Below are 144179 nucleotides of genomic sequence, written 5' to 3' on the forward strand. Positions count from 1 at the left end.
CCAAACGGAGCATGGTGACAGCTACCCTAAAGTAACAGGCATAACCTGCACTTGTTGCATTTTTGTCTTTTGTTGTACTTAGTTTTGTCAGGTAATTCTCCCAGTAAAGTGACAGATTTATCTTTTCCAGACACCGCCATGGAAAACATAAAGAAGCCGTACCTTTGGTGCTTTGGTTGTTTATTTTATGGTTACTCGAAGTTCTGGACCTGTCACTGTTTGAGTAAAGAAAGGGCTTTTCATCCGAGTTCCTTGATCGACAAGATGTTGTCGTTATTTTCCCACTCGGCAACGGATACTATGTCTGATTTTCTTCTTCAGCCATCTGTCTTATGTTTCTTATTTTGCTAGAAGTATAAAAGAAAACTTTGACATTCTCAAAAGTTGGCTATTTACCTTGTTGTAGCTTGACAGAGGCAAAAAACCAAATGATGCTCAATGCTTGATTATCGAGAAGAATTAAATTTCTTTGTGTGCACACAATTCATAATTCTGTGATCCAAAATAGAGTTTTATGAAAAAACAACCATCCATTTTACCGTGAACTTAGTAAACAGATATCCCTAAGGCTGTTATGGTGGAAGGAATTTTTGGCACTAGTGTCTGGGTGCAAATAGCCACACAAAATGGAAACTTTCCTTTGCATGTGGGTTTGTAGACCTTCTAAAATGATAATATCTTTTTAAAGAAAATACAGTGTGAAAAATAATTTATTTGAAATGTTCTTATTCTTCCTCAAAATTGAACAAATCACATGGATTTATTTAATTAAAATTTTGGTCACCTGTTGCTGTAAAGCACTCTAGAGCCACAGACAATGTCATTTAGATTTGCACATTCGTTTGCTATTTCTCTTATACCCCCAATACCTCATCTACAACTCTTAAGATTCATGTGTTGGTAAAAGACAACTTTCTCAGATTAAATAATCATAGTTATTGACATTGTTCTTTTTTTGTTCTTTAGAAAATAATTCCACTTATCCATATTTTGTATCATACAACTCATTGTCATTGAGAGTACGACTCAATGTTTTTACCAAGCTTAACAAGTGATGTAACTTTCAAGATTATTCCTGTAATATTGTGACCCGATATGTTTTTATATTACTTTTATTTACTTCATGAGGACTTCATACACATATGCCATGTATTTTGGTCCTATTACCCCTCTCCCTAGCCTGCCTCTCCTAGAATCCCCTCCAACCCATTCACCCTTCCATGTTTAGACACCGTCTTTTTTGTTGTTTGATTTAATTTAGTCTGGTGCCTCAATGAGTCCGGTGAGTGCCGTCCATGTGTTCATATGCATGGAACCATTCAGTGGAGCACATACCAACCCCACCACCAAAGACAAATGACTCTCTGTTGCCTGTCAGTCATGACCTGTCAATGGCTTCTCAGCTAAGAATATGGCCCCATGAGCACTCCCCTCTCTGTAATTGCTATTCTTTTCCTCTTGTTCAGATCTTGTGTAGATAGACAGAGCTGCAGAGTTCATGAGTGCATCAGCCACCTCATGCCCAGAAGATAGCTTTTAACAGCACATCTTCCCTTCTTCATCTCTTCTTCTCCTCTCCTCTTTAAACTGTTTCCTAAGCCATGTTGGTTTAGGGAGACCTAGGGAGGGAATTGATATAGATGGCCCATTTAGGTCTGAGTACTCAACAGGCATTTATTTTAAATTGTTTGACCTGTTATAAGTTTTTGTATTGACTGCTGCCTACTGCACAAAAGGAGCCTTTCAGATCAAAGCTGAGAAATGTCTAGGTCTACGGGTATGAGTGTAAATATCAGAGGGCAATGTGAAAATCTGACTATTTAGCAAAGGAGCAAAAGAAGGTTCTCTATTAGGTTCTGTGACTTGCCCATCCACGGCTTTTAAGAGAGTTTTACAGTTTCAGTTATGAGTTTCATAGCATAGATCAAGATGCAAATATAATAATAATAATAATAATAATAATAATAATAATAATAATAATAATAATAATAAAAGAATGGATATCTTTATAAGAGTAGGGTTACAACTGCATCAGTTAGTACAACTTGCTTTGTATTGTAGCACACAAAGTCTAGGAAATGAGAAAGGAAACACTAGGATGCAGGATACATTAACAGAGGAGGAGTAGAATACAGTCAAAGAAAAGGAGAGATATGTACTGTTAGGGCTGAAAAAGTTTAAGCAGAGAAGTAGATAGGGGGATGGTAAAAAAGAGGGTATAGGAAAAGAGAATTTAAACAAATTAAAGAGTGTATAAAAAGTCATTTGGAAACCTTCTATCTTGCAACCCAATTAAAAAGTATAATTGGCCAGATGATAGTAAACCTCACACAATATGAAAGAAGGGGGCTTAATGGGGTTCAGCTTTTTATCTGGGATGAAGATGTGAGAGGAGGAGGTAGGAGTGCATTAACCAAAACTAATGATGTATGAGAAGCCTTATGGAAACCTACTCATTTGTAAGTTACCTATGACTGTTTAAGAACAGCTTGAATGGAGATGCCCTCAATGGGTGAACAATGCTGCTCCCAGAAAATGGGAAATTAAGTGAAAAAAAAAATCTCAGTGCTGGTCATAAAATGCTTTCTGATGAGTTATTGTTCAGGAAGCGCTGAAGCCCTCCAAAGCAACCTAGGCTACTTCCATTGCTCTTAGCTCCCTACCATAAATAGATGCTAAGACTTTATTATTGACAACAGCACATGTTTAGGTTTTAAGACAGGTGAAATTAATCTTGGTCTGACCAGAAAACTTCCTCCCTGCAGGCTTGCTTTCACAGCGCTCCTAGAGTTGCTGCTTAGGTTGCTGGGAAAGAAAAAGCATCAATGGTCTTAGCCAGCACTGGCTGTACATGCTAGAACCTATTATTCTTTTACTATTAATCTATATCCCTTCTTCTATCCCAGCTTAGCCTTCCATAGAAGCCACGAATTAATATGCTTCATAATTTTATCTTTTATATATATTTAGATCACATAATTTAATTTCCCTCTGTGTTGTCTTTCAATGAATATAAATTTGTAGGTTTCAAACATGTTATAGAATGTACCCATAGTCTTACTCTTTGTTGTCTCATAGCATATCACTATGTTGTTATGCCACAGTCCATCTGCCTATGCCCCCATTACAGTGGGTACTAATTAGTGTCTCATTCTGGTTTGGGTTTGCAGTTTCTTCATGATGTTGAGGTGTCCTTACCTTTCATAGACTCACTCCTATAATTAAAAAAAAAAAAAAAAAAAAAAAAAAAAAAAAAAAAAAAAAACTTTGGTTAGAGAATGACACACAAGAGAACTATGGCATCTTTTGGGGTATCCATCTTTTAATTCAAGGATAATTAGAAACAACTGTGACTACCATCGGTTTTGGCTATAACCACTAAACTAATATGCATGCCTGTATAAAAGTGAAATAAATACATCTCAGGAAAGGGGCCAAACTCTTTACAGTCTCCCTGCTATGTGTCATTTATTTATATCTATTTCACTTACAAAAAACAGTACATCATTTATGAAGAACTAAAGGAAAAAAAAGGAGTCATGAGATAAATGAGAGACACAGCACAACTAAAATAAATAAATAAATAACTCTTTCCCATAAGCAGTCAATGTGAACTGTGAAGACAATTCCCTACTCTCTTGTTTCAGAAAACCCCACAAATCATGCAAATCATGGGGTTCAAATCTTTGTGTTCACTTTAAGAACATCTGGGAAATTTCTCAAGTCATCGAGGGTACGGATATCTGCAAATTCACCGAGTCTCTGAAGGGTGTAACTTTAAAGAATCAATATATGCTGTTCCAGCTGTATAATGGTGGAGTCAATAGGTAAGCCCAGGCTAAACAGTAGGGCTGGACACAGGGCCAAGAAATAGTGCTAAATTTTTGTTGCCCATGCTTAAAAATTCAGTGAGTAATGCTCAACTTAAGGGTTTAAATGTAGATTCTCTATCATTGAACATACTTAGGTGAACAAGCCACCGAACATGTACTGATGACATTACAGAGCTCATGACCCAATTAACCCATCCATGAAGTCCCCCTGCCCCAATGAGATGATCCTCACTGAGGAGGAACTGGGTGTTCCAAAGCCAGATAAAGGAGGTTGCGCCGAGAAAAATGATATTCCAGAAGAGAGTGAAGAAATCAATCTCATGGCATGTGAATTAATTCAGCATAAAATAAATTCAGATAAAAGTAAAAAAAAATGTATAGTTCAGAATCAGAATAATCTCAGAATTCCAAAAGTGACTATCGTGGGTGGATGAATAAAACATTCCTTATTCCCTGCCATGTAAGTTAAATTAATAAACCCATTTTTATAATATATTGGTCCTGTTGCTTTAGATATCTGATTGATACAAACATTTTTATTCAGAAGTAAAGCTATTTCTTCTCTTCTTTTTCCTTTTATTGAATATAGATTTCCTCCCTCACACAATGTATCTTGATAATAATATCTCCTCCCTCTACTCCTAGCCCTTTCCCATGTCCGCTCCCATTTAGATTCACATTTTTTTTTCCTTTTCACCCTTTAGAAACAAACAGGCTTCTATGGGATAATAACAAAATAAAATATAATAAGATAAAACTGCCACAGACTGATTGACAGTGGAGTCCTGCCTGCAAGATATGCTAGTGCAATGGAGACCCACAGTTGGTGGGAAAACTGAAGCTATTGCTGTCATGAACTTGGTGATGTGCTACAGGGGCCTTGTTTTGGGGTTTCAGAGAATGCCATGGACTTTATCAGGAACTGGGTTAGAGGTCTTTCATTTGATATTCTGACAAAGAACCTGGCCTCATCTGCCCATGTTCTGAGAATGTGTATGAGTTCAGCAGAATGCAGGTTATACACTGAGCTGAGTGTCACTTGACAGTGCTGTCTAAATAATTCTAGTTTTGCAGGCCTGTGAGATGCAAGAACAAGGGGATGATGGTGGCCTCCTGCACCAAAATTTCCGGAAAGCTACAAGGGCCAGCCAATGTGTAGCAGTGTCAGATTCTCTCTAGGGAAGTCCTTAGGGCAAGAGCATAAAGCTGTCAGTATAAGGTTTAAGTGACAATGAATACCCAGGATGATAGGCATTACAACTGTGAGATATTTACTTCATAAAATTTTAGCATAGAGTTGAGCCTGCCCAAGACAGAGTGTATGTGTGCCGTAAACATCAGAGCTGGAGAAGCAGGGATGCTCAGAGATGCAAGCAGGAGCCCCATTTGCAGAATATGAAGCAGCAGGGTTGGTGTTTGCTCTTTTCCATTTCATTCTTTGAGTCTTTCTCGGCTACTCTGGGAATGTTTATTCTATTGTGTATAGGATGCATATAGCTTAATTTTTATAGCTACTTTCAGTTTTGCATCTTTAAAGACTGGGCATAAGAACAACGTTGAGAATGTTAATGGATAAGGAAACTTCCAGAGAAAAAACTTTGAATCATAGTAAGAAAATGAAGAGTTAAGAACCAGAAGCAGAAGTCTATATTATAAAATTGATGTGTTTGGGTGTCAGGTTGACAAGGTGTAGAGGTGTGATGATTGTTCCTTGTCAACCTGACAAGGTTTAGAATCACCATGGAAATAGACTTCAAGGTTTTAGACTGTGTTTCCAGGAAGGTTTAACTGAGAGTGAAAGGCCTACCCAGAATATGGATTCTAAGGACTCTGTGGGGTGGGGTCCCAGGATGAATGAAAAAGAGAGAGTTCATTATTTTAAGACTCGGTCTTTCTCTGCTTCCTTAGCTTGGATTACTGTGATCAGTTGCTTCCTGCTTCTGCCTCCAGGACTTCTCTTCCGTGATAACTTTACTTTCAGATAAAGGGGCCAAATAATTTGTGTTTCTCTAGTACATTGCTTTAGCAGAAAATCAACAAATACAACTTTTAAAGCAAATACCTTTGTGAACCCAAAACACAGGCTAATAATCCAGTGTCCCCTGAGTGCATAGAGACAAATTTCAAACTGACGTTGTACGGATGGAGAAACACTATGAGAACCTATTTAACTTTTGAAGCACCAAGTCCCAATGTTCATTTTAACTTTCAAAAGTGTTTCTAACAGAAAATGCAGGAAACATGGGACCCCGGTAGTTGCGACTAAGTCAATGAGATAACTACGTTGTGGGAATTCGAGTCCTCAAATAATGCAAGAATATAATAAAGATGACAAGTGACAAACCTACTTGAAAACCTTCACCTCTGCTAGTCAGAAGAAGAAGTGTAATTGTGATTCCTCAGCAAACTATATGACAGTTTTAAATGACACACTGACAGATTAAAGTCTCTGAGGCCAGGAGCGTTTCCTTCCACGAGTAAAATGTGGTACCAAAAAGTGACTGTTAAAGGTAACTTTGTAAGAGCTCTATGGTTCTATGCATTGTAAGTTAAGAGAGGCTGGGTAAAACCAAGTGATGAGCAACTGGAGAACCAAGACACAATTAAAATCCCGTGAGGTGGGACTGAACAATCTAGAGTGGAATATGTCAAGAGGTGAAGTATGCTTTGCAGAACACCTTAAATACATAATGACAATTTCTTCCTAGGTTGAGGTTTGGGCTACCTCAGTGGAGTTGACTTTTACACAGGCATCTGGGTGGTAGACTTGGTTTAACATTTATTTGATAGCAAGGAGACTGGGGCTGAGAAACATTTAATGATTTCCCGATACACTGATGGAGACTTGAAATAAGATCTTCTAACTCCAAGTTTGGAATATCTGTAATCGAACAAGCCAGAGTGAAGATGTGTTTGTTTTCCTAATAAAAGTCAGCCTTGCAAACGGATTCTCTGCCTTCCTAGGAAATTAAGTTTATTTTTCTAGTATGTCAATACACAGAAACTGAGAGGACGTATATCAGTTTTAATTCAGAGTCTAACATAGACACATTCAATTAAATACGCTTTCTCAGATTATAAGATCCGCCTCTGCTCATCAAAATCACAGCTAGATATATGAAGCTCTATTCCATTTACTATAATGGAAACATCTAAGATTAAATAAGTCCCTGGGTAGATCTTGCGTTTCTTTTTATACTCTGTTTTTTAAAAGGTGTGTCTCCAAGTTATTCCCCCTACGGCAGTTGAAGAATATACATCAAGTTTTTGCTAGCCTTCCTTTGGAACAGAGCAACTGCAGACCAAAAGGCAGGTTTATGTAAGAGGAAATCTCCATGGTTTAATGTGCTTTTGTTTCCTGTCAGTGTGTACCTTCTGTTTTTGTTCACGCATAATCATCTTGTAACCTACACAGAAATGGGAAAAAAAATAACATGGCTAAGAAAATGGATGTTCTAGCAATTACTTATAGGCTGGCTTTCCAATCTTAGTTTAAAGGGCTTTTTCATGAGACCAGAGATTCCAGTAGCTGGGGCCGCAATACACAGAAGGCTGGATATAAAATAATGCCACAGAGGTCCCTGTAAAATCAGTATACTGTCAAGAGATCTTCACCATCACTTGAATGAGGCCCTCTCCCTAGAGAAATGTCTTTCAAAGCACTAAAGCACTTTGCACATACTAAAATTGTTTTATTTCTGTAATGAGCATGTAATTATGTGTCTCTGGGACTTCACTAGACTGAGAATTTGACAGGGTAGACACAAAATCTATTCATCAAAGGCCTGCTACAAGTTGAACATTTTCTACAGATGTTTGTGAGGGGATCTTTGCAGTGTAATGTTTTCAAATCAGAAGGGAATGTATCCCAGAGCTGCAGATGGCAGGACAACAGCCCCACTGACAAAATAATTTCATAGATTAGTAGTATTTTTTTACTTGTGAAAGAGAAGAAAAGCAATCTGTGCACTGCATGCTAGCCATGGATTTTCTTGCCATTGTCCCTACCTTAGAAGGAAGGGTGCATTTCTATGCCTGGCAAAGAAGGCTTATTTGTGAAATCAAACCATCTTTGAGCATCTGGTGAGGGGAAGCATGATGGACTATGTACAACTGAAATAGAAGCGTGAAACCAATATAATACTTTGAGATGCTAAGGTCTAGTTGAGAGACAAACTGCAGATAGTTAAACATCACTTTATGGAAAATTGAAATGAACAGCACTCTCTCGGGAAAATGTGACAGAGGGAGACGAGAAGCCATGGGTATAATGACTGCTATGTTTGCATAAATTAGTTGAGGTTTTGAACAAGTGAAGAATGTGATGTAGGAATAGAAGGGAAGCACAAAGAAGATCAAAGAAAGACTATTTTAATGCAGATTAGTTGAAGACTGATTCAAATTGAGTAGAGAAGGGAGAGTGTGGAACAATCTTTCAAAGACATACTGGAGGTGTTCATCATACCAGATGATGCTCTGCACACTGCTGAGGGAGAGGGGTAATAGGTAAGTCCTACCAGCTATAATTTCATGTCAGCCACCAAAAACGCCTGCATTGGCAAGATATCACTCATCAATGGTGCAATCGGACTTAAGGCCTGCTCAATAGGAAGGAATTAATGTCTGGTACTGTAAACCTGGAGATGCTGGAGAGATCATAAACCAGGAAGAAGAATTTAGTACTGCCATTTTCCAAAACGTATATGCTTCCCAAGCATATTATAAATACTTATCTTTACAGGTTACTGTAGCTCTTACCCTTCAACAAAGCAGCTTCTTTTGCAGCCGATGAAGACTGTTATAGAGGTCGGTAACTTGTCAAAATACAGAGAATAAGGGAAGGCAGGTGTCCAGTCACAACCGAAACACCTGCAGTGCAACATCTACACTCAAACAGCTCCAAGAGTATTATGGAAATTTAGTCAGAAAAGTTGGAAGATCAAGAATCTCGGGAGGCCTGATGTTAGATAGTAATCCTTAAGCATAACAGGACAAATGTACCCGTGAAAACTCATAATGTGATTGCTTGGACAAAATCTATGTAATGCCAGTGCCGGTTGACACGCCTGTGTGGACAACGAAAATTTCACATAGTCCCAAACTTACAAGTGGCTGATGAGAGGAGAATCAGGCTTTTCCAACCACCAGGTGTCTTATGGGATATTCAATCCCAGATAGGTAATGATAGGTAGACCTTAAGGCATAGATATAGAAGTTATGCTAAATGGACACATTGATCTCTCTCTGTCTCTCCATCTCTCTCTCTGTCTGTCTCTCTGTCTGTGTCTCTGTCTCTCTCTGTCTCTCTGTCTCTCTGTCTCTCTGTCTCTCTGTCTCTCTGTCTCTCTGTCTCTCTGTCTCTCTGTCTCTCTGTCTCTCTCTCTCCGTGTGTGTGTGTGTGTGTGTGTGTGTGTGTGTGTGTGTGTGTAACAATGATTAATGAGACCACTGATTTAGAGGGAGGAACATGAGGTTAATTTGAGGCATAGATGGTGCAAGTGATGTAGGTAACAATGCTCATGTTTGAAGCTCTCCAAAAAAAGAGAGAAAGAAAGAAAGAAAGAAAGAAAGAAAGAAAGAAAGAAAGAAAGAGAGAGGGGGGAGGGAGGGAGGGAGGGAGGGAGGGAGGGAGGGAGGGAGGGAGGGAAGGAGGGAGGGAGGGAGGGATAAAGGACCTAGGCCATTCCTTGAAGATGCTTTTTTTTTCTACTGTATGCTTTGTAGGAGTGTGGGTTTATTTCAGGGTCTTCGATTCTATTTCATTGATCAACCTGTCTGTATTTATACCAATACCATGAAGGTTTTGTCTTGTCTTTTCTTTCTTTTCTTTTCTTTTCTTTTCTTTTCTTTTCTTTTCTTTTCTTTTCTTTTTCTTTTTTTAATCACTATTGCTCTTCAGTACAGCTTGCAGTCAGGGAAAGTGATTCCTTCAAAAATAACTTTTTTATTGTTCAGAAATGTTCTGGCTATCTTGTTTTTGTTTTTTTGTTTTTCAAATACAAGACTTTTGTTCTGTCTGACCTCACTTCCATGCATTCCTTAAGTTGACTCTTCAGTCAGACTTACGACTTATCACATTGCTTCTCTACATACACTTCCAGTAGTATTTTCTTACATTTATAAAAATCATGATAATAATAATAACAACAACACCCATAGCTTTTTAGAAAGGAGGATATGCTCATTGCACTACTTTATTATACTTTTGAATCATCATTACTGGAAAATGAAATTATATTTATTAATAACCACCCCCTCTTCCTTTTCTGGATTAATTCTGTTTCCAGTAGCATGAATCACAATGTCAAGCCTGTTTAGGGTTTCATCTTGTTGGTTAACCAATATATGTTTGTAAGAATGAGCTTAATATACTGTCTTCTCAGAAGAAGGATATAGAGGATGATAGGTTCTGGGGACACATATGCATAACTGCACAGAAGAATGGATATTTAAAGAACGGTGGAAATGCATATGTCCTAAATTGTGAGCTTTGCTGATTCAAGAACCAAAGGAGCTATTGCTATGCTCTGCTGCCACCTTGGCAAATCAGAAGGATTTACAACGGAATTCTTCAAGCTGAAGTCTGAGGCAGCTCCAGAGGCCTCTCAGGACTGCTGGGCTCAGATGGGCATTTGCAGTTTCTGCCATTCACATCGGGTTGGGTATATTGGGTCCGGAGGAGGCACCGATTCGGTGGTAAAGCGCGGTTTGCTCTCCCTTTTAAAATAACCCCTTTCAGCAATGCCTATTCCACTGTCTAACAGCTTCCTACTGAAGAATAGAGCCTGAGAAAAACAGTTGTACGTTTGTGCTCAGATCACAGTGTCTGGGCTCATTTGACAGAGAAAGCTACAGCAGAAGAGAACAGTTTTCTCAGGCCTGAGTTTCTTTTCTGGGTCAACAAGACGGGTTCTCTGCTTATTCAATTAACTTTCTGGAAGTTCTGAATGTATAGGCAAAGCTGTTCACTAAACCCAAGCCGGAATTTGTTCATTATATAATTAACCTGTTCCAAGGGAGCTGAGGAGACATTGTTAGTCAAATCGCCCTTAAAACTAACCTGATATATATCAAGCCCTGCTCCCCTATTTTTAATTTTTGCATTTGTATTCTTTTTTCCCCCTCTCTATGTTTATTCCACTCATGCCTTTCTCTTTAGGCTCGTTTACCCAATCACATACCAACTTCGTTCTTGTCTCTTTTCCACCCGGTCTTCAGGTGTTTTACTCTTTCTTATTTAACTGATGTCATTTAGTTGACACCAGCTTCTGATGGGTAGGAGGGAGGCCACTCTCCTTGCGGTTTCATTTAAATTTGGCAGGAGTGGGTGGGTCCCCTTCTCCATTCCTCTCGCACTGCACTTGAAACTCTGTTAAGAGTTAGAGCTTGATCAGAGATTTCTAAGTCTTCAAAGCGCAGCTGGGCAAGGAAATTATATGAGAGGCGGGGGACACAGAAGTAAAGGAATAAAAGCCAACTTTGCTGGCAACTTCAATAAATCCGGTAACTGGAGGTTAAAAAAAAAATAGATTGTGAGGGCTGGGTCTGGTCCGGATGAAACGTTAGGTTCCTTCCCATCTCCGAGTCTCTCTCGGAAAGCGCGCCACTGGCACCTTGCCACCCAAGTGCCCCTAGACAGCCACACGCCCACTGGAACTGCACGTGAACAAAGCTTTTGCCCGGAAAGCCAGCGTCTGTGGTTTCTCAGCGCAATCTAGCTTCTATCCGGAGTGTAGGGTGAACACAGGGTTAAGCCAGTTCCCTCCTCGATGGGAGGGAAAGGAGTGGGAGGTGAGCAAAGCTTTCTGTCTTGCCGGGTACCTTGCAGTTAGTTGTACATTTGAAAGCAGTCGCCATCACTTGTGAGTTTGGCGTCATCCATTGTCACCACCAAGGAATGTGCGCTGGGAGATAACACCAAGGGCAGTGCTTCTCAAACACGCAGAGAGCTCTTTCTCTCTCTGCTTCCAGGTGCGCTCTTATCTGGTCCTCTGTCCCAAGTTTCCAGAACGTGGAGGCAGCAGCGCAGAACCGGTCACCGCGTCCACTGAACCTCAGGACCAGACTGGCAGTTCTCAACGATGGGCAGGAGGGACCTCGGCGGCGACCCCTAAAACAATACCATGCCCGGGGAGTCCCTCTACTGCCGCTCTAGCTTCTTCCCTTTCCACCTCCCGGACCCGGTTGGATTCGGATGAGCTAAGGAGACAAGGCTGCCAGGTAAAAGGATTGCTGTGCCAGGTGAAATTTCTAGTGACTGCCCTAGCTTTCTTTACATGGCCACCACATTATTTGGACCCCCACTCCCTTTTGAACAAGTGGTGGGTGGTCACTAGGTGGGTGTTCTATGTTTTGTCTTTTTATCCGCAAAGAAAATGGGATTCTTTTTCTATCTACCCCGACTACTTGGGGACCCGGTGTGTATGTGTGTGTGTGTGTGGGGGGGGGGGGGGCTGCGCCTTCTACATTCAAGTCGATTCCAAGTCCTCTAGGGAGTTTTGTAACCGAGTTGTGGGTAAAATCGCTCATTTGCTACCTGCCAAAAGCATCGATCCTAAATGGAGTTTTCCAAATCCCCTAAGCTTAGAACAGCCTTTCATTTCCTTAGAATGCTTCTCTTAAGTCCGGTAAGTAACAACCCTCCATACCCATCTGGGTTGAATGCAAGAAGTGTTATTATCAAGCCTCAGTATCTCAAGCCCCTACCTGCCCTATGCCCGAAATCCGGGATCAATTCCCCACTAAATTGGGGATGCTAGTTCGTTTTCTTTCCAATCGCTCGTGATTTTTACAAGCCAAGGACCTTTCCTGCCCTGCTGTTGCACCAGAACTGGTAGTTCCATAGCTGGTGTAATTGTGCTTTCCTTACTGGTCAGGGATGGAAAAGTCCCCAGGAGATCCCGATACTGGGGAGTCCACTTTCCCTGCGTCCAGTGCCTGGGCTGCGGAGATAGGTCCTTCTATGCCCTCAGGCGCTGAATGCAGATACCCAGAGTAGTAAGGGGGACGGACCTATCCAGCTGCCCTAGAGCCTCCACTAGACTCTGGCCTCCTGGAAAAAGCCCTCCTCTGAGCTGAACAGCCCAGGGCTCTTACTGGAGTTTTGAGAGCTAGTGTGGTCACTTTTTCTTGTAATCTCTTCCATGATTAAGAAGCCCAGCTAGCTAAGTCTGTCTTGGAAGGGCTGGTCCCACACTTGCTATTTGGATAAATCATGTGGCCTGCCAGGCGCCTTGGGCGACCAGGGGCAGTTGTTCCTGAAGGCTATCAACATCACCACTCTTATCTTGGCACTTTACTTCGGAAGCTTCCAAGATGACTCTCACTATCTGTTCTCAAATTAAAGTCTCCATTGGAGCTCCATTCTCTCCTGGTTATTTGTAGGTTACACTTTGAGTTTGGAGAAAAGACAGACGAGGGTATGTCTATGTGTTTTCTAGCCTCCTTTGTATATATAAAGCACGGGGAAGGGTGGCAAGCTCTCTTGAACCCCAGTGGTGTGTGCCAATGTGAGAGAATGCCCGAGTCGCGGCGGGTTTGGGTGGATCCCTGTGTGGCTTGGGAGACAAATCGGGCGTTTCTCCAAGTCGCCTTACCAGGGTTTAAGAGCTCAAATCCATGAAGGTAGCAGACACAACAGCACTGCAAGGAAATAAAAACAATTGGGGAAGTGCTGCCAAGTGACTCAGACTTTGAACTGAGGACAAGGAGTGCGGTCTCGCTCGGGGGTTCCTCCGGAAACCATCTCCAGCGCGTTATAGCCAACGCCCCTGCCAAAGTTCTCAGCCCCCGGAGCAGAGGACATCTCTAGGGAGTTGGTCCAGGCCAGCTTTCAAGTTGTAAATCGCTTTTCCCGGGGCCCTACCCACGGTGCGCCTCTACAGCCTAACGCTAGGCGACGGCTTGCTCCCCCTCCCCCTTCTGTTAGTATTCCGCCGGTCTCCAGACTAGTTAAAACAGGACCACAACTTGCTGGAGACACGGGGACAGCAATGAATGGGGGAGCAAACCAGGCCACCATCCCCTTGCCAAAAGGGGGTGGGGGTGGATCAAATAAAGAGTCATGTCTCCCATTTCTTAGATTACCCTTTAACCTTTGCAAAGAGACTCGCAAGTGAGAAAGCTGTATCAATTGGACGTCCTAACTGTAGAGCTGGTTAGTCTTTGAAGCGGTCATTGTCAGTTGTCTATTGTAATTTATGGAGACAACTCATCTACGGAACATCTCTCTTTCCAGGAGCAGGCAGGGTAATGGGGGAAAGTAGATGTGTCTAAATATGATGCCACACTCTAATTTCTACAGTTAAAGTTTATGGAAGAAAGCTTGCTGAGTGGACCTTTGATAGACTGGGGGTGCAGCACATCCCCAATGTTGCCGGCGAGTGAAATAACGCCATTTTGGTTTGAGAGACTTGCTATATTTTTACCCTCTCATGTTACGTTTCGATCATTTCTGAGTCTAATAGCTCCTCTGGTGTAGACATACATCCAGAGGACTAGAGAAAGGATTTTTCATCTTTCAGAGAAGCTCCGGGTGTGTAGGGAGGACGCTTGAGGAAGCTTAGAGAGAGGGAGAGGAGCAGCGCTGGGTCAAGTTGGCATCCCTGGCAAAGCGGGGTGCACTTAACTCTCTCCAGGGAGGACAGGGTTAAAAGCCCCATCTGACTTCTCTTGGAAAGCTTAGAGTTGCTGCGGCTCCTCCCAAGCATTCTTTAAACCAGAGAAGTGGGAGGGACTCCGCAAGGGTGGGAGGGGAGGAGGGGAGCTGAGAAAGAGGGCTCCAAGAGGGGAGCGCGCCAGAACACGAGGGACCGAGGGAGAGGAGGGGCGCCCGAGGAGCCCAGCCGACTCCGCGAATTCATTACAGTAAACATTTCCCAAGAGGGAGGGGGTGTCAGGTGAGGGTGGGGGTGGAGACCTCGCTCCCAGCCTACATTAGCTGACCCGGTCGGATCAAGGCTGCAGTGTGGCTGGAGCAGCCTCCAGCCCCGCGCCCCGCAGACGCTGCACTTGGAGTCAGCCGCGCGCCCGCCCCCGCGCAGCCCGAACTGCACGCCCGGCTGCGCGTGGTCCGCGCCTTCTCTGCGACCGAGCTGGTTCCCCAAACCGACCCGCGTAGCCCTGGGTCTCTCGGCAGTCCGGGACTCGCTCGGACGCTCTTCACCGCCCTCTTAGATCGCCCTACTTTTGTCGGGGCGCCAGGCGGAGAGGGTGAGACTGAGGAGGGAAGACCGGAGCTGCGGCAGCAGACCGAGCCTAGAGAAAGTGGCATGCCCGACCCCTGGAGGCGGAGGTGTCGGAGGACGGGGGAAGAGGATGCCGCGGCTCCGTAGGGGACGTAGGCGACAGCAAGCGAGGCGAGCAGGGAGCTGGGGCGCCGGCAGGCTGCCGGGGGGCGCGCACCGCTCTGAAGCTCCAGCCTTTGCCTCCCGGGGCTCCGACGCAGCGGGAGACCGAGCTCGGTTCCAGCCACCGCCGCCGCCACCTGGAGGACCTAGCAAAAGTTTGGATCTTGGGGAGGAGGGCGCTGTGCTGAGAGGAATTACCAGCGGGGCTGGAAGGAGACCTGAAAATCCTTAGCAGGTAAACGCGCAGCCTTAACCGTGTCTCCCACTCTGGGCTTCCTTTCCTCGGAGAGCAGAGTTTTAGCTACATTTGACTCAAAGTAAGACCGAGGCCAAGTTCAAGGTCCCGGGGATGGGTATCCAGCGCAGGCAGTTGAACAGTCCTGTTAGCTGGGTGTGGGAGTGTGAGTGTGTGGCGGCGGCGGCGGGGTGGGGGGGTGGGGGAAGTGGGGGGGGGGAGGAGGTGGGTGTCTTGGTGTTTCTTCTTGCCAGATAGGCAGCTGTGCGAGAGTCGACCCCCTTCTCCCCCAGGAGTTCAGGAGAACCGTGGGCCCCAGCTGGTGTCTGATTTTGTATAGTTTGGAAATTTGGAATGTGTAGCCAGGGACTTTTAACTGCGCTTGAATCCAGAGAGGAGCTTGACGGATTTCAGTCACCTCCATCCTCCCCCCAACCCTCAGTTTTATTTCGGAAAAGAAGCTCACTCTACCTTGCCCCTTGCCCGCTTCTCTGAGCTCTCCCTGGATCTCTGATTTGGAGAAGGGAAGCAAAGTGGAAAATTGTCTTTCCCTGCATCCACATCCTCGGAGTCTTCCCTACTTTCTTTAACCTTCTTGTGTCATGAAAGCATGAACGATAAAATTCACATTTTCACTGAAGGGCAAAATAAAACGTGCTAGCCATTGGTAGTTTAAAATTACTCTGTGTGAGTATGGTAGCGGAATGAGTAGGGGGAGAGGGGATCTGGATATGTCCATAGTGCTGCCTGAGGTTACTGATGTTGTAGACAGCAGCCCCTTCCCCCCTTTTGGCCTGATGCTCAGTGATGTGGGGGAAGTGAGAATGGCCTCATGTGTGCAAGGAGGCTAGGGTACCAGAGGGAAGAGGCTCACACATTCTGAACAGCAGCCCTATGGTTTTCAGCTAATAAAATAGCTACTGCTCACTCCCAGGGCAAAGCGGATTCAGCACTACCATCACCCCCCACTCCCCCGTAAGGCCCTATAGAGTTTTGACACATCTCTTGGGGCCCTGCTCTCATCTTTATTATGATGATCACTATTAATTCTCCTGGAAACTCTTAGTACTTTCCCTGAATGAAAATCATCTCTCTGAGAGCTTCTGATTAGTTCTAATAGAGGGAATCTCCTATAAAGCTAACAGTAAACTAATCAAGCAAGCGCAAGGCGCAAATCCCTGTAAATGCTCCTACAGGAGTGCAAAGTGCTGATCAGATTTCTTTACATGCTGTGTCTGCTGTGCAAAACCTCTTCTAAATGGGAGCCATTGCTCCCCCATTCAGCCGGGAGTCTACTTAATCACGCCGGGTTCCAGGACCCTTAGAGCATGTCCACTAGCTTACAGGATTATTGCTAAATTTATTATGTCTAACTCCCCCCAGCCCAAAGCTAATATGAAGGATGCCTTCCATACCGGAGTGGGATTCTGTCTTAGTTCTACCTGGCATGACCTTATTAAATCTGCCAAGAAGTATCCACCCCCTCCCCCCAAACATTCTAAGGTAAATAGAATGCAGGGTTGGCATTTATACAAGCACTGTGTGATTGTTGCTGAATGAATATAAAATTCTAGGAAGGGATCTGAAATGTTAGAACTGGATTGTGTCTTATCTGCAAGGATATTTGCCAGATGCATGTAGCCGGCTGGCCACCATATTAGAGGAGAATTCATCTTTGGGGAATGTGCACACCCAGAAAAGTTGCCCATTCTTATGGTGTGTTATTGCCGCTGAATGTGGACAACTTTTCTCTCCTCATCTGTATTTTTTTGTGAAGCCTGAGAAGTAATCAAAGCAAGATAGGATCTAACCGTTTCAGGGTCTTTACTAATGACTGTTGACAGTGCGGCGCCCCACGCTCATGTGAAGTTGTAAATATCTGTGGCAGAAGGACAGACGTTGAGAGATGTGATTTCAATCGCTATCCTATGTGTCTGATAGTAGGGCCATGGAACTGTACAGAGAACTGGACCCGCTGTGCTCTAGCAGAACCTCATATGCTATTATAGAACACGATTACATACCTTGCACAGAAGGAATGCTAGTTTTTTTTTCATTTTGTTCGTGTTGTTGTTTTGTTTTGTAAAGGGGCCCATATCTTAATACTTAGGAGGTTTCACTGCAAGTTCTCTGGGGTTGCTTTCAGGAAAATAAATTAGGTTCCAAAAGATGTCATGCTGGCCTTCTCTGGAGTCCTTAGAGGAGTCTGTCCCGTTTCTTTCTGTGTGCAGGGTCTGGGTTGAAGTGATCATATCTGAGTGTGAACGCATGGTTCTCATTTGAACCTCCTCTGATGTCCTTTACCTTTATTCTGGCCTGCTAGATAGCTTGACTTAGGATTTAAACCAACCTTCCTAAATCGGTGATTCAGTTCCCCAGTGTGAGGCTGTGGTTTTAAGGATGGCCACATCCAGAAGTCTTATTCTGTAGAGGCCCCGCTGGAGCATCTCATCTAGTTTGAGCCTTCAGTGCTACACTTTTCTAAGGACGAATGTTTGCTCCTAGGATCAGCAGTGCCCAGGGTTCTAAATAAATGCATGCAAGGAAAGAGTGAGGGTGCTCCAGAGACTGGTGCTCAGAGACTGGTGCTCAGAGACCTTGGCTCTCTCTTTAGAACATTCCAGTAAGTCAAGGTGAAGAGCTTTCTTTCTGTTTGGGTCATGCGTTCTTTCTGGCTAATCACCTTTTGGTATCTTTAATTTTAATTCAAGTTCATTTCTTTCCACTGGATTGCTTTAATAACTTTGTGGTTTCTGCCACACTGATTCAAATTCAGTCCATTAGTGACCTCTATCTGTGAGAAGTGAACACTCATTGTTTTTCTTTCTTCTCATCAGGATCTGCAGACAGATGATGTGTGCCTGGGGACCTACCAGCTCCATAGATCTTTCTGAATATTTCATATTTTTTTCTAATTCCATTTTTTTTCTAATACAGAGTTCAGGATGGTTAATGATATTTAATAACAGTAATAAAATGTTATCAGTGAATCGAGTCAGTCCTACTAAATGGTTATTCTGTAAAGCACTGACAATATGATCAAAATAAATTAAATCCAAGCAATGTAAACTGCCTGAAAGAATTGTGCACTCAAGGTGACTGTTGTCTTAAGACCGCTGCTGCATGTCTGTGAAATTTTATTGCCCCTAAGTGCTTACATAATAGGGGAAACTTGAGACGGGCCCAGAACATATTATGTGGAAACTAGACTTCTTAGTAACTGTGTGCATGCATCTTTAAATTCAGCTTGGCTTCTGTGAACTTAGGTGCTGATGAGGGGCAGGGTAGAGTGTGAGGGGCATTTATACACAGATGACCCTTTTAAGGAGGCTCTCAATACTTGATTCCTTATCCATCTCTATCTTCTGGGGCTTTTCAAATAGAAATCTGAGTTTTGGTTGATTATTTGAAATATTAATTGAAGCCAAAATTTATTCCATTTCTATCTTGGGTGGATATCATCTGACATTTTCCACATGTTTTTGATGTACTGGTAGTTGAGATATGGGCTTTTTAGGAGGTTGCCTTTATTCTCCCTTGGGCAGGTTTTACATAAAAGACATTCTAAAGACCAGTCATTGTTATTGAAATTAAACATTATTGTATCTTCCTTATTGTTCCATCCCTAATTTATTTGATTTCATGAAATCATATTTTTTTTCTATGAAACTACATGTTGAGGGTAGACGTTGTGTTATCAATATGTTGTGACTCAGTCTAATAAAAAAATCAAACTCCAATTAAATACCTGTTATCAAATACACATATAGGCACACCTCACGGGCAATTTTCAGACACAGATTCTTTTCAATGGTCTAAGTATGTTCCCTCTTTTAAGGGCTATGACACAAATATTGTAATAAAAATATCCTGTGCTCTGATGAATACAGAGGCTTATTTCAGTCGCACGGAACAGTAAAACACTGTATTAGCAAAATAATCAGTGGTATTTTGAGTACATGGTCAAAATCTGTTAGAACTTACATGTTTCTTTCCTTTTTTTTTTTTTCCCTCTACCCTTTGGCGAATTTCACATCTACTGGGTCTTTTGGTTTTCTTTGATTCCTTCTACTGTGGTTCTTTGAAGTGCTTCAAAATTAAACAGTAGCTACTTTTTAGGGAAATTCATCATGTTATGTTCAGGATTCCAGGAGAGTTAATGACGCAGAAAAAGTCCTGTAAAACATCTTTCTAAAAGAAGCCCTTCTCTCACAGCCTTCCTTCTTACTGGCCTCCTGTACCATTTGCAGTGAATTGGAACTCCCTTATTTATTTATTTTTCAAATACCACCTTTAACTTAATTTAATGGGGGATGTGTTTCTGCAGAAGTGTGCAGTGCCTTGTGTGTCTTGGGTCCCTTGAACAAAGCAGCATCATTGTTTTCAAACTGCAATAAGAGAAGGTAAAAGAAAATCTTCCCGGGGTAATTGAGGAAGTCCGAAGACCTCATTCACAATTCCCAAACACTGATCAGGTACTCTCCTGATGTTTAATCAGGACATAGCCCCCTCCCCCCCTTTTTTTTTTCTGGAAGCTTATCAGTTAAAGACTTCAGCCATTTTTGGAAGCATTCCCAAGATAAATCTCAGGAGGGACAAACCATTGCTTTCTCTTCATGCTTCAGACTTCTCTTGCTGATTTTGGATCAATGTTCAAGAAACTTGGAAGAAGCCTTCTGTTGAGCTCAGTTCATAGGTGCTATTGTTCATTTTGGTTGTATTGTTATATTTCAGTTATTTTTAATCCCAGCTTTCATACAGATTAAAGGATTCCTCCTATGAACTTTTGGAGAACCTGAAGGATTTTGGAGTTAAGACCACTGAAAATTAGCAGGTCCTGAAGTTCACAGAGAGCAATGACCACCCTTGTGTGTGGAGTAAAACAGTAGTGGCTTCTATGAAGGTTCATGAATCTGCTCACTGGAGTTCACCCAGGTCACGTGGCCAAGTGGAAAACATTAGATAAGCGTTAGTCTTGAAATAGCTTCACATGTTGCTGTCACTCTTAGACCCAGCTGGTTGTGGGTATTACTTTCATAAGACTCTGGTGTCAATACAAACTTTGAGATAGTTTCCTTTCTTATTTTGATCCCAAGCTTAGACACAGATGCTTAGATGAAGACATTTTGAAGGGGTTCTAATACTCAACTCCATGTAAGACAAAGGGGAGCTGAGGTGAATAGCTTAGATAAGCATTGCCCTTAAAGACCCTATCATACAGTTCATTTTTTTTTCCCTCCCATTGTGGACCAGTTTCTGAATAAGCAACATCATGAAGCTGAGAGTTACCTTGCTTTACACAGAGTTAATAATTAACATTCATTTTGAATTTTAATTAAGCAGATTTAAAATTCTCCAAATAGAGTTAAAAATTTTAATTCTTTTACAGATCCAACAAAAATGATCAGAGTTGGGTATATTCATTAAAATACAAAAACTTCATGGCAGTCTTTGACATATTTACATTTAAAAACATTAAAAAAAATTCATACTTTTCTGCTATTATGCAAGATTATGAGTTTTTTCCTCATCTGAATAATTTTGCAGCATAAGTATTTGACCCATCAACCACGATAGCGTATAAGAAATGTCATTTTTTTTGGTGGAAAAATTACAATATGCATTTTTATGTCTGTATATTTCTTTCTATATTTGACCTTGTAGGAATTGTTTAATCTACTGGAGACTTAATTTCCTCTTTGCAGAGTTCAACAGAGTTGGTGAGAGGTCTAATAAGATTAATGTGTGTGGAATGCCTTGATAACAATACAGAGTTACATTCTCATAAAGAGGCATTATTCAGGTTGATAACATTTATCATTGCATGACTGTCTTGTGCTAGGATAGGCTGTTTTTTTTTTTTTTCTAATTAACAGGATATGCAAGAGATTCCTTTGTCCTTCACAAGCCTTGGCTTGTGTGTGTGTGTGTGTGTGTGTGTGTGTGTGTGTGTGTGTGTGTGTGTGTGTGTCTGTGTGTGTGTCTGTGTGTCTGTGTGTGTGTCTCTGTGTGTGTGTGTGTGCGTGTGTGTGTGTGTGTGTGTGTGTGTGTGTGTGTCTGTATTCACCTATCTTATGACATTGTTTTTTGGATCCATGCATCATTTTTTTCCAGCTCACTTAGTGATTGGTTGCCTCCTTTGATGAACTTTCTTTATTTTGATGCACTTCTTCTTTCCAAGCTTGAAAGGAATTAGGGAGAGATGAGTTCCAGGGCTAGACTTTCCTTTCCTTGATTGAACTGATCATGAATGGATTCTGTTAAGAATATTTACTGGAACAAAGCTTGAAATAAAATTTCTTGAAATAAAAGCACTTCTGTTTTGGATCAGATTTAAACTTTAAGTATGAAAGTTACCTACTATGAAAATAATAGCATTAATTAAAAAAAAGCATGATGCATTTTTAACATTTTGTCTTATAAAATAAGACTATTGTTTCGGTTCTTTGGTAAAAAGAAAAAACAATACTCATTCCTTATCAATGAATAAAAAGATTGGATTTGTTATGATGGAAACATATTCAAATTTTATGTCACTAGTGATACAGCTGAACACCTGCTGATACAGTTCTTTATGGCTTACTTCTGTAAATTTTATTCAGTTATATTTCTTGATGTAAAGTTTCACAAGCATATGCATTTGTGAACTGTGCAAAATTATCTTGACATCATGATTTTTGGTTAGAATGAATATTTCACCCAATGATTTCAAATTCATTTCCATTCCTAATTGTTATCTTTCCAGGTTCTGACAGTTAGTGTTACTTTCTGTTTTATTTATTTGTTTGTTATTATTTATTTATACTTTTTGAGATTACTGACATGGGCTCTCATTGTGTAGCATTAGTTATTCTACAATTGACACTGTAGACCAGAGTGGACTTGTACTCACAGAGCTCTGCCTGCCTCTGCTTTCCAAGCTCCGAAATTAAAGACACCACTCGTCCTAAGACTGCCTTATGTTTGGTACTTTTATAGTATCTTGTAAAATCCGTGCCCATAGATGTATATTTTAAGATGGAAAATTGCTTTCACAGTTTGGCAAAATGAATGAAAATACTTTTGGGGTTGACCTTGTTAAATATAGTAATAATAAGATTCTAAAAAATGAAGATGTTTTCTACTGCTGAAAGTTTAAATGATAAAATGAGAAGAGTTTATATGTATCATTGTTGGGAAGTTAGCATACTGGTATGGACCCTTGTAGTGTAAAACTATATCTTAGGTCTTGAAGACTGGAGAGGAAGTACTGTTTATGCTAAAAGAAGCTATTGTTAATTTAGCTGTCAACCCCTTGAGATAATAAAATAATGAGGTCTCAACAGTACTTTCACCCCAATTTTTCTTTCCTAGTTTGAGTGTACAATATAATTATTCTTTTCCCCACGTTTTCTTCCCTTTGAGCATGGCCCACCCCCACCCCATATACCCCACCTTGCTCCTTTTAAAATTCAGGCCTCTCTTTTAACTAATGGTGCATACATATGTGTATATCTAAATGTTTATGTAAACATATGTATTGTCCAACATAACAGGCTCAATCTGGACAATGCCACTCACATGCATGTCTTCAGAGGTCATCATTTGGTATCGCACAGCCAATTGGTGAGCTCTTCCCTGGAGAAGACTGTTTCTCCCACTCTCAGCGCTCCTTAGTTACCTGCAGTTCTTTAACTGGAGATTTTCTTTCCCATATAGGCTGGAAGGAACCCCTATGTGACAAAAATACCACATGCCTTCAGAATGTCTGTCCCTTGTGAAGTCAATTATGATGCTTTAGACACAGAAGGTGTCCTACAGATGCTGAAGAAAGTTTATCCATTCATTCAGAAGATGACCTTTAGATATTGCCATGGAGCAGGCGTTCAATGCAGGCATGAACAAACATGATTACTGGAAGGTCCAGAGGTCTGTAGGGAAGGAGACCTGTGGTGAGACTCCACCCTGGTGGCAGGAGAGAGAGAGAGAGATGCAGAGCCTGATTACATCATCGGGTTATGCATGACTGAAGATAGTGCTGTCAACTTCAGTGAGTGAGCCACAAATATGCAGTCAAAGGAACTCTGCATTCAGATAATGATACCCTTAGGTCCTAATGTTGACTCTTCTACTTGTTAATTTTGTGAAATGTACAAAATTTTAAAGTGTTTCTAAGTCTTTGTCTTCTTGAAGCAGAAAATGGGAGTGCTAGGCATATCTGTGTCAGGGAAACTGCCTTGCATATGTAAGGCCCTGCTGTCCATTTCTATCATAGGAAGGACAGGGAAAGGAAGGAAAGGGATGGGGAGATAAAAAGGAAGAATAGCAAAGAATGTGAAAACTACGTTAGATTCACAAGCTATTACTGTGAAAATTAAGTTAGCTATATAAAATGTCTAACTGGGCACAAAAACTGATTGTACATACTTATATCTTCCAAACAACACACTCACCTTCTGTAAATATTTTGGCAATTTCCTTGGAATCCCTATGATATTTTCCCAATTCTTGACCAGATATAGCCTCTACCACAAAGTCCTTTTTTAAAAAAAATGCATGCTCTGGAACCTATAAAGGACAAGAAAAGACATAAAATGTTTTATAGAGACAAAAGGAGCCTATAGCTTGTAAGTGTAAAAAGGTGAATTGAGACAGTGCTGGGAGAAAAGAGAGGACAGAATGAAGACCATCTCTCAAGTTAGGAAGTCAGTTATGCCAACTAGTTCATTGAAAGCATAACTCTTTGATTATTGACAGTTTTGTCTGATGGGTTGTCACCCATGAAAGTATATCTGTGCACCACTGGGCAATTTTTTTTACAAGAAATCCAGATTCCAGACTAGTACTCCAAGAACATGTTGTTTATGCTTTTGCCAAGGTACAATGATTTTTAGCAAGATGAATTTTAAGCACTTCCTTTGCCCAATGAACTTCGCCCATGGCTTTTGTCAGAGTCTTGAACATACTTTATTGTAAAAAATTAAAACTTAAGTTATTGTTATATTTCTTAATACTGTTTAATGCCCTTATGCAACTATTGCACCTGAAGGGTACCAGTTAGCTTTTATTGTCAAGTCAATCCCAACTAGGGAAGAGGGAATGTCAACTAAAAGTATCAGCTCATTTAGATTGTCCTAGGGCCATGTCTGTGAGAGATTGTCTTGAGAAACTGATAATTGATGTGGGAGGAGCCATCCCACAGTGGACTTTACTATCCTTGGGCAAGCAGGTTAGGATTGTATAATGAGGATAGCTGAACTTGAGCCAGTGTGTTACCCAGTAAACAACAATTTCCCCAAGGTTTCTGACTTCTCTCAATGTTGGGAAGTGCTCTGAAAGAAGAAGCTGAAGTGAACGCTGCTCTTCCCGACGTGGTTTTGGGTCATGCTATTTATCAAAGCAACAGAAATCAGGCTAGAACCATTTTACCATTTTGGATATGGGATGGTGTCATTGGGCTATTAGTTTAGTGGGGAGACATTCCCTTCAAAAACATTTTTAAATAACTTAAAAGGAGGATTTTAACAGCTTCTGTAACAGGCTTCTTAGCAAGTAAAGTCCTAAGATACTGTTGAAAATCCATTTTAATTTATCATTATATGCCGAAAATACTACACACACACACACACACACACACACACACACACACACATATACAAATTGCAGAAAGTGCAATGTGTATTACTGAGATTTACTTGTGTTTCAGAATTTTAGTTCTATGAATGTCTTGATTTAGCAGAATATTAGGCAGCCCCAGGCCACCAGGTAGGGAAACACAGTAGCTTTTCCTTTTAAGATCACATAATATATAATGTAACATAAATACACGTAATTAATTAAATTGGATCACGGGGCAGCAGGCTCCAGAGTACACTTCCTAAGCTGTTACCATGTTTTTAAGTAGCTTCTGAGTTAACATTCAACCCAACAGAAAACAATAAGACCTTGTTTTGCTACTTTTGAAAATATAAGAGAGATTAAAATTCTTCGGAAAATGATTTTTTTTTAAAAAAAATATTTTTCCTTTTTTACCCAAATAGGTTAGGAACGAGTCCAGTCGTGCTGACAGCAGTGGAATATAAAACTTCAGTGTAATAATCTCAGGCTCCAAGGAATGCCAGGCAGACATCCCTTAGAGTCAGAAGCTTGTAACTGAGGTCTGGGCAAACACAGAATACTAACCATGTGCCACACACCGTGTTAAGTTTATGCAAGGGCATTTGGGATAAATGTTGAAGTAAGACTCCATCCTTGCTCACAAAATGGTGATCGTTTAACCCTCTGTAACATTAAGTGAAGAGACTAGATAAAAATGCAAGTTTTTAGACCCCCCCGCATTGGAGATTTTTGCCTATGTAAGTTTTCGTAGAAAATAGCATTCTGGGCTCATAAGAACTTCTTGACGGTAATCAAAAGTAACACTTTATTTTCTCTGACCTTGATATTTAGTAGGTTTGTAATCAGCTAGTGGAGAATTTCTGTAAGTGAGTGAGTGTGTGTGTGTGTGCGTGAGAGAGAGAGAGAGAGAGAGAGAGAGAGAGAGAGAGAGAGAGAGACTATTGCCACTACTACTGGTCCACGTACCTTTTCCTTTCTATTCTTCAGATATCAAGGATTTGCTTTACTCTTGGAAGCATCAGTGCCCTATGCGGTCTCGCCCTATGCTTCCTCGCCACCATCACTCTCCCCTCAAACTCTCATACTGTCTTTACTATTCCCAGAATGAATGTACTAAAACATCAAACAGGTCAAAAGATCTAGTTGCATCATACTCTTCATTCACTTCATCTCTTTCTTGGATTTTCTGTCCTGGACAAAACCCATCCAAATATATTAGTCTATCTTTCAAGAGCCATGATTAGCCAGATCTCAAACTGGCTCTAAGCTGTTAAAGACCCCTTCCATGGACTTAAATAACTTAAGAAACTCAATCTTTCCCATAGGGCTTATCAGTTATACAGAACATTAACTAATTGTCTTTCCTTTAGAAAATTTCCAGTAAGATTCTTTGGAATCTAAACTTTCCTCCTGGTCAGGATAAATCCTATCTTTCTTTGGATTTCTCCAAGTATCATTTAAAACTTAATTGGCTATTGGTGCATGTTATATTATAATGTATTTGTACATATGTCTATGTCTATGTCTCTCACTGTACTCCAGAGCTTTGCTGTAGCAATTCTTTTTTCCTGGTGCAGCAAATTCTACGTACATGTAATGAAATGAGTTCATGTGTAACTGTATAAGCTGATCAGGAAAGACAAGATCTTTATACAGTAGTAGAGAAAGACTGTCAGAAGCACAATTCATTCCCATACACAGGTTGACTAATGGAAAGAAATATAAGCCTCCACCCTTTGACTTTCTCCAAACAGGTTTTACTGGTAGACAACTGCTGGTTAGCCAAACCCTGATCAGTAACAAGCTCTCCAACCCACACATGAGGTAATTCAGATGCCACATGGCATAGATATGTTAAAAAAATAATTTTGTTTCATGATATGTCTTTCCAGGTGCCAAATGAAACTGTTTCTTAAATATATGCGCATGTAGCTGTGTATTTTCCCACAGAATTAAAAGAATAACTCTCTGAATCACCATTATGGGTCTGTCTGGGCAGATTTAAATAGAACAAAGCAAAGAACATGTGAGAGAGTTTGTGCATTTGCTCTCTTTTTATATTCCTTGCTCTTTGATTTGATTTTATTTATTTTATCTTTGGCATATTCTTTCTTGACAGTGTTCTTTGAGAGGCAGGGGCTCTCCAGGGAGAGCCAAAAGAAGACTAGAAATCACCTTGCTTCAAAAAAATGCAGGGTCTGCCAAGTCTATTGATTTGCATGTTGAGTGCAGCAAAGGATATGTGAAGGTTATGATAAGTTAGAACATGTATGGCATAACTGTATTCAACAGTGAATCATGGCAGCTACAAAAGGTGTACCATAGGTCTCTTCTTGCCGACCAAAATTCAAATCTAATCGTGCTTTTCTTACTTCATGGTGGGTAATAAATTATGCAAACTCATGGCAAGTATTATGTCTGTGATTGCACCTGTTTTTCAGAGAGGAAAAAAAAAAACCCAGAAAACAGAAGTAGAAAAGAATGGGAAAAGACTCTGTTGGGATATGTAAATTTTAAGGTTTCTTTACTGCTACATATATATGTTGTCCATTCTTCCAAACCATAAAATAACTTTTCACAAGAGCAAGGCCTTTGCACTGCAGACCAATGCCAACTCAGAATTTTAGTGTTAATCTGTCAGTTTCTATGAAACAATGACTTCTCTCCCCAGTCGTGAATTTCACAGGGTATTAGAGAGGCTGCCTTCTCACCCAGAGGATCAATAGTAATAACACTACCAATAAAGGTTAGTAATCATTTTATCAATCATATAGTTATTCTTTCAGAACGCTGCTTACTCAATTCATGTATGATACTATATTAAATTCTTTACGGAGCCTGAGAAAAATGCATTATTATGATTGCTATTGTAAAGGCTCTGACTTGCACATAGTACAACTGATAGGCTTGCTTAGTTTCGTCTCTTACTTTATAGGTTTTTGTTTTGTTTTGTTTTTGTTGTTGTTGTTTTTGTTTTTTGTTTGTTTTGATTTTTGTGTTTCAAGACATGGTTTCTCTGTATAGCCCTGGCTGTCTCTGAACTCACTCTGTAGGCCAGGTTGGCCTTGAACTCAGAAATCCACCTGCCTCTGCCTCCCAAGTTCTGGGATCAAAGGGGTGTGCCACCATTGCCAGGCACTTTATAGTGTCTAATAGTTTTGTTAATGAAATGGAACTGCTTAAGCCTTTGTGATGCTTTCCTTGCCATTGTTTTGATAGAAGAAAATGATTCTTGAATTGATCGGTATAATTCAGTGAAATGGGAATATTTAAAGTGTCACTCACTCATTTGTAAATCAAGCATGGCAACTCTTAGTGACATTTGTGACAGGAATCTGAGTCTACAGATAGAAGCTAAAGGTGGAGGACTATGCTAATTGTACAGGAGGCTCTCCACTATTTTCCCCTTCTCTACTCACCAGCATTGCTAATAAATAGTTAAATGGATTGATTTGAGATTCACCTCTTTTCCCTGCGGAGGTGATAATGGGCAATGGAGTGACCTTAGGGCTGATAACAACATAAAGTGTATAGCTTGAGAGATTCTGGAATAATGGAGAATTGACTGTGTTATAAATAGGTCAGCTTTGCCCCCTTTCTCAATCTATGTAATTGCTTGGGTTGTAAGCTTTTATTGAGTGAAAAAAAAATGACGGGCTGGAAAAGACTTGTTCCATGTTGATTGCTTGAAAATAAGCGAATATAAGCTTTCAAGTCTTCTGTCAACTCTTTGAATTGGAGTTTTGACTACTCTTTCCTCTGTGTGACTTTCTGTCTATGGAGTGCATTTCTGCACATATAAAAGGTGTAATTTTCTAAGTTCCAGAATTAAAATGAAGATCCTGCAGTTATGTGTTCATTATCTTTGTGTGTAAATACTTTTAATACTGTTGATATTAAGTGGTCTTTTTGTTAATCCTCCTCTTTCCTTAAGGCAGGAGACTGGTTTCTGTTATTTCTGCACACGTTTGTCACCATACCCAATTAGTTGTTATGAGTCATGAGGCTATTGCAGATTATTTTTGACCTAGGTCAGTGCAGAAGAGCTCATTTCTGGGTTTTTCTGACAGAATTCAGTACTCCTGTGTGGGAAAATTTTGTAGAGCATCTTTTTTTTTTTTTTTTTTTGAGACATGGTTTGTCCTGGAACTCACTTTGTAGACCAGGCTGGCCTCGAACTCAGAAATCCACCTGCCTCTGCCTCCCAAGTGCTGGGATTAAAGGCGTGCACCACCACTGCCCGGCTATGTAGAGCATCTTTGAAGCCACCCAACTCCATGACTTCTTAAAATCAGCTCACTTTAGCTTTCTGTAAATGATTTCGTGTTTCTTATTTAGGACTCTGCACTAGATGGAATGTAAACATTTGTTACACGATCTTATAATTAGAAATGATCAAGTCCACTGAAAACAAATCCATAACTGCCTGGTGTTAATCTTTCTGGAAACGACTGGGCATTTGGTTTCTCTGCACCAGCAGGTAGATCTGGGGTGGGGGGTGGAGGGTCTCTTTTCTTTCCCACTCTTGTTGCTGTGCACACTTGAACATTTTAGATTTCTGTGTTAGTAATTTTTAGGTTGAGCTGATCTTTCCTGGGATAGCTTCACTCATGCTCACTTCACAGATACTTTGTGAACAAGAGATGCTGCTTACATAGGACCACAACTTTGCATCATCTGGTCTTTTCTGTTTTCGTGATGTTGGCCAATCTCACTCTATGGCTAAGGTCTGCCTCAAACTCTTGATTCCACTCCTTAGCCTTCAAAGTGGTGGAAGTAGAGATATGCTCTACAATGCCTGGACAACTTTGGGAAACCATTACCCCCTCTCTTCATTTAACTTCATCATTCCCATCATTCTTTCTATGCACTATGAGGGGATTCCTTCTTAATGTCCTCCATGGGTATTTACAATTGTGACCAGTGTAGTGATTTCCACATGTTCCTCCTTTCATTTCTCTTGCACTAACCTGAAGGGCGGTTACAGGAATCTTTCCCATTCTTCCTGATAGTCTCACTCTACACTAATTGTGGGGTTCAGGCTGATTTACAGCATCTGCAAACTACATTTCTCTTTCAGAAATAGCCCATGGTCTTTTAAGGACAATTATCTTCTCCTTTTCTAACTAAAATCAAAGATAGGCTGTTACTTCTTTTTCTCCTGGTCTCCATGTGAATATCAAGTACTCCCCTATCCTTTGTGTCCACTCTCTGACTGTGAGCACACTCAGCGCAAAAGTCATTTGAAAGATGTGGAGCTGAACTGAACTAGAGTTTCTATCTCTCCACCTCTGAAGTATATATTATAACATGATAAGTGCATCGTTAGAGATACTTGCTTCCATTGGGGTTTTAATTGATGAACATATCAGTATTTACAGAGATTGTACAAATAACGCGGGTCTACAAAGGTTTTAAATGATCTAATAGAAGAAGTGTCCTTTGTTCTCTCTGTGGAATACTTTTCAAAGCAATGTGGCCTCTTACTTTGAAAACAGGAAGGTAGAACATTCCAACAGCATCCTGAGCCCTCTGTTTATATTTGTAAAGCCTATACTCTTTCCAGGCCTCTAGGCAAAAGCAAATAGGGATAATCAGAAACATTAGAACTTGATTATATCGAATTGGATTCTTGAAACAAAAGCATGATAGCAAAATTATTGGTGTGGCATTTTATTCTGAAAGAGATCCTTGTAGTATTGGAAAAGCATAGACTTTCCACTTGCTGGAATCTTTGAAGAGTGCTGGACATTTTAAAAGTACAAGAAGCCATGCTCTTGATGATCTTTTGATTATCTCCATAGTGCACATGGAGCTCTGCACAGGATGGAGAAGGAGGACGAGCAGAGAGCTTGGATTTACATAGATTCCACTTGAATCCTGATTTGACTTCAGCTTGTTAACATTCTTTCTTCCCTTTATATCTATTTTCTCAGTTTTTAATTAGGAGACAAGGAAAACTCATAGGGCCATTTTGACTGACAGCTTATGTGCCACTGGTATATATCATGACTAGCAGGCATGACGGTTCTTCTCCTCAGACCCTCAACTTGACACAGGGAATTTGGTAGCTTATAAAGCATTGTTTTCTTCTGCATTGGTAAGAAAGTCCTGCATGATAGTTACTGGTTCCCCCAAAGGAACTTTCTCTCTGACCACTATAAATTTCTCTCTAACAATATTTATTTCTGAGGTTCAGAGGAAGGTAAGATACTCTGGAACTAGTTACTGCTCTCTCTCTCTCAGTGATGACCCTCTCTGCTCATAAAAATCAATTCTCCTTGTGAAAAAGAAGAAAAGAAAAGAAATCTCTCTAAGAGGCTCATCATTTCACAGACCGTGGATAATAGGGATTGTTAGAAAGGAGTCACCCAAACAAAGTATGCTTCAAAGTAACTGCCTGTAGAGGAAGGTTCTTGATCAACAGGAGAAAGTAGGGAGTTTTTCTACTAAGTTTCATCTTGTCAGTATAAATGAGACAATACAGCATTCCTGATGTATTCTATGGGGACAATGCTGTGAGAGTTTCCACTAGGTTCAGTTCTCCGGTAAGAGTATCTGAGAAAGAACACGCACTCTCGAGATCCTCAGGGACGATCTGTAAGGGCACAGAAAGATGAACAAATGGGAGAGAGCCCTTGCAAAGGGGAAGGCAAAAATAAACCATAAATAATAAATAGGCAGGTCATGTAACTAAATTCTAGCCCACATTGTTATATGAGGCACATTGCATTTTGCTCAGAATGAAAGATCAGTGTGAGTATAGTTCATGAGTATTTTTGCCTTTCTACATGGTATTAATATCATTGAAAATTTTTATGATATTTTTGTGTCCAAATTTCATAGTAATGCAAAATTATTATTATTATTATTATTATTATTATTAGTAATAGTAGTGGTAGTGGTAGTGGTAGTAGTAGTAGTAGTAGTTAGTAGTAGTAGTAGTAGTAGTTAGTAGTGGTGGTGGTTGGCAAAAAGTAGCCTGTGTCCCTTTGTTCTTTGTAAAAAATGGTTTGTTAATTTTTATGACCATGAGTGCTTACCTGATTGTATATATGGGCATCACATGTCTGCAATTCCTGTAGAGGACAAAAGAGGACACTAGATCCCCAGAAAATGGAGTTATGCATGAATTCTGTTGTAGGTGTTTGAACATAACCTGGGTCCCTTTTAATAACAAGAAATTCCTTTAACCATTGGGCTGTCTTTTTATCCAATGTTCTTTTATTTTTTTTAACCCAGATTTAACAGTTTACTGACAATTGGAAACTCAACTTCAGAACACAAAAGGATTTATGGAATATGTCTTGTGACCTAAAGCAAAGGAATGTTTGAAAATCCTTGTGTGGGAAGATTGACATCTTAGAGCACACTCTGGAGATCTGGAAGTGGTGTCATGGGAAATGTGTGTAGCATTTTCCCGAGCTTTTAAGAATGTGAACACTGGTCTAAATGATTTAGAATCAGTTGCTCTAATTTTGACAAGTGTGCAAATAAGTTGGCTATCCTTGTCCTCTCCAGATCTATGCTTTTAACATTGCTAAATCATTAATGGAGTTTCTCTGAATACAGGATATAAATTCCTGAAATAAACTGCTGTTCAAATAATTCTTCCCTGTATCCAGAAGAGACTTCCAAACAATTAGATCTAGTGACAAGTCCCTAGTTTCATTCTCCTGGTAGATTGGATTGAACTCTGACTACAACTGCTTATCAGAGCTCCTAACAGGACGATGAAACGGATCTGATCTTCAAACCCCATATCGTTTTCTCTTTGAAAGAGAGAACACTATGATGTGTTGGAAGGAAGGTGATGAGTGGGAGCAGGTTACCATAGCTAAAGTAATATGAGAAGTAGGATTGGCCAGGAAGATTTGAAAATGAGGGGTGGGTGAATAGGTGAGTACCCGAGAAATGCGCATCTATATCATAGATTAAAAAAAAAATAAAAGAAAATCCTTCAATCTGTCCTTTTTGGTAAGTAGAGCTTATGCTTCTCTGAGGAGCATTACTTGTTAGATTGTTGAGCATCTTAACGCAGGTGAAACTCTTGCTTTCATCTAGTTAACTCTTGAGAGCTCATTTGAGAAGAGCAGAGATTCCAGTGTCTCCCCTACATGTCTTGTTTAATAGAGAGGGACGGAAGAGGCGGTGAATATTTTCCCTTGCCACATGCAGACGTGACTGTACTCGGATGGAATTTTAGGCACCACATCAATTTAAAATTAAATAGGACTGAAAACTTAGTATTATTCATTTTATCTAAATCCTTCCTGCAAAGTGAGAACATGGTATGCAGTCAATAGAAAAGCTAACTGAACTAGGTGGAGTACCATACTCTGCATAGGAATATAATGTATTGTTTTGGGTATTGCATATGCTTGGCTGTTGGCCACTATATTCTTATTTAAGTAACTTAAGAGATGAAGGCATGCATGCAGTAAATGAGTGTATCTGAATGAGAGTTTGGCCCTCAACGTCTGTGTAGGCTTATTTTGTTTAACATGGCAAGGAATCAAATAGATAACTAAAGATTTAATTCAAGTATTACAAAAAGCAAGTGTATGCATATAACCAAGGGATGAGATAGTTGGAGGGGAAAACTAATTCTCCTAATCCTTTTTATTTTTGTAATTTGTGTGCCTTTGCTTAAAGTTTACGTTGTGCATATAGCATTTACCAATATGTGCGGTCACAGACAGGGAAGCACTGAAGGCAATGTCTTTTTTTATATATCTCTGTACCAAGATGTATTTCATCAACCATCGATGCTATGAGATGAGCCCCAACATGTTACATGGGATCCTCAACAGATCAATACTATTGTGCACAGTACTGCATTCTAATTTTTATGCTGTCTCAAAAATCCCTTTGTGTAATGTGAAATTATTTAAGCTTGGTTTTCAATTTCTTTATCTTTCAAAGTCTAACTTCTGATTTTCAAAGTCTAGGTTGTCAACAATTGCAGATAAAGGCTTAGCCCAGACTTAGTTTGCTTGAATTAAGAACTGCCTTCCTCGCTTTAAGATCCTGTTATGTTGACAAGATGCTTAACCTATATATGAGCCTCATTTTTGATATATGCACAGTGTAGGAAGCACTGATCAAAAACACTTTAATAATTTGTCCTGAAGATTGAGTCAATAAGAGGCCTTTGGTAGAGTATGCAGTATAGGCAAGAGATGAAAAAATACTACTAAATTTTCCAATGTGACTCTGCAAAAAATTAAAAGAAACACATCTAGACAAGTATTTCTGACGTTTTAAGAAAGCATTGGCATTAATATACTCTTCTGGTATTTACTCAGCATCCTAGAACATGCTCAAAAAAACACTCCAAAGAATGGGCCAACATAACTAAATATTGAATCTCTCAGAAACCTCCTACAAAGTCTTTGTAGGTAATGGGATTGGGAATGGTAGTGATGCACATTATATTAGGCATGAGTTTTCCAAGTGAAGACTGGTAAAGTGTGGAGAGCTTTGGGATACAGTAGGTTATGAGGGACATCTTGGAAGAAAGTTATTTTGAACATTCTAAGACACCTAAACTGCTGACCCAGTGACACTTGACACTCATCCCTCTGGTGTGTCTTTCACTGTATTCAGTCTCTGAAAATGGGCAGCCTAATTTCTAGACTAGAGTTCTGAAGATTGTAGGAGCAATATCCTCCTTTTCATGCAGGGTTTGACGTGTGAATATTTCACTGAATTTCAATGATGGATATTTTGTGATTAAAGATATTCAGGCAAAACAGATGAAGTGGATCAGATAGTGCTGTAAAGAAGAGCTACTTTTTACATATTGGCTCTTACATTTTTGATCCAGGTAAGATAGTATAAGGCTCAGTATTAGTGATGGCTATGCAGTATGCTCCCAATTCTCATTTGCAATATTCAGAAAGGCCAAAATGATTCAGTTAATTGTGCAGCTATGATGTTTGGTTTGTCAAGAAGCGTGCATGAGGCCAAGATATGGTGATGAGTCTTCTTAACATGCAAACAGAATATTTACTAGTGGTTAAATTTAATTGCCTGACATTTGTGACCCACAGGTTTTCTTTGTCTCAGAGCTGATGTCGCTGCTAACATTGATGGTAATCTATTCTTGTTGAAACACTTGGGCACTAGAGGTGTTAATTCCATATTTTTATCCTTACATTCTGATAGTAATTGGGTATTCAGTAAATATTTGTGGAAGACAGGAGTTTGGTAATGAAAATGTGGGGAAGAAAGAATGCAGGGCTTGTAGTAAAGAGAAAAGATCGAAGCTTACATCCACAAGTCATTGTATATTGTCTTTATTTTCATTTTTTACTTAAATTTTTGAGGACAGTGGCTTTGTGAGGGCTATAAAAGAAATAAAATTAAGAGGTGATTTTCAGGGTGTATTAAAATTCAATTCTGCCTAAAGAAACACAATAGATTCTATGTTGGTTGGCTTCCAGGATAGGGTAGATACTTGTCAAATATGCTTTTGACGGTTTAAATTGGAAAGAAAATTTTATCAGAAACACAAAGCAAAGCCTGCCTTTTCATTCAGCAGGAGAAGAAAGGGAAAAGTTCTTATTTTATTCTCTTTTAAGAGCTTAACTTAGTGGAGGGTTTTAAGACACTCTGCAGGGCACCATATATGTTTAAGCAAAAAAAAGACTCTTGACAGAGACAGTGATCATCAAGTATTTATTGAAGTTCCAAATGCCAGCAAGTTCTAAGGCAAGTACAGTGGTCTTCCTGGGAGATTCAACAAACTGTCATCTATTCAAAAACAAACTGTTAAGGATGTACATTTATCAGGAGTTGCCATGGCTGTGATGCCCTTACTGACAATCGCTTGTATATGCTTCATTTGGTGCAGAGTAGTGCATCTATGAAGTATGCTCCAGTCTGCACGGAGATTTCATTTGTTTTCAAAGAACATCAGTGGGTGACGATCATTACCAGGTTTTATCATGTTATAAGCATACGGTTTTTAATTTATCATTTTATTGAAAATAGTTTTTTTTCCACACATAGTTCCTGATTAAGGTTTGTTCTACTTGTATTCCTCCTGATTTTTAACGACTTTGTCTCATACAAAGCAAACATACTTCTAAGGGATGATAATAAAATAAATTAAATTAAATGAAAGTCTCCCATTTCAGTCCTGCCTGGGAAACTATGAATCCAACTCATCAAATAGGAAAAGAGGTTGCTTCCTCTTTAAGTTGTGTGATTTCTAGTTGAAACATTTGCAAAATTCAATTCATTAACCTGAATAATTAGTGCTATGAATACCAGTGTAACCTTCTCCAAGCAATGTTTACCTCTGCTTAGTATTAACTTTCTGAATGTAATTTTGAATTTTAATGACTTCTCCTGGTAAAACACTTCTGCTTCAACCCAGAACGGAGGTGACTTTAAGGATTCTTGTTTGTTTGTTTGTTTGTTTGTTTGGTTGGTTGGTTTGTTTTGTTTTGTATGGCTGACAGAGATAGTTTATTGTCCTGCAAGGGTGGGGGGCAGCCTTTATCATGTGATTAAACCATATATCCTCACCCCTGGGTATTTATCACACACTGAAGAATGCTATAATTTCAAAAAAAAATTAAAAAACACGCAAACAAACCAACACAACATTATCTAATAGTGTCTGTTTACTGTAAACAGACATCACTTTGGTAATATAGTTTTGTTCCTTAGACATTCAGTATGCACTTAGGAACTGTACTTTACTCTGTGCACAAGCTCTCTTAGTAGAGAGGGAGAAAAGAATATCTAAGATAGTGGAAACACAGTAAAGCATGCTATTATTGCTAGGCAATGCTTGGAATTGAACCATTAAGTAGTTAAAATGATTTGGTAAGGACATAGGAAAAAATCGGGGCCAGGTAACTTGATAACACTTTTAAAGATGAGAACAAGAAATACATTTTTAAAATGTAAAAATTAATTTAAAAAAAAGTTCACATGAGTTGGGGAAACTGCTCAGTGTGAAAACCATATTCAGGTTAGGCAAGCATGAGTGGGGTATGGATCACCTGATCCCATGTAAGTAAACAGACACAGTAGCCCATGCTCTGAGTCCCAGACAAAGAATAGCTGGGAGCTCACAGACAAGTTAAGTTAGCAGAAACAGTGGGAAACATCAAGCTGCCCTGACGCAAACAAGGTGGGGGGGGGGGGGTGAGGACTGACACCTGAAATGGTTCTCTGATCTCCCCATGGACGATGCTAAGGCATACCAAACACACAGGGACATGAACCTTTACATACAGGGAAACACAGAGCATTCTGGTTTCTTGCAATAAGACTTTGTTTGGCTCAGGGTGTGTAGTGAAGTAAGAATATCCATCAGATTGGAAAATCTCATCTTATAAATCTCAAATTCTCTTCTAACTTAAAAATCATTTGTTTATGTATGTATATATATATATATATATATATATATATATATATATATATATATAGTGTGTGTGTGTGTTAGTGTGTGTGTGTGTGTGTGTGTGTGTGTATGCATGCATGTGTGCTCATCAAAAGAGGACAACTTAGAGGAATTGATTTTTCTCCTTCCACTATGGGGAATTTGGGTGTCAAACTGTGATTTGGTGCGAAGTGTCGATATCCACGGAGCCATTTTCCCAGTCTATAGCAACTCACTAACCATGTGCCAACTTATGTACTCTCACCACTTGGGTATTTATCGTAATTTGAAGAATGCCCTGATGTGGAGTAAAAACCCACGGCATCATCTAAGAGGATCAGTCTAATGGAAGCAGGCATCACTTTGGTACTTTTGGGCTAATATAGAGATGGGAAGAATGTGCAGATGATTCTTTAAAGTAAAATCGAAGCACCAATAGTAATTATTGTTGCCTGGACATTTAACATGAGCCAAGGCTTCCTGTCCTAGAGACAATATGTAGACTGCCTATAATCCTAACCATAAGGCGGGCATGGTGGCGCACTCCTTTAATCCCAGCACTTGGGAGGCAGAGGCAGGCAAATTTCTGAGTTCGAGGTCAGCCTGGTGTACAAAGTGAGTTCCAGGACAGCCAGGGCTATACAGAGAAACCCTGTCTAAAAAAAGAAAGAGAGAAAGAAGGAAGGAAGGAAGGGAGGGAGGGAGGGAGGGAGGGAGGGAGGGAGGGAGGGAGGAAGGAGGGAAGGAAGGAAAGAAGGAAGGAAGGAAAGAAGGAAGGAAGGAAAAAAGGAAGGAAGGAAGTAAGGAAGGAAAGAAAGAAAGAAAGAAAGAAAGAAAGAAAGAAAGAAAGAAAGAAAGAAAGAAAGAAAGAAAGAAAGAAAGAAAAAAGTTATCCTAACCGTACAGAAAGAATGCCCCCTTCTGTTCCCTTGGGATGCTCTTGGGAAGCAGCTTATGAATGATGGTATGTGACACAATTTCAGCAGCAGGCACTTAAAAAAAAACCCTGCCTTTTCAACACCCCCTTACTACCCAAATATCTTCTTTTTATTTACCCGAATTTCCATTCAAATAATGATGATCATCTTAAAAAAAAACTTATCGATAAAATTCTGTTGCTAAACATATGTTCATTTGAAATGGACTGTGTTTTAGGTTTGGGACATATTCTCGGGAGGAAAGCATGCTCATTCTCCATATTCAATATACCCTGGGAGGATACTTAAGGTGAAGAAAATGTAAAGCAGGCAAGGGGACCAGACTCCCTATTTTCAAATTCTGTCTTTTATTTGGACTGCATCAATATGGACAAGCTTCTCGTCTCTGAACAGTTAAGGCAGTCCTGTTAAAACATAGACCACTGACTGGAAGGCTACCTTAGGCCATTGTGGAGGAGACTGCATCACTTAACATACACATGAGTCCAGAACGTGTTTTTGTGTGCGGTGAGTATTAGGTTTTACTGTGAGTTATAAATAGTGCTTTTTGGGCACAGATTCTATACCACTTGCGGGTTGCCTGCGAAATGAAGTTACAGATACCCATGTAAAACCCAGATGCTCCCACTGGAGTAGAAGCTGAAAACACTCACCGATTTCCAGGGTTCTCTCTTAAAGCATGTTTAATGAGATAGCTGGTGGGATAGATGTACAATATTACAATTTCAAGAGTGATGCTATAAGGCATCTCGTGATACCTCCGCAGCATCTATCCGGTCACTGAAATGATGACCAAGTCTTCCTTAATGTTTCCTTCTCTATATTTATATTATGGCTATGAACAATATTAGTGGTGATGTCCCTGCACAGGGTATATGACAGCAAGAACCAAAAGAATTCTTCTTAGAATGGTTTTTCTTTTTTCTTTTTTCCCTCTCACTTGTTTATGTTAAAGGGAAAACAAGTGACCATTGAAAAGGTCTGCCTGGGAGCATTTTCAGGCAATAAAGCACAGAAAGGCTTCCAGAGACAGCATCTCCCAGGTCATTCTAGGGACAGATTGTTACGATAATGAAGCCTCTGGGTACTCTGTGTTGCCCTTGGAATATTTGTGCCTGTGTGTGCCTCTGTGTGTGTGTGTGTGTGTGCCTCTGTGTGTGTGTGCCTTTGTGTGTGTGTGCGCCTCTGTGTGTGTGTGTGCCTCTCTGTGTGTGTTTGTGTGCATGCATTTATGCCTGTGATTTCAGTAGTGGGAATTGAAATTTTATTTTCTAAGCAGAATGAGAGGTAAATTGTTCAGTTTCCCCCCACCCCCACAAATCATACTGAACTTTTTTTTTTCCCAGAGAATTTTCTTTTCACTGTACTTTGTAAGATTTTTCCCTGCTTCTGAACTCAATTTGAAAAATAAGACAAACTGAGACAAGAGGCAGTGGACAGGTGGGAGAGGGAAGGATCGGAGTTTTGATAACGGGGCTCCTGCTTAACTGATTAGAAATGAGGAGCAAATCCGGGGCCAGTAATCCTGGGCAAATGTCAATATGCATTATTAAATGAAACAGCAGTAAAATATAGATGGTCAGAAGAAATTTTATTTTCTTAGAGAGACATGGGGCTAAATGAAATATGGTTTCAAAGCAGAAGTTTCTCACCGTGTTTCTTCACTCATTTTCTTTGTGAAGCTTTAATTACAGTACTTCTTGCTGCCTAATGCTTTCAGTTTAAATCCCATCACAAGAGACTGACTGCTCTTCTGAAGAGCAGAGAGTGAGTGGTTACAGCATCGAGGTGTTCCTTCACCCGGAGTTCCTGCTAAGTGATTCCTTCCTAGATCAGCATTTGGTCTGGGGGAACGGTATTGTGTTGTGCTTCTCCAACACAGCGTTTCTTTGCCGTGATTCCTCTGACACCGTCATCAACAGCACTGATAGCAACCTTTAGGAAAGAATGTATTTGAAATAATAATTAAAAAAAAAAGCTCATTAGTTGCATAGCATTTTCTGCATAGGACAGTGTGTGCAATGTGGCTAGTGGCTTTCCAGGGATCTAGCATGTTAATCATCAGGACTTGAGTTTAAAATGTGTTTCCATAGATAGAAATACACATGGAGACGCATGTACACATGGATACACACAAATTCACAACCACAATAGGTTATTTGTATGCTTAGTGTATGGAACAGAGATCTAGGGGACTCCCTGTCTGTCACACCTAAGTAGGAGCAGAGCATTGTGAGGCTTGTCCTCCTAGGGACCGACCCTTGGCAGTCTCCGGGAGGAAATGACCTCCAAGTTGATTCTTGATGAAGGAAAAAGAATAAGATAAGCACATCAACAATAGGAAGTTCTATCAGGTGAGGTAAGAATTCATGTAGGGATTAGATTTACCTATGAACAAATAGGCTTTCATTTTCAAGTAATTTCAATGTTGTTTTCGTGTGCTGAGTGAGGACAGGGAGACGGGGAGCAGGTTTATTCCATGATGCCCTACATGAAGACTATTTTTAAAGTTCAGTATGTGAAATCTATTTGCATACATGTATGTCTTTATTTACATACATGTAGCATATATGTGTGTGTGTGTATGTGTGTGTGTGTTTTATAGAATTCTTTTATATATTCTACTTTCCTTCCTCCTGCTCCTCCTCCTCATTTTTTTTTTTACCATCAACAAGTCAAATTAATGGGTCCATTGTCTTTCAGTAAAAGACATGAGGGATGAACAGTGTCACTTTTGCAAGTTCAAAGGTATCTTTATTCCCCGTGAAGTTTTTGGGACTCATCTCCCCTGCCATCACCCTTAGGTTGGTTTGCAGGCTGTAGATGAAGTTTATGATCTTGGTCCCCTAGTCTTTGTCAACATCTAGTTAGTGACTTTTCTGGGAGTGGCTGGCTTCTTCTCCATTCAGATTATTTCAGGCATCCTATCAACTCTTAAGTAAGTCATTGACTTCCTGTCAACTCTGCCAAGTCCCCGGGGATTTAAATAAATCTCTTGATGCCATTTCCTCATTTCCAAACCTCAAAAAGCTTTTTCCAGGTACACATAGCCTGAACTACCTCTGGATTTTTACTAAAATTCTAGCTTCTTTCAAACGCATGGCCACACATCATGTAGGGAAACTGCTTCCTCTTACCTCATTTCTGTAGTTAGGGAGTTATAGTCACTCAATAAACTGAAAGGATTTTTGGCCAGAATTAAAGAGCACATCTTAGTCTCACAGAATTAGACATGCTGTCACAATGGTTCTCCACACATTCCATACAGGTGGATCCATGCTATAGGACCAGGAATTTGTAACTGCTTAAAAACAAATGAAGTTCTTCACAGGGAACACAAACAGGAGGAGCTGTGCATGTGTCCATGTTGCTAGTCATGCTTTCTTGAGCTCTTGGGATAGTTGCAGGAAAATTTAAAGGTAAATACAAGTATCCATTTTTCTTTTTTATTTCTAAAATTAGATCATTCTGACTAAGTAAAACTTCAAACAGAAGAGCAACTACCCAGTTATGATAATTACTCTCCTAAATTATAATGATAGCCTTGTCATATTATCATAATACTCCAAACAGAAAAGGCAAGCTTCAAATAATACCAGTATTGGTTGTCTTACTTTGTGAATGGCTCACTGTCAAGCCCGAGGATGATAAAATTTTTCTCCATTACATTTCTCTTACCCAGCACATATTTCGTTGCCTCAGAAAATGATAATATATTCAGCCTGATGTGTTTGTGTTCCACTGCTCCATGATCTGAATATAGCTTTTTGAACATCTCCACAGTTTCTGACACCATCTCCTGAGCAGTATGTAATTCTCCCTGGCTTTTTGATGGTAATGGGAACCATACATGTAACTGAGAGAAGTAAAACACAGCCTGGGGTGAGCAAGGTGCTATTTATCAAGGTATCTTACAACCTTGGTTTATGTTGTTATAAAACGTTACTGTGCATGCTCTGTAAGATTACATCCCCTAGAAATTTGTCATCCATTGTCAACATACTGTAAGGAAAAAAGAATGTGTATTATTCCAGTCAGCTTAATTTCATTCTGCATTTCTTTGCCCTCATTTTCAAAGAGACTATCAGGGACGCTGTTTAATGGTGCCATCTGTTAGATTATGAACTGTACAAAATGAGCTGAGGAAATATACCAGAACATTCCCTGAACCCTGGCAGGTTGCGTGTATGACAGGGCACCCTGATGCATGGCTCCTGCCAGTGTGGAAACTTTCCCTCCATTATTATAGCAGATGATACTGTTGACAACCAATAACGTTACAGAATGGCTGTCTCTAGAACAGTGATGAAGTGGGGAGGCCATAAACTAGAATCACTTGCTACATACAGTGGGGAATTGCCCTAATTTTAAATAGATTGTAATGGTGCCTTTAAAGCCATTAGTCCTGATGCTGGAGAGATGGCTCAGTGCTTAAAGAACACTTATTACTCTTGCAAAGGACATGAGTTCAATTCCCAGCACCTACAAGGAAGCTCACAATTGCCTGCTACTCCAGTTCTGGGGAATCGGATGCCCTCTGCTGGCCTCTACAGGAACTGCATGGGTGTGGCCCATGACAGGTGTGCAATTAAAACACTCTTACAAGTATAATAATAATAATAGTAATAATACGATACCTTTAACTCCCAGTTCTTCAGGCATCTGAGCCTTGGTTAAATAATGGTTTTTTTTTCCTGTTCCTCTATTTGTTTTCTGTAATTGCTGGTGGTTAGTGCTCCTAAAGTTCCAGAGAGCCCCCTTCTTGCATGTTTCAGGCACTTTGAACACATATTTATGTGTGCCCTAATGTTTTCTGACTATTAGAACGGGTTTCAGTGAAGCGGAGACTCATTCTCATTACAGTGACTCTTGCTCAAACCTATGTTGTCACAGAGTTTTTCAGAAGTATTGACCCTTTAAAAATTGTGCGTTAGGGTTGGACTACATGCAAGTATCTTCTGAAATGGGTTGTCAGATGACTGACCTGGATAAAAGAATTGGTGGACACAAAACTACCACTGTCACCCAAAAGATGGCCTCACATTCCGGGGCTCCAGGGTATTAACTACTACATTTTGAAACTGTGTAGTGAAAATTGTTAAAGTTTTCAAAAACTGAGTCTCCACTGTACATTTACTTTAATAACATGGGCATAGATTAATTCCAAGGTTTAAATAAGCCATTGTTTGTATATCATCATAGAGAGCAAATGGCTAGAGTTGTCTACCTATGGTATTTGTTTCCAAAACATCTTTTGGGCCTGTGCTATGTTGTTTCTATGTTCTAGATCCCATTTCTCTGTTATGTTTTGTTTTTTTTTTTTCCCCAAAGACTGGTGCTCATAGGCATATTTCATTTTTTGCTGCTGTTTAGGACATTCGTCAGGATGCAACAGCTTATTTGCACGAAATATCACCGTCCCGTGATTGCACAGCCGGTGTTGAGAAGGGACTCTATTGAAGGCTTAACAGTGTAAACAGCAAAGAGTGTAATTGGTCAGAGCAACCCAGGAGAAATAACCCAATGAAATTAGGCAAATGAAATTTTATACCGTGAGTGAAAATCTATGATGGTAACAGAACCCCACACGAAGAGAAGTTCTCTCCTCACTTAGAAATGGGGGGGCGGGGATTGTGTATCGGCATAGGCCAGGTCCTGGACCCTTATTTCTACATTTTTAAGACTTTCCATAACGCTAAATATAAAAATAAATCATAGTAAATGTGTCTCCTTTCTCAATGATTTTACTTGCAATTCAGATGGGGAAAAATCCACTGGATGCCTACTCCTTACTGTCTGTGTAAGGACATTATAGCCAAAAATTGCTTTTGTTCGTGCTTCCTGGGATTGCTTTGGCCAAAAGCTTTTAATAATTGAATACTCGCTGGATGGATTGGTTTATATCATCTGTTTAAAAGCTCTGTCGCTGTTCAAGTCCTATGTCAAGTAGTACAAGTAGAAGGTTAGAAATAGTAAAATAGGCACTGGTTATTGTGGGGGGGGGAAGAATTCTTTTAAGAATAGTCTAGTTTAATTTAAGAACCAACAAACAGAAGTAACTACTCACAACTCTAAAGTATTATTTATGTTATTAAAAGCCTAAGTCATTGTGTCATTATCAAACCAACCAATGCCATTACCATGTGTGTTTAGCGAAGTCTGTTTGAAGATAGTTTGATGTCATTGAGAAGGGCTGACTTTCAGATATAGATAGTGCTCTGAAATAACAATAAAAATATTAGAAAGCAAGATTCTGTTATGTCATTTTCTACGTTTCTTTTAAATCTTGGTAACCTTATTATAATGTACTACTATTCCTCCTGTGACTGAAATAAACCATATGCAATCTAATACTGTAACTCTTAAACTGTAGCTCTTGTTCCTTTGGGGATCATCAGCTGGTTCATCCAGTTTGTGAAGCTGGTAACAGTGCCCATTGAGAGGGCTTTTTGTGAAACTGTCTAGAAGTGACTTTGAAGTTGAAGAACCCTGTTCACATGTAAATCCCATGACTGATAATTATTGCGAGTCTCTGGAGTGGTTCAAATCCTGAGCAATTTCATGTGGCTTATCTTAATTTCATACAGTAATAACAATTTGACTTTCTGTCGTCTTACTAATTTCTTTTCAGTTACTGTAAAGCTACAGATTAGTTCTTAAAGTACAATCCTGGGTTCCTTAGGGAGCAAATGACTTTAGGACTTAGCCTGACCTTTGAGATTTTCAAATATTGTTTCTCAACCTTCAAAGGGAATTGCAGCTAGTGATTTGATGGGCTTTCCTAATTTCTATGATATTATAAAGAAACTGTTGAATGTGTACTGTGCATTTCCTATTATAGAGGAGACTTGTCATTTACTGTGTGATTACTAAGGTTATCCTGGCTTCACTTACTCTCTGTAACTGCAAGAAATAAGCACAGAGTCTCCGAACTGTGCGTTAGTCTCATGTACAGAGACTAAGGTGATGTACAGTGGAGTGTACGTACGCAGACCTATGGATCCCAGCATTCTAACTGAAGCTATACACTACATTTTCAGTTGTCACTGTTTTTTCCTTCCAAGGATCTTAAGGACAGGAATGAAATGACTGAAAAACAAACAAGCCAACAAAACCAAGAGAACTGGAGAGTCTGGAGAGTGTTTTGTTTTCACTGTTTTTCTATGAATGAAAATATTGAAAGTCTATATGACTCAACTAATGTTCAGGCAGGAGTGTGTGTGTGTGTGTGTGTGTGTGTGTGTGTGCATTTGACTGTATGTGTACATTGTATGCATATTTTGCATAGATTGATGTGAAAGTCCTCTGTTCATATGCCGTAATAAAAATAACTTTTGTCATAACATCACTACTGTGCTATCACTTTTCTCATAAGGAATCTGTCACATTCATTTCAAGTCAAAATATGACCGTGAGACAAGCAGAAGCTGTAGGTTTTAAAAATGGTCTGTTGGTAGAAATAATGATCTTCCAGTTGTTGTTCAGAGTATTATATGCTAGCTGAGGTCCTGAAAATGCACTCATCTTACAAGAATATTATCATTTCGATTACATGCCTGGCTACTGGGTTTGTTTGTTTGTTTGTTTGTTTGTTTGTTTGTTTATTGGCATTCCACATAATACCAAAAGCCAAGTATAAAGATATATATTGGCAGACATATGTGTTGGGGTTGGAGGGGGTTGGTCCTTGAACTCTGGTTTCAGGTTTTAAAATATAGGTTGTTAAGTCTTAAAATAAATGTTGCTATTTTGAGATGTCGCGCCTGAAAGACATTTGGAAATAGCATGAAAGGATTCCTAGATTGAAAGCTGCTACATGCCGCAAGGGAAAATGTGCTCCATGTGACAGTAATGTATTCACACAGGTTGAATCCTCAGGGCCTTGGAATCTGTGATGGAGCTTCTTGTAACTTAGCACTGGGCTCAGTGTTAAGGGAGAAGGAATGCTGCTTTGTTGGCATCCTAGGCAGAAGTTGCCCTGTTTAAGGAGAGATTTTGATAAAGCATGTGTATACACTCTGTATTAAATTTTATAGGATTCTCCTGACAACATTTAGAATATGAAAGAAAAGTCTTTGTCTTCTGCCAAATCTATACTATCCTAACAGAAGAAAAAGTTAAGGAACATTTAAAAACTCAAGGAAATTTATAAATCTTATTGACACTAATAGTTTTCTCCTGTTGTAATCTGATGATACAAAGCCAGGACATAGGTAGGAGACGGAGGAATTATACCTGGAGAGATGGTAACATTTGTGATGGTACTTACTTATTCATTCTGCTTTGGAGCCTTAAGAAATATGTGAACCAAAAGTACAATGACATGTAGATACATTAATGAGAGAAAGGGCTCATGGTTGTGGCCTGAAGGACCCCAAGCTGCTCTATATGCATGGCTCAGGGATGGTGGCATTCACTAGAATCTAGTAACTTGATAATGAATGAATTTGACTGAAGAAACATGCAACAGGTTTCACTGGGAACATGCGAAAATAACAAAACATTTTTGACAAATTTTTCTCTAAGGAAAAAAATCTTTGTAAAAAGGTGAAAAAAAAAATCCTGATTTTCAGTGCACGATGAAACACTGGCAGAAGTCACAAGTTTAAGTTACGCAACCTGGCTTCATCATTTTAAACTTTATCTTTTTGTCCATGTCTGTCTGTCCGTATGTCTGTCTGTCTGTCTGTCTGTCTGTCTGTCTGTCTGTCTGTCTGTCTTTCTCTCTCCCCTGTGTGTGTGTGTGTGCGCGTGTGTGTGTACTGGTTCAAAGTGCCTTGTTATTTTTTTAGGAGCTAAGGCATATGTCTGCCTTCTGCTTGCCTGTCTCTCTTTGCAGAGTGCACATGAGAACTCCCATGCTTCACATGAAATGATGCCTGAATGCAAATGAATCTGTAAATGTCTTAGAGTAGGGTACTTACTAGGGCAGGTGTACCTTTGTTGACTGGTTTGCCCTCCCCTTAGCACAGATGTTCTACTCAGCCTGTAACATGGCACTAGCAAGAATTTTGACAGCTGACTTGGTAATTAACCATCTCTTTTCTTGACTTGGGTTTCCTTGAGAATCTGTTAACTTTCCTGCTTCATACGTGGACTAATAAAGACTATTTAAAGTTGCTCTTATAAAATCCTGTTGATCTACATACAGGCATGTAACAGATCGAGGACACTTGAGTTTTAGGTAGAGTCTTTCTTCCTTGTATATTAGAGGCATAATGTCCAAATCTGTACTGAAATAATAAATCAATGGGACATCATAAGGGAAGTATTAATAACAAAACAGCAGCCATTGCTAGACAATTTGGTCTTCATTTTAATGGAATTGCCCTTATGTTGCACACTGTTAATGGGGATGATCATGTAAAATATTTCATGCAAGCGAGCTGGACTTGTTCTTCACTAAAAACAAGACCCCCAGTTTCCCTACAGATCCCCTCTTCTTTCTTTATTTCTATGAATTTTCTTAGTGAATGGAAGTTCGATCCTGTTGCCTGCTGCCTTTTCTATTCAGTTAGTTACTATGAGACCCAATCCCACTTTGGCTTCCTACTCTTGCCTCTCCAGTCTCTGCTATACCTTGATACTATAAGCTGGAAACAAACAAACAAAAAGGAATCATTAATCAACTATATAACATTTAGTCTACAAATCATTAAAAGAATGCCTTCCGTTTATTCTCTTTCCTATAACCTAGTACCTGATCAAATTAAGGAATGAGAGTTTGTCCTGAATATTACATAAAGTAATACACAAACACACACACACACATACACACACACATACACACACACACACACACACACACACACACACACACACACACACACACACACGATAGGCTTTCACTTTATCTCTGAGCCATGCCACCAGCCCTATTACTTGACAGTTTGAATTCCAGTTCCACTGTAAGTGAAGTGGAAAAGCCATTACAGATTTTGGTGAGATGACATGAGGTACGAGCCTGACATATTTATGAGTTAATGTATTCCTCAATTTAACTGATGATGGATTAAAAAGAAAAACATAGACAGTACCCCCCCCCATAAAAAAACAATGAATAACTATTAATATAGCACTTGTGTGGTATTCAATACTCCAAGACCTCAAGAGGTGATTTAAATATAAAGATGGATGGTTGTAAATTTCAAGTAAATAATATCAACCTATAAGAGGGATTCAAGTGTTGGAGATTTTGGAGTTGGGATGAGGTAACATCAGTTACCCTCAGAGGTTGAAACACGTGCGTTTTATTTAGCAGTGTCTGCCTTGATTTTCCTACTCACTATTCCTATCATTCATCAGTTTTCACTTTACTTTGATGTTATTCTCTCTTAAATGATATGTAAGTCAATGTCTTTGTTAGTTTAGAAAGAATATGATATGTTTGAGCTATAGTTCCTTTCATGATTGAACCATTTAACTGAGATTTCCTTGTAACTGCAGCCTTTCACAAGGAGGAAGGACTGCACAGTTCTGTAGATTTAAGCTGGCATGTTGCCCAGGCAGGCATGTTGCACAGGAACACCAGTGAGGGACCTGTGGGCAGAAAAGGTGAGCGCTAGAGCTACCGCGGGTACTCGCCATTTTGCTTTTGACCATCATTCTTGGCTTTTTTTCTGGGAAGAAGGAAATGCGTCTGCCCGGGCAGCTCTGCCATTCCCCAACTTCTTTGGCAGCTGAACAGCTACTGTCAAGGCTACCACTGTCAATTCAGGTTTTCTTTTTACAGCCTGACCAGGAGTGAAGGAGAAATTTGATCACCTCTGGTTCCCTTCCCTGATCAGGAAATGACAGGGCAGTGGAATCTTCTATCCTGGGACTGTGGGACCAGGGCAGGAAGGACAAAGACACCAGGGACAAGGGGCCATTTCATGCTGCGTGAACCCACACTGCTTGAAATCATTTCAGCTCTGCAGATAAGTTTGCAGCAAGGGACCATTCAGAGCCAAGTCATTGTATACACACTGGAGAGTCCTAATCTAAGTCTTTCATCAGTTAGAGTAAGGAATGCTTATGTGAATTTCAGGTGAGGATTATTTTTTCCCTGGGCCTTTGTAACTATAGGTTGATAGGATTTTATTAGAGATATAAAAAATACATTTATCTTGCTAAACAATGACAAGACAATGACAGAATGCCAGTCCTAGGATACTGTTAAGGCTTTATACCCCGCCCTGTGATTTTGAAAGATAATTGTATCAGCAGTAAATAGGATCACCGGTTTTGGTGACAAGGCTGTTTTCTCTTAAATATTTTGGCCAGATTTAATTTTGGAGTCAAGTTAATTGAATGTGACTGTGAGTCTCAGTGGTATTTATAAGATGTTGCTGAGTTCATTTTGTTTACTCCAGAATTCTTTAAACAGTCTTCCTCCAAATGGGCGTATCATCTTTCAACCTTACAGAAAATCAAGAGCTGAGAGTAACAAGCTTTCACACCAAATCAGAAGGCATTTCTACCATCCCCTCTGTCTTCTGGTATTGACAGCCATCATCCAGGGGCACAGAGTTGTCATTTCAACGCAGGAGTAATATTGCTGCCATTTCAAAGATGTTTCCTGGTTTGTGTGCCAAGTTTCTACTGAGCACTAAAGATAAAGGAGCTAGCTTTTTACAGATTGCAAAACCCAACTTTAGATTAGAATCTATGTGAGGCTATTATAAATAACCTGAAATGCATATGAGAACTGAACGTGTAATAATTCAGCTCCTATTTTCTTTTATACCATTAGAACCCTTGGCTGTGCCTTCTCATCTCAATTTGAGCATGGTGTTATAAGCAGACAAATGGCTTCACATTTAGAGATTCATTGCTTACTTAAATTTTTCATTGATATCCTTTAATTTATGCAATTAAATGAAGAAGCAATGGATGGAGTGCATCATGTATTCTTTCCTGATTGGTTTGTCTTGTAATGCCTTATTTGAGCCAAGGCCTCATATAATGACTCCAGCTTCCTACACTATCAAGGCAGGCCTTGAACTCTTGACCTCCTTCCTCTACCTACCAAATGCCAGGTCACAATCCTGCAGCACTGTGCTGCCTCTGTGAAGGACTTTGAAGCATACCTTGTATTTTCCCTTCAACTTCAATTATTTTTCGAAACAAAAGGAAAAAATTATAAAATAAACTCATGAGACTTTCTCTGAAATCTGTGCTACAACAGGAGTTCAGACCTTGAACTTATTGTGGCCATTAGCAACCTCCAGTAACCCTGTCTCTAGAAGATGCTTGATTTAGGTTCTCAGTCTTTGCTTGAGTGATGTAAATTAACAACAGGAGAACTTTGGTCCAGGTCCTGGTTAAAGATTCGGAACCATGCTTTCCTTCCTATGTTTTTAGCAAGATTGAAATGGTTTAAAAATAAAAAGCCTCAGAAGGCTGCCATGCTTCCGTAAATGAACATGTCACTTTAAGAGTCCCATGATGTCAGTTTGGGGTCAGCTAGCTTGTCAGTAGACGGCAAATGTTCTAACATTTCTTTCAAAATGAAACATACTATATTCTTGTATAAAAAAATTTCAGAAATACTCAAACTCTATTAACCAAAAATTGTAGACTGGTGAGGATATTGAGTTATTAGATAGTTGAGGCCTGATTATTATGATATTCCACTCCCTATATAAGTTGGCAATGTACACAAAGTAACCCAGGCCTGTTGTTAGAGCTTGGTAAAGGCATAGGAAAAATACTTACATAATCTCTGAGACCTTCCCTTCCCTTGATTGACATGTCCCAAGGCTATATCAACAATTGGTTTTCCGCAAAAGACAGAATTAAAGGTATCCATTATTCATCTGGTATTTTTTCCATGATGATGTCCCCATGGTAGGAAGGGGGAAAGTCTAGCAGATGGGGTGGCTTGGGCTAACAGGGGCAGAGCTATAAAGGGTTGTGTTTGTCAGACTTCTTTTGCATCTGATGTCTGAAGAACACCGTCTTTCCTTCTCAAGTGTTCTATGATAAGCCTTGTCAAAGCATCCAGTGACTCCCGTTCCCCAGTGTGGTGATGCAAACCATGTGTCCAGAAACTCTGGTACTTTTCATTCTATTAAACAACAACATGAGCTTGTGCTTATATTGTTTTAGGGGAGGCAATTACCATTCATTGGCTAGTTCATATCTTTTGAGAATGGACACTACTTGAATCTGACTGTTGTATAATAGCAATATATTGGGGAGATAGCAAACACTTGGAAAAACAGCACTGGCTCAATGATGGCGTTGAAAACATGGACAATATTGATAATGGGTTGCAGTGTCTTCCAGTTATCCTCTGGTTCTCTAGCTTCTCGTTTCTGTGACTTCACTTGTGTCATACATAAAAGATTTCCTCCTCTCTGCTTATCTGAACTCTGCTTCATCTTCAAAGCCTGTCTCCAATGGCTTTTCTTGCGTGAAGAATTCCCAGACTCCTTTAAGTGAAGATAGCTCCTTTCTCCTCTGAGCTCATATATATTTTTTTAACCTGTTACAACTATTTTCGCAAAAACTCAGTGGCTACTATGCGCAGTTTTATGCACTCATTTTGTAGTTATTATCCCAATCATTGCCATTAGCTTTCCAATCCAATTACACATTATCTTCACATACAAGATGTAGATGCCGAGCAGAAAAGTTTTAGGATTTTTGTATCATCTGCATACTCACATCCCAAGTTCATGGCGAGGGTTTGTATTAAGCATGGATTGACTTCCTTAATAATATGACATCAATGGACAAGGAAAACAGTAGATTTTGTTGTTATTTTGTTGTTCCTTTGTCCTATTCACACCTAGGCCCAAATTTACATTCATAGCTAGGCACAGAGTAAATTCGTGCCTGAGGCTTGGTAAACATATGATAATTAGAAAATCCTTTGGGTGCACAGAAATGTACTCCTTTGTTTTCCGTTCTTCTCATTAAGTGACACGTGTTATTCTGTGGGCTGGATACTTAGTACATATAAATTTACTTACCCTTCATGGGTGATCAAGAGGCTCCAAAGGTTCAGGTTTGAATACCGTGTACATTAGCCAGTGACGGGAGAACGTGAATTTGAGCATGAGTCTTAGGAACTACCAAAAGGAAACTTCTGTCACTCATTGCTTTGCTGTATGTAGCTTTGAGTACAAGGTTATCCACACTTCAGATTTAGCTTTCCAGTCCTTGGTCAGCCTTTGCACCAATTGTCAAGGAGTTTCCTCTGGATATCTGTCTCTATCTAAGTCATCATTTTAGACGTTTGGAATTCCCAGTACAACAGAATTGTCACCTATACCCTTCCATAGGGAAGTTCCTATCAATTATAAGTGACCACACATATAATATAATAATAATTAAAAGCCTAGTATTTTAATCACAAGATGATATGTAGCTTTCATCTCCAAAAAAAGCTTCTTTTTTTTTGCAGCAGCAGCAGGAGACCATTACAGGAAGCTACAGCTGGTCCACATGCAAAGGAAAGCAATTGGCCATGAGGTCTCCAGACCCAGTCGACACATTTATATGGGAATCCCTACATGTAGAGCTTAGGGAACCTATCAGAAGGGAGGATGTGAAATTGTGTCTTCTAGATATGACAGGAAGGTTCCACCCATGTAATCTCAACAAATATGGCTGCCTAAACAAGACCTGTTCAGTGACACCAGTTGACCTGCCAACAGAGATGAGAGAAAACTCATGGTACTCCACCCTGAGATGAAGAGATGCAGGCAACGAATTAATTCCAAGAGGAAGGGAATCAATCTTCCCAGAAAGGAGCAACTTAAATAATAACAAGTGGTCAGCCCTGAAAACATACACATGCAGGCAACATTAAGTGGATTCGGAAAGTTTAATTTACATAATTATTCATTGTGTGCACACACATGTGTAAAAATAATAACTAAAGAAAAAGGAAGCATGAATTAGAGGTAGGACATGGGCCATTGGATGAAGGAGAGAGAATGGGAGAGTGGTGTAATTATATTTTAATTAAAAATAAATATCAAAAGTTAATAATGTTGAGGGAAAAGAAGAGATATGAAGAAAAGCAAAGGGGCTATTCCCTTCTCTACTCTGCTATACAACAACGCATCAGCTACTACACATACACACATACAACACAGATACGTAGGAGAAAAAAAACAGTTTTATTTGTATTCAACTTCAATTATATATTTCTGTATTTATTTTTTTAAACATTTGTGACCCTTTGCTGATAAAATGGAGAACTGGCTTACATCTGTTCAGCTAATTCCTGATTCATATGTGGATTTCCTTTATGATGATTTGACAGCCTCTCTGTGGTGAAGGAGTTAGTGTATTATCTAAGCACAGAAAAATGTCTCCACTCCATTGGTTGGGTGTGCCAGTTCTTTCAGCTGTTGAAGAAACAGGACTCGAGGGGGATTGTTTAGCAGTGACAGCATGGGTAAGTGCTGGCATCAGGTGCCACAGCTTCTATTCTGGGCCTTCTTGATTGTTCCTTTAGGTGACTTTCTCTGGACTGTCTTTGTCTGGTTTCTAAAGAAACAGACTGTTATTTGGATGAGCAGAATCCCTTTGACCATTTCTAGGGTGATGCTGCCTTAAGCTTCTAGACTTCTAAACTATCTCCATAGGTCTGGCGGAGTGAGGTGAGCTGTCAGTGGCCTTTGGTGCATCGGTACTTCTTCATTTTTCTTTTTACTAGTTTGAATTGTACACAGGGACTACACCATGACTGTGCTTGATTCATAAGTAACCTGATCACAATGGGGGAAGCCCCAAGGGTTAATGCTTTAAAAATAAGTCCCAGGAAACTGAAAAGTGCTTACCTTGGTGAGGACCTGTGCTTGTATCATTAACCAAGAAGAGATTATTCAGTTCTTGGCTCCTGGCTGCCAGATCTTTCTGTGAATACAATAGTGTCCTTAGTGCACTTCAGTACAATAAATTACGTTGAAATTTCTGACAAACACCCAATGTGTTTTGTGCATATAGGCCTCATGGAAGAACGAGCTTGTTTAGTATACCACTCACTATGAGGCACAAGAATCAGGGAAAGTCCTGTTCTTCTCAAATGTTAATGCAGAAAGATTGCAGAGAATAGGGTTGTAGAGGCAATGATTCCCCCATAGGCCTGTCTTCAGATACCTTTTCTAGAATTGTTATAATAGAAATGTGGTGATGCTTTGCTTATATTTTATTCAGTTATCTTCATTTCTGCTGCTCTGTGACAATCCAACATTCACTTCTGTCCTTTAAACAAACTGAAGATTGCCTTGCCGAGTGGACAGGAGTATAGCCCCAGGGCTCTTCTTAAGTCATCCCTTCCCATGGAAATGCATTCCAGGTTTTCTCATTTGGGTACAGGCTCTTCTCCTACGTTTCAGAACTGTGTTTTGATTGGCGGTTTATGAGGAAGCTGGGTTGTCCCCATTGACTACTTTGTTCTTTTGGCAAACAGCCATTATCCCAAATGGAATATTTTTCTAGTAGTTGAATGGCACCTTTTCACTCTCTGTTTGAGAAGAAAAAAACAAAACAAACAAAAAAAAAACAAAAAACAAAAACCAAGAAACCTTCTAGGACAATCCAAGCAATGCAGAAAACAAAGTTTTGGCTACCTTCCAAGAATAAAACAGGTCAATACCAGCGACAGGAGGATTCATTTTCACTCAGATCTCTGGGTACCACCTACACGTGTTACAAATTCACCCAGCAGAAAAGTCCTGGGGCCTGACTAAGCAAATACTTTCTCTGTGGCTTTTAGTAAGTTATCACATGTAGCTTTCTGTGCTCATCATAGGCATACACATCTTGTTCCAGTTACAGATTCTAATATAGAACTAGGAATGGCTGGTAGGATGACCAGGGAAATAGTTGAACTGACTAGATTCACACGTAACCATAGTCTTTGCTTGTTTGTTTCTCCAATGCTTGCCATTAGACATTTACAATCTGAAATTGAGAAACCCAGAACCAAATGGACATCCACAGCAATCTTATGTCTCAAACAGGAATGATGTTACTTTGCACAAGAACATCATAGTTTCTGCTACATCTGTCTGCATCATTATGATGGAATACATATGCTGTATAAGTCAGAATTCTGTACCTGAAAAGCCCAGTCCCCTATTCCAAGACTAATGGTTTATTCGTTCCTTATTGATATATTTCTTCCAACTCCAATGCACCTTTTTGATTCATTGTCATCTTAAAAGTGGTGTTTTTCAAAGAAAAAATAAGGTATTTTTTATGTATTACCAGTATTCCAGAATTTACTCTTTTAGTAACTGTAAGTTAGATTGGAAAATGGGGGGAAATATATACCTTTGCTTTTGCACTGGCATATCAAATACATGGAGTAATGGAAGATGAACAGTTAGGATCTCTGAGGCCCCAGGCTAGCATGTTTTATGGTCTGTGTAGAAAATCCTTTGCTACGTGTATTTTCCATGGGTACAATGTACTAGTGGATAAAGACTCTATCTTTCACACTTCCAAGGCTCCATGCAGGAACTGCACACTGAGAACGTTTAGAAGCAAGGGTAAAGGGCCTTGTATACACCTTCTACTTAGAAAACCACAGCCCTAGATAACTCCCACTTCTGGTTGTCAGGTGTTAATAACAAGAAAAGTTGTGCCTTCACCTATTGCAATGAGCTATGCGAAGCATCAGAGCTAATAGCAGCTCAGAGCCTAGGATACTGCCAGGCAGGAGGACAGCCTTTAAAGACCCAGTAGACCTTAATATTTCTTTGCTACTGGAGATATCACATTCTAGAATTGAAATGGATGTTTGTTGTAGGAACTCATGAGCCTATTGACTTATTTGAAGTGTTTCCTATAATTAATGTTCTAGTGTAGTACCCACAGTGAGCACATTGAGAAGAAAGAAAAAGATAATCTCTGCCATGCTTCAGGACCTGACAGACAGGAGACTCAGAAACTCATGACCATGCCTCAGTTACTCGATGTTTTTTGTATTCAGTGTTTTGCTATTTTTTTAAAAACTACATATGTTTTCTTATTTTTTTCACACACACAAAAAAAGTCTATGTAATTTTATGATGACAGTTACCTCCAAATACCTCAATATATCTCACCATTTTCTTCTGTTTGAGCATAGAAGTAAAGGCATCCTTGTTTGTTAGAAAGCATTTGCTGTGTCCAGACAGTAGACAGTGTGACTTACATTTCTAATGTGATAAAACACTACCGTTGTTTGCTGTTTGTGGCTTGCAAACTTGGGATTTTACATGTTATTAAAAGCTTTCAACACCCTTCCTTCTTGGAAGAATAATCAGCACATTAGTTGCCTCTAGCTTTCTTCCAAGGAAAACTAAAATCAGTGTTTTTCTCGTTCCTGAACACTCCAATTCTAAATGCAGAGGCAGTACACACCGCTCATGTCGTTTAGGACTAGGTTAACACACTATTTGTCTTTTTTATTTTTGTTTTCAAACTCATTTTCAGCTTTGAAGCTCTCCTTGGGTAAAACTAATTGCCTGCTCAGTGGTAAAAATTCCTTAGTTCACAGGGGACAAGACATCATAGATGGAATTTAGAAGCGTCTCTGACATACCTGCGAGAGCATTTCCTACAGAGGTCAGAGTGGACCTGATAATTCTGCTGCAAGATGCACACCGTGAACATGGGTTTCTTACTGGCTGCCTTTGCTTTCTCTTTCTGTAGAGGAAAAAGTAGAAAGCTAGCTCTGTCAACGTTCTTAAATATTATTCTTCCTCTAAATATAGGACAGGACATTTGTCAGCGGACTGTAAAGCTCTTGTTAAAAATAAAATGGAAATTCAAATCTCAAAATAAATCAGGAGCGATCGGCAACACTTAAGCACTTGCAGTTTTCTGTGTGAGCTGGTGGAGTCCGTGGCCCGTGGAATTCCATTGTGGGTCACCCCACTTAAGTGTTTGTTCACAGCCTGTCAAATCTTTTCATTCTCAGGGCTCCTTTTGATGCTTCAGGAGAACGCTACAAAAAAAAATTGATTTTATTTTTTTAGAATGTATTTTTATATTCTGTCAATATATATAAAAATGCAGGAGCAGGAGCAAAATGAATCATTGCAAATGACGTATGAATCCATTTCCCTCTGTAAGGCTGTAACAAAATTTCTGTTGACTTTGGAAGGGAGTGCATTTATAGATAGGATTCTAGTCGCAGGCTCACTGCTGCTGTGAATACAAAGAGATGCATGGATTTTTACTAATTCCCGATAGCCACACTATTTATCCACATTCACTTCCTAGGCAGCATACTGTCTTCCAGTGTGTTTATTAGTCTCCGAGGACCAGGCCCAGCCTCCAGAATGTGTTTTCCTTCTTTGACTGTCAGCAGGACAGGCAGAAGAAAGTGAAGGACAGACTTGGGCCTGCATTCAGCAGATGGTCATCAGCATCTGTGGAGAGATTCTCAAAAGGGAATTGAGAATGAACGGCCCAGCATTTCTTTTTCCTGTTTCGATCTGTATTACTTTCTCTTGCCATCTCTACATAAAAGGACACTCAGCCCATGCTATGAACTTGTTCTCTTTTTCCTCTCTCAGCTCTACACGTAGCCATCCAGAAAGCTGCAAAACACTTCACGGCTATGGCTTTGGTGGCAGAACATCAATTATAAATGTATGCTGTGTTAACTAGGCAGTGTGAAAGCCTATTACAACATTATTATCAGAAGGCCCATCTTTATAATCCATAATAATTTTGAATAATGGTGAAGCAGACCCAATGATGATGGACAGATGATGAGGTAAGAATGAATGCCCAAGTGGAAGTTTCAAAGAAGTCAGCTTGTAAATCAAGTGACAGATCGGAGGGAGGGTGGCATCAACCCAACTTCCAGGCAGACTCGAATCTCTGATACAGCAGAGAAAGCAGATGCCCTAGCAAAGGGGAAAGGCTGGGGATCAGTAACACAAGAGACCTCTACGTATCCAATCTAGGGTCATTTATTTTTTCCTTCTACAAAAAAAGTTGTTCTTGTAACTACAGAATTGCACAAATAACAGACAGATTAGCCCCGTGGGAAACATTAGCACCTGCTGCTTTGTCATAGTAGGGCTGTCCCGGTTCATCAAGCTCAGATGGGCACACAGAGACCTAGAGCAGCCTTAGAAACGTGGGGACTAAATGTGCAGCAGAAACACATCCCTCCCAGATGGAAACTCTTACTTTCTGAGCCACACCAGATCCCTGATAGAAATCAGCATTGGGAGGACTCTTTGAACACACGCTTTGAGATGACTGGCATCTGCAGTGAATCTCTGTTTCTCCCTGCCAGCCCTTTTCAGGCCTCATAGCCCTTGCTTTTGTAGGAGCTGGTTTTGATGTCAGTGGGAGTTGTTCAGTGGGCTGGGGGAAGTGGAACATCACGGAAGAAAGTGGGAGCCAGCAAACGTCCATGTGGCTCCATGGAATTGTAGCTTTCTTCTCCTCTTTCCTTTTCATTTATTTAATTTTTTTTTTGTTTTGAAATGGGAGTATTATCTTTGCTAAAATAAAAAAAAAATAGAGATTTCAGAAACCCTTGAAAATCAGTCTGTTTGTCCAGAGTGTGTGATGAGCCCCTGTATACAAATCCACTGGGGCCAGCATTTGGAAGTTGGGCAAATGCACATTTCACTTAGTCATAGTTAATGAGAATGAGTGAAAGCAAAAGGGAAGTGTCACACAATTCATAAAAGACTCCAACATCCTCTTATATCCATCTTCTCCATATTTACTATATGGATCAATTTCCTTTTCTTACCCCAAACCTTGATTTTCTTTACTGTACAAATGGAAAACATGCATTGCTTCTTTGGTCGTCTCAAAGATTAAAGGATACAGTATGCTTAGGCACTTGATGTAATTTCCCATTTATTCTAACTGTTCAAGGACCTAAATCATTTGTCACAAGCAGGGCTATGTTTATGCTAAAGCAGTTTCTCCTGGAGATTCACAGGGACTGCAACTGCAAAGTCGGACAGTTTTTTGATGGCAGTTGCACTGGAGGCTGTGCTGACGCTTTCTTGTGAACACGTAAGCAATACTGCAGATTGGACCACTCAGGGCGGTCCTCCCACACAGGCAGTGCTGAGCTTTCCTGGATCAGAAGAACGAGTCTGCATCTCTTGCAGATTTGCCCTTGAGCATGTGCTAGCCTGTTGTGAGTTGTGAGCTGTCTTAGTTTTGTCTCTCCCATTTGCATCTTGTCTTTGGATTTGCCCCAAAGTATTTTTTTTTTTTTTTTTTTTTTTTTTTTTTTTGGTGGCTGAGAATCCTTTTGGACTCTGAGCTGCCTTTTTTTTTTTTTTTTTTTTTTTTTTTTTTAGCATAAGCTTTGGATGAGAATCAATAGAATGTCACGATGCCAGGCACATTCAGCCTAGTAGCAGGTGGGTGGCTCCTGGACAGTGTGACTGCTTTCCTGACAATAGCAAATTGGGGCCAGAATTAATGACCCAGGGGAAGCGCTGTTGGTGTCGCAGGGCTTGTGCAGACACAGAAGAAATGTGTGTGTGTGTGTGTGTGTTTTCTCCTGATAGTTATATTTACACAAGAAATATCTGTTCAAGCATACACACATCATTATCAGTGTGCCTTCACTGTGGATTTGGTCCAGTCTTGTACATACAACCTCAGTAGGGTTTAAAGTCACAGTTCTATGCTTGTTCAAGGCAGCAAAACACTGGAAGGCTGAGTGGGTTACTTAAGTCCTCAGTTGTATTTATCAGCCCTGTTTCTATCACAGAAAAGGACTCTTAGAAAATGACTGGCCAGAAATCAAGTCAGGTAGGCCGAGAGTTAAGAAAATGGGTCATGCCGGGCATTGAACACCTTTAATCCCAGCACTTGGGAGGCAGAGGCAGGTGGATTTCTGAGTTTGAGGCCAGCCAGGTCTACAAAGTGAGTTCCAGGACAACCAGGGATATACAGAGAAATCCTGTCTCGAAAAAACCAAAAACAAACAAACAAACAAAGCAAGAAAGAAAATAGGTCAGATCCAGGTATGACTGCATTTGTATCTTGCTCGTAATTCTAGATTCCTTTAAATCTAAAATGCAAATAGGCAACTAAACTCCTGGGATACCTCTTAGGCACCCCATAAATCGTGGCTTTCCAGTTAATCCATGGATATAGGATACCACAGTGGTGTGTCCATTGCTTACACCTTGACATTTATCACTGTCACTCTGGTCTTCTCTCTCTCTCTCTCTCTCTCTCTCTCTCTCTCTCTCTCTCTCTCTCTCTCTGTCTCTTTGTTTCTGTCTCTCTGTCTTTGTCTCTCTCTCGCTTTCTGTCTCTTTCTTTGCAACAAGCTTTCTCTGGCTTCAGCTATTAACTTCAAATATAAACAGTTCTGGAGCATGTGCCTTTTAATTATTGATCACATGCACTCGTCAGTCTTAGTGACTTCCCACATCTGGGTATTTCCAAGCCATCCAAATCTTGATCTAGGCCGAAGATGAATGAACTAAAAATCAAACTTACGCCAATTGCTTACTCGCCTGTTCAGCCACGGTCTGGAGGCGGTCGAGAGGTCAACCAGTGCTCCAGATTTCAGAGGAGAACAAACAGTGCTCTGAATGAGACGCTTGTGGTCGCGGTGGCTCATTGAAGGAAGCCACTGGGCTCAGAAAGGCATGCTTTAGTGGTAAAGAAAGGAGAGCAATAACTGGGAAGTGCCAGCGTTTTGGCTGTCACAGTTCAGGAAACTCTACCGCATCTCAGTTTCTTGGAAGGGTGTTGTGGTTGGTGTGGTGCCTGTTTCCTTCTTCAAAGTTCACAACCCCAGTCTTCTTAGGCATGCATGCTCACCATTACAGAAGCCATAGAATTAAAGCTTTCTTCCAGAATGCAGATACCCATCGCCTGCTGGAATGAGAGGTTAAATGTCATCAATATGATGCAGGCATTGCAAATATCCTTAAAGGTATTTTTTAATAGAATCTTTTGCGTTTAATTTCTAGGAATGAATTTTTTTAAATGATGAAATGAGTTTTTTTTTCTGGTTTGAACAAAGAGAATCCATATTTACAAACTTTATGAGAATGGTAACTCAATTTTCCTTCCCCATATTTCATTTAAAATAAAGATGTGACATGTCTTTTCAAAATTTTTTGCAGTGTTTTTTTTTTTTTTTTTCATTTTATTCTGGTCACAGATTGGAAGTGTCATAAACACAATTGTGTGTCATTTTACTTCAACCAAGATTATGGCCTTTGAAAGGATAAATTTTGGATATAATTGGCAGATGGACATACAACTTAAAATGTTCTCTAGTGTAAACATACTACGAGAGACATATAATTATACCTCTAGCAATAGGAACTCTTTCCTTAATGATGACTGCTAAACTATAGCCTGTGGGATATATGGACCAGAATGTATGCATGGGTCTTGCTTTTAGATTCCAGGGGCTGTGGTAAGGTAGAATTAGTTGAATTTGGATTAATTCTGTTCAGTGCTCAGGTGAACATTATTTTGGTACACAAGAGCTATTAGTTATGATTGATTGGTATTCATGGGTGTTATTCTCTCAGTGAAATGTAGCTGTGGTTTATTTTGATTTAAGACTAAAGGAAACAGCCCTGAAGTTTGGATGTTTGGACTGCTGGGCAGTTCCTTGCTCGATAACTTTAAATATCCTTTTGAATTCCAGTCCGTGATTTTTGTGTGTACCTAGCATGTGTTTGAAGTATATTTACACAGGAATTATGAAGTTTCGGATCCAGACATTTTAAGTTAAAGTTCTGGCACGTATTTAGAGAGGTAGTAAGGTCATTGGCCTTCTGTGGTATCAGTTTCTGACTCTGTGTATTGGAAATAACTGAAGAACCAACTTCAGTACCGTTACAGTAGCTAAATGAAGGCCTCTTAATTATTGTGCCTGACAGGTACAGTTAATTTCCTTTAAATCTTACTGGTACAATCAGTACCATGAGTGTATAATAGCAATGATAATTAGTCCTTTCTTAAGTGCCCATTTAGGGGATAACGTAAGATATTCATGTATAGATTCTTTTACCTCAAAGGGTAAATTCTGGCTTTTTTATTACCAACTCAGTAGGAAACTTCCTCATTTTGAGAACTTGTTAAGTAGTGGCACAATATACAATATAATAGTAGTAATAATAATAACAACCATAATAATAACAATAATTTTAAAACTGGAAAGAACATAGGAAAAATTCCATCTTGAGGAATGGAATACCTTGTTGAGGGTTAGAGACGGAAGAACTATGTATCTTCATGTCTGAACGTTCTTCATGTTCATTTCATAGAATAGTGAAAGATGAATCAATGAAAGATAGCTCACATGCATAATGAATATTGCTGTCAAGGTTCAACTTGGAGGCTGAAACTGTCTTTCCTAGTACTTATACAAATAATACTTAAGGGAAATGTATTTATTTGTGATGTCAGCCTTACTTTTTAAGATATATCATAACATTTTGAGATGTAAGGAGATTTAAAGTATATTTTCAAGGGGATTTAATTTTGGTTCATAGTCTTAAACCATTCCAGATTCTTGCTACTAGGAAACTTTTTCATCAACATTTTCAGAGTAGTGATCAAGGGGTAAATCCATTGAGCAGTGGATGGGCTCTCTGTCATGAGAAGAATTCCAATGTGGGTTAGTGCAAAGAATTTTAGGAGTGTAGCTCTAGTTTGGCAGCAGGTGCTTAAAGCCACAAGTACTTCCAGATTCAGGCCCCTATGCCTGAGTGCCCTATCCCGGAACTCTTCCTACAGGGTCAGGGCTCCTGACCCCATTCAGGAAGATAGTTTCAAGGTATTGTTAAAGAAAGAAATATTGTTCACTTTATAGTCAGTAAGTGCATAAAGTTGACTGTCATACTCTAGAGAGCAGAGAGCTGTCTCTGGACCAGCTAGGAGAACAAGGACCTTCTTAAGCGAATCAGAATCTGGCCACGGGTGTATGGACGGTGTGAGAACAGAATGTGATTGGCATTGGCTTCTTGTTATTGACTGGCCCTTATGTGTGAACTACCTTTAGCATTGCAGTCGGATTTATTTATGTTGCAGGGGATGTGGGCTCCTGCGCTCTATTGCTGCGGAGTTCGAAAGGCTGTGGAAGGCCCTCCAATTAAATTGCTCTGTTGTCTTAACCTCCGTAAGTACTGCTGAACTAGGTCTTCTTAGATACTTACCTCATTACATCAACGGGGGAGATGATTAATGTTTGCATAAGACTTGAGACGCCTGTTCCTCATAGAATGTGCACATACCAGGTTGTGGAATATTGACTCGAGACGTGATACTGATTTCTTTGTTTAAATAATTAGTAGAGATATTTCATGACCAAACCATTGAAAAGTATAACTGAGAAAAATGTAGAGGCCAATAAAAGATGCACAAAACTATTTTTTTAAAACTCTGTATGTTCATTTTGAATATCTGTAAAGCAGCAGATATTGGGCACCTAGGCTGGGGGACATAGTGGGTCTGAGGATCTTCCATTGACAGTGTTTGGCTGCCTTTCCTCTTCCTGTCTTTCAGCATGTGACAATACACCCTCCAGAGCCACAGAGGGTGGACATTCTTCTCTGGCTCCCAGGCCCTTTTCTCTGCTCACACACAGGCAGGCCTGCCTGAGTTCAGCAGAGAATCGCTCACTGTGCAGTGTCTGGCTCCTGCTGCAGATGCACACTCACACAGGGTGCTAAGTGCTGCTGAAAGCTGCTTTATGAGCCTTGCAGAGCCGGTGTGCATGTCTGCAGCTGCACTTCTGTGAGAATGCTCCTGCCTACTGGGCTCTGGCATGGCTGACCCTATCTTCAGCGAAATTTCTGGGCGGGAGCAAGGGGAGGGTTTTTGTACCCTTGCTAACTTGTCCCTGAGAGAGGGCAACATCCAAAAAGTGCAGAGGGGACAAGCTGGCAAAATGGCAAAGGAATAAATAAAGATATAGGTGGGCCAGCGAAAAGTGAGGGGCAGTCTAGGTCTCTGTGACATCGTTGAAAGGAGGTTTGATTTAGTTCCAAGAAATCTGTAGGCATTTCAAAGTCCTCTTCTGACCTGTTGTGTGGTTTTGAACTCTGATTTATTTTTTCTCAAGCTACTCTAGTATGCACACCTAGTGTCACCTAGTGAGACTCCCAAAGGGGGCTTAGAGTAAGGAAGATGATGCCTGCCACATTGTCTGTCCTTAGCACTCAGTGAGCCCTGACCAGTACAAGCCATCTCTGATTAGGTTTTACCCAGCCAACTGTCTATACTCTTGGTTGAGGAAGTTGTTCACTAAGGCATTCAGTTTCCTTAACTAATCTCTTTCAGGTTTTTGTGATCCCAGACTGTCACTTTCCAGGACAGTATTTGCATTATACTAGAGTGATCTTGCCTTCCCCTTCCAAAGGGGAAGTTAGTGTTCAGTGAGGATGGTAACCCTGAAACTAGCTACATGTTAAAAATAGAAACCCTCTTCCTTTCAGATGATAAACGAAACTGTATTATTGATGTTTTTTGGAAATCCAAAGTTACAGAGTAAACTACCCAGCAACTGTAAACTCAGCACACAGAAGGATCATCATTTTGTATGCACCTAGGTGTGTGCACAGTGTGGATACAGAGTGTTCTAGTATGTGCTGTATTTCTTATTGTGTTATTTAGGTTTCAGAAAATAAGGATAGGTTCTTTTTTCACGTTTATCTAAATCTAAACAATAAGACAATTGTCACATAGACAAAATTGCAAAGGGTTCAATGGATTTCTTTTTGAAGCTCCCGGTAAAGATGAGTAGATGTCAAACCAGAGTGGAGTGGCTTGCTGTGCCTTTCCTCATGCTGAGGAAGAAACAGGGCTTCAGTTTTGCTGACAATTACAGTAAATATTGTGATATATTTTCCTCCTTGGCATCAGCTCTATATTCCTTAAATGAGTAAGTGAAAGTATTTCACTAAAACACCTTTCAATTCTACTGTGTAATTAATGTAGTCAATGCTTATATAACATATCAGCATAACCAATATGTGTTTATCATGAACTTACTTGTATAGTATATATTAAAATACTATTGATTCTTAGTAAGAATTGAAGCTAAGGCCTTGTGATTGCTAGGCCACTGTTTTGCCATTAAGCTGTATCCATAGCCCAGATGATTAATCCATAAAACAACACTATGAGAAGTAGTTATTTCATCCCCATTTGTAAAATGAAGGAAATGAAACACCATGCACTTAGATGATTACCCCTAATCACACAGTCAGGATGAGGAATTAGCTTTGTATCCTACAGGTTGAACCTGAGATTTTCTCTAATCAGGGTTGACCAGGCAGGCAAACCCTCATCCCCAGTCAGGACTCAGAATATTTGAAGTATGAGAGAGTAAGCTATAGAGGTAGGTAATACATCATTACCCTGTGGTTAATATGCCATATTCAACAGTTAACAATTTGATTAGTGGGTCGGTAATGTGTTGGATGTGATTGCCATAGTATGGTAAAATTTCTAAAACAAGGAATGGTGCTAAAATTGGTGTTTAAAGCCCTTCTATGTGTACCAATGTTTACGTAGTAATTTAAGTCATGTAATTTTTTTTAATTATGGTGCTTATGGGGCTGCGGTGAGTGCCAAGTGCTTAAGAGCACTTGCTCCTCTTGCAGAGGATTCTGGTCCAGTTCCCAGCACTAACGTTGTTGGTCATAACCATCTGTAACCTACACACAGAAAATATAATAATCGCACACATCAATTTAAAAATAACATAAAGTTTCAAAAGCTTGGTATACATATGCATGTATAATGCATTAAACATATGAAAGTACATGAGTAATTTTTATGGACAAAATACATATTTTCCTGGGATTTTTCAACCTAGAATCCATTTGGAAATGGACTTGATCTCAACGTAATAAGAAAGAAATCCACATGGAAAAGGTTGATTTATTCTGTGACACTTTGTTGGGACAAGGAGATTCCCAGAGAGTTTAAAAATGGTAGAAATGGTTTTGTATTTATTTCTCTATGTTTTCCTTGCCAGACCATTAGTCTCTATTCTGACTGCAGCAACATCTAAGTGGTTCTATGCAACCAGCATCTAGCTTGGTATTTGCTACTCGACTGTATTTTAGACAAGCACGCAGTGATTGCCTCTTATCGTCAAAGGAGGAAGCTCGCTTTAGCCTTGTTTCCAAAAGTAACACTTATGTGCATGCACGGTGACTCACACACGGGGGAGTCTTTCTGCACTTAAGGAAGTGGGCACAAGGTTTGTTTTTTTTTTTTTTTTTTTTTTTCTGCACAGAAACTGCTTCGTCATCTCATTTGTAAGTGGCTAGGGAATGAGAGAAAATTAAAGCAGAGGTCATCTTGATCCCTCTAATTGACACTGACAAGCAAGCTCCAGTGTGCTAACACTTACAGGGAATTTCTGCTGAAGAGCTCCTTCTGCCTTCGGGATCCTCCTGAGTTGTTTTGTTTGTTCATTGGCTGTATAATCTTGTGGTTTCTGGCTCTGGTCACCTCTTAAAACAGAGAAACATATTGGATTTTTAGGTCGTTTTAATAGGGACTTGCTTTGCAAGTGCCAAGTGTTTCGACAAATTAAATGAGCAGCCCAGGGAGGAAACCAACACTCCCTGCCCATGTGAAGACATCCCTGTTATTCAAAACTCACCACAAGATCAGCAGACCCATGCAAACTGCCTCTTCAGATGTGGTCACAGTTGACAGTTCAAACAAACCATATCAGATCCCTTAAGACTAAATAAAAAAATTTAGCCTTGGCATAGGAACTCCTGTCTCAAAGATAATACAAATATAATTGTAAATTCTTTCTGCTTAAATGCCGACTAATTTTTAATTGCCCTTCTTCTTCTGCAAAGTACTCAGGTTTGTGGGATGGCAAATGGAAAGGCTGCTTTGGAATTGTTTGTTTTAGCATCCTGTCTTCTTGGTGGTGATAGGATTAGATCAACATCCTTTCAAGGGTACCAAGTATTGATTTTTTTTCTTTTTTTCTCTTTTCTGTTTTGGTTTTCAGAGACAGGATTTCTCTGTGTAGTCCTGGCTGTCCTGGAACTCACTCTGTAGACCAGGCTGGACTCGAACTCAGAAATCTGCCTGCTTCTGCCTCCCAAGTGCTGGGATTAAAGTTGTGTGCCACCACTGCCCTGCATATTGTTTTTTGGACTTTCTTACTGGTATTTTAAATTTAAAACTAGGGGCTTCAAACACCCTTACCACTTCTTCAAGTCATCAATCTACATTTCAAATGTCTGTCCTCGATAATCAAGTATTTAAAATACAAATAACAAAACAAACAAACAAACAAACAAACACCCCAAAAACCAAACAAAACTAAAACAAAAACCTTATTTTTTTTTCTTTCAGAGCTAGATTTTCTTCATTTTTCATGTGTATTCCAAAGCCTTCTGTGTACCATTAATGCTAAAGTTTCAGGAGTCTTTTAGTAATTGAATTAAACGTTTTGATTGAATTGTTTCTTGCCGCACCAAAACGTAGTTTTCACGGTGCAATATGTTTTATTAGGAATATTATGTAGGTGGGGATGCAAAGGCTGTCAGAAAGCCAGTAGCCTTGTCAAGTTCCTGTCACCTGTTCAGTATTCCTTTGAGGTGACACTCGTGAACATGGAAGACTTTGTTACAGAAGGTTGTTCTGTGCTAGGCATTGTAGGAGTGTTAGCCATCTCTGTCCTCTCTGTCTCTGCTTCCCCCAGTGCCAATCGCACCTCTCAATGAGACTTTCAAAAGTGCCTGCATCAGGTCCATCATTTAGAAGAGGCAGAGAAGTAAAAATCTTATAATGGAGAGCTACAGAGTAACAGAACCTTGGACTATTTTAGACTAATTTCTTTCCCCTTATACATTCATTTTTTTTTCTGTTTAGTTTGTAAGCAGTGAGTGTTGCTAGCTTTTGTCCCTTCTGTCTTTCTGGACATATTCAATTAAAAATACTATAGAGATGTGACTATCTGAAGGCTATGCATAGCATCTACATATGATCATATGGCAAGGCATATGTGAAGCGTCATGTCATGTGTTTATGCCCATTGAGTACGTGCTAGGAAGGTGCAATAGTCACACACTCACTGAGTCAGAAGCTTAATCACTCTTTCCTCTGAATGCTGAGTGGCCTTGAGTAAGTCACTGTTGGTTGTGTTTCCCCTTTCTTCTTCCTCCTCCTCCTCTTTCTCCTCTCCCTTTTCCTCCTCCTCCTCCTCTTCTTCTTCTTTCCCTTGTAAGTAATAGACATTCTTTTTGTGTTGGGTAACTAGCAAAAGGCTAGCTGCAAGGTAGTATAAAAGAAATCCCAAACCAATTAATTCATTGGCAGTGCAATGCCACGCTTCAGAAAGAAAGCATTTATTCAAAAGACTTTATTTACCATTTGTTGTGAAATTTTAAAAAAATTGCATAATTGAGTCAGGAAGTTTTCAAAGGCCTGTGAGCTACTGTTTGGTTTCTGTTTCAGTCTAGACACTTTCTTAGGCCTTGAGTTTCTAATCTAGCTCAGGTGGTACTTTCTGTGTGCTGGCTCAGTCTGATGAGTGCCATGGACTGCATGTAGTCCCTTTAGTCCATTCCCAACCTCTGAGCTTAGCAACGCTGTGACATACCAACCTTGTGAGTCTTTCTGATTCCAGCCTAACTGGAACACTTCAAATCTCTAGGTTTAGACTGGGTCTCATATTTGTGCACTCTCCCAGCCTGTGGACTGCCTGGAAGTGCCTCAACTCTCATGCTAGCTTCTATCACAGCCTTTACACTATCCTTTCCAGCAAGTACCAAACGCCCAGGCTCGCCCATAAATGCCCCACACTACCAGTAGCTCAGGAAGCCCAGACTGCACATGGCACACACAGCCCAAACACATCCACCTGTGTTCCAGGTCATTTTTTTCTTTCTTTCTGGAGTATCCTTTCCTTAAAGGTACTTTCAAAGCTGCATATCTGAAAGATTCCCTACATGCTTCTTATACCTGAATTGCAATCAATCCATCTCAGATAACAAGTGCCCAGGCATTAGGAAGACTGAATGAAGGTGCCGACTTGATAAAGACGTCTTGAGAGTAGCAGAAGTTAATAAGACCTTGTGATGTAGGTGTATTGGAAGGGCACTGTGCTGTGGTAAAGACTCCTATTGATTAGAAAGTCTGCAGTGTCAAAGAGTTTGTATTCTGAATATCTGAAGGTACATTGAGTGAGCATCTGACACAGCCCTCCCCTTTGCTTGAAGCCAGTAGAACAGGTTGCTATTATGACCTTGAAACTTAGCTGACCACTTAGGCGACTGAGAGACCCATTACTTCAAGTCTGAAAAATAACCAACAAGTTCTTCCTGCCAATTGCTACTTAAAACTATCTGAGAATAACACAAATCTTCATATATCCAGGGTTATAGGCAACTTCATGTTTCTCTTTAATTACTTTTGATTTATCGAGTGACAGGTCAGTGTGCTTCCTAATTTATAACTGAGCCTTTGCTCTAACTGGTGAATATACAGCAGTTTTATTGTATAATAAATATTTTGATGCTGATACCTTGACACTTACAGATGTGTAAGATAAAGGGACATTATCTGCACATAAAATGCTATATAATTTCAGTGCAAATTTATCTTATTGTTTAAAACATGCATAACTGAAGAAATGAATAACTTACTATACTAATAGAAAAATTACAAAGTAAATTAAAAAATGATTCAGGAATTGTCAAGTGGACAACTTCTTTGCCTCATAGTAATAGATTTGGCCCTCCTTGAAATTGGTTATTAAAAGAGATGTTTTTTTCAAATGGCTAATATATTTTATTTAGCCTAACATATACAAAATATCATCATTGTAAGACAGCAGTTGCTAAGTAGATTATTTAACACTGTTTTAACATAATTCTTGCATTTTAAAAATTATGATTACATGATTTTCTACCACCCATTTGCTCACACAAACACACACACACATACACGCACACACTCACACTCACACACACACACACACACACACACATACACACACACACACAAACATTCTAAACACATGAGCTAAAGCTGCTTAGCCTGCGTAATGCTTCATTTTATGTATGTTTTAAAGGCTGAGGGGTCATTGTAGACGAAGGTAAGAGAATATTGTAAGAGCCAGAAAGACAGGCATTTCCTATAAAATAGTAGTATCTGCTGAGAACATCAGAAGCTACACCCATAACATCTCATTAACATGACTGCCTAACATGAGCAGAAGAAGGACAACAACAGTAAACTTGTTCATGTACTTGGGGAAATCTTAGCCATACCCAAAGAACTACAGGCAACTAAGGAAAGCTGAGAGTAGGAGAAATAGTCTTCCCCAAGAGAGAACACACCAACTGGCTATTGAATGAAAGCATTTTGCAAGACAATTCTTTCAGTGGGAGGAAGCAAGCAGATAAAGGTGGCATCCTTATATCTTAAAATATGTGTATACACATATATTCATATATATATATATATATATATACATACATACATACATATTACTATATTATACATATACACATATATTAAGACCAGTGTATACTGTAAAACTAAAGTGTAAAAATATGAAAGTGAGTCTAGAGAGTAACAAACACTTCCCTTTAGTGCCTCACATCTTGTTGAGCACACTCTGGGTTTTTCGCTAAGTCTAGAGGCAATCCATCTGAAACAGTGGAGCAGCCTGTGGATGAAGCATTCCATCTCTCTTCCTGTCATATAGTAAATAGTAGGACTTTCTGTTGGAACAGAAGTCCACAGCATGGGGAGATATGTGCTCCATCAAAATGTATAACTTGTGAATTCTGCCTTTCTTCCTGTACAGTAGTATATAGTGTTCTGGGGAGTTCTTATGTGAAAAGTCAGGTAACCTGTTAGTTCCATGAATGTGAGGCTTTTTAAAATATGCATTCTAATATACGCCCAGATTACATGTGTGTTTTATATGTGATGTTCAGATCAGTGGGTGTATGCGAAATGTAGAAAATATTTGTTCCAGTACTATATATTGTTTTATTTCAAATATAGGTATAAGTAATATTTACTTCTTTTCTTATTATAGTAGGTTACTTTGTTTCTTTAAGGGCAAACATGGGGCGACCCATGGCTCCAGCCACATATGTAGCAGAGAATGGCCTTGTCGGACATCAATGGGAGGAGAAGCCCTTGGTTCTGTGAAGGCTCGATGCCCCAGTGTTAGAGAATGCCAGGCCAGGAAAGCAGGAGTGGGTGCGTGGGTAGGAGAACACCATCAAAGAAGCAGGAGGACGGGGGATAGGATATGGGGTTGTTGGAGGGGAAACCAGGAAAGAGGACAGCATTGAAATGTAAATAATGAAAATATCTAATAAAAAACTTAAATAAATAAATAAATAAATAAATAAATGGAAGACCTTGAAGAGATGCTTAAAATAGAAAATAATAATAATCAAAGAAGAATGTTGTAATCAATTGCATAAGAAATTCTATAAAGAGTGTTCTATATGTTAATAGCTTATTTGTGTTTCTTTATAGCACAAATCACTTTCTATGATTAATCCGTTGGCTTTTGAACCTTTAGGTTTTTAAATGTGGTATATATTGCATGCATCTTCAGGTAAGATGCAGTTGGGTGTTCCTTTTAAAATGGCAGGAAGCTGACCATATCTCTTGCATCTAATCTTCAAACTTTTTCATTTTGCATCCTGTGAATGCATGGATATTCATCTAAGTCTTGTCATACTTTTTGTAAGGACTCTCTTTAACCTGAAGCTTGGGTACTTTGATGAGATGGAAAATATGTTGAGCAGAAATCAGGCAGTAATAGTAAACATTACATGTATTCTGTGCTCTTTGTGGGTAAGCCCGTGGTTTGTTATTCAGTATTTGTATTCTTTCTGAGAGCCAGAGAATAACATTTGGAATTCTCCCCAACAACTCTATGTCATTATCATCCTTTAGCTATTTTTTTTTGATTGTTTGGAAATGTTTAAATGCCTCTTAGTTGCCTATATGTTTCTCAATTTTCTTGAAATAACTTTGTATCTGTCTCTGAATATTAAAGACAGTTAATAGCTGTTATTTTTTAAAAGCATATATTTTAGACTATAGAACTTGTCAATTAACTGACTCTTTGAAAGCATTCAGGTATTTATTAATAAACTAGATTAAAATATTGAAATTACTAATGAATGGACCATATGATGTACCTAAGTAATAAAATTACTTAAGTAATCTTAAGGAGATCAACTAATGAAATTTTTACCATAAATATTTACCTTTAACCTAAGCTAAAACTTATATTTCTAATAATAATGAGTTTTTTTATAGTTCACTCATATTGTAGTATTTCAAAGAGCTGATTTCTGGTTCTGAATCAAGTTTCTACAAGGAAGTCAAAATAGGGTTGGGTTCATAGACACACCCAATTGACCAATTGTGAGAATGAAGACTGGCTCTGTCTTGACAGGACCAAAATATGTGTCTTTCTTTGATGGAGGGCAGGATATAGCTGGCGTGGGAGAGTTCACTAACACCACACTGTACCCTGAGACACATGAGCCTGGGTAGCTGCTCCTAACCTTTGCCCTGTTGTAACTTACTCATCAGCAAGCTGACCTTCCTTGGAAATTCTCTGGAGTTTTTGTGCACTGGACTGACAGTGATTCGTGAGGATCGTAGGTGGCCATTAAAGTTTATAAGTCCTTGCACTGGGATGTTTTGAGTGATATAATTATTAATATTGGTTTTTCAATGTGATTGTCTCTAGAATCACCTAGGATACAAACCTGGTCATGCCTGGGAGGCATTATCTAGATGAGATTGACTGGTCTAAGTGTACCTGCCTAGACTATTGGAGGTTCCAGTCAATGAGCTGGGGTCCTTGACTGAATAAAATGAGAAAGTGAACTGGGTAGAAGGATCCTTATCTCTCAGTGTCCTGACTATAGATGCAATAAAACCAACTGTCACAAGCTTCTGCTGTCGAGACTTCTCTGCCACAACAGAATGCACTTTGGATTGCTGAACAGTAATTCCTTCCTTAAGTTACTTCCGTTTGGCATGTTTTCACTGCACCTGGATGAGTAAGTAATGCAACTATTGATGTCAGACAAGAGTGGAGCTGTGAAACACATTTGCAGCAAAGAAAAGAGAGATACAAAAGGGCAGCTGAGGCAAGATGGCTCCACAAGGCAAGAACAGAAGCAATTTTACAAATGACTGGGCATGTCAAGTCTCATATTTTATGGGAGTTAAAAGCTCGTCAAAAGGGCAGAAGGTTGGAAATGATGGACCGACTAGCAGGCTACAAGGGTCTTGTTTGGGTTCTGCCTGTGTTTCAAGTTTGCTCTCAGTGACGGCATAGGAGAAGAATTGTGAACCATGATGCCTAGAGCCAGGAAGTCTGCTATGTCTGTAGTGTAGGGTAGATGTACATTTGTGTCTTTGCCTATAGGTTTGGGAGAGCTGGCAGAGATTCCCTCAGATGTCCTTGTGCCTAGATCTCTTATGTGTGTTTCTCTTAAGTAAACATCTTGGTGAGGTTTAGTTTGACCCAGGACTGTGTAAAATTGGTCCCACACAGCCCTTTACAGCACACCTTAAGCTCCCCAACTTACGTTTGAGAAACTTAGGTTAACCTAGAAAACACTTGGCAAATATCTTCCCAAACTCTGCAGGAAGGAGAGCCTTCCAGCTTATATCTGTCTTGCTCATTTGAAGTTGACTCACTTACACAATTACGTTTTAAAACCTTCGAATCTCAATCGTTCCATTGTTATCCTTACAATCCTCTTACAAGCTCAGATTTTCTTAGCAGTTCCGCGCACATCCCTATTAATTAGCCAATAGGAGAAGATGAGAGTGATAAATTGTTATGACCCTGGATTGGGGGAGTTTCATAAGCATAGATAGGATCAAGTGCTGATTCTTAAAATGATTTCCATCATGTCAAGTGATTTTTAATTTTCATTCATCTTAAAAGTCTTGGAAATGTGTGAGTAATCAGAACCTCCAGGGATTATTCTGAAGATTATTAAGAGAATATAATAATGATAAAACATGCCTGAAAAAAAATTTCTGATATAGGTTATGCTCTCAAAAGTTGATGCACAAGCATTTCAATGACTCCTTTTCCTGTTATTTTGTTTACGTAGATGTACGTAGATGCACATGGCTATAAGAAATTACAGATTTCATTCAATGACCTAAAATAAAGAACCGTTTGAAGTCTCTGAAAGAGCTCAGGAGTTAATATTCTGCTTTTATCTAGGTTCTAAACGTCTGCCGTGTTCACAGGGTGCTGATAGGATTAATATGAAATTTTTCTTTGAAGTTCTAATACAGAAGAGCCTGGGTAAAATCTATAGTTATTCCTATAAGGGAATACATAAAGAAACATGCACAGTGGGAAAACTCAGCATTCTTCGTTGGTTGTTTTCTTGACTTTTATCTGCTTTTCTTGTTCCATGGAGGGTTGTGCTGGTCACTGGATTGGCAGGTGGTGATTTTATTGTTTGGTGTGCTGTTAGGTGTCCGTAGGAGTCCTTGAGAGGTCTGCAGCTCTGAGAATTCTGCCGGTCACATGATGCTTATTTTCATCATATTAGGAAAGATCTACATTGCACAGGAAGTTAGTTTTTTTTTTTCTGATTTTTTTGTTTTCTCTCATTTTCTTGCATGGCCAGGAAGAGTCTTTTAAAATTCTCCTGATCCACAAATAAGCAGCATTTCTTTGCACAAGGCAGATAGGCTGCCTTTTAGCCAGGATGCAGGAAGTAGGAGCCTCTCAACTGTTGTCTCTGTTTGTTTTCACTGGTTATCATCTTTTGTAGATGTGGGGACTGATGTGGAAACCTTCCTCACAAGTTTGGGTGGAGTCAATACAATGACTACCTGCTCATATCTGTACACACACACACACACACACACACACACACACACACACACACAAACACACACACACACACACCCCAATGAGCCTTTGCTGAATGCAGGTACGTGCATAGTACATATGTGGGGTGTTGGCCTGACTTGTATCAGGTGTATCCCTAAAATAAGTCTTCAATTTAATTTTTGAGACAGGGTCTCTCACTGAACTAGCTGATGAATTAGGATAGATCGGCTGGAGATGAAATCAACCTCTTTATTTTCTAGGACCAGTGTTACAGGCACCGGTGCAGTGCCCTGCTTTTTATATAGGCACTTGGAATAAGCTCTCAGGTCCTTGTGCCTTTTACGGTAGGCACTATTTCTGCTAAATGATTTCCCTAGCCTATGAAGTAATTTTTAATGTGAAAATACTGGGGGAAATATACATTTTCTAGATTTGTTCAATGTGCAAGTAGATAAAAAAAAAATGTCAAGTTTAGGGATTTTAGCATAACACTGCCCATCATCTTTGCTGAGACTTGATTCTGTTTTGGAACATTTTTCCCCATTTAAGCTCTTTGTGTCTGTCAGCATGGTCCCTGGGAGGATTCAGGTGTTTCCTTGCACAGATCCAAACAGGCTAGCTGTGCTCTCAGTTGATTTTAAGCACACTTTAAATGGTATGCCTGCTTTAAATGAGAAGGCTGAGCAGGGAGGTTGCAAAGGGCTTTAAAGATCTGAGTCTCAGAATGCAAGCAAATATTTAAAAATGATAGCATTGTGACAGTGAAAATCAAGAGGAAATCAGGATGTTCGAATGGCAGAAAGGGCTTTCTTCTCCCTTATTTTTAGTTTTGGCTCATTTTGTTGTTTTGAGCATATATGTGGAAAAGCATAACTAGCTATTAAATTTATGTAAAATTAGATATAACCACGATGATAACATGACTAATTCAGGATTTTTTAACTTAAAAATCATTTTAATAAAATTTAACATGTTAATTAGAATACTGTCCCTGTGCCCTCTAGTTAGTCTGTCTAAAGGTTTATCTATCTTGTTGATTTTTTCAAAGAACCAGCTCCTGGTTTGGTAGATTCTTTGAATAGTTCTTTTTGTTTCCACTTGGTTGATTTCAGCCCTGAGTTTGATTATTTCCTGCCATCTACTTCTCTTGGGTGAATTTGCTTCCTTTAGTTCTAGAGCTTCTAGGTGTGCTGTTAGTCTGCTAGTGTATGCTCTCTCTAGTTTCTTTTTGGAGGCACTCAGGGCTATAAGTTTTCCTCTTAGGACTGCCTTCATTGTGTCCCATCAGTTTGGGTATGCTGTGGCTTCATTTTCATTAAAATCTAAAAAGTCTTTAATTTCTTCCTTGACCAAGGTATCATTGAGTAGAGTGTTATTCAGTTTCCATGTTAATTCTGGCTTTCTATTATTTATTTTGTTATTGAAGATCAGCTTTATTTATAACAGCCAGAAGCTGGAAAGAACCCAGATGTCCCTCAACAGAGGAATGGATACAGAAAAGTGGTACATTTACACAATGGAGTACTAATCAGCTATTAAAAACAATGAATTTATGAAATTCTTGGGCAAATGGATGTATCTGGAGGATATCATCCTGAGTGAGGTAACCCAATCACAAAGAAGTCACTTGATATGCACTCACTGATAAGTGGATATTGGCCCAGAAACCTAGAATACCCAAGATACAATTTGCAAAACACAAGAAAATCAAGATAATGAAGACCAAAGTGTGGATACTTCATTCCTCCTTAGAATAGGGAAGAAAACACCCATGGAAGGAGTTACACAGACAAAGTTTGAAGTTAAGACGGAAGCATGGACCATCCAGAGACTACCACACCCAGGGATCCATCCCATAATCAGCCACCAAACCCAGACACTATTGCATATGTCAGCAAGATTTTGCTGAAAGGACCCTGATATAGCTATCTCGAGTGAGGCTATGCCAGTGCCTGGAAAATACAGAAGTGGATGGTTACAGTCATCTATAGGATGGAACACAGGAACCCCAATGGAGGAGCTAGAGAAAGTACCTAAGGAGCTGAAAGGGTCTGCAACTCTATAGGTGGAACAACAATATGAACTAACCAGTTACACCCCCCCCCCCCAGCTCGTGTCTCTAGCTGCATATGTAGCAAAAGATGGCCTAGTCGGCCATCATTGGTAAGAGAGACCCCTTGGTCTTGAAAACTTTATATGCCCCAGTACAGGGGAACGCAAGGACCAAGAAGTGGGAGTGGGTGGGTAGGGGAGCAGGGCAGTGGGGAGGGTATAGGGAACTTTTGGGATAACATTTGAAATGTAAATAAAGAAATATCTAATAAAAATTAACATATAAACTTGAAGTAAAGTTTAAAAATATACTTTATTTATCACACATATCACATCAATCAATAACACATATCAATCAATATATTCTTTCACTAGTCTGGAGAAATTTGTGGCTAAATATGATGAGACTGTAAGAATTTAATTTGACAGAACAAGAGACGTCTTAGTCAGAGCCATTATCTTACTTGACAAATGACCCCAGTCCATACCGCAAGCCTGGTAGGAGAAGCAAAGTCACTAAGGCGCTCATCCAAGAATTATGAACCATCTCTGATTTCCAGACTATTTTCTCACTTACATTATGAACCATCTCTTATTTCCAGACTATTTTCTCACTAACATTATGAACCATCTCTGATTTCCAGACTATTTTCTCACTAACATTATGAACCATCTCTGATTTCCAGACTATTTTCTCACTAACATTATGAACCATCTCTGATTTCCAGACTATTTTCTCACTTACATTAGAACATGTAAATAGTATGAGAGAAAGCCCAGGTACATTCTACCTAGCCATGATATGCATGTTATGTATTACCACATCAGCTCCTTTAACCTGCTTCGGGCAGCTAAATTCCCCTTCTTGATGCTGAGTTCTAGGCAAGACCAAGGTTGATTCTTATGTCTGTCATAAATTTTGGAATTCTGAAGCCATCTGTGTCTTAAGTCCCTTGGTATCTGTAACTGAAGAATCTAGGTTCACAGACACCAAGACTGAATTGCTTTGAAATGTAGTCGATTTCAGTTGTTTGATTGAATTGTGCAGAGAAATATGTACATATTTCTTAGACATATAATTTATAATCTGCTTTGTAATCTGTGGCAGTAGTAAGATGGCAAAAGAGTAGCAAAATAAGATTGCAATAAAATAGCAAAAAATTCTAAGCTAATTTAAAAACTGATACTGTTTTCTCATTTGAAAGACAAATACTGGAAATATGAACACACAGTTGTCTCTATGATATTTAATGGGTGTGAACAAGCCAGAGAATCACAATATGTTCATGGAGACTCTACATTTCTCTTCTCAGCTGTTTCTACTTCTGCAAATAAATATAATGGTATTGAGTTTTATTCAGTAAATTTGGCTGAAAATTATATAATGCAAGATGTTATAGCTGAATGGACCTGCAACGAAGATAGAGTCCGATGGCATTGTTTTTATACCAGCAAAATTTCTATATTTACAGTCATGACTCACATCCCATTCAGAAACTCATCTAGATGGATTGCCTGGGTGTCAAATGGTCTCTGATGGCTCTTGCACATTTACCACATGAATATGGTTCTGAAAGCTGTTAAGCTGTTCATGTCATAGAGGTACAGCCTATGTCTAATGCTGAAAATCATGAGTACTTTTTCTTTAGCACTTACTCCATTTAGGCTGTTTTCCAAGAAAAAGATTTGCCTAAGTGGTCTTGTTTAATCTCTGAGACTATGCTGCAATGAAATGTTGCATTAGAGAAGCCAAAGACTTGTTAAATATTTGCCCACAGATCATTAACAGCATAGCAGTGTTTGGATCGACGATCTGACTATGTTTCGTTCATTCTGATACTGAGCCAGACTTCTTAGCTCTTGAAACAAGTTATTTCGGAATCCTAAACTCCTTTAGAGTTTCAAGTTAATTCTTGGCCACAATTCATAATATGTGCAAGGAATTGTCTTTGCTACTATCTTCATAAACGCCTCAGGTCTAGTGGATTTACCATAGCTTTGGCTTTGGATGGTGAAAGTCAAATGCTCTGAGACATCTCTAGGCTGTGGCACTTTCTCCTCAGTTGGACTTAGTGGTATATATCCATCTGAGTCAGGATCTCGGGCTGATTGAATCATTACTTATCATGAAAACTCCTTCCTGTTCCAGTTTGAGAAGACTCATTCCCAGATAACCAAGATGTCTATTCAATCACAGAGTAAAGACAAAGACTTAAAGCTTGCAAGCCAAGGTCTCCCCTTTCTAGTATCCGTATTACATGGTTGACTTAATGGTGTACAACCTGTTTGGTGCAATTATACATTGTGGTGGAATAAGAAGAATGCAGTTATTCATTATATTAAGGTGGCAGATGGAATTAAGGTGACCTTCTTGGGTCAATAGGCTCAACATTTTGCCAAGTGTCAGAGATAGCCATTCTGGTTGCTAGTCTAGCTCATGGTTCCTAGACAAGCCTCAAGAATATTTTCAATAGGACTAGGGAAATGGCTCTGTGGTTAAGAGTGCTTTCTGACCAAACATGTGGTATGGAGAAGCCCCAATGTGTGTGTATGTAAAAAGCTAGGCTTGACCATGGGTGTCTGTAACCCTAGTAACAAAGGATGCAAGGAAAGAAATATCTCTGGGGGTTAGATGAACACTAGCCTGTCCCCCCAAAGGTAAGTCCCATGTCCCATTTCAATGAGAGATCTTGTCTCAAGGGTATGTGGAGATTTGTAGACCAGTAAATTTCATGGTCTCCTCTAACCTCTGTACACATACATGGGCACATACACTAAAACACCTGCTTATCTATCACACATGATACATACAGACATAACTCTATCTCTCTCTCCCTCCCTTCCTCCCTCCTTCTTTCCTCCTCTCCCCTTCCCCTCTCTCTCTCTGCCTCGCCCCACCTTTTAATAAAGACAGTGGAATAGGTGATGACCAAATGACCGAAGGTAAAACATCTTGCTATTCCCAGTTTTTAACCCTTTTTAAAGATCTATCTATCTATCTATCTATCTATCTATCTATCTATCTATCTATCTATCTACCTATCTACCTATTATACAGTGTTCTGCCTGCATTTATATGCACATGCCAGAAGAGGGCACCAGATCTCATTATAGATGGTTGCTAGCCACCATGTGGTTGCTGGGAATTGAACTCAGGATTTCTGGAAGAGCAGCTAGTACTGGTACCCTCTGAGCTATCTCTCCAGCCTCATCAAAATAGCTCTTAAAGTTTAGTGTTGCTATATATTGAGTATTTTTTTTTATTAAGGGGCATAGTGAATTTCATTGTCTTCTCAGTAGTACACACATATTAAAAATGTTTAGGAATTGAATATTACTTCCTTTACCTTGAAATGTGCTTATTTGCTTTTGTAACATATTATACTAGTTGGATACTTATTAGCTTGATCTAACAGTGCCATTTACAATTGAAGAAATTGATAAATTATACCTTAGCCATGTGTTCTTAGACTTTCTTTTTTCTCTCCTTTTCTTCAGGCTTCCTGCCTGTATCATCTCTCCATTCTTGACTATACCTCCTACCCCTTCTTCCTTTACAGTGTCTCCCCCACATGCATGTTCTTTTTCAGCGTATGATACATTCACATGCGCATTAATTTACACAGAGCTTGAGAACAAAAGTGATTTATCCTTTGTCACATAGCTGAGTGCTATATGTCTGATAAAATAAAAGCATATTCAAAGATAGGCTACACACATCCATGGACATATGAAGTGGTTTCTCACAGTATTGCCACATTGATAGGCACAATGGTGCTTCCATAATATTTTGTCTGTAGTGCCAGTTCTTTGCATGGGAGGGACTAAAGAAATGGACTAAGGTGATGGAATATTTTAGGTCACTTCCAGATAGACAGGCAACATCAAAGAAGAGGAGGCATGAAAAACACTGTCATCTACCAATGGATCCATTTGGCTGGGAAGTTAAGAAGTATGCAATGAATTAGTGATAGCTTTTCTATTCTAAATATGGATCATGAGAAAATGTCAACGACATGGCTCAAAATGGAAAAGCTGGAGAAGAAACTAAAGGTTTGAAGTTCTAGCTAAATACATGGCTTTAAGTATTCCGTAGGTTTGGAAGTATAGACTGAATTTCTGGTAAAATGCTATACCTTTCTTAAATATTAAGGGTTCCATTTTCTCAGGAATCCAAATGCACAAAGGGCAGCAGGATAGAGATGCAGACAGGGAGAGGAGAGTGATGCTCTGTGAGAGGTGCAATGATGTCCCATTGTTGACAGAATTACTTGTATGTCACATTCATTATGAAATTTGGCCATAACTTTATAGAGGGTTCTGAGATACAATCGAACTTAATATGCTTAAAATAACCCCCAGTATCACCCATCACCTGTGGAAACGGGAACCCCTCATTAATGAGAGACAACAGATGCATTTGTCGTTAGTGGCCATGCCCCACAGAAAAATGGTGTAGAGAATAAACCTTGAATATCTTGCCAGACCAAAAGAAAGAACAAACACTGTGGCTTGACTCCAAGCTCTGCTGCCTGCTGCCTAGCCCAGCTTATGCAAATCCTTGGTAAGGCTGCTTTGTCTTTTAAAAAGGGAGACCTGGGATGATATTTGCTCCAAAGATACTGTGAAGTATCCAGTGAGGTGTATCAGGATAGTTTTTAGTGAACGTGTTGTGTACAAATATTAGATCTATACTAATCATCATTATTGGTAAAGCTTCAGAGGTTAGGATGACTTTGAAAGAATACTAAACGAGGTACTGCCTTGCTCCAGGCAGAGATCCTCATGAATGGGAACTTTTTCATTTAACATGGGAGATTTTAATTCCAAGTTCTACCATGGTCCTTGCACATTAAGAGATGGGGTTATTGTCTCAAGGAACAGTAAGTCTTGGACATTATAGATGCATTCTCTTTAAACATATATAAATATGAATAAAATTTATCAATAAATATTTATTAGTGATATTTGAGAGTATTTTGTCTACGCAGATATATTGTGGGAATATATAAACACAGTAAATGCAAATATAAGTATGTATATATTTCTCTCGATTACATACATTTGATGATTTTCTGTGCTATCTCCTGACCATAAGGTTTTGTCAAGTGTTGGTCCACCTTTTCAGCATCAAAATGTTGCTAATGTCATTCTTTTAGTGTGATTAGATTTCTTTGTGGAAAGGGTCCCACTGTAGCCCTGGTTCTTCTCTCTGCATTGATATTTTGGAAGAAGAGAGATGGCCCCTCTGATGTCATAGAAGCACCCTCTATTTCAAGGAACAACTTGAAGAAAGCAGGACTTATTACATTCTCTGCTTCTTTTGACTGCATCAGAATTTGTTCAAAACTTTGGAGTTTTCAAAGTGAGAGTCACTGAATGATGTCCTGCACTCATGGTAGAGAAGTATAATTTGAGCAAAATTCTGATTATTTTTCATGAGTGAACTATAAAGGGTGTAATTATAATTTATCAGCTACACTTTCAGATTAGTACCTTTTGTCACATCAACTGTATTGGTCTGGCAACTTATTGGAGAACAAGTTGTTTATGCCACAAATAAATGGTGTATCGTTCCAGGCATGGGATTCTGTGTGGATATCTTTGCTGCTGTGGATAATGATAATAATGATTTCCCATAACTCTGGATTAATAGCATGCACATTTTTGGGTTGTTTTTCAGGGAAGTGGGTATCTGCAGTTAATTTCTTACAGCTCACTGGAGAGTGTAAACAGGCAAACACAACTTATCTCTCATGCAACTTTCCCTCCAGTCTTTGATATGTCCCTAATCAAATAGTATCTCCTTCTATTGATCAGGGTACAATTTTGTACATCTATTCATGATGCTCTGCCTAGGGAACATCTTTGTCTTTATCCCAAGTAATACGTAGGTGGGATGTTGAAGTGCTTTATTGTTGTGTCCCCTACAGCTGCTTGGTATACACTGTCCACTTACAAGCTCACTTACTGACTAATGCAGTTATTCTGCTGGCATAAATTGCAGAGGAGAGGACATAGAGGTCCCTTTGTACTATAGAGAAGAGTGAAGTTGAAATCCTGGGCACTGGTTTTTACAGATGTTGGGATATACCCTAGTATACTTTCTAGAACAAGAAGATTTATTGAATAATTGAGAACCACATCAAAAATTTTCTGGAGTACTGTTCACTGCTAATGGAAGCTTTCTCATGAGGACATGATAAGAACCAATAAGAAATTTCTGATTCCCTTTTCAATTATATAATATGTGTGTGCATGCATGTGTGCACGTGTGTGTGTGTGTGTGCACGTTTGTGTGAGTGTGTTATCCTGGCAAAGATTTAATTTCTTGCCTAAGAATGGAAAAAAAATCAACAATTAAAATTGTACAGATTTCCAAGTAACAAAATATTTTTCTTGTGTTGCAATTGGGGCTGGCTATATTCATTTTATTAAGTTATATTTCTTTCACGGAAGTTCATGTCTGTTGCTTTCTACATTGTTTTGACGAGTTACAATGTCTCAAGAAGCCATTCTACTTGTTTCATAGGCTTAAAAACTGTTGCTGTGGAGTGTTGTGTTGTTTGTTATAGATTGGTGTTGGAAAAGCAGCACACATTTTACAGTTGGAATACAGGTTACTTCATACTTACAAGTAACTGTCAGTCGCGCCCATGAAAGCTGAGGGACACATCTGTATTTGGGTAACATTCAGAACGCAAAGAACAAGTTCCTATCTTTTCTCCAGGCCTTGCTTTCTTTTCCCCGAGTTTTCTACATGTTTGGATCTTCTCTGTTGTACCAGTCCTGCTTATTAAGCTAGGCGATATTTCCCAAGGATTTTTGAAATATTTCAAAAGTATGATCGTTGACATCTTTTGACTTTTTACCACCTACCTCATATGTTGGTCATTATCATTCCTGCTTGGTCAGGCTTTAAGGATGCATGATTAATATCTAGGCCATGTCTTCCACATTGCAATTCTTGGTAGGTCATTCCTCAAGGATCAATTACGACTATGGGATGCATTTATTTTTACAAATTGATCTGAGTGGAGAAATTGAGAAACAATGGGAAAATTACAACAAAAAAAGTTTCAAATGGAAACTTTGGAATTTCTCAAACAATGTGATATTTTACTGTTTTTTGTTTGTTTGTTTGTGTGTTTTTTGTTTTTTGTTTTTTTTTTTTTGTTTTTTGTTTTCTTTTGTTAATTGGATGAACTATAGAATCAATAAGTGGGTCCAGAGAAATGAAGTTGCTCTGAGTAGCTGTACTTCATGGCTGTGCTACAGAATTATTTTCAAAAAGGGATACCAACAGAGCAAAACTGGGAGACTGGTTTTTCCTTACTGAGTGTGTGTCTGCAAAGAGCTGTGATGCAGGAGTTAGGAAACAAAACAGGAAATTGGGGGATAAGTTTTAGATGTGTTTGGCTATCAGTGCAGTTATCAAAGACAGGAGAGCTCTTCTGTACAGAGTCCAGGGTTCCTTCAGGACTCAGAGAAACTATCACTATCTAGACATAGCCCTTTGGGGGCATGAAGGCAGTGAATCTGATACACAATGCAGATGTAGAGATTTGTGTGTGCCTGGAAGTCAACATTTTCATTTTCTCCTTTAATGCCGTCCTGGGCCTTTCCATCTGACTCAGTTAAGACTCACATCCTCTTGCATGCTTGCTTTGGTCTAAGACGACTTGTCATGGAGCCCAGTGCTTGGCTTGCACTCATGTGATTTTCTTACAGTAACCACAAACACAGGTGGAGATTAACCATAATCTCTTTTGGTAATTGTAGGTCTCTCCATCCTAGGATAATTTGCGAGGGGTTTTACCTCCACGACTCTAATGTTTAGGGTTTATAGAAGCATTTTATGCATTGGAAAATTGCTACTGTATTCAGGTTACCTAATATCAGACAAAGTTGGTAGTTACTTCAGTAAAATGAAGACATAAACATAAAATGCCAGTTTAAACATAAAACGTGCAGAGTTTGCCAGGAACTTGCCAGTCGGTGGAGCCCAGGTTTCAGCCTGCCACGGAGGTACTGTCTGAGGAGGCAGCAATGTTTCTTCCTTTCATGGAGGTTCCTCTTCTTGCCATTTTCTCTTTTATATTGGAAGGAAGATTTTTAAGATTCTTTCTATCTTGTCTGCCCACAACCTCAATTCATCAGTATTTTGACTTAGTGTTATTTTTTTAAAAAACATTGCTGGTGTTTATTGTTTTCTTCCTATTATTTACTTTGAAAGTTTCATACAAGTTCTACTGTATCATTGTAAGTTTATCTGATTTCTGCCCATGCTTCCAGGCTTCCCTTTTGTCCTTCTTCATCCTTTCATCCAACAACAGAAGACTGGGACCAGAAACTGTTGGAGTTATTGCTTCCTTCCTTTTTTCTTCCTTTGACCTAACCAATTACATTTTCATTTATGAATAACTCCTTCACATATCCATATTTTATTTCATTACCAAAATGTTATTCTGTCATATGACTACAATAAAAAAAATAATAATATGGGCGATATTACGTAGTCTTGAACTCCTGATAAGCAGGGTGCTCAGCCTTCAAAAGGAGTCATAGTTGGCCAGTGCTATGCTGTATAACTGCAATCCCTGCACAAAGAAAGCTGACACACGATGATTGTATGTTACGGTCAGCCTGCTCTGCAAAAGTGGGTCTAACAGATTCAAAAACAAATGTGTAAACAGAGTACTGGTAGAGACACAAGAATATATTCTTGGTATCCTGTGCTCATGGTGTCTTTTTGCCTATGTATTTTACTGAGGGCATGAGGGGAGCATGTTGGCACGGAAACCTCCAGGCCATAGATGTTAGCAGGGAGTTTTCAATTGCGTTACCTTAGAAAAGTGACCTAAATATTCGACTCTTCAGTGTGTACATCACAAAGGTGATAACTTAGTAATGTTTATTTCATAGTCCTGTCAGGAAGATGAGTTCAGTTGTCAAGTGTCACACAGCCATGTGATACACCTCCTTTTTCATCATGCTGGGTTCTCAGTAATATTCGATTACTTCTGTGCTTGGTGGTCTATGACACTGTACATTTTCATTGCTCTTCTCCGATGAGGCACCTCATATACCTTTATTCTCTTTACTTCATATCTTTGGAGCGACACAAACAATATCACATGGCTAGGTGATTTTACTCTTCTCATCGAAAGCCGATTTTCATTCTCCAGAGCTTACTGCCCTCATCAAAGCTCTAGAGTCTAGTCCCAGTATTGTGTTCTCTGTAGTACAGGCACTATGGAACCACATTAAAACGGGAATGACACTAATTGGGGTTTGAGCAACTGTCCCCTCAGAAGTCCCACCCTATTTCTGTCTCTCTGGCATTTGTCCCTTCTGAGACAGACACTTAGTGTTGGGAGCTATTGGTACAGAGGGTCAGTAAAATAACGAAGTACATCAGTGATTTTCATGGTCTGAGAAAGCAATTAGAGTTAGCGGATATCACTTATCTTAATGAACACTTAGCAGCAGTTTTCATCTTTGTTAATGGCTCGTCATTGAAGATATGAAGTCATAACTCACTGTCCTGGACTGGAGGGAGTTGATACATTCTTAGAACTGCTAAGAACACAGCACCTGAGAAATGACAGTTTTCATCTCTTAGAATAAAAAAATGCTCTAAGGGGATGTCTGGCAGCCGAAGTTAGGAGCAAAATGGGCATCAAGTGGTAAAGCTTATGCTCAGGTAGAATAGATGCTTTGTAAGACCTATTATGGAAATTGGGTGCAAGTGGGTTGTTTCTTTTGCCTTGTGGTAGAGCAAGGGGTTGAATAACTAACCTATGGCCCTATGCATGTTAGAACTCTGCTATTGTCCCTAGCTAAATCTGCCTGCTTTTTAATCATCCTCTGACTTTTGATTTCTTATATGTCATGTGTTTCTGCACATGTTGCTGTATTCTGAAGTTACATAGCTCTGCTTTAGCTACTCTGCCATGGCAAAAAACACCACCCATCAGGTTACTGTGGCTTAGTTAGCTTATTTTCTCTCATTTTGAGGGCCGAAATTCCCGAGTAGAGATATGGACAGAACTAGCTTCTTCTGAAGGCCCTCTTCTTGGATTGCATAAGACCTTAAGACCTTACTTTCTTCCTGTGTGCCTTGACATGGTCTGTCTTTTGTATAAATCTTCATCTTGTTCTCCTATTTTTTTATAACAACACCAGAGATATTAGCCTCTATCCCTAAATATAGCCCCATTTTAAAATATTAGAGGTTAAGACTTCAACAAATGAATTTGCATTCATGAATGGGTAATGGATTTTTATTTAATTCTAGTATGCATTAGGAGCTAGAAATTCTAGCAGTTAACTAATGTGCCATTTTCTAAAGTCTCTGTGCTTTGCTCACCCTGCCAATATGCTTAGGAAGCAAAATTCCTTAGTGACGTTTCTACTGATTCAATAACTGTGCCCATTTGTTCTTCGTGTAATGAGGTAAAGAAACATTATATCTGCCATCAGAACCACCATAACCCTATCATCAGAAAGAATAGCTGAGAGGTTTGCAAAGTTTTTGTGAAAAATATTTAGAGAAGTATGCTGCTGATAGAAATATTAAAAAGTTGCAAACCTTATTAACCAACTTTTTAAATGTGTATGCGGATAGTTTGTGTACTATGTGTGACCTATGCCTCAGAACATCCTGGAAAGCCAGGCAAGTTATACATTAGAATTCTCAAAGACCAGCAGGTTCAGACTCGAAAATTGGCAGTGTACTGATGACTGGCCTTTTATTCTTCCAGCTGTCTGTGCGCACACTCTAATCCCCAGCTGGGCCCTCTGTTCTTCCTCTGTCAACAAGCCTAGAAACATCATAATGTAAGCTACCCAGGCCCAGAAAGGTTTAACACATGATATTATGGGATCTGTGTACCTAAGATTCTGTCTAGGAAGGGCATTACTGACTTTAGTCAAGTATGCCACTTTGTACATTCCAGGCCCTGCATATGGGCACACCATTTGTCTAGGGCTGGCAATCTGGTCAGTTTTAACTTCCTCTGCAACTGTTACTAGTTTTGGGATTATTTCTATACTTTGAAGTTTCTGAACAATTCTCGCTGGAGAATAAGGAGAAAACAAGGTAGTCTCTGTATCCACAGCCTGGCTCCAAGACCAGTTCATCCCTAGTAAGGAAACAGGGCTCTAGGAAAACATACAATCCAAGGAAGAGGTATAGAATGAGTGGACTCCTGTCCCATTGAAAGGGATCCATGAGGACCCATTGTTGTTCCTTCTGTTTAGAGGAGGTAGCATAGATTCTTACCCTGGCAGGCTTCAAGAAGCCTGCCAAACTCTGGATTAATAATTAGGGTCACCAAAGATAATTTTCAAATGCCCCATGGTGTTTATCAACCTGTGCCTAGAAGAAATATGGCCTAAGAATTTCTTCACCACATCAAATAATGCTTGATCGAAAACAGCAGGTGGTCTATGACTTTGCCTGTGGAGGAGACACTGTGGTAAACTGGGAGGAAAGCTTCATGCCTGAGAGACGATGAAGAAGTCCCTTTTAATTAATTACATGACTGCTTTCACCCAGCACCTATAGATCTCTTTGTCATCAAAATCCTTGTTGACTCAAAGCTGCATTTCTCTTATGTATGTTTGTGTGTTTGTTTGTTTGCTCACTTATTTGTTTGTTTGTTTTTAATTATGCTTTGTCTAGTTCCAAAGAGAATTTGAGACAGCTGGACAAAATATGTAATGTGTTGAGGAGACATTCAAGTTGAAAGAATTCTGACAGTGGTTGAGGGATTCTTTTCTTCTTCAATTTCTTCTTCTTGAAAACATTTCCCATCTAGTTCCTTATGACCTCCTTTGGGTTCTTCACTGAACTCAGCTACAGTGTTGAATTCTTATATTCTCTTTATATCAACTCCTTGCTCAAGGGCAGTCAGTTGCAACTTTTCCCTCACTCCATGAATACAATCTCCAGGCTCATCAAAGCCACATTGTTTTTACATTCTAACTAACCCTCTAGAACTCTTGACTGTCTTCTTTTTCATTACAAGCTAATTGTTCTTAGTTTCTTAAGGCAGTCAGTAAGCTTTACCCCATTGGTATTGCAGCTGGCTTGGGCCTGGGCTATGTAATCCTGTTCTCTGATAATTGTTCCTCCTTATTTTGAATCCTGGTACTTAACAGCTGTCCTTGCATCTCATTTTTTATGTCTACTTTCATATCTACTCTATCTTAATTCACTCCTGTATGTCTTTCTGTTTATTCTATACGGTATTTTATTTTCTCCATGACATTGGTGATAATTTTATCATTCCAAATCTCTTTTGTTGTTATTTTGTTTTTATTTTAAATGTTTAATTTCTATCCGTATGACTGTGCTGGCTATAGGGAGTTCATCACTATTGCCTTGTACTACACAGGGACCACTAAACAAGGGATGAGTGAATAAGAAACACCGGCTTTAAGCAAAGATCTAGGCACAGAAACTTGACTCAGCCAGGAAAGCACTGGTCTCACCAGTGTGGAGTTTGGAACATCAAAATCTCCATAAAAATCTGGGCATAGTGCCCTGTGCCTATCTTCCCAGGGATGACAAAATGGGAGGTAGACAGAACACTGTTCCACGTTCACTGGTCAGCTTTCCTAGCCTAGCTGGCAATGTTCCAGCACATTGAGAGACACACTGTCTCAAACAAAAATGTGAAGGGCATCCAAATTGATATTCGTGATTATGGTCTAAACTGGTTGGGTAGTGACAAATATGTGAATGCTTCAAGCTGACGTGAACAGTGATTAAGGATGTGGGGGAAGTGAATTGGAAAATGAATCTTGGGTCATCTGCTTATGGCTCCTCCCTCTCCCAAGTGTTTCATTCTCTGGGACATGTGCTTTGCCGTGTTTTTTGAGTAATGATCCTCCGTTGGATGCAGTTCTCTACAACTTCATAACGGAATCCCATTCTCTACAATGCCACTCATGGTGACTACATCTCAACTCATTTTTCCAGAGCTCTCTATCAAAATAGCTCCCATGGTGGGATGAGAGGGAGAGAAATGGAATGTATCAGCAGAAGCAGTTCCACCACATGAGGGACCTAGAATTTGCGTTGCAGTTGCTTTTGTCACTTAGATCTAGTGACAAACAGGACCAGTATGCTGAACATTCCTTTTCTGAGTTTTATGTAATTGGAAAAGATTGATACTCCCTAGACATAACATGAGCAATAAGAAGTACACAACGTTGATGTCTTGCTCCCAAGTTAAGTTACTAAAGGATCTTTATTTTGTGGATTACTTTTAGTATTCCTCAGAACCAGGGCCTGCATTGCAGCTAAGCTAAAGAAGGCATGAGTAGCCCAGTCTCATGCAAGCATATAATGATCTCCTCATAACTATCTGTGGGTCAAATCTATTTTATTACCTCTTACTTCCCATTGCTCTCTGATGTGCACATTTCATTTACATTTAGCAATGAAGACAGTGGGTGCTCATCATCTGGTTAAAAAAGATTGAAAATGAATCTTAGCTATATTTTCAAGTGAATGTGTGTGTGTGTCTGTGGGAGTGTTGGAGATTTGGATCATTTTAACTGATATGGTAACTTTATGCTCACAGGCCTGGGAGATATCTCCCAAACCAAAATGTGTCCTGAGTTCTAAACAGAAAAGTAAAGATATGGTTTCTTCATTTGTGGACATGGGTGTATGTGGTCTCCTCTCCTCTTTCCTTATTCTTTCTTTCTCTTCTCCTCTTTTCTTCTCCTCTAGAATTAAATAGCTGAATCTTGTTGGCAGTATATAAATATGAGTGACAGGAGAATTATCCCTTTGCATTTGAAGTAACATGCAAAAGCAGTATATAGCCTAAGCAAGGTTCCTCTTGCATGTTTAAATATCTATGTGATTTCTCAAACAAATATCAATATCTCTCTGCTCCCCTTCTTCCACTCCCTGCTCTCTATATGCGTGGAGGCTTCTATAATTGGTTATGTGCTTTTAAAATATATTTTTCATTGGGTAATTTCTTCTGTGCATTGAACATCCTCTCTGGGTATGATGCAGATTACCCTTATCTAGGGTTTTATTTTAAGCATTAGGAATGAATAATCTTAGCATATATCCTCTCTTGCTCTGGGGATAGAACATCCTTGAGAGAATGAAAGAGAATCAAGGATCTGAAAGTAACCATCTTTCTTCTGTTTCTTCCCCTTCTCTTTCCCAAACTCCAGAAATAGTGACGAGAATGTAGCCTTGACACCTCAACATGACAGGGTTCTGAGGATGAGAGTGCTCATTGTAAAAAACACCTATTCAGAAAGAACTCTTATACCATTTACATCCCGAGTCATGACAAGGACCAAAATGGACTTAGGTGATGCATTTTTTTTCATTTTTTTAGGCACAAAACCAAATAAGTCACCTGGAAATAGACCCTATGCAGTTTTCTTTCATGTGCGTAATCCTTATTGCCCATGGAAAGCTGCATCCTCCTTCTGAAAGAGGCATAAGATTTTCTGTTCTGATATGTATATTATGTGTGGTGAAATATTTTGGTGGAGAAGTAGGCCATGTTTATATTTTTGGATTCAGTTTTTCTTCCCTCCCTCCCCTCCCCCGCCCCTTGGCTTTTTTATAGCTCTCAAAAATACTGGCCTATTTTTTATTGATACTGACTATGCAGAATGATAAAATGTTGTACAACTAAAGCTTGCTTGAACAATGAGCTTCTGTAAATGCTAAGTATTTCTGTAAATATTTAGAAATTCAATGAAGTACTGTAAATATGTAGAAACTAATGGCATTGTGTGAGCAGAAATACACATATTTTGTAGTGCACCACGGAAGAGTTCCTGATTTTAGCTCGCAGCCCACATAGAACTGAAGAATTAGGTAATGACGTGCCTCATTAGAAACCTAGTTTTCAATAATGTTTCACTTTGACCCTATTTCAAGGTTAATAAGACCAAATAATTTAGTACTATTTGTAAACCAAGCACAGTGCTGCAGCAATGTGAAGTTTTTGCCTGGATTCATGTTTTATACCTTATTCTTGGGTCATCTATTTCCTCAGTATTCAGAGACTATTCATCCATCTTTGTCACTTAGTCTTTCTGCATAGGTTAGGGTAGCTTAAAACTCTGAGAAGCCATTTTGAAATCTTATCTTTGTGATTTCTCATTGAACTTCAGATTGAAGATGTTGCAAAGGCTTACAGATTGTCTCTTTAAATGGAGCAATACCTGAAGGTCATTATTTAATTTGTTTACTTTTTATAAGCAGTTCTTAAATGCTTGCCATATACAGGTGAGGATTCTGGGGCAATAGCCAAGATAAAAATCTGACCAGCCTCCATGGAGAAACAAGGCCCTGTAGCTCATGTCTGTCCTCACACTCTCACCAAGTCTCTTATTCACTGATCAGCTATTCCATATGTCCATACATCTGCATCACTGGTAGCTAGGAATAGATACGTGTATAACGCCAAAGGGAAAATCGGTATTGAGCGAATGGAAGAAGGAAAGTGAGATTGACTGGATTTTAGAGAAGTGCCCTTGTCAAACAAGAATCAGATGCTCTGTGGTGTGGGAAGTATTGTTGTCTAAACTAATAGTTGAGAAAAAATGAACATAGTGAGCATCATTTTCAGTGTGTTGATGATAAGAGATGGCAGTACTCTTTCCTCCAGATGTCCCTAGAATGTTTGAGTCACAGAGGTGAAAGCAACTGCTCAAGTTAACACACAGAGTAAATGGAGGTGCTGATTGAGTTTATCCGACCTCTTCACTCACACCTTGCTCCGTACATTCTCCCTCTCGGTCTCTCTTAAACCAGCGTACTTTTGGCTTAATTGCTGCTGTCCTCAGGTTGTCTTTTCCATATCTAATCTTCCGCAGTTTTCTGTAAACACAGCTGATTGTTGCCTCTACATGATAAGCAGAGGCCTATCCAAAGTGAAACCAGGCTTCATCATCCTCCTCCTAGAAAGTGGATGACCCGAGATCAAATCCGAGTTTGATTGACTCCAAACTCACTGGTCTTTCAAAATGCTAAACCAGCTCCATTGTTACTGTTGCAGAGATCGAAGGGCATAGGGTATACATGCCATGAAAGCAGTTATTGAAGGAATATCTGGATGGATGCATTCAAAAGTGGTTAAATTTAGTTAACTGGGGGAAATTCACACAATGTGCATATCTAGTTACCTTTAACATGGACTAGAATGTTTATAGTTATAAGTTATAGGAGGGCCATCCTATATTCACCATGCCTTTTTGTAGTCTAATTGTTCTTCCTCCCAATTTCTCCTTCTGCACTTTGCTTTACGTGACTATAATCCTCAGCTTTGACAGTGGTCATCAGAAATTGTTTTATGAACATCTATTAAGGCAGCTGGTCATTCTAACTGCTAGCTCAAACCAACTTGGGTGGTTAATGTGCAAAGTGCTCAGTGCCTGGAGGCCCCCAATGTTACAGCTATTATAAGGTGATCCCTTGAATCTCTCAGTGAAATGAGGCAGGCAGGTGGCAGTAGTGAATGTGTATTCAGATTCTATGTATCCGACACTGTCATGGTGGCTGTTGGTTCTCAGATTATTTCTACCGCTCTAACTAATTGGAAACCACAGGAGAAAAACCTTTTAAGGCCCCCCCTAGAACCTGTGCTTGGCTAGAGTGGGTTTTATTGTTATGTTTACTGTTTTCAGATCTAGACTTAGTGGAGTCAGGAAATTGTCCAGTGCTTAAACTATATCCTTTCCTCCATCATCGTTCTTTCCTCCCTGGTACTTTTTTTTTTCATTTTCCTTTTCTGTTTCAGAAAAGAATATTCACCTCATGGTGTAGTTTAAAGGGGGAAAACGTAATTTCAAGATGAGGGAGAGCTTTCAAACCCCCTTCCTAATAGCACATCTTGATCAGTGCTACCAGGACATCTCTATTGTGACATCACAGTACCTATAACCTATGCTTCAGAGTGAAGAGCTGTGTGTTCCATCCCTAAATTACCTTAGTGGTTCCAGATTGCAAGGAAATCATTTCTAGGCTGGCTGGCAGTGTGGATGCTACACCCTCAAGGGTCTGATTTATGTTCAAATTGCTGCATTCCACACATTGCCTGAGTGGAATATGAACCTGGAAAGCTTTTCTAAGACAGTTCCTATTCAGATTAGCATCCTCTGCCCCAACAAATGTTTCTTGTGAGCTACCTTGGCCTGGATCTCACTGTGTATCCAAGGGGGACCTTAAACTGCTGATCTGGTTGCTAGAATTATAGGTGTGCATCAGCATGCCAGTTAATGTGGGGATGGGTATTGAACTTAGAACACTGTACATGCTAGGCAACTGATCTACGTCTCCCAACCTATTTTCTCTTTTGTACCATATGATAGCCAATGCTGTCCTATCACAATCGAGCCAGTATAACTAGCTCTGGAACCACTAAGGTTTTATTAGGTTTGTCCTGATATCACTATGTGATGCAATTGGCAGTGCTTATTGACGATTCTTATTTTCTGTTCTATGATTTTTATAGTCTGAGTTTATTAAGCGCTCCTGGAATCCAGCCTTCTGGAATTAATTAAAAAAACCCACTTCTTAGGCAGCATTCTGGCAGAAATGTGCAGAAAGCTTTTTGCGTAATTTATATGCTTTGAATCTCAGTTCCTATGAAAAGAGTTAAATTAACTTACAGTAGCCTAGAATAACTGCTGTTGTCACTGTTCTCGTTAAGAGATTGGCTGGACAATGTTCTCCTTGCCTCCAATCAGCAGTTGTACATTCTGCCTTTTGATGCTGTGCTGTTTTTGACTGTCCATGCAAATTTCTGTTTGTACCCTTAAAGATCTATATAGCCATTATTTGTAATCGGGTTTTGTGGGCTATGGGAGGGTCATATTCCAACCAGTATTCATATGAGTAAGGAAAAAAATGTTTGCTCTCTATATTTTGAGTTCATTTTATAAAGCATTTGTTATCATGGACTTTTAAATACTTGTAAATGAACTGTAGAATGAATTTTGTAATTTTTATTACATTCTAAAAGGACAATAAAGAGTTGGAGAAAGTCTTCTGCTGTAGAAACTTCAGTCACTCTCAGGTTAGGCTGGGTTTTATACCTTAGTTCAAGCCTCAGGCCGTCTGCACTCATAGCACAGGCTTTTTAGATGAACTCTGGCCGTGAGCCTTCTGCCCTTCAGACCCAGCCCTCCGTCCCTCCTGCTCGTGTTGTTGGTTGTTCAGTTTTTGTTGTTTGTTTTTCCAGATATGCCATGAATTAGGTTAGAGACCATTGCACAGTGCCAAATTTCTGGGTATTATAACCTTACAGCTCTTGAAATATTTTGCTAATTTCCTGATGACACGTTCCTTCCCCTGTCTAAACTTGAAACTCTGCTAGGTCAAAAATTGCATGGTCCCTTTAATGTGAATTAAGCATGTTAGTAATTAACTCAGAGTAACCAATAATATATATGTGTTACAGTAATGAAGTAAATAAAATCACTTCCTCTTGGACTTAGTTAGCCAAGAATAAATCCATATTTGAATTTTTTCATCTCATCTTCCCTGTCCATGTCTTCTGTCTGTCTATCTGTCCATCTGATGTGTGAATCTGAATCTGTGCCTGCCTTAAGGCTGCCTGTGCATCTGTTTCCTCTGTGTTTGTGTGTGTGTGTGTTGTATGACCTTGTGTCTATGTGTGTCTGTTCCAAAGGGCTTACTTTCTCTTTACTGAGCAGGACAGAAAGCATCACATGTGGAAAGAATGAGATACACTAATAAACCTCTTTAACAGAGTTTTATAAGAGATTAAGTCATTCCCATCAAATGATCACAACTGACTCAGGCAACAGTACTATAAATGTCATTGTTTATCAACCAATATCCATAAATGTTGTATCCAGCATTTATGGTAGAATTTTTTTTTAGAAGATTGCTTTTTTTATAGATGTTTAACAGTGTGCCAGCTTCTTACATAGATTCTTGGGATCTAAACTCAAGTTCCTGCTCACGTGCTTTGAGGACATTCTAGCCATCTCTACAACCTCCTTGACTGCTCGCTATTTAATTAAGATTGGTTTTGCTTGGGAAAGAGAACTTTTGAGAATATCCTTTTTGCTTCCAAGATTCCAACAAGTTTTAGGTTCTAATAATTAATTATATATTATAAAGTTCTAATAAGTTGGTGTTCCGAGTTCTTTTTGATGTCTTTTCTTTGTTTGATTGTTTTTGTTTTGTTTTGTTTACTGCCTTTAAATTACAGAATAAGTGTATACTATCTCTGACACTTAGATAACACTGACAGTACTCCTTTTTATTTTCAAATTGTAAATTTTAAGTCTAAAGATAGCTAAGGAAATAGTTTCAAGCAGAGCCTCTTTGCTGTGGATACACGCTGTTTCAATCTCCCTGTTGGTGAGAATTGAGGGCCTTGCAGCCAGCCATGTCCTATCATGTTAGTTTACTTTGCAAGGAAATCAAATCTGGCACCTTTCAATTAACTTTGTTCCCTCTCTCTATAAAAACAGATGGAACACATTGTGGAGCAAGGAAGGCACGAATCCTAATCTTGGATTACATTCACTGCCTTAATTGCAGCTTCTCTCCTTCCAAAACTTGGTAAAAGTCCTTCTGTAAAGGCAAGAAAGTACTGTCCCACTGGAAGGTGGTCACATTGAAACAGAATTCATTCTCATTTTTTGAGCTCGGCAATTCATAGGATAATCACAATGGCCTATCTCTTTTATACCTAGACATTCTAAGGGAGGGAATGTCTAAGTAGAAATTTTCCTGGTACTGCTGTTTGGTCAGTCTCCTGGGTAACAAGTTTAAGTTATTCTACAGGGGGAAAAGGTGGAGCAGGTAGAAAAGAGATTTCTTTGCCTTACTTCTTCAGTTATATTTCTTCTGGGTATTGGGGGGGGGAATATGTGTGATATTTTTAGTGATACTGGTTATATGTAGTCATGATGTTAACTATCACAAAGGGGAATAATTATTCCACGTGTGTGTGTGTGTGTGTGTGTGTGTGTGTGTGTGTGTGTGTGTGCATGTGTGTGTTAGTAGGAAAAAGTGGAAGGAAGGAATTGTCTCAGGTTATTCTTATTCTCTTCTTACCTCCCCCCCCTTTATTGCGTATTCTCTGGAATTCTCCATTAATCACAAACACTCATTTATACAAGATTTTGAGAATATATTTTGCAGGAGATAGAAATTAACATATTTTCAGTTCTCCTGCCATATCTAAATTATTACACGGTAATTATGTTTTATGGGAGAATTTCTTAAGAAGGGTGCATTTTCAAATGGCTTAGTACCCATTTTGCATTTGTATAATTGATAATTCTGCAGGGCTCCCTGTCATTTTCAGAGTGCCATCCAAAACAATAGAGCTTTCAAGTAATCTTCACTGACAGACACCATGTATCTAACAGCGTGTCACTTGCACTTACCTGTCAGTATATGCAGACAGATATCTGAAAATACTGACTGGGGTATAAAATATCCCTAGGATTTTTGTCAATAAACTGTAATAGTCCCATCTCCTTTGGAAGATTTTGACCAACAAACATTTCTTTCTTAAATATCTTTCAATTAAACTGTTGTCACTTATAATGCCAACTCCTGCCAACCTGGCTCCCCTTACTTTAGCCCCAGTCAGAGTTTTGCTCCAGGACTTAGATGTAGTAAATACTTCTTCTATTACTTCACTTACTGACTCCTATGTTTTCTCTCTATGACAGATTACAGACTCTGCATAAGCAAGAAATTCCTAGGCTGCTCTCCACTGGCCTGACTTTCTATAGAAGAAAGAAGATTTGCCTGCCTGGCTGGACTTCTCTTAACAGTACTTCGCATCACGCTTTGCTTGTGTCGAAAATCCTGAGTTGTTTTTGCACATGGAGGACCACTGCATGAGGGCAACCTAGGCAGATCAGACTGAAGACATCAGAAAGATTGTGTTACCATCTTCCCTCAGACCATTTCCTCTAATAGAAGTTCTAGACTTTGACAGAACCTGGTCCGGTCATTTTGATTTTGCTTTCTGGTGTTATTGTTTGTTGTGCTTTTGTTTTTGATTTATTTTTTTCCCCATCACGTTGCATTTTATTTCTGTCCTCCAGAAATGGGCCTACAGACTACAAAGTGGCCCGGCCGTGGGGCTTTCATCCTCAAATTTTGGCTCATCATTTCCCTGGGACTCTACTTACAAGTGTCAAAACTCCTGGCCTGCCCTAGTGTATGCCGCTGTGACAGGAACTTTGTCTACTGTAACGAGAGAAGCTTGACCTCAGTGCCTCTTGGGATCCCGGAGGGCGTAACCGTACTCTACCTCCACAACAACCAAATTAATAATGCTGGCTTTCCTGCAGAGCTGCACAATGTCCAGTCAGTGCACACTGTCTACCTTTATGGCAACCAGTTGGATGAGTTCCCCATGAACCTTCCCAAGAATGTCAGAGTTCTCCATCTGCAGGAAAACAACATTCAGACCATCTCGCGGGCTGCTCTCGCTCAGCTCCTCAAGCTGGAAGAACTCCACCTGGACGACAACTCCATATCTACAGTGGGAGTAGAAGACGGAGCGTTCCGGGAGGCGATTAGCCTCAAACTGTTGTTTTTATCGAAGAATCACCTGAGTAGCGTGCCTGTTGGGCTTCCTGTAGACTTGCAAGAGCTGAGAGTGGATGAAAACCGAATTGCCGTCATATCAGACATGGCCTTTCAGAACCTCACAAGCTTGGAGCGCCTGATCGTGGATGGGAATCTTCTGACCAACAAGGGCATTGCTGAGGGTACCTTCAGTCATCTCACCAAGCTCAAGGAATTTTCTATAGTCCGGAACTCGCTCTCCCACCCACCTCCTGATCTCCCAGGTACGCATCTGATCAGGCTCTACTTGCAGGATAACCAGATAAACCATATCCCATTGACAGCCTTCGCAAACCTCCGTAAGCTGGAAAGGCTAGATATATCCAACAACCAGCTACGAATGTTAACTCAAGGAGTCTTCGATCATCTCTCCAACCTGAAACAACTCACTGCGCGGAATAACCCTTGGTTTTGTGACTGCAGCATTAAATGGGTCACAGAATGGCTCAAGTATATCCCTTCTTCTCTCAACGTGCGTGGTTTCATGTGCCAAGGTCCTGAGCAAGTCCGCGGGATGGCTGTCAGGGAGTTGAATATGAATCTTTTGTCTTGTCCCACCACGACTCCTGGCCTACCTGTCTTTACCCCAGCTCCAAGTACCGTTTCTCCAACAACTCAGTCTCCTACTCTCTCTGTTCCAAGCCCCAGCAGAGGCTCTGTGCCTCCAGCTCCTACCCCATCGAAACTTCCCACCATCCCTGATTGGGATGGCAGAGAAAGAGTGACCCCACCTATTTCTGAAAGGATCCAACTTTCCATCCACTTTGTTAATGATACTTCGATTCAAGTCAGCTGGCTGTCTCTCTTTACTGTGATGGCCTACAAACTGACATGGGTGAAAATGGGCCACAGTCTCGTAGGGGGCATCGTTCAGGAACGAATTGTCAGTGGTGAGAAGCAACACCTGAGCTTGGTTAATTTAGAGCCCAGATCCACGTATAGGATTTGTTTAGTGCCGCTGGATGCGTTCAACTACCGCACTGTGGAAGATACCATCTGTTCGGAGGCTACCACCCATGCCTCTTATTTGAACAACGGCAGCAACACTGCTTCTAGCCATGAGCAGACGACTTCCCACAGTATGGGCTCCCCTTTTCTGCTCGCAGGCTTGATTGGGGGCGCAGTGATTTTTGTGCTCGTTGTCTTGCTCAGCGTCTTTTGCTGGCACATGCACAAAAAGGGACGCTACACCTCCCAGAAGTGGAAATACAACCGGGGCCGACGGAAAGACGACTATTGTGAAGCGGGTACCAAAAAAGACAACTCCATCTTGGAGATGACAGAAACAAGTTTTCAGATTGTCTCCTTAAATAACGATCAGCTCCTTAAAGGAGATTTCAGACTGCAGCCCATTTATACCCCAAATGGGGGCATTAATTACACAGACTGCCACATCCCCAACAACATGAGATACTGCAACAGCAGTGTGCCAGATCTAGAGCATTGCCATACGTAACAGCCTAGAGGTCCAGCGTTAGAAAGGTGGACAAACAAACTCTCAAGAACACACATACGTGTGCACATAAAGACACGCAAATTACATTTGATAAATGTTACCCAGATGCATTTGTGCATTTGAATACTCTGTAATTTATACGGTGTACTATATAACGGGATTTAAAAAAAAAGTGCTATCTTTTCTATTTCAAGTTAATTACAAACAGTTTTGTAACTCTTTGCTTTTTAAAATTAAAAAAAAAATGTTGCTGAAGTACTGTACGGGGTTGTACAATGAGAACCCGATGCCAAGGCAGAAGAATGAGCAAATCATCCTTAAGATGCAGATTAACCACTTCGCTGTTGAGGCTGTCAGAACAAATTCCTTTCCTAGAGCTGATAGTCAGATGAAAGGATAATGTCAGGTGGGCTCATCAGAGTAAGAGGGAGAGTTTGAGTAAAGAAAGAACGGCCTAGTTATTTCTATGTTTTCTATACCTCCTGGAAGACACAGTTTGTGGGAAATAAATCTATAATATAATAATTGAGGAAGTTACTCCAGTTTGACTGAATGCAGGAACTAGAATATCATGAGGAAGCCAGTTCCCATGAGATAAGTTAGGCCTACTTGACCAAATCAAGGAAACTGAGAGATTTGGAATGTCCTTAAAGCCCCAAGGTTGGCTTTCTGACTGTGAACTTGGAAATCACTCTTCAGGCTTCCCTGGCCTTACGTGATAACAGATTGGAAACCTGAGTCTCATTCTTGGTGTCTTCAGGAACCAGTAGGATCAGTTCTAGCAAGAAAATTCCCCTTAAAACTGTCACTGTTCAAATCACATGTCAGGTTGAATCCTATCCAACAGAGTTATATTCTAGAATAATTTTTTAGAAGAGGCTAATAAAAATAATGGGAAGAATTATATTGAATGCAATTATTTTTGATAACAAAAATTATTTGGGTATATTCACTGAGGCTATATCAACATGATATTTAGACCAACAAAGGAGCAGTGTTCAGAATCTACTACCATGTGTTGATTTAAAAAGTACTAATGACATTTAGACAAAAATATTGGTGGTTCTCTTTCACTGTGTCAATGGACTCTGTATCACGTTGAAATAGCTTGAATTAATACCTATATTCTCCCTCAAATTCTTGTCTTCCGATCATCTTGCATATATTTTTTTGTAATTAAGTTGTATATGCCATCTTTGCCCCATGCCCCCACTGAATATTTCAAAGAAAAATATGGATGCAAATTTTGGTTGCACAAAATATTCTTGGTGTATTTTTGCATATTAAAGCCCATATTACCATTCCTTGCCAATGATTCTGTGAAGGCGCCCAAGCTGGCCAAATCAGTGCGTATTGTTAAAAGCAATACTATATTTTCATTTTGAATTAACTTTGCTCCTGTTCCACATGGAAATTCCATTTGTTTCTTTTAGATTGTGGATATCCCTGTAATTTGGTAATTATGGAATGATAATTAACCATTTGGTAAAAGACTACCCGTGAAAAGGAGTAAGTCAGAGAGTGAAAGTTTCCCCAAATCATGGCAGACTAGGCTAAAAGCAGAGGGCATGGTAGGATAGAGGTACATTAATGGTTGATGCTAGATATTTTTGAAGCAAGTCCATTTTCAGGAAACATGCATAATTTATCCTAATTCTTGCCATCACATAGGTGTAGAAGGGCTATAGACCATATGTACTGTCTAAAGAAATTCACCCGTGGGGACTTTTTTTTTCAAAGCCACTTTTAGACATTTCATTCTCTGCTCCTTTAACATCATCCTCCACTTTAGAGACCCGTGAAATCAATGTAATCCTCTTCTTGCTTTCTCTCTCTCTCTCTAAGCAAAATAAAACTGTGATGTGTCTTCTTGTAAAATTTAGGTATACAATGCTATGCAAGCTTTTCTTTATAGTGAGAGCTTTATTTTCGTTAATAATATACCCCAACTTATATGTTTTAATCTCCCTCATCCCTCAGAATAGGCAGAAAAATATAACTGCAGTGATAATGTTATAGACAAAAGCATTAAAACTGTGCAGTCAATAGACCTGAACATAGTTATGAATTAATTTAATTAATTCTAAAATGACTCGGGTTTCCCCTTTAGTCTATTAGCTCAAGGGTTTGGGCTGTTGGTTTCTGTAAAAGTAGGTTCACACAGTAAAGGGATAATACCATCTGGAACAATGATCAGTGTAGAGTTACATCATCTAAAACCAGGACAGTAATGTGGGGCTCTATGTGGTAGCTGGATGTTTCCCTTTCAATGTCCTCATGCCTCTCACTTTGTAGGTAAAACTGTGTGCTGAAAATATAATGGTACTTTGATTATTTTGAGGATTTTTATTTTCTTATATAAGAAGAAAATCATTATTGTCTCTTGGTATTGCATATTTAACTCTCAGTGGTATTTGGGACTGTGGAAATGTCTTCTTTGTCCCAAGAGGAACGAGAGTGGAGTGATTCCCACAATATTGTATGGTGTCCACAACACTACTGGGAGTCCAAGTGGTACTGGGGAGGGCCAGTCATGTGAAACAATTAGGGTGCTCTCAAAATTGCTCTGGTAGAAGGTATTTCTGAAACCGAGTCTTTATTTTGATCTCATAAACAACATGGGACGGGCATCTACCATGAAAATCAGTACCTATCCATAGTACTGTGCTTGAGGGACTCGCCTACATCAGATTAGAAATCACCTCATGGAATCTATACTAGCATATGAAAATTTGAAAAAAAAAAAACCAAACAAACAAACAAATTGCCAGCAGTCCTTACTGGATGACATTTTGGCTGTCATCTTTAATCAGGAGACTACATTCCATAGTTACATCTCCTCTGATTTTGGTCCTCTCTCAGCCTCATCATTACTTATTTTGAGGTAATTAGTCAAAAGTCAAAGTTGAGTTGATCCCATATATTGTCTACTCCTTGTCTGCCCAGTAACTATTTGCACAGAGGACATTGCAAAAGGCAAAGCAAAGCATGATCATACAGATGTTATTGGTAGTTAAATGGAAGGTGATCACCAATACATTTTTGCTCATCAAGATGCATTTGACCCTGGGGAGGTTCTGGGTTTCACTTAAACACTGCCATATGCACTGGAGAGGTAGTACAACACATGCGTCAATCACAGACAGGCATGACAAGAGTAAAAATCCTCCCTTGTGACAAATAATGCTATTTGTAATTTTCCAGATGTTTGTTGATACAATATTAGACATTTTCTCTTGAGAGTAAAAACAAAATCTGTAATATCAACTTTTTGATAAAAATGTATTAATGGCATAGCTAATATTACACCTTTGGTTTTTCTTTTTTTGAACAATGGAGGTCATAATGGTCTAAGGCATGGCACACAGCCAGAACTTCCTTCTCCCCTTGAGAAAACGTAGCTCTTCATGTGAGGGGAGCATCTATTCCAAACACAAGGCAGCACTGTTTAATTCAGAGGCAGGTGCCGCACTGGATCAGCATACTTCAAGCTGCAGTGTCCCCTGCAGCTTTGAACAGTGAAGTGGTTAATTTCCATAGATGTCTTTATAGCATTTATCTCTGACCTATCAAAAGAGGATATTAGATGTTGCTTTAGAACTTGAGGATAACATATCAGCTCATAACTTGTTTTTTTTTTTCCCCAAATGAATGGGAAAGCAAAACAGAAGAGTTCCCAACACAAAAAATAGTATTTACATAAAACAACTCTCAATTCTTAGCCTTGTTAAACTTTGCTGTTTTAAAAGTTAAAGTAAGCGAAGAAAGGAAGCTGTATCTACACTGCTTTCCAGTTTAATCAGCGGGATCGAAAGAATAGTTGGCAACAGCGATGCTTTTCACTGATTGTGGGGGGAAGCCTTTTGTACACAGTATAATACTGTTTTAGCAAACCAGGCTGTTTTGTTATAGTATTTGGTTTTCTAGCTGCACATCCACGAGAAGAGCACAAACCAAGACCATAGCAACAGGCATTTTAAAATTAATATAAAACATGCAAATCCATGCATACACATACATTGGAGTGTTTGTAAAGGTGTCTATGGGATGTAAGATTTGTAACTACTTATGGCAAAATGAGGCATCACCACTGTATACCCTCCTAGGATGACATTTCTGAAAGGGTAACTCTTATGATCTGTTACTGTTTGAATCCTATGTTGATTTAATTCTAGTTTGTGTTTAGTGTGTTTCTCTGACAAGGGACTGCAAGGGGCTGGAAGATTCTGTGTCATGCATCCTCGGAGACCTACCATGTTGCACACTTTGTTAACTACAAACTTCACTCTACACTATACAGTACCTTGTTGATATATTCAGTAAAGGCTTATTTTAAAAGAAAACCTATTGTGTTTATCTGAGTAAATTCATCGAAATATAACTTGTATTCATGCTGCAATGTAAATAGAAAATGAGAAACTTTTCATACAAAAACATGCCAGAGGGTAAGCAGTTTGTCGAGCATTCATGTCTTCCTACTGTTAACCTCTATTTTCAGATCATAGTTCTTTTTCTGTAAGAAGTTAATGTGATAGTCTAGTGTTCCTTCCTTCTTTCCCCACTGAAATATTTTTAGAAAATTTTATTATATCCAAATCACCACACAAAAAAAACCAGGATTCTGTACTTGAGAAATGCAAATAGACACACATAACTAATATGTATACAATACAGATTTATCTGTCTTTCACAATATAACCTGTTCATTTTGAACAATAACGTTGAGAATTCTTGTCCCTTCTATTTAGGTATTCCTTGCTGGATATTCGTCTGTACTTTTTGATGGATACTCAAGATAGGGCATCTACTCATATAACTCCCATTGGACTCTAGTTAGACTTCCAAAACTTTTCCGGAATTCCCTTCTCTAACACTTGGCCTTTTCAACACTGGTGTATTTGACATGGGACAAATTAGTCAAGAAATAAAATATAAAGTTTATGTGAACCACCATCACTAATCCAGGACCTCAACTGGATAGTTAACTGTGAAACCAGTATTAGCCATCAATTCATATTACTTTGAAACTTTACATAAAATACTGAAATAGCTAATCTTGGTTATTTTTGACAAGAATTACCAACTTTTCTGTACATAGGCTCTGAGTCAATAAGAACCATTTATTTAGTAGTATGTATTAAGGTTGTCATTCACTGTTCTGGGCTCTAGGGGTACTTCAGAGCCTTTGTAAAAATACAATGCAATCTTAGATAAATCAACCTTAATTTCTAGCCCATTGGAAATCTGGGTAACCAACATAGTTACTCCTGACCTACTTTCTACAGGACTAGGTTATATTCTACTCTGTTAGATCCAGAGAAGAATAATGTTGCAATTTAGGAACCTTTTCTAAGACACTATGAGAACAGGATGCTCACATTAGTAAAGGAGTTACATCTATCTGTGGGGAAGATGATGCATTTGTCATAAGGTGTCATTAATTGTCATTATGCAAAGTGATGGCATATTGGCAAGTGGAGGATGATAAGTGGGGGCTCAGTTGGAATTATGATTTTAAATTGAAAGCAAATTTTCAAATTTTATTTGCTAATTACACATACAACCTATTATATTTCTATTAAGAACCAGAAAAGGAATCAATCAAATTTAATAAACTTAGCTGAGAAGTGTAAGGAACACATGAATATAAATTCTTCCCCCTTCCCCCATCTCTTACTCTACCCCATCGTGCTTTGAGATATCCATGCAAGGTCAGTTCTCAGAAATTTCTCAAAATTTAGAACTGTATCTCAAGAGAAGCTCAGTGTTTGGTCCATAATCCCAAGTGCCGTGGATGATGGGGTCACAATTTAGCTTCCTTAAGTTTGACCTTCAGGATAAAATATTAGTCTTTAAAGAGTTTTGACGATACAACATTTGCAGGGGTTCAGTGTATGCCAATGTTAACTCCTGTGTCTAGATGGTCACATTGATATTTCCCTTGGAAAGGTGATTCTTATAATTTAGGCTGAAACTGAAGGAAGGACCATCCAGAGCCTGCCCCACCCGGGGATCCATCTCATAAACAACCACCAAACCCAGACTCTATGGAAGATGCCAACAAGATTTTGCTGACAGGACCCTGATATATCTGTCTCCTGTGAGGCTATGCCAGTGCCTGGCTAATACAGAAGTAGATGATCACAGTCATCTATTGAATGGAACACAGAGTCCCCAATGAAGGAGTTAGAGAAAGTACCCAAGGAGCTGAAGGGGTCTGCAACCTTATAGGAGGAACAACAATATGAACTAAACAGTACTCCCCCCCCCCCAAGAGCTCATGTCTCTAGCTGCATATATAGCAGAGGATGGCCTAGTAGGCCATCAATGGGAGGAGAAGCCCTTGGTCTTGCCAAGATTATATGCTCCAGTATAGGGGAATGCCAGGGCCAAGAAGAGGGAGTGAGTGGGTTGAGAAGCAGGAGTAGTGGGGGGGGGCATAGGGGATTTTCAAAAGGGAACTAGGAAAGGGGGTAGCATTTGAAATGTAAATGAAGAAAATATCTACAAAAGAAAAAAAAAGAAAACAAAAAGAAGCCTCCACATTAGGGTAATATTTTGCTAGTGATATAAAATAGACTCTTTGAGTTTGTTAATCTCCATGAATTGGCACCACCAGCCATTTTTGCTTTATTTTTATTAATCATCACCCTTTGCTGATAAGTTTGGTACTGAGTTGTACAATAGTATAAAGAAGTTTGTATGTCTGTATCGAAATCTTTCCTGGAAACAGCAAGTACTTGACAAATGACCCAGATTCTCCCTGTGTCTACATCCTTCGAGAGCTAAAACATACATAGGTATGTTTAAATTACCATTCACGGGTGCTGTTCACTCCAGAATTTGAACTTTTCAAATTTGTTTTTTCCTCTCTTGTCCTCTGTCTTCAGATTCCTTCAGGTTTTCCTCCACACTGCAGGGAAACAGTCCACAGACAATGCCTAAGTAGGACATAGTCTTGCTTTGAAATTCTATTTCCACCACTTTGTTTGATGAAGGTCAAAGGTAGAACTTGTTGAAGTCAGAGCTCTCTTTTCAACATGTGAGTCTGGGGATTGAACTCAGGGCATCAGGTTTGGCAGCAAAGGCTTTTACACACAGATCCATCTTTCTAGTCATTGCCATGTTATTTTTTTTTTATGGAATTGTTTTACTCTTATGTTCTAGACATGCTGGGAATTTTCAACATGTTCTATCAATTCTTCCAGCCTGTCCATTGCTGAGTAAAATTCCAGACCCCTGATATGTTCCATCTGCTTTGTCAGTTTTAAATCTGAAATGCCTCCTATGAATGGAAGCTTGAACCATGTGAGGTAGCCCTACTCAAAGAGCTGAAAATGAATGTCCTTTATGTAATGAAGGAAAACAGTTCACTTCCCTCAAAAAAATACTTGATTACCCCTTAATATGTATTTTACAGAAATTTTTTGTGGTCATATATCAGATTTGAATCACGACATGACAGTAGGGTGAAATGAGTGAACAGGTGACATGAATTTAAAAACTTCATTTTATTCATATTTCAGAGCCAGTTTTGAACATAGAGGCATATAAAGGGATTGTTATCTTTTAATTATCTTGCAATAAAATGACATGATTATGAAAAGCCCACAAAGCACCAGTCCCTATGAAGTCAAACATTCTGACAGTTTGGGTGGTAAAATCAATTTTCTCCATTTGAGAAGAAGAAGTATATTTCCTTTTATTTCAAGCAGTAAACTCAGACAAGACCATCACTATTCACTGTTTTAGCCCAGAAGAAAGTGCAAAATATCACTTATAGGTTCAGACTGTATCATCTTACTTTCAGATATGGAGGTTCTATAATCCTTCCTAGAAACAACTTCTACTTACAGAAAGATACATTAGTGGTAATTAAAAACTCAGACTCAGAATCAGTCTGATTAGTTTCAGAAATGTGACCATGCTATTAACTAGCCAAGTACCCTAAGTAATTGGTTGCATTTGAAACTATCCGTTTCCTCTTCTATAAATAAGAATAATACTCTGCAATGTCAACCTCTAGAAGAATGTGGCCCAGTATTTGGTCCTGAAAATCACCAAATGAATTACATTAAGCTTTATGTTGTATGGTTTTTGTTGATTTCTTCAATACATCCATTATTTTTGATGGAAATTAAACTTTAGAGTAATTGACAATTCTATGTAGATGGTATCTATGTAAAGGTAGATGGTATCTATGTAACTGTGCACAACTGTCAGCATCACAGATAGGTTTTCATTGTCCTAATATTTTTATTATTTTGAAAGAGAATGAAGAAGTGATTTGTTTCATGATAGCACACAGAATAGCAGGTTCTTTGCTTCTTGGTAAGGCAAGAACCAGTGAACAGCTGTTAAGTGAAGGAAGAACACACTGCTTTGTACCTGTAGCTTATTCTCTCTTGTGTGCAGAATGCCAATAAGTGTGTTTATTATTGAAAGTCAGCTCAAGATCTGTAAGCATCATACATCACTAAAATGGAGTATTCAGAAGATACTACAATACAAAAGGCATGATTTAAAAGGCAATACATTTGCCTTAAATCTCTATGTAATTTTTTTTTATTTACCATGTCAGGGTCAGATCTATTGCCTTCATTAAGCTGTACTCTGAATTCCACATAAGTCTAGTTTACATGACTTCATGTGACTTTATGCTATTATTCCAGCATCATAATATATAAATCTATTCTTGGGTTACAATGACTAGGCAGACACATCCAAAGGAAACAGAGAAATGTGAGCTGCCACTTGAGAGGCAGGAATCAAATATTTTTCCTCTATAAACAATAAGCCATCTCTTCAGCCCTTGTGATGTTATTTTTATATCTTCTTACTATCGTATTCTTTGTCAGTGTAAGCAAATAGACTCAATTCATCTTTCTCACCATATTTTTCATCAGCATCATTTTCCCTGATATTTTCTCTTTTCTTAAAAAAAAAAAAAGGAGAAAGCCAGACACTTCATTTGTTCATGGAACATGGTTTTCATTCCCATCCTTAATTTCCTTGTACAATTGGTTTGAAGGAAATTATTTGCCAAGTATCCAAGGAAACCATCATTATGTGATTCGATAGACCCGATCTCTATTCACCTTGGACAAGTATTGACTAGCTGGCCCTCAGTTCTTTGTGTTATATTACCTTCTTTACTGACTCTCACTAGCAAGAAAATGGTCAATTGCACTAGTCTTTTTGAGTACGGAGAAGCCGGAGTCAAAAAGATAAAAAATGAAGTGGCGTCCAATTCCATAGGAACCAAAGCACCAATCTATAGAATCTTAGACTATTTCATGAAAAGCTAACCTATTCAAACATCACAGTTCTCTTTAATTCTGAGGAGAAAGCTATCTACAACGAGGTTCAGATCTCTGCCACTCCCTGTACTAATGTGAATCAGGAGCACATTTATACTCTGGACTTCTCATCTAGGTCAGTGGAATTCAGTTACTCATCTCCACAATTTAACAGCTCACCACAGGGTCTGACACATACCCAGTGCAGAGTAATACTTTGAAAAATGTGTGGTAGTAGTGTCCAGAATTTTATTCTCTATACACCAGTTATCTGTTGAACCATGGGTATGGCCACTTATTTTAGTCATTGTCAAAAGCAGAAGAGCTTGTTGCAGTCTCAGATGTCCTGTTGGGTTTAAGTTCTGCTTCACTCTTGTTATTTCCTGCGAAGTTTAGCTTCTGTTTGTTTATTTTGTGTGTTGTCTTGGGAAAACAGACAAAAAAAAAAGGAAACAAACAAAACAACTGAAGAAGATGCATAGAGGAAATATACATAGAATCATCAAGCAGCCAGTTCTACTGATTTTATTTTAAAGCCTGGCATGTTGAACATTATCCTGAAGCAATTGAGAAGCAATTAAGAGTATTTACTGCTCCGAGAGAGAACCCACATCAGGAGGTTCACAAACATCTGAAAACGTAGTTCCATTTCATCTGTTTCCCTCTTCCAGCCAGCACAAGTACCTGCACACATGTGGTAAATGTAAACTAATAGAGGCCTACACATATATAAAATTTTCAAAAAAAATAATAACTTTGAACAAGTTAGGCAAGTCACATACATACTCATGAACAACAGGAGTGATTTGAATCTCAAATTATTGTGACTTTGACTTCCTGTATGACTTCAATACTCCCTCATACATGGGATAAGATATTCATGCCTCTGAGGGTTTACTAGAGGAAATGGTGGTGAGAAGAAGTGAGCGACAAGCATTACAGCTAAAACCTGAAAAATGTATGTAGAGGAAAACAACAGGAAACACTTTCATTACTTCAGATAAGAATTAAATAACTAAGGAGAAATATTTATAAAACACATAGAGGAAAAACTTCATTTGAGTTTTCTAAAATGCTGAATTTGTCTTCTATTTCTGCAAGTCTATGATGTTAGAAGCTAGCAATTCTTTCATACTTAGAGAAATAAAATTATGAGAATAATACAAAGGATAATATTACATCATATGCAGCATGTAATTTAGAGTAAATAAAACATCTTTCAACACCACCTCCCACATTCCATCCCCTAAATCTGGAAACAATACTTTTTTTTTTTTAAATCAGAGAATGCATTCTCAGAATAATTAGGTTATTCTTCTCCAACATCTTCAGTAACATTGATAAAACTACTTTGGAACAGATAACAATGAGATGCTAATTACAAAATTTTAGACTTAAAATAGTTGTCTTTAAACAGCCTTCTTATGATCATATCACACACCTGGAGAAATAATAAAACATTTTTTATTAAGGATGTTTATATAGTGTAGACTTTCCAATAATTTATAATTGTCTAAAAACTGAGATTTTAAATGGACTGCTTTTAAATATCCAATTGGAAAGGGATCATTAGAACTGAAATTGAAGCATTACCTATTCTTCAACAAGCAGTCATTTATATTTCTAATTTACTAGCTCTTGTTATGAAATTTTAAAACTTTAATTCTTTAAGAAAATTTGATAAAAGATAGCCAGATTATTAAAATAATATTTTAAGCATGCATAAATATTGTGCTTTCTCTATGTAGAGCTAATAAATGAATTAACAAAGAGAATTTAATAAAAGTATTTAGTGATATTTTTATTACAAATATTAAAATTCTAATAAGCAGTGTAGGAACATGAATATTACAATGTAATGGCAGGAAACCAAAGGTGGCATCACCAGGGTGAAAAGTTACCACATCCTATTAATCTCAATTAATTCTCCACAGGGATAGAAAATTAAATTTTAAGAGACGTGTCTTTGTAATAATTTATTTTATTAAATATAGTTGCTATCAGTGAACTCATTACTATAAAGTCTGATTCCAAGTGCAAATGCCCCTCCTCAAATATACAACAAATTATTATAAGAAATAAGTCTTTTAACCAATAAAGTTTTTTATAAAACTTTGGTCACATACTGACAGTCAAAGATAAAGAACAAAATGTGGCCAAATAAATTGTGACACTGTATACATTTAAGAATAAGACTAGTGCATGCTTTGGATGACTAAACATTCATCCTAAAACATTTGTGATTTGGGTAAACATATAAATCAGTACAATTTAGAAGCAATGGGAAATTATATTTACACCAAGAACTTAGTAAAAGCACTAACAAGGAGTTTAAAGTAATAAAGCTTCCAAATACCGGAAAGCTGACTGCTATTATGAACATCTCACAGTCTTACACCCTCCCATATGAGCCGTAGTGATATAGTCCCAAAAATGAGTCCATCATTCATTTCTACTATACCTTTATGACTATAAAAAATATTGGACTCGAAATAAAATTTAAAAGATGGTCACTTACTGCATCTATACACGAATTCCTGTAGAAAAGTCTGCAGAGTTTCCTTAGTTTACTCTCATAGCATCACAGATGAGCTACGTATTTGTAACCACATAACATCAGTAAAAGGTAGCTCAAATTTCTGTTCTTTTTTGCTCTAGAATCCTCCATTTGGCTTAATGACCTATCATAATCTACATACTTGTGATTTTAATCGTAACGATCATCAACTGGATGTGTAGACTTAACCTGGGTTCTTTTCCAGTCTTTAATAGAGGACTCCTAGCTAAGTAATTTCACCTCAGAATGTGAGACTATCAGGGAATGAGTGGAATACATTCTGAGATGTGCAGGGCCACACCAGCCCATCCATAGCCAGCTTGTATAAGAAATCAGGAAAACGTCAGCACTCAGATCTCACAGCCACAGACTATGACACCAGCACAATGCTCATGGCAAAGGGTTCCTGGCAAATTTGCTGGCTGGCTCATATCCTTTGCCTGTTCATGTAATATATAGATTCACACCTTGAAGAGAAGGACGACACAAGACACCACTGGAGGACACTGACAGTAGCCAGTGGCTGTATGAGAGATGTAAGCTGAACCTGGAAATTTCACAAAAGTCCCTCTGAATTAACTACATCCTTCTGCTCTACTTTGCCTGAAACATAACCTGTGTAATGAGAGAGAAAAAGAGTATTTTTGACCACTTGGGAGAATGAGGCTCTGATCATCTTGAAGCATCTGGCCAGAATCTGCTATAGCCAAGACATTAAGAAAATGAAGCCAGAATGTAAGATCATCCCACAGAATAATGGTCTTCTCAGAAACCCTTGGAAAGCCATCATAATTAGTAGAAGAGATCCCACATCTGTGGATTTCTTGCTTATGATACCCCTGACTTACAATGCATATTTGAGTCAAAGTGTCTGCAAGGACTGGTTCTAACCATCTTCACAGCTTACACAAGTGACTCTAAAGGTTCTCTGACTAAATGAAAATGAACCAAATACTCCTACCAGCTGCATATACAACAGTGGCCACATGGAGCACTAACTAGCTCCCTAAAAGGGCAGGCAGATGGGGAAAATGAGCCATTTTATATTGTTCCAGTCTTTGAAGGATTGACTGAAGTTGTACTTGTGCCTCTTTTCACTTTCTTTTGTACATAGCCTAATTGTGTCATGGGTCCTTTCTTCTTTTACCCAATCCTTGTTCATCCAGGCCATTTGAAGCCTAGGTTCCTAGTTTTCCCCTGGCAATGTTCCCTTTTAAAGTTACTGTGTTCCGCACTGACACCCACATTACAGTCTTGTTGGTCAGTTGCTGTAGTGTTTTGAAGAGCCAATTTTTGGACTCTTCCTCGGAGCTTTTCCTCACACTGCAGCCTGAGATGTTGGTCTATGACCCGCTTCCCAGTGTGGTTCCTATCCTACCCTTTCTATAACCTATTACACTTTAGATACACTTGCCCTGGCTATTGAACTCATCACATTTCAATATGACCTTGAAGGACTTCCTAGAGATCCTGGTTTTACGGCCATTCTGATGAGATAGACAGTGGTTTGAGGCTTCTTAGTCAATGAATTTGTAGAGCTCAGAGGAAGAATTTTGGAGCCAGAACACTTCTTAATTTTATCAGTATTGAAGCTTACAACATAACCCCCAACAATGATCCCAGGTCCTCACTGTCTCCCAGTATCATAAGATTCTGGGAACACATTTGCTAGGTTTTTGATATCTTCAATGTATTCTGTCCTCACTCACTGCTGCCCACCTGTCGTTCGTTGGGACCATTCTTCCTGATTAATCACCCTACTTGAGTTCATGTGAAGAAAGTTTCTTCATGCTTTTATTTATAAACAATAGCAACATCAGCAGCAAACAAACAAACAAAACAAAAACAAACAAACAAACAAACAAAACCCCCATCATAACCCTTAACTGATACAGTATGGGATAATGACAACTGAGTATAGAAAAAGGAAACTGAAAGTCATTTAGATGGACAAACACTAGGAAAGATGTCAACATAGGGGCACTGAGGAAAGCAAGCTTTACCTGTGTGTTTGCTTTTCCTATAAGATCTCCTGAATTATTAATAGAAAACCTCCTGCTGTCTCCTCTCTTTGATGACTCCCAAGCTGAACAGATTTCACAGAGATTATATCCTCTTTATGGAAAAAGCTAGGAAAGGGACACCCAGACATCCCCCTCTACTCAGACTAGCCCTGAAGTGTCATGCATTTTGAGTGGCTTATTTCAGGCTTCCATTTGAATCTCATCATGACCACTTCTTCCTCCAGCCAATCTCATCTCTTTGCCATTCCTTTTACTGTTGGCCATCTCAAAAGACCAGCCTAGTGGACTAGTGGAACCATTTCTGCTTATCTCTGCCTGAGTCTGCTTACCTGTATTTGCAAACTGCCAAACCTGCCTCTTAATTGTAGGAAAAAAAAAACTGTTCTAAATGTAATTGTAATTAGAGATAGAAGCATTAGTTATTTAAAGTTGAAAGACTGAGCTCTAAGGACTTCCTGTCTTTTTGAGAAAAGTGAAAGAAAATTTTACTTCATTTTATAATCTCTCAAGATTCTTCTCATTCTATGAATTTTTGTGATTCCTGTGGACATTGGAGGCCTCTGTACTGCAACAAATGTGTAGGTAGTAAACCTGCTTTGGTTTGTCAGTCCTGCACCTTTCTCTGATGACTACAATTTCAAGGCTACAACCACAAAATGCTATCAACAAGCAGGTGAGCAAAAGCAAATAAACTTACCTAGCACTTTGAATGAAACAAAAAGAAATCGTTTATCACTTTAACATGATATCTGAAGGCAAGTGGCAGTCAACTTTCCTGGGGTGGTAGGGCAAGTGTCTACTGTGGCTAGAAAAAAAGAAAATAAACTAAATTGAACACAATTTTAGGAGCTGGCAGCCTATATTCTGCAGCCATTTTTGGCCAATTATTTTAACAGTAGCTACAGGATCCAGTGGATTGTCTTAGCTGCTAGCTAGAAGCTGAGAAAGTAGAGACTCCCTGTTTTCCTTCTACTGACAATAGTCCTCAACAAACTCAGTTCATCCCATGGCACATTGTTTATGAGTATACCTTCCTGCTAAGTTGACAGAATCTTGACAGGAGTAAAAGAGAACTGAATTCACCCTCTGAAGTGGTTTTAAAGTGGTTTTAAAATAAGCAGCTTTTCTTGAAAGTGGTTTATCTCTATGAGAAAAAAAATGAAGATGGACATTAAAGACCTTCAAACACTTAAGGTCCAAATTTACTCTCTTCCTTGCAAGCAACATAAAGGACTAGGAATCCAGTGACCTCTGTTTCTACCTTCTGATGCTTGCTTTTCAGGAGTCTGCATGATTGACAGATGCTGAGTTTTCTCTTTTGTGTAGGCATTTTAACCTCCATTAAACACATCATTCATTTTAGAGATGGAAAAAGTGCAGCTGGGGAGGGGCATGGCTCCATCTGTAAAGGACTTGAAAGTGCAGGGATGTAAGTATGATTCTTAGCAATTATGAAAGCCAGAGGCAATAAACTACTCCCCTAGGCCTCCCCCATCTTCAAAATGCAAATGGATTTAAGCCTCTTGACAACTTGGAGAACAGTACATTCTAACAAACACATCTTTAAAAGAGCCCCACTAGCCCCTGCTACCCATGTTTGACCCTACTTGGTGTGAAATAGCATTTGCAATTTACAGCTTTCCTGTAAGCTTTTAACCAATATGTAGACATATTGACTTGTCTCTCTACTAGCCAACAACTTCAAAGCCATTTGTTTGCACTATAGCAATGATTTAAAATCAGTACCACATCTGGTACACATCTTTATAATGTAGGTGGTAATTTTTTCTAATACAACACACAAGTATTTAGCCTATGGTTTATGCTGATAAAACCCACTGAAAGTGATATCTAACAACAAGGAAAGCATTGACAATATATAACAACCTCCAGGAAACACAGAAGAAGATCTGATATTGAAGGATAAGGTGGAAAGCTGTGAGGATGAATTTTTAGCAAAGTCCCAGATAAGATTGATATTCATTATTCCCAATTCACTTGGATTCGCTTGGATTTCTGGAAAGAACCAACTACTTGCTAGAATCCTTTCCTTTTGTAGTATGTGAATGAACAAAGCTTTGCAAAATATATGTATTAAATTTGAAGGCAGAGGTGGAAAGAAATCATCTTCACAGTAAGATTTGGACTTAGACCCAATGGCAATCACACAGGGAAAGCATAATCAATGCTCTAATGTCCAGGGTCTGCTAGAATCATGAAAGAACTTATTCCTTGAGAAGAGCTAGTTTGGCATGGCCGTGGATGCAAGTGCTCATGAGAGAGATCCTATAAGCTTTCTCCACAAATGCAAGGCTTATATTAAGCATTTTTTCCACTTTTTATTAGGTATTTAGCTCATTTACATTTCCAATGCTATACCAAAAGTCCCCCATACCCACCCACCCCCACTCCCCTACCCACACACTTCCCCTTTTTGGCCCTGGCATTCCCCTGTACTGGGGCATATAAAGTTTGCAGGTCTAATGGGCCTCTCTTTCCAGTGATGGCCGACTAGGCCATCTTTTGATACATATGCAGCTAGAGTCAAGAGCTCCGGGGTACTGGTTATTTCATAATGTTGTTCCACCTATAGGGATGCAGTTCCCTTTAGCTCCTTGACTACTTTCTCTAGCTCCTCCATTGGGAGCCCTGTGATCCATCCATTAGCTGATTGTGAGCATCCACTTCTGTGTTTGCTAGGCCCCAGCATAGTCTCACAAGAGACAGCTACATCTGGGTCCTTTAGATAAAATCTTGCTAGTGTATGCAATGGTGGCAGCGTTTGGATGCTGATTATGGGGTGGATCCCTGGATATGGCAGTCTCTACATGGTCCATCCTTTCATCTCAGCTCCAAACTTTGTCTCTGTAACTCCTTCCATGGGTGTTTTGTTCCCACTTCTAAGGAGGGGCATAGTGTCCACACTTCAGTCTTCATTTTTCTTGAGTTTCATGTGTTTAGGAAATTGTATCTTATATCTTGGGTATCTTAGTTTTGGGCTAATATCCACTTATCAGTGAGTACATATTGTGTGAGTTCCTTTGTGAATGTGTTACCTCACTCAGGATGATGCCCTCCAAGTCCATCCATTTGGCTAGGAATTTCATAAATTCATTCTTTTTAATAGCTGAGTAGTACTCCATTGTGTAGATGTACCACATTTTCTGTATCCATTCCTCTGTTGAGGGGCATCTAGGTTCTTTCCAGCTTCTGGCTATTATAAATAAGGCTGCTATGAACATAGTGGAGCATGTGTCCTTCTTACCAGTTGGAGCATCTTCTGGATATATGCCCAGGAGAGGTATTGCTGGATCCTCTGGTAGTACTATGTCCAATTTTCTGAGGAACCGCCAGACTGATTTCCAGAGTGGTTGTACAAGCTTGCAATCAATGGAGGAGTGTTCCTCTTTCTCCACATCCACGCCAGCATCTGCTGTCACCTGAATTTTTGATCTTAGCCATTCTGACTTTTGTGAGGTGGAATCTCAGGGTTGTTTTGATTTGCATTTCCCTGATGATTAAGGATGTTGAACATTTTTTCAGGTGCTTCTCTGCCATTCAGTATTCCTCAGGTGAGAATTCTTTGTTCAGTTCTGAGCCCCATTTTTTAATGGGGTTATTTGATTTTATGAAGTCCACCTTCTTGAGTTCTTTATATATGTTGGATATTAGTCCCCTATCTGATTTAGGATAGGTAAAGATCCTTTCCCAATCTGTTGGTGGTCTTTTTGTCTTATTGACGGTGTCTTTTGCCTTGCAGAAACTTTGGAGTTTCATTAGGTCCCATTTGTCAATTCTCGATCTTACAGCACAAGCCATTGCTGTTCTGTTCAGGAATATTTCCCCTGTGCCCATATCTTCAAGGCTTTTCCCCACTTTCTCCTCTATAAGTTTCAGTGTCTTTTGTTTTATGTGAAGTTCCTTGATCCACTTAGATTTGACCTTAGTACAAGGAGATAAGTATGGATCGATTCGCATTCTTCTACATGATAACAACCAGTTGTGCCAGCACCAATTGTTGAAAATGCTGTCTTTCTTCCACTGGATGGTTTTAGCTCCCTTGTCGAAGATCAAGTGACCATAGGTGTGTGGGTTCATCTTTGGGTCTTCAATTCTGTTCCATTGGTCTACTTGTCTGTCTCTATACCAGTACCATGCAGTTTTTATCACAATTGCTCTGTAGTAAAGCTTTAGATCAGGCATGGTGATTCCACCATAGGTTCTTTTATCCTTGAGAAGAGTTTTTGCTATCCTAGGTTTTTTTTTATTCCAGATGAATTTGCAAATTGCTCCTTCTAATTCGTTGAAGAATTGAGTTAGAATTTTGATGGGGATAGCATTGAATCTGTACATTGCTTTTGGCAAGATAGCAATTTTTACAATGTTGATCCTGCCAATCCTTGAGCATGGGAGATCTTTCCATCTTCTGAGATCTTCTTTAATTTCTTTCTTCAGAGACTTGAAGTTTTTATCATACAGATCTTTCACTTCCTTAGTTAGAGTCACGCCAAGATATTTTATATTATTTGTGACTATTGAGAAGGGTGTTGTTTCCCTAATTTCTTTCTCAGCCTGTTTATTCTTTGTGTAGAGAAAGGCCATTGACTTGTTTGAGTTAATTTTATATCCAGCTACTTCACCGAAGCTGTTTATCAGGTTTAGGAGTTCTCTGGTGGACTTTTTAGGGTCACTTATATATATTATCATATCATCTGCAAAAAGTGATATTATGACTTCCTCTATTCCAATTTGTATCCCCCTGATCTCCTTTTGTTGTCGAATTGCTCTGGCTAATACTTCAAGTACTATGTTGAAAATGTAGGGAGAAAGTGGGCAGCCTTTTCTAGTCCCTGATTTTAGTGGGATTGTTTCCAGCTTCTCTCCATTTACTTTGATGTTGTCTACTGGTTTGCTGTAGATTGCTTTTATCATGTTTAGGTATGGGCCTTGAATTCCTGCTCTTTCCAAGACTGTGGTCATGAATGGGTGTTGTATCTTGTCAAATGCTTTTTCTGCATCTAACGAGATGATCATGTGGTTTTTGTCTTTGAGTTTGTTTATATAATGGATTACATTAATGGATTTTCATATATTAAACCATCCCTGCATCCCTGGAATAAAACCTACTTGGTCAGGATGGATGATTGCTTTAATGTGTTCTTGGATTCGGTTAGCAAGAATTTTATTGAGGATTTTTGCATTGATATTCATAAGAGAAATTGGTCTGAAGTTCTCTATCTTTGTTGGATCTTTCTGTAGTTTAGGTATCAGAGTAATAGTGGCTTCATAAAATGAGTTGGGTAGAGTACCTTCTACTTCTATTTTGTGAAATAGTTTGTGCAAAACTGGAATTAGATCTTCTTTGAAGGTCTGATAGAACTCTGCACTAAACCCGTCTGGTCCTGGGCTTTTTTTGGCTGGGAGACTATTAATAACTGCTTCTATTTCTTTAGGGGATATGGGACTGTTTAGATGGTCAACTTGATCCTGATTCAACTTTGGTACCTGGTATCTGTCCAGAAATTTGTCCATTTCGTCCAGGTTTTCCAGTTTTGTTGAGTATAGCCTTTTGTAGAAGGATCTGATGGTGTTTTGGATTTCTTCAGGATCTGTTGTTATGTCTCCCTTTTCATTTCTGATTTTGTTAATTAGGATTTTGTCCCTGTGCCCTTTAATGAGTCTAGCTAAGGGTTTATCTATCTTGTTGATTTTCTCAAAGAACCAACTCCTCATTTGGTTACTTCTTTGAATAGTTCTTCTTGTTTCCACTTGGTTGATTTTACCTCTGAGTTTGATTATTTCCTGCCGTCTACTCCTCTTGGGTGAATTTGCTTCCTTTTTTTCTAGAGCTTTTAGATGTGTTGTCAAGCTGCTAGTATGTGCTCTCTCCCGTTTCTTCTTGGAGGCACTCAGAGCTATGAGTTTCCCTCTTAGAAATGCTTTCATTGTGTCCCATAGTTTTGGGTACGTTGTGGCTTCATTTTCATTAAACTCTAAAAAGTCTTTAATTTCTTTCTTTATTCCTTCCTTGACCAAGGTATCATTGAGAAGAGTGTTGTTCAGTTTCCACGTGAATGTTGGCTTTCCATTATTTATGTTGTTATTGAAGATCAGTCTTAGGCCATGGTGGTCTGATAGGATACATGGGAAAATTTCAATATTTTTGTATCTGTTGAGGCCTGTCTTGTGACCAATTATATGGTCAATTTTGGAGAAGGTCCCGTGAGGTGCTGAGAAGAAGGTATATCCTTTTGTTTTAGGATAAAATGTTCTGTAGATATCTGTCAGGTCCATTTGTTTCATAACTTCTGTTAGTTTCACTGTGTCCCTGTTTAGTTTCTGTTTCCACGATCTGTCCATTGATGAAAGTGGTGTGTTGAAGTCTCCCACTATTATTGTGTGAGGTGCAATGTGTGCTTTGAGCTTTACTAAAGTGTCTTTAATGAATGTGGCTGCCCTTGCATTTGGAGCGTAGATATTCAGAATTGAGAGTTCCTCTTGGAGGATTTTACCTTTGATGAGTATGAAGTGTCCCTCCTTGTCTTTTTTGATAACTTTGGGTTGGAAGTCGATTTTATCCGATATTAGAATGGCTACTCCAGCTTGTTTCTTCAGACCATTTGCTTGGAAAATTGTTTTCCAGCCTTTCACTCTGAGTAGTGTCTGTCTTTTTCCCTAAGATGGGTTTCCTGTAAGCAGCAGAATGTTGGGTCCTGTTTGTGTAGCCAGTCTGTTAGTCTATGTCTTTTTATTGGGGAATTGAGTCCATTGATATTAAGAGATATTAAGGAAAAGTAATTGTTGCTTCCTTTTATTTTTGTTGTTAGAGTTGGCATTCTGTTCTTGTGACTGTCTTCTTTTTGTTTTGTTGAGGGATTACTTTCTTGCTTGTTCTAGGGCGTGATTTCCGTCCTTGTATTGCTTTTTTTCTGTTATTATCCTTTGAAGGGCTGGATTCGTGGAAAGATATTGTGTGAATTTGGATTTGTCATGGAATACTTTGGTTTCTCCATCTATGGTAATTGAGAGTTTGGCCGGGTATAGTAGCCTGGGCTGGCATTTGTGTTCTCTTAGTGTCTGTATAACATCTGTCCAGGCTCTTCTGGCTTTCATAGTCTCTGGTGAAAAGTCTGGTGTAATTCTGATAGGCCTTCCTTTATATGTTACTTGACCTTTCTCCCTTACTGCTTTTAATATTCTATCTTTATTTACTGCATTTGTTGTTCTGATTATTATGTGTCGGGAGGAATTTCTTTTCTGGTCCAGTCTATTTGGAGTTCTGTAGGCTTCTTGTATGATCATGGGCATTTCTTTCTTTATGTTTGGGAAGTTTTCTTCTATTATTTTGTTGAAGATATTAGCTGGCCCTTTAAGTTGAAAATCTTCATTCTCATCAATTCCTATTATCCGTAGGTTTGGTCTTCTCATTGTGTCCTGGATTTCCTGGATGTTTTGAGTTAGGATCCTTTTGCATTTTGTATTTTCTTTGACTGTTGTGTCGATGTTCTCTATGGAATCTTCTGCACCTGAGATTCTCTCTTCCATATCTTGTATTCTGTTGCTGATGCTCACATCTATGGTTCCAGTTCTCTTTCCTAGGGTTTCTATCTCCAGCATTGCCTCGCTTTGGGTTTTCTTTATTGTGTCTACTTCCCCTTTTAGTTCTAGTATGGTTTTGTTCATTTCCATCACCTGTTTGGATGTGTTTTCCTGTTTTTCTTTAAGGACTTCTACCTGTTTGGTTGTGTTTTCCTGCTTTTTTTTAAGGGCCTGTAACTCTTTAGCAGTGCTCTCCTGTAATTCTTTAAGTGACTTATGAAAGTCCTTCTTGATGTCCTCTATCATCATCATGAGAAATGTTTTTAGATCTGGGTCTAGATATTCGGTTGTGTTGGGGTTCCCAGGACTAGGTGGGGTGGGAGTGCCGCGTTCTGATGATGGTGAGTGGTCTTGATTTCTGTTAGTAGGATTCTTACGTCTGCCTTTAGCCATCTGGTAATCTCTGAAGCTAGCTGTTATAGTTGTCACTGTTAAGAGCTTGCTCTTCAGGCGACTCTGTTAGCCTCTATAAGCAGGTCTGGGAGGGTAGCTCTCTCCTTATTTTCAGGGGGCAGAGTATTCTCTGCAGGCAAGCTCTCTTCTTGCAGGGAGTGTACCCAGATATCTGGTGTTTGAACCAGACTCCTGGCAGAAGTTGTGTTCCACTCACTAGTGGTCTTAGGATCCCGTGTGGAATCCTGTGTGGGCCCTTGCTGGTGTCAGGCGACTCCGCTGGCAAGGTACCCTGGGGCTCGAGTGGAGCAGAAGGGGCTTGTGCCCCAGGTCAGCCCCGGGTAGTCTGCTTCCCTATTTCCTGCGGTCTCAGGTTCCGCGCGATTGGATTGGGGCAGGCACTGTGTTCCACTCACCAGAGGTCTTAGGATCCCGTGGGAATCCTGTGTGGGCCCTTGCGGGTGTTGGGCCAGTCTGCTGGCAAGGTATTCTCGGGCTAGAGTGGAGCTGAAGGGGCTTGTGCCCCAGGTCAGGCTCGGGTAGCCTGCTTCCCTATTTCCCCGCTGTCTCAGGTTCCGTGCGATTGGATTGGGGCAGGCGCTGTGTTCCACTCATCAGAGGTCTTAGGATCCCATGGGGAATCCTGTGTGGGCCCGTGCAGGTGTTGGGCGAGTCCGCTGGCAAGGTACCCTCAGGCTCGAGTCTTAAGCATTTTCTTGTGAGAAGAAAGTGTAATAGTTCCTGTTTCCTGTATTTTAATGGTACTAACACTATAGTAGATTTGTTTACTCAAGGATGTAATGTAATATTGGTTCCCTAACAAGGTTAAATTTGAAAGAAGGGAGACTTTTTTAGTGAATAGTCAAACTGTAGCAAAAGTTCCTTGCAGCGAAGACAGGAAAATAAACTAAAACGATTTTGTGACTAAAATTATCACCTGAGATCAAATGCAATGCAGGGCTGATTAAAATGAAGGTTTTCAAGGTTTCATATGAGTGCTCCAATAGAATTTCATGATGAGAATATAAATTTAGCAATTATTATATCTCTCCTCTAGGACAAAAACAACACAGCACATCTTTTAAAATATTGGTTCAAGATGACTCTATAAGCCCTGAAGCATCCATGACAACTATCTCACCATCTCATAATCTGATACTGTTATTGATAAAATACAGAGTGTCTGATCATACTTATAGTCCAATTAAAATGAGGTTGATCTCTCAGCATGCTTATAGTCACATGAAATTTGGGACATTCATTGAAAGTGCCCAGAAATCTGAAGAGTTCAAATGTAATGAATTCAGAAATGCCATCTGCTTTATTGACAATAGAAGTAACTCATCAATCTTGTGTGTGTTCTTCCATTCTTCAGTCACACCACTGACCATTCTGCTGTGCTCAAAGTAGAGTGGACTTTCAAGGCAAAAAAGTTCTCAATTCTTCCACAGTATTCCTAAAGACCAGTTCCAAAGGTCTCTAAATCATGTAGTCAAGCTTTTCTTAAAAATGGCACCAGTTTTCTGTATTATTTACTTTTGTTGCTATGGCCAAAAAACAAACAAGAGTAAAAAAGAAAATAAAGCCAATCAAAAAGGACTAAGGAAAGCACCACTTATTTCACAAACAGGTCTAGGGGGCAATCTATCATGGCATCAAGGATACAAGAGCTTGAGGCAGATGACCACATTTTTTCGACAGTCAGGTGGCAAAGGAACAGAATGGCCCTGCTCAGCTCACTTTTTCTATTATTCAGTCCAATCAGCTGCCACAATTGAAACAAGTCTTTCCAATGCAACCTATTCTAGATACTCCTTCATAAGTATGGCCAGATGCCAGATGCTTGCTCCTATATGATCTTAGATCTCATCAAGATTAACAATAAGTATTAATCATCACATGAATTTTCCTCTCTTGGACATAAATAAAATTATGAATGTGACCCTGAAATAAACTCTGGGTTTGAGTGATGATGATGTAATACTGGTGTGATAAAGGACAAATACTCATGCAAGGCATAAGGTAGGGATGCTGTCTATATTAAGTAATAATGATATAATAGAAAGACTGTAATTTAACCTATTTCTTTATGAGTAGGAAAATTTTCAGCATAACATCATTGATACAATGATCAGTTAATTTAATTTGTCCCTGAATTCTACAATTAAAAAAAAAAACAGACTTAGCAAATAGAATCTTAATTGTTTGTCAAAATATAGAATAATAACCATCCACTCAATTTCTGGATCGAAAGTACTCCTTGAGGTATATCTATGATCTTTATGTGAATGAAATGATAATGAAAAGGGTAGCTATGTTTTAAAATTAGCAGATCAGAAGGAGATCACTCTAATGGTAATTCCAGTCACTAATTTCATTGAGGGATGAAGTCACCTGAATTATGATATCTCAAATGCAGCTATTTATTAACAGAAGACCTTATTTTTATTGTAATAACCAATGACCAATGAAATTTCATAGGTTGGTTTTAACTTCATTAACATTATTAATGATGTCTCAGTGTTTTTTCTCTTTTGCTATAACAAACCACTCAAGACTGGATAATTTATAGAGAATAGATGTTTTTTGTTTTGGTATTGAAAACTGGAATGTGAATCTGTATGAAGCAGACATCTGCCTAGCAACTGTTTAGGGCCAAATTATTTCTTTCTTTTATTCTTCTTCTTTCTTCTTCTTCTTCTTCTTCTTCTTCTTCTTCTTCTTCTTCTTCTTCTTCTTCTTCTTCTTCTTCTTCTTCTTCTTCTTCTTCTTCTTCCTCCTCCTCCTCCTCCTCCTCCTCCTCCTCCTCCTCCTCCTCCTCCTCCTCCTTCTCCTCCTCCTCCTCCTCCTCCTCCTCCTCCTCCTCCTCCTCCTCCTCCTCCTCCTCCTCCTCCTCCTCCTCTTCTTCTTCTTCTTCTTCTTCTTCTTCTTCTTCTTCTTCTTCTTCTTCTTCCCTTTGTTCCTTCTTTTTATTGGATATTTTTTTATTTACATTTCAAATGTTATCTCCTTTCCTGGATTCCACTCAGAATTCCCCTATCCTATCCCCATTTCCCCTGCTTGTATGAGGGTGTTCTCCCACCTATCCACCCATTTCTGCTTGCCTGCCCTGGCATTTCCCTACACTCCGACATTGAGCCTTCACAGGACCAAGGGCCTCTCCTCACATTGATGCCCAACAAGGTCATCCTCTGCTACATATGCAAGAGGAGCCATGGGCCACTCCATGTGTACCCTTTGGTTGGTGGTTTAGTCCCTGGGAGCTCTGGGAAGGGGGTCTTGTTGTTTGATATTGTTGTTCTTCCTATGGGGGCACAAACCCCTTCAGCTCCTTCAGTCTTTTCTCCAACTACTTTAATGTGGACCCTGCGCTCAGTCCAATAGTTGGCTGTGAACCTCCATCTCTGTATTTGTAAGGGTCTGGCAGGAGACAGCTATATCAGGCTCCTTTCAGCAAGCACTTCATGGCATCTATAATAGTGTCTGGATTTGGAGACTATGTATGGGATGGATTACCACATGGGCAGTCTCTGGATGGCCTTTTCTTCTGTCTCTGCTCCACATTGTCTCCATATTTCCTCCCTTGAGTACTTTGTTCCCCCTTCTAAGAAGGAGCAAAGCATCTACACTTTGGCCTTCCTTCTTCTTGAGATTCCTGTGGTCTGTGAATTGTATTTTGGGTATTCTGAGCTTTTGGGGTAATATCCACGTATTCGTGAGTACATACCACATGTGTTCTGTTCCGGCTGGGTTTCCTTATGCAGGATGATATTTTCTAGCTCCATCTAAAAAAGTGTTCAACATCTTTAGTCATCAGGGAAATGCAAATCCAAACAACCCTGAGATTCCACCTCACACCAGTCAGAATGGCTAAGATCAAAAACCCAGGTGACAGAAGATGCTCGCAAGGATGTGGAGAAAGAACAAAGCTCCTCCATTGCTGGTGGGATGGCAAGCTGGTACAACCACTCTGGAAATCAGTTTGGCAGTTCCTCAGAAAAGTAGGCATAGTTCTACCTGAGGAATGAGCTATATCACTCCTGGGCATATACCCAAAATATTCTCCATCATATAACAAAGACACATGCTCCACTATGTTCATAGCAGCCTTATTTATAGTAGACAGAAGCTGGAAAGACCCCAGATGTCCTTCAGCAGAGGAATGGATACAGAAAATGCTGTTCATTTACACAATGGAGTACTCCTCAGCTATTAAACACAATGACTTCATGAAATTCTTAGGTAACCTGTTTCTTCTTAATAGAACATCATGTGTCAAGAAATGGAAAGTATGATAACTAAGACCTTCTTCATCTTATAAATCCAATAATGTTACCCGAGAGATCCAAATTGATGATTGTACCTAAAACTAGTTACCATTTAGAAGTGAATTTCCAAGGACCATTAACTGAGTTTGAGATTGTGATTTAAATACATTATTTTGGGGGCCCAGAGTGGTCCCATAGCATATGAGAATATCACGAATTACTCCAAGAGTTCATGACATTCTTACACCAGACCTTGTCTCTTATTTAATACATTAAATAAGTAAAGATGGACAGCTGAGGAAAAAAACCAACCTTGGGAATTCAAATGCATTCAATTAGGTGGCAAAAATAATCATGAAAATGCCCACATCTGCCATATTTTACAAATTTCTGTGTTTATTGGTATACATCTGAATAATTTCTCTACAAAAAAGTATAAATAGAATTAGCACTTATTGCATTCCCTAATATTTGAAAGCAACTTACTTGACTTTTAAGTGTGCCATTTATATACTTGAATCTAATCTCTAGGACTGTGAATTTATAGCTCATTTAAAAGAAGACACTTTCTAGCATGCACAGCCTGGGGTGCAAGTGGCTAGCTTTGTCACCAATTAATGTGAAATTCAGGAAATTCACTTGTATTTGAAAACTATGGCCACAGAGTTTTGAAAATATTGCAGACTCAAAAAACATTAGTAGTTTAGAATACTGGGGCGTTAAAATAAAATCATACCTTGTTTAAATTATTAACATTCTCTTCATAACCATATTCTGAATTTTAAATAGGTTTTGGGAGAGGCCGAAGCCATGGATATTAGACCCAGGGGCCCAAGTCAATAGCTATCATTAGTATTATGTGCCACCAGCTGCTCGAAGCACCTAGCTATTTAAAACATGATAATAGACTATTGAAGACTCAGTTACAGCACCATTTCATTGCAAGTACCGTTGGATATTGAGAGTGCTGCCATTAAGACTAAGATATGTGGTCTAGAGTAATGGGTATTAAATGGGGCTTCTCCCAACTCCTACAGTAAGTGTCACGTAGAAACATTAACAGGAAAGAGACAAAGTACATTCACACATTCCTCAGAAGAAATTGAACGTGAGCTAAGTAGTCTCCTGTTCCTGAGTCTAAAGCTGAGAAAACTAGTCATTTCTAGTCAATGTCAATTGCTGTGTCATCCTCTTCTGCTGATGGAATGGTTATGAGGATAAAAACTGAGAATTGAGGAAGCGCCCTAAGAGAGAGAAGTTGTCACGGCTTACATACTCTATTGAGAAGGCACATCTGTCCAAACTTTAAAATTTCAAGTGCTGGACAAATAGTATAGACTAGTATTCTCTTGGCTACTAGATATGTTCCTTCAATACGTGCTCCACAGATGGATAGGTGATCTATATTTCAGACATTTCTGAATATGCCACATGCTTTTTGTATATTTGGTTTATGGAGAATACCAGACTCTAAGTATTGCATGCATATTTATTATTAATAATGTAAATGTCTTATTCTTTAAAAATCTTATTTAGTTCAAAGTAAAACACACTTGTTTTAGTTATATTTTGTCTTATAGCTTATTAATTTATTTAACATGTTTAGAAATGTTAAATATTCAAATATACAGAAATTGTCTAAGTTTGACTTTTCTGTTAGACTTTTTTTTTTTTTTTTTGCATAATCCCTAACACTGTTATTCTGGGTAACACTTTATTTGAATGGAAATCACTTGATCCAAATTTTGATGATTTAATCACTTGTTGTAAAGGCCATAACACAAATGCCCATTTGCATCTATTGAATTTTTGTTTTTGGGATTTAATGATTTGAAAAACAGGAGTCATCAGGAACTAAGAAGGATATATGTGTCTTGGAACAGAATATAAATCAGTACAAAATATTTTGTCAGATGAACTCTCAAATCCCATTTCTTCTCAGAAATGTGCATAGATTATAGTGGATTAAAGTTTGTAATGCTATGCAAGAAATCTGCTTGATTGAGTCTAACAAGTAAAATGTTTATAGTCAGGGCCACTGCACTTGTCATACTACATGTAGGCAACGGATGAGAAAATTAATGCTTCCACAGTAAAAATATCGATGCTAAAATATTTATACCTCATGCTCATTACAAAATGTAATATTCTTCATATTATTAATACTTTCATATTAATTCTGATTTCTTCAATTATTTTTACTTGATGTGAATGATTAACTTTAACAAAAAGTCATTTTTGGCAAACAGTATAAGTATTTCTATTTCATGTTTGTGTAATTTATATACATATACAAACTTATAGACTGAAAAAATACAGTATCATTTCTAGGCTAATGGAGATTTTGTTCTATTCTTTTATAATTTCTTACTTCTTTTGTAGGCAAAATAACTTAGCCACACTGCAATTAAAGAGGGAAAAAGGGAGCATTCATTGATCTACTTGTCAAGAAGTTGTATCTGAATTAATATTTTTGAAAATATGCTTCAGAATTTTATTCATGAAAAACTGGCAAGCGCATTTTTTTTCGCACAGAGGCTAGACCAGGCAGTTCTCTGCTATATATGTGTTAGGAGTCTCATATCAGCTGGGGTCTGCTGCCTGGTTGGTGGCTCAGTGTCTGAGAGATCCAGGGGTTTCCAGGTCAGTTAAAACCACACCTAAGCCTCAAGAGACTCAAGGCCCCAGAGAGGTCTGCTGAGATGGCCGTAGTGTGGGTGGGGACATACTCTTGGAGACAGAGGAGGAATTATGGGATGAGGAACAGTCAGAGGGTAGATTAGAAGAAGAATAATGAGTGGACTGTAAAAAAAATTAAAGAATTAGTAAAAAAACAAACAAAAAACCCCAACAAACTGATGTCCTTTTTCCTTTCATTTATCACATTATTAATTTTAATTCTCAAATATAATCCATTTCTGTATGAATTGAAAGGCAAAATGAAATTATTTATATGTTTTATATTTATACAAAATAGTTTCAAATATCTTGCTTTTGTTCTCAATATGTTTTCGAAATATTTCCATGTTGTTTTAACTCACTTCTTTTAAATAGTGTAGTATTAGGTGTATACTTATATATTATTTACGGCTATAATTTCAGTCACAGGAAGATTGCTATGAATACAAGGAATTCCAATATATTACTTTATAGATATAAATAAATTCTAACTTTTCTATTGTATATGGGTGTATATTTTAGTTTCATAATTATAAAGAATCCTAAAGTAACCATTATTTTAATGTATTTCCTGTCATTTATGAAATTTCTCTGGCATGCATGTCAAACAAATTGCAAGATTGAAAATTTAATTGCCATATTTTGTGCTAAAGTCTACCAATAACACATCAAAATTTTATTTTCACCATCCTTGATATATTCTTTGTAAAACATTTATATGTTTATGAATCGCAGTGATAGATCTATCAATCATCAGGGTGACGTTAGATTATTTTACATGTCAATTTCTATCAATTGTGTCTTATATTGACTCTGTGCCATTAATTGGCTCAATTTTTAAATGCATTTTTGTAGCTACCTCATTTTTAATTAAATCATGACTCATTCTTAAAAGGAAATTTTGATTTTTTTAAAACTTTGAATACTGTTATGTGTTTATATGCAACTTTGTTGTTATTCTCTCCTCATTTTTTTTGTTTTTTTTTTCCATTTTTTATTAGGTATTTAGCTCATTTACATTTCCAATGCTATACCAAAAGTCCCCCATACCCACCCACCCCCACTCCCCTGCCCACCCTCTTCCCCTTTTTGGCCCTGGCGTTCCCCTGTACTGGGGCATATAAAGTTTGCAAGTCCAATGGGCCTCTCTTTCCAGTGATGGCCGACTAGGCCATCTTTTGATACATATGCAGCTAGAGTCAAGAGCTTCAGGGTACTGGTTAGTTCATAATGTTGTTCCACCTATAGGGTTGCAGTTCCCTTTAGCTCCTTGGCTACTTTCTCTAGCTCCTCCATTGGGAGCCCTGTGATCCATCCATTAGCTGACTGAGAGCATCCACTTCTGTGTTTGCTAGGCCCCGGCATAGTCTCACAAGAGACAGCTACATCTGGGTCCTTTCAATAAAATCTTGCTAGTGTATGCAATGGTGTCAGCGTTTGGAAGCTGATCATGGGATGGATCTCTGGATATGGCAATCACTAGATGGTCCATCCTTTCGTCACACTTCCAAATTTTGTCTCTGTAACTCCTTCCATGGGTGTTTTGTTTCCTATTCTAAGAAGGGGCAAAGTGTCCACACTTTGGTCTTCGTTCTCTTGAGTTTAATGTGTTTAGCAAATTGTATCTTATATATTGGGTATCCTAAGTTTCTGGGCTAATATCCACTTATCAGTGAGGACATATCAAGTGACTTCTTTTGTGATTGGGTTACCTCACTCAGGATGATATCCTCCAGATACATCCATTTGCCTAAGAATTTCATTAATTCATTGTTTTTAATAGCTGAGTAGTACTCCATTGTTTAAATGTACCACATTTTCTGTATCCATTCCTCTGTTGAGGGACATCTGGGTTCTTTCCAGCTTCTGGCTATTATAAATAAGGCTGCTATGAACATTGTGGAGCATGTGTCCTTCTTACCAGTTGGGGCATCTTCTGGATATATGCCCAGAAGAGGTATTGCTGGATCTTCCAGTAGTACTATGTCCAATTTTCTGAGGAACCGCCAGACTGATTTCCAGAGTGGTTGTACAAGCTTGCAATCCCACGAACAATGGAGGAGTGTTCCTCTTTCTCCACATCCACGCCAGCATCTGCTGTCTCCTCATCTTTATACCATATCTTAATGATTTTAAAATAATTACCTTTGACATTACAATATAGCTATATCTTTTCTCTATTCCTTTATCTCCCTCAAAAGCCTCCCACATTCTCCTTGCTCTCTTTCAAATGTATAGCCTTTTAAAAATTGTTACACATATGCATGTGTGCATATATATTCATAAATATGTAAGTGTAATTTACCCAGTCTGTATAAGGTTACATGTATGGATATGTTTTCAATTTGATATTGGACAATTAGAGAAGATCCTCTAGCTATCATTTTAACAAGTCAGCATTAATACTTAAACACTTTCTCAACATGCGGCATTTCTAAGTGTTTAAATTGTGTGTCTTCCAAGTATGTTTTCTCGTGCATGCTTTGGAAGGCACATATTCTCTTTCTTATATTGCTAATGTTTTCCTCAGACTCTCAGCATGCATATTTGATTTAAAGTTTACATTAATCACCACTTTCTCACTTTTTTTAACAATAAAAGGAACTTCATGTTAATATTGGTCACCACCTGCCTACTTACATATGCTTTCTCACCAGGACTTTGAGTAAATGAATATTATATTTTAAAACTTTTCTATATTAATCAGAAAAAGCAAAACTAAGAGAATGATGTTTATCAGATAGGTCACATTGGATCAGTTTCATTTTACAAAAGGAATGTAATGAGTGAAGAGTAACAATATCTCTTAAACAGGAGACAAAACAAAATCTTTCCTTTTACTGATTCTTTGTGAGTTTCACATCACCCAATCCCATTCCACTCCTCTCTGTCACTTCTTAATCCTCCATATGCCTATGCAACCTCCCCTCAAATGAAAACAAAAATAAAAATAAATTAAAAAATAAACAAAACATAACCAAGCATAGAAATAAATTATCTTGTGGAAGCTATAAAGTGACACAGTGTGTCACCTTTTTGTCTAGACATCTTTATTTGTAAATGTTCATTGCCATGAGTCATTGGTCTGGTTCAAAGACTTTGGCTTCTGCTATAGCATCATTACTGGATTCTTACTGTCCCTTCACTTGGTTATCCTGTAGTTGCCCCATGTCATGGAAATCCCGCAGCTTTGGAAATGCAGGGCCAGCAATTTTATACTTTAATATGCTCCAGCAGTTTATAGGTGAGGTAGACTCATCTATGTGTCCTTGATCTAGACCTGGGTGGTAGCAGTATTGTACATCCTGTCAGCTCTCCTGTAACAACACCACGGGGACAAATTCTCTGGAACTGCCTTAGCTAGCTCATCCAATGCTGCAGCCCAGAGTAGGTAGAGTTAGCTGTCCAGCTCTTGTGGCCAACTAAGAAGCACTCACTCCAACATAGCTAACTTCACTGTGTTGCCCAGCCAGGGCCCCACTCTCCCAAGTGATGGACAGCCCAGCTCTGTGTTCTTATATCCACAAGGCTGGCTCACTGGTGCCTTTGCCATTAGAGCCAACTACACTCTGCTGTCCAGGCAAGGTGCCTGGCCTAATTTCCTTAGTGTTGCATCCCACAAGAGGCAAAACTAGTTCTTCCACTCTCTTGACCCCAGACCTAGCTCCTGATTTCCATTGAACTGATAGACAAGGAGGGAAGAACAACACCCCCGTCCACCATACACACACACCACCTCACAGCAGACCATTAACAGGGCCAACTTTCCTACAGATATACGTGGCTCACCCAGACCCCCTCCACTAATGCCAGCTCTACTGTACTGCCCAGGTGTAGGAACTGCTTTCCCAAGGGCTGTAGCTTGTGACAGGTAGGGCTGTCACTCAAGAGTGCTGCAGTTCATGAGAGACACAGCAATTTCTGTACAACCCTTGAACATTTATGTGGTTCCAAGCAGCTGGCCAGACCAGAAATGTCTGCATGGTTTTTAGTAGTAATCTTATCCATGGACACAGTCCCTTGCTGTTGCATGGCTGTGGATCCAGACAAGAAGAAAATCAAGAACAACAAGAGGAAGAAGAGGAAGAGGAAAGAAGGAGGAGGAGGAGGAGAAGATGATGATGATGACAATGACGATGAGCACCACCACCACCAATAATAATAATAACTAAACAACAACAATAGTGACTGCAACAGCAATAACAGCAGGAACAGGAACAGAAACTGTCCAGCTAGAGCATAGGGATTCTTCCAGATTCAGCAATGGGACCTGGCAACCAGTTATTTGGTTTCATTGGTTGGGACTTGAGAAAAAGGTCTAGAAAGCTGAAAGTACCAGGAAAGCATACTTAAGCTTCTTACCAACACACACACACACACACACACACACACACACACACACACACACTGTAAAAAGAAGGTGAAGGAAAAGTAATAATTTTGTGAATTAGAACTCTCACAAGTCACAAGACTGCCTGGCTGGGAGTTCTGTAAGAAGCTGCACTGAGTGAGGGGCTTCTGCAAAACAGATGCACATTATCTAATTAAAGGGATAATTATTCCTCCCATCCCTTTAGTATGTCCTTAGGTGAATCACCTTCTCTAGATAATGGGCTTCTGGTAAAATGATTTATAGGCCTAACTCGATGAACTCTTAAGGGAGGAGAGGATAGTATGTAAAGTGTTAATCTTTGTAGTAAATCAGAAAGTCACATCTCTACACAGGTCCATAGGTAGCCCCTTCTTTTGACCAAATCCCATCATGAGGGAGGGGTTCATTATCAATAGCATCTAAAGCCACAAATTCCTATCTAGATGCATAACACCTAGATAATGTTTAAACATTTTGCTTTTATGTTAGCTAGGTTCCTTAGAATAAATACAAAACAGACATAAAATTTTCAGCACTTTACAGGAACTTAAAAATTATATTTTATTTTACAATATATTATTTTGAAAAGGTTTTGCTTTGCAAATCTACTGGCTTTCTTTTAGTTAATAACACATTGTCACAGCACTTTGGCTACTGGTCTGTACAATACCACTCTAAAGTCATTTAACTTTGATTTTATTGAATGTATTAACCATTGATTTTTTTCTTCAAAGAAAATTACTGTAACTAACCTATGAGTGGATTTTGCCCTTATTCTCAAATCAGCTGATCTACACTGGTTGAAGTGAAGGTCATTTAATAGAAATAAAGGAGGAGATGAATTCTAGGTATTTACATGTGCATCTGAATTTAGAACACATAATTTCTCCTTGTGTTCTACTTGAGGGTCTAGAAAAAAATGCTTATTAAAATAGAATTTTGAGCAAAGTTACAAACCGCCAAAACAAAGTAGTTTTGCCAGGGAGCAGATGTAATTTGGAAAGTTGCCAATGTGGTCATCTGAGATGACCAGTCCTCTGATAGCCTCAATGGAGTGCATTTGGCTACTCACGCCTGAGTGAAGAATATCTAGCAAGTCACTAAGAATGCTCCATTCAGTTACTTAAATCAAATTTCTCAGCCAAAGATCTCTACAATGACAATTTATGTGCACTGTCTAGAGTGGTAAGGGAAATGTCTAGCCGAGCTAAGGACTCTCCCCTCTTAGTATTCTACTCAGTGCTGTTTTCTGCCCGCTGCAGTTTCCTCAAAAGCACATGAAAGAAACACAGATCCAAGTACACCAAAGCTGCCTTGGAGAGATCCTGCCCTGAAATGCAGAGTTGTGGACACTATCAAGTACTCAGCCACAGGGCTACTTTGATTGAGTTGCTTAACCTCTGTGTTCTTCTTAGCTCCCTTCCTAGTCTGTCTTGCAGTGATGTTTTGAGGTTAAATCTACCTTTATGAATCACATTCTATTCGTTGCTATTAGAATGGGGACATATATGAGTAGCGAGTTTTCTAAGAAATGATGATGGAAACATATAAAGATGCTTGTTTTATTTTAAATTAAAGTACAAAGGAACCATGTCTTTAATTGTTGGAATAAAAAGTATGTGTTTCCATAATTCAATCTCAAGTGCTAGGTCAAGTTGTCATCATTGAATTAGTATTATCTCTCATCTTGTTTTTCATGTGATAAGAAACTAGAACAATTTAACTTAATGTAAAGAATGTTTCTAAAACATTGCTGAACATTGCTATGTTCTTCAGACTTGCCCCCATTGTGTTCTTGGCATGATGAATACAGTGAGAAAGCCAGCTGGATAGCTCAGTGATTTAGCACACTTTTTCCTGTAAAATTATCAGAAATTTGCTCTCAGCACCCATATCAGAGTTTTACAAACAACTGAAGGTCCATGGGATCCACTATCAGCACCCTCTTCTCACCTTCTACATTCAGAGTCACAGGTGCATACACATAAATATTTTTTAGTGTCTATAGTGAAGAAACTAGTGGCTTTGTTTATTCTCTTTCTATGAATACTATAGGGTTATGGCCACTGTTATACTGTCATATTGCAGCAGGCCAGGAAAGCAGGAATGCTTACAGCAGATCCTCACCTCACCATTCTTTCTCCCAACCTAGTCCAGTCAAGTTTCCTCCCCAGCTTAGTGTCAGTGCACCTGCTATGGCCTTTCCTCCTTCTCTGCTCCAGTCTTCAGTCTTGTTCCAACTCATCTTTTTGTTTTATTCCCCAATTACAGTAGGCATTCTTTGTCAACCTGCAGGACAACCATATAAGCAAAGCAAATAGGCCAGAGGAGTAGATTGGTAACTTGCTCAATCATCATCAGAGCAGCTTCCTTCTGCTACTGTTGGGAAGAAATACAGAGATCCACAGCCAGAAAATACACAGAGAGTGAGAGATCCCAGAACACTCAGCCCTAAAAGGGATTTCTCCATCAAATTCCTACCATGGGAGATCCTACAAGAGAAGATGCAGAAAGAATGCAAGATGGAAAGAGGACATCAGGAAACAAGTCCTTCTAAACACTGCAGGTTGGACACACATATGAACTAATAGAGACTGAGGCAGCATGCAAAGGTTTTGTATCAGTATATACCTGAGGGGGTCCTCTAGCTGAAAGACATGGATACATAACCCCATTCCTAACTCAGAAGTTACTTTCAATAGATAACAGCTTGCAAAGGAAAAGGTAACTTTCTCCAAGGGAGTTTCAATGGGGAAGCAAACTATTTTTAAAGCTATGCCACATGTGCACCAGTAGATGGCCCAAGAAAGTGAACTCAGTGTCATTTTTGGAAGATGTCTGTCTAATAATGCCATATCATGACATTTTTGTTCAATTTCATTTCATTTTTACTTTCACCTTTATTTATTTTATGTTATTATTACCTCATCATCATTGACAACATCATTTTGTAATATAAGCTTTGCATATATATTATGGTTTCTACTTTATTTATTTATTATTGCTATTTTATGGGATTTCTGAGTATTGGATAGAGAGGATCTCTGTGTCTACATCTGTTTCTCATGTTTTTGGTCCTCCTGTTTGTGTATTTGTTTAATCTTATTATATTTTACTTAAATTTTATCCCTTAGATGCCTGTTTGTTTTCTAACAGGGGAAAGAATGGGAGTAGGTCCAGATTAGAGGGAATATGCAGAGGAACTGGGAGACACAGGAAAAGAAGAGATCATTATCAGAATATATGGTATGAAAAAATATATTTTCAATAAAAGAAAAAACAAAAGACACATTATACATTGTTTTATCTGTGTAATTCTCAAATATCCTTATATTGAAAATATAAAAATAACTACCCATGATGCTCAAAGTAATCATTAGCCATTCTCTTTCTAGCCAAACCTAATGTATTAATATTTTCATGTATACTTATATGTGTACCCTACATGAACAATTTTATACATTGCATTTCAAACATATTACCTCATCTTCTTGACATTGCAATCAATCGATGTTTCTGTGAAGGACATATGGGTGTTCTATAGGGCTATGTTCAAATCAATATGTACACATCTTTGCGTATTCATTTCAAAAAACGTTAAAACTGGACAACTGAATGCATAGTTTAAGCTTTATTTCAGAGTTTCGGGCATATTTTGTTGTAATTTACAGATAAAATATAGTACACGAAAACCTTGATTTTATCATTTCTTGAACAACGTACTTAATTTAACAAGCCAGGATATGCTGCTGATGTCGGCTTGGTAAAATCATGTAACAGATTCTAAGCAGATGTTGAAATAACATCTGGCTATTAACAACCCTTAAACAAATTGAAGAAGCCTCTTTAAACTCTATCGTGAAAGCTCTTCCTCAAGACTTGGGAAGCTTTAGGCAACAAAATAAAAAGAATGCATTAATTTGTACCCAGGGGTCCATATGCCGTCTACAAATCAAACCCATTAGCTTTGCTTACCTTATGGTTTGGTTTCACATGGAGTCCTCTTGACTGTCAAGGAGAGATAAAGGTGTACATTAAAAATGCATCGCACTTTATCTCACAGGAGCAGGTGAGGAGGCGCTCATTGTTTGAACAGAGTAGCTCTAACTTTTTGTCGCGCGCGTACTTAACAGAGAAGATACCCCCAGAGCTCTGGCCATGCAATCTGAACATGCTGTTTAGGGAACAGTGTCTGCCATCTGCTTAGGCTAAATGGCAGTGGCCCAGCCCTTGCTTCTTTTCTGCCCCTGAAACTTGACTATTAGATTTTAATTACACGGGTATATGATTAAATCAAAGAGATTAAAAGGTTAAAGCTAATGTTCCTAGAGGTGAAGCAGGCCCCAAGGCTCCTGAAACAGCTGGCATTTTGGGAGCCAAACTCTCTCTTGGTATGCCAAGGAAAAACGAGGTAATGAGCTCCTCTAGGGAGAGACTTTCTTTAGTTGTGTTAGACGAAGTCCTTACTGAGAAAGAAATTTAGTTCTCAAGTCTAAAAAATGAATCTAAAATGATTTGTTTGGTTTTTGTGTGTGTTTTTTTTTTTTAAAGTGCCAAAAACATAGTTTTGTTTGTTTGTTTCTAAATTGTTAATTTGGGGGGTTTTGTTTGTTTGTTTATTTGAAAGTCATGAAAATATTGATATGTTTTCTGTCAGTTAAGGAAATTAGGAGACGACAATGAATTTGAGTCACACTTTTAATAGGGGCATTGTCTTATTATTATGTCCAAGAACTCCAAAGGTGTTTCTTGACCCGATGAAGAAAATGTGGTATTCATTTCAGAATGTGCAGTAGAAGAAAAATATTAGTAGAAAATATTCTCCTGGGCATGATATTGGAATGAAGAACAGGAGACATGTCTCTCAGGTTGACATCAGGTAGGACTAGGAACCAAAGCCTGGCTTTTCCATTTGCTGGTGTTAACAAATTACTTAACATTTTAAAAAATCATTTGCAAATTAGACTACTAATAAAAATTTCCTTCATGATATTTTGTCAATATTACTCTGTATGTTTACATGCAGATTTTTAAAGTATTGATTTTCTGAGCATGATCTCTAATGTTATTTAACTAGTTGACAGGAACTTTCAATATTTTATGTGATTTGTCCAAAAATTTCAATGTATTTGTTTCCTAAAAATCTATAAGTCACTACTATAACCCTTTGCATGTTCTTTTCTATATCCATAGAAGAATCTATGCGAATTTGAAATGTTACATAGAATATTTTTGGTAACATATGACCTCTAGGCAACAATGATGGCATCTTCATCATCTATGTAATGATGCAAAATGTCTTTCTCAGGAAGAATGTTTGAAAGAATGTGTCTGTGTTACCCAGAATTCTTCTGATTTTTCAAGAGTAGGTCTCTTGCATTTTTTTTTTTTTTTTTTTTGCTGTGAAGTAACATTGTCAAGAAAACTGTCAGAAGTTAAAGCTTTTGGAAACTCATAGTTTCAGAAGTTTAGAGTCTTTGTACCTGGGGTACTGGCAGGAAGGCAAGCAGTCATGGCTTTGGAATAGTACATGAGATCTTATATCATTATCAGCACTTAGGTAGCAGAGAATTAACTTGGAATGGAATCGGCTTTTGAAGCCTTGTTCTCAGGTACCGCCTCTGAGAAGGCCCTACCTCCTACTCCTTCCAAAATCGTTCCATCAATGGGCAACCAAGTATTTGAATTTATGAGTTTATGGGGGCTGTTCTCATTCTAACCTCCACACAAGGCTCACCTCTCATTCACTTCTGTGCTTCCCTCTATTTAGCTCTCTTGGTATCAATCAATCAGTGTGAGACATTCTCTCAAAATTGTTACTTTTGTTTACAAAAGTGTTATTCACAAAGGATAAGTCAATTTGTTGCTTGCAAGTGGGAGTCTATTTTTGACACAGCTATCATTACTTGCAATGATTTAGAAGGAGAGTATGACATGTAAATCAACTCGGTAGAAGGGAAAATAGGTTTGAAATGTAGAATAATAGCACAGCAATTCAGGTAAGAACAAGAATTTTGTTACAGTGAGGATGGCAGAGATAACAAGCATCAAAATTTATATACCTGTTTATGCTATGTGGAGTTTCCCCGTCTGTTATCATGATTATGCCTTTAATTGCACAGCTAGAAAATGGCAATGCCTTGTGTCAACCCAATGTGTGGCAAACTCAAAGCCATCATTCCTGAAATATCACACAAAGTTGCAATGTGTAGAACAATTTCTCAAATATTCATAGTCCTCTTTCCATGGAAAGAGCTTCTCAAAACATTTTACAATCATTAGCACATCATGAGCACCCGAGGATGGGTGCAACATTGGCTGTGATTCACAATGGAGCAGACTGAGGATGTGGCATCTAATGAAGCTAGATTCATTTGTAGGTACCATGAATTAAGCCTGTCTTCTAATTAAGCAAATCATGCTGGAGTTTTTGAGATAGTTCCTCTGCCAGTTCAGGATTAGGAGAAAAACAAGCAATAGCCTGCACAAACTACTAAGCCATAATATAACTTCAGAACTAAGGGCTGCTTTGTGAGAGTCATGAACGCCAAGTTATAGACTCCAAGTTATCGCCTATAACTCACAATGGCCATGGGTGAGCAAATTTAAACACTCTTCCAGATAGAGGCAATCAGTGGATGATTATTGTATGATGTATTACTGCTCTGAATATTACTACCGAATGTATTGCTACAAACCATATTAAGGTATTTAAAAGCACTTAGTCAATAAAGCAGGTTGTTAAAAAAAGGTATAAGGTCTAAACTTGAGATCCACAGTCCACACATAAAAATTGAAAGTCATGATGGTCCCCTGTAATACCAGCAGTGTTAGAGTAGAGACAGGGAATCATCATGGTAAGCTGGGTAGCTACATGAGCCAGAATCAACAAGGTCTGGGTTCAGCATGAGATCCTACCTCAGTAATAAAAGTCAAAGCAGTTGATGACAGCATCAGCTTTGGGACTCCACATAAAGAAGAGCATATATACTTTCGCTCACTGTCACAGATATAGGTATGTACACCATAGACATATACACATAAGAAGAAGAAAAGGAGAGAAGCCATTTTTGATGAGTATAGACTGTATCTGATGTTCCTGCACTATTAGTTTTCTTTTTCAAAACTCATTTTTTCCAATATTTTTTAATCCATCACACTTCACAGAACTACTGTAAATCTGGTATCCAGTTATTTTTGTGTCTTATATATTATTATAATATCAATGGGATGATATTATACTATATCTTGAAATATTTTAATATTTTATTGAAATAGAATTATATAACCTTTTCAACTCATTTTCTTCTTCCCAGTCTTCCTGGATATGCTCCTGTGAACAACTTCTCCCATGTTTCTCAACTCTAGTTGATAGTCTTATTCACTGAATACTATTATTTCATATGTGTGTGTGTGTGTGTGTGTGTGTGTGTGTGTGTTCATGCAGTGCATACATTCATGTGTGTGTGTTCAACATACTGAGTTTGCTTCTGCTGTTCATTTGTATGTGGTCTGATGCATAACCATTTTTGTGTATACTCTGAAAATGCATTCATTTATATCCTGAAGGAAACTATGCAATCTTATTTTTAGGTATTATACTTGTGTATCAAAACATATCCCTCAGAAGAGACACATGGCATCAATGTTGCATGATGCACAAGAAGACAAAAATTGAATAAATTCCTTTGAATTTGACAAGAAAATGATTTTTATAAATCCTGACTATTAAGGATTAGAGACAAATTACAATGAGTGATTATGGAAGGGAAATCTAGCAAGTGATATACTAGATGTGTGTGGATTTTTCATATATCAAGTCATGAAACCAAGCCATGTTAACGTGGAAAAAACATATCTTATAAATAGAGAAAAATTATCTACAAAACCAGAAAACAGGCATTGATATAAAGAAATATAATTTATCCTACATAATTTTTCTTTTCTTTTTTTCAACATAAAACCTAAGACAGAGAAAATTGATCTTGGTCCGGGACCCGCCGAACTTAGGAAATTAGTCTGAACAGGTGAGAGGGTGCGCCAGAGAACCTGACAGCCTCTGGAACAGGCAGAAGCACAGAGGGGCTGAGGCAGCACCCTGTGTGGGCCGGAGACAGCCGGCCACCTTCCGGACCGGAGGACAGGTGCCCGCCCGGCTGGGGAGGCGACCTAAGCCACAGCAGCAGCGGTCGCCATCTTGGTCCGGGACCCGCCGAACTTAGGAAATTAGTCTGAACAGGTGAGAGGGTGCGCCAGAGAACCTGACAGCTTCTGGAACAGGCGGAAGCACAGAGGCGAAGAGGCGCTGAGGCAGCACCCTGCGTGGGCCGGGGACAGCCGGCCACCTTCCGGACCAGAGGACAGGTGCCCACCCGGCTGGGGAGGCGGCCTAAGCCACAGCAGCAGCGGTCGCCATCTTGGTCCGGGACCCGCCGAATTTAGGAAATTAGTCTGAACAGGTGAGAGGGAGCGCCAGAGAACCTGACAGCCTCTGGAACAGGCAGAAGCCCAGAGGCGCTGAGGCAGCACCCTGTGTGGGCCGGGGACAGCCGGCCACCTTCCGGACCGGAGGACAGGTGCCCGCCCGGCTGGGGAGGCGGCCTAGGCCACAGCAGCAGCGGTCGCCATCTTGGTCCGGGACCCGCTGAACTTAGGAAATTAGTCTGAACAGGTGAGAGGGTGCGCCAGAGAACCTGACAGCCTCTGGAACAGGCAGAAGCACAGAGGGGCTGAGGCAGCACCCTGTGTGGGCCGGGGACAGCCGGCCACCTTCCGGACCGGAGGACAGGTGCCCGCCCGGCTGGGGAGGCGACCTAAGCCACAGCAGCAGCGGTCGCCATCTTGGTCCGGGACCCGCCGAACTTAGGAAATTAGTCTGAACAGGTGAGAGGGTGCGCCAGAGAACCTGACAGCTTCTGGAACAGGCGGAAGCACAGAGGCGCTGAGGCAGCACCCTGCGTGGGCCGGGGACAGCCGGCCACCTTCCGGACCAGAGGACAGGTGCCCACCCGGCTGGGGAGGCGGCCTAAGCCACAGCAGCAGCGGTCGCCATCTTGGTCCGGGACCCGCCGAACTTAGGAAATTAGTCTGAACAGGTGAGAGGGTGCGCCAGAGAACCTGACAGCTTCTGGAACAGGCAGAAGCACAGAGGCGCTGAGGCAGCACCCTGTGTGGGCCGGGGACAGCCGGCCACCTTCCGGACCAGAGGACAGGTGCCCGCCCGGCTGGGGAGGCGACCTAAGCCACAGCAGCAGCGGTCGCCATCTTGGTCCCGGGACTCCAAGGAACTTAGGAAATTAGTCTGCTTAGGTGAGAGTCTGTACCACCTGGGAACTGCCAAAGCAACACAGTGTCTGAGAAAGGCCCTGTTTTGGGCCTTCTTCTTCGGCCAGGAGGAGGTCCAAATACAAGATATCTGCGCACCTTCCCTGTAAGAGAGCTTGCCAGCAGAGAGTGCTCTGAGCACTGAAACTCAGAGGAGAGAATCTGTCTCCCAGGTCTGCTGATAGACGGTAACAGAATCACCAGAAGAACAATCTCTAAACAGAGTCAACTATAACTACTAACTCCAGAGATTACCAGATGGCGAAAGGTAAACGGAGGAATCTTACTAACAGGAACCAAGACCACTCACCATCACCAGAACCCAGCACACCCACTTCGCCCAGTCCAGGGAACCCCAACACACCAGAGAACCTAGACCTAGATTTAAAAGCATATCTCATGATGATGGTAGAGGACATCAAGAAGGACTTTAATAAATCACTTAAAGAAATACAGGAGAACACTGCTAAAGAGTTACAAGTCCTTAAAGAAAAACAGGAAAACACAATCAAACAGGTAGAAGTCCTTACAGAAAAAGAGGAAAAAACATACAAACAGGTGATGGAAATGAACAAAACCATACTAGACCTAAAAAGGGAAGTAGACACAATAAAGAAAACTCAAAGCGAGGCAACTCTAGAGATAGAAACCCTAGGAAAGAAATCTGGAACCATAGATTTGAGCATCAGCAACAGAATACAAGAGATGGAAGAGAGAATCTCAGGTGCAGAAGATTCCATAGAGAACATCGGCACAACAATCAAAGAAAATGGAAAATGCAAAAAGATCCTAACTCAAAATATCCAGGAAATCCAGGACACAATAAGAAGACCAAACGTACGGATAATAGGAGTGGATGAGAATGAAGATTTTCAACTCAAAGGTCCAGCAAACATCTTCAACAAAATTATTGAAGAAAACTTCCCAAATCTAAAGAATGAGATGCATATGAACATACAAGAAGCCTACAGAACTCCAAATAGACTGGACCAGAAAAGAAATTCCTCCCGACACATAATAATCAGAACATCAAATGCACTAAATAAAGATAGAATACTAAAAGCAGTAAGGGAAAAAGGTCAAGTAACATATAAAGGCAAGCCTATCAGAATTACACCAGATTTTTCACCAGAGACTATGAAAGCCAGAAGAGCCTGGACAGATGTTATACAGACACTAAGAGAACACAAACTGCAGCCCAGGCTACTATACCCAGCCAAACTCTCAATTATCATAGAGGGAGAAACCAAAGTATTCCACGACAAAACCAAATTCACGCATTATCTCTCCACGAATCCAGCCCTTCAAAGGATAATAACAGAAAAAAACCAATACAAGAACGGGAACAACGCCC

General features: G+C 39.2%; 1 protein-coding gene and 1 pseudogene across 3 annotated transcripts; both read left to right on the forward strand.

Annotated features, from left to right (window-relative positions):
- Rpl17-ps2 (ribosomal protein L17, pseudogene 2) lies at window positions 3588-4194 on the forward strand (annotated as a pseudogene).
- On the forward strand, window positions 11444-104653 carry Flrt2 (fibronectin leucine rich transmembrane protein 2). Of its 3 annotated transcripts, XM_011244132.3 has the most exons (3): window positions 11444-11624; window positions 11805-12053; window positions 97945-104653. In XM_011244132.3, the coding sequence occupies exon 3, from the start codon at window positions 98328-98330 to the stop codon at window positions 100308-100310; it is 1983 nt and encodes a 660-aa protein (XP_011242434.1). In that variant the 5' UTR covers window positions 11444-11624; window positions 11805-12053; window positions 97945-98327; the 3' UTR covers window positions 100311-104653. The 3 variants fall into 3 exon arrangements, with proteins under 3 accessions (XP_011242434.1, NP_958926.1, XP_006516118.1); NM_201518.4 differs by lacking the exon at window positions 11444-11624 and having other exon boundaries at window positions 11664-12053; XM_006516055.4 differs by lacking the exons at window positions 11444-11624; window positions 11805-12053 and adding an exon at window positions 14582-15416.
- The last annotated feature ends 39526 nt before the right edge of the window (window positions 104654-144179 follow it).

This window comes from Mus musculus, chromosome 12, assembly GCF_000001635.26.
Source record: "Mus musculus strain C57BL/6J chromosome 12, GRCm38.p6 C57BL/6J".
In the NCBI taxonomy this organism is placed as follows: Eukaryota; Metazoa; Chordata; class Mammalia; order Rodentia; family Muridae; genus Mus; species Mus musculus.

Bases quoted from the DNA above. Each gene is read 5' to 3' on its own strand.
- Flrt2 (XM_011244132.3), top strand. From the start codon at position 98,328: ATGGGCCTACAGACTACAAAGTGGCCCGGCCGTGGGGCTTTCATCCTC.